At 46.2% G+C, this 144,179-nt stretch overlaps 3 protein-coding genes across 3 annotated transcripts; all 3 read right to left on the bottom strand.

Annotated features, from left to right (window-relative positions):
• Positions 1 to 84,486: 84,486 nt before the first annotated feature.
• On the bottom strand, positions 84,487 to 85,723 carry ACTL9 (actin like 9). Its single transcript, XM_059695250.1, has one exon. The coding sequence runs from the start codon at positions 85,621 to 85,623 to the stop codon at positions 84,487 to 84,489; it is 1,137 nt and encodes a 378-aa protein (XP_059551233.1). The 5' UTR covers positions 85,624 to 85,723.
• Positions 85,724 to 110,166: 24,443 nt separating this feature from the next.
• On the bottom strand, positions 110,167 to 131,354 carry NFILZ (NFIL3 like basic leucine zipper). Its single transcript, XM_059695249.1, has 3 exons — positions 131,295 to 131,354; positions 111,372 to 111,469; positions 110,167 to 111,057 (listed from the first exon to the last, which is right to left on the bottom strand). The coding sequence occupies exon 3, from the start codon at positions 111,040 to 111,042 to the stop codon at positions 110,173 to 110,175; it is 870 nt and encodes a 289-aa protein (XP_059551232.1). The 5' UTR covers positions 111,043 to 111,057; positions 111,372 to 111,469; positions 131,295 to 131,354; the 3' UTR covers positions 110,167 to 110,172.
• Positions 131,355 to 139,746: 8,392 nt separating this feature from the next.
• Positions 139,747 to 140,685, bottom strand: LOC132234204 (olfactory receptor 1M1). The gene has a single exon (XM_059695248.1). The coding sequence runs from the start codon at positions 140,683 to 140,685 to the stop codon at positions 139,747 to 139,749; it is 939 nt and encodes a 312-aa protein (XP_059551231.1).
• Positions 140,686 to 144,179: the final 3,494 nt, after the last annotated feature.

The following is a 144,179-nucleotide window of genomic DNA, read 5'->3' as shown; positions in this document are numbered from 1 at the left end:
AATTTGCAGGAGTAATTCACAGTACTCAGAGGAACATGTTACTTACTAGATTACAGGTTAATGTAACATTCTTTACTATGGAAGAGCTGCACGGGGCAAGGCATGGGGAAGGAGAGCCAGCTTCCATGTGCTCCATGCCCACCATCCATGCAACACCTCCACTATTCACCAACCTGGAAGCTCTCAAACCCAAGTTTCAATCCTGGGACTGTAGATGACAACTGAATATCTTATAAATCATAGTAATACACTCTTATACCCCACACTAGGGACCCGGTGCACGAAATTCGTACACTGGGTGTGTGTGGGGGGGAGTGTCCCTGAGCCCAGCCTGCCCCCTCTCACATACTGGGAGCCCTCAGGCGTTGACCCCCATCACCCTCCAATCACAGGATTGGCCCCTTGCCCAGGCCTGATGCCTCTGGCCTAGGCGTCCGGCCCGGACAGTGGGGACCTGCAGCTGCAGCGGCCCCACGATCGTGGGCTTCGCTTTAGGCCCAGGCAAGGGACCCATAGCTCCTGGGACTGCCAGCTTCGACCGTGCCCAGCTCCCATTGCTGGCTCCACCCCTACTTCCTGCTATCACTGGCCAGGGCGGAAAAGGCACCTGATTCTCCGATCATGGGTGGGAGGCCCTGCCCCCCAGCTCTTAGCTCCCCCCTGGGTTTCTGATCACTGTCAGTGGCAGGGGGCTTCTTCCTGCTTTCCCTTTTGCCTCCCTGCATTGTGCCTACATATGCAAATTAACCGCCATCTTGTTGGCAGTTAACTGCCAATCTTAGTTGGCAGTTAATTTGCATATAGCCCTGATTAGCCAATGAAAAGGGTAGCTCGTACGCCAATTACCACTTTTCTCTTTTATTAGTGTTGATCATATAGATGAGGATGCTGAGGGTCAACAGGTTAAGCAAGCAGTGTGTCCGCTGCTGGGATTCAGAAGAACTGGAATTCAAATCCAATTCTGGTGCCACAGGAATAACTACTGTCTTCCCTGAGCCTCCCACCTTGATCTTCACTTATAGGACAACACTGAGAGGTAGAACTGAGGGTGATGTGTGGCCCCCCCCCCCCCCCGGACAGACACTGGAATTTCCTCCAGCAGTTCTTCCAGTAGAAGGAACTAAAAAGTCCAAACAGTCCCGGGGATGTAAAGTACAGCATAGGGAATACAGTCAGTAAAATTATAGTAAATCTGTATGGTGCTAGGTGGCTACTGGAAATACCGAGTGGAAACACTTCGTAAAGTATATGATTGTCTAACCACTATGCTGTATACCGGAAACGAATATAAAATAATACTGAAAGTCAACTGTAATTGCATAATAAAATTAAAAAGAAAAAATACAGCCCAGCTGGTGTTGCTTAGTGGTTGAGCATTGACTTATGAATCAGGAGGTGATGTTTCAATTCCTGGTCAGGGCATATGACGGGTTTTGGACTCAATCCCCAGTGGGGGATGTGCAGGAGACAGCCAACCGATGATTCTCTCTCATTATTGATGTTTCTATCTCTCCCTCTCCCTTTCTCTGTTAAATCAATAACATATTTTTTAAAAGCAAAGAAAAAACTACAAGGTAATTTAAAATACAATATAATTTATATTTTCTTAGCAGTCACACACAACTAAAAGTAAAAAGAAACAGGTAAAAATACCATAAATTATATATTCCAGGCTCTGCAAACTTTCTCTGTAAAGGGCAGAGTATTTTAGGTTTCACGGGCTATGTAGTCTCTGCTACATATTCCTCTTTTTGAGGCAGTTTTATTTTGCTTTTTTTAAAAAAAATTGTGCTGGTATTTTGTTTTGTTGTGTGTGTGTGTTTTGGCTCCAGCCCTTTAAACATGTAAAAACCATTCTGAGTTTGAGGGCTCCACAAAAAAAAAAAAAAAGGGGGGACCACAGGCCCTTTGCCCATGACATGAATGATTCAAGAAATAACTGGTAATCTGTTTTAAAATAATTGAAGGAGAGGAAAGAATAGGGCAAAGAAAGTGAGTGAAGAGGGGAGGGGTAAAAGAGAAATGGAAGGAGGAGCATGGAGAATGAGCAGGGGAGGGGAGGGAAGAAGGTAGAAACGAGGAAAAGGAAAACGGAAAACAAGGCTGGAAAGAGTGAAAAGAATCATCAGTTAAGCCCTTGCTAGTGAACTCCTCCTCATCATGGCTTCAATTTCAATTGCTACTGGAAAAACCCAGGAATTTATGGACATCAGCCTAAAAGCCCCTAATCCATGAAAATGCTGTATATCTCTAAGGCATTTTTTCATTAATATAGTATTTTTAAAAAATATTTTTATTGATTCAGAGAAGAAGGGAGAGGGAGAGAGAGAGAGAGAGAGAGAAACCTCAACAATGAGAGAGACTCATTGATCAGCTGCCTCCTGCACGACCCACACTGGGAATCAAGCCCACAACCTGGGCATGTGCTCCAACTGGGAATTGAACTGTGACCTCCTGATTCATAAGTTAATACTCAACCACACCAGCGAGCCATTAATATAGTATTTATGCACGTATACATCTTCTCATTCAAAGTAAAAAGGAATATAAAGCCATGCACAAAAAGCTAAAACTTAAGGGAGGAAAACAGAGAAGAGGAAAACATGAATCAGTGTCTGTGAGAAGGGTGGTGCCTATTCCCCATGCTCTAAAGTGCTTCATATTAAGTCGTAGTTGGCTGTAAGTTTCGCTCTGAGCCCATGTAAAGGGGAAAATGTAATCTGTTTATATGGTGTATTGTTCTAAGGGGGAGAAGGAGATGCAATGAGGGACACTATTATATATATTTAAGGGGCCAATATTATATATTTTTTTTCTTTTTGACTCTACTTCCCCAATATTATATGTAGAAGGGGCCAATATTATATATATTTTTTTCTTTTTGACTCTACTTCCCCTTTTTGTCTTCAACAATTTCCTCAGAATACAATTTTAGGCTCACTAAGAACCCAAAGTTTAAGCCCAGAGAGAATTTGCTGAAATAGTTTCAGCCTAGTAAAAAAACAAACAAAAAAAACTTTTTAAATACAGGAACCCCTAAATGCATTCAGTAAATATCAGAGGCTTTGAAAAGCATCCCCACTGTGCCTGTGGCATTGCAGGAGTGGGGCAAAGGTTCATCCTATGTAATAAAAGGCTAATATGCAAATTGACCGAACAACAAAAGACCAGAGGAACGACCAGTTGCTATGACACGCACTGACCACCAGGGGGAAGATGCTCAATGCAGGAGCTGCGCCCCCTGGTGGTCAGTGCGCTCCCACAGGGGAAGCACCACTCAGCCAGAAGCCCAGCTCATGGCTGGCGAGTGCAGTGGAGGTGGCGGGAGCCTTCCCCACCTCTGTGACAGTGCTAAGGTCACCTCAGGGGTCCTGGACTGCAAGAGGGAACAGGTTGGGCTGAGGGAGCCCCTCCACCCAGTGCACGAATGTCATGCACCAGGCCTCTAGTTTAATTATAATAACTGTCACAACCACCCAGTGAGGTGGTATTACCCAGAATACCTTACAACTACAGGGAAACTGAAACTCAGGGAGATGTGGCAGGCCACACAGCTGGCAAGTGTCAGGTGCTGGTTGTTGCATACTAATATTCCCAGGAAAGTGGCATAGCTGGAGACTGGCCTGGCATATCCCCAGAAAGAGAAACAACTCTCAGCAGGTGATGTGCACACGTGTGGAGAATGGATATAGCACCCATCACTCAAAGTCATGGAGACTCACTTCCCTGCAATCAGACAAAAAGTATTTCCCGGAAAGTCACATACCTCGCTGAGTGCTAGCACAGCACCAGGGATGGCAGGGTGGGGGGGGCGGGGGAGGACCTGCAGGTGTGGGAGCCCAGAAGGAAAGGAAAGGATCTATTTCAGAACAAAGTGTCTTCAGAGAGCTTGGGCCCCACCTGACCTGGAGCTAGGGCTGTCTTACCACATTTCTCTGTAGGACATGCGTCAATCTCTCTCTCTCTCTCTCTCTCTCTCTCTCTCTCTCTCTCTCTCTCTCTCTCTCTCTCTCTCTCTCTCTCTCTCTCTCTCCTCTCTCTCTCTCTCTCTCTCTCTCTCTCTCTCTCTCTCTCTCTCTCTCTCTCTCTCTCTCTCTCTCTCTCTCTCTCTCTCACACACACACACACACACACACACGCATGAACATACACGGTCAGCTACTTGAAAAAATATCTGTTCAATTCTTCTGCCCATTTTTTAATCGGACTCTTTGAGTTATTTTATTTTTGTTAGAATAGATCTTAAATGTTCTCGCCACAAAAAGGAATGGTAGTCATGTGATGTGACGAAGGTGTAGCTAGTGCTACAGTGGCTATCATCTTGCAATATGTAAGTCTTATCAAATCAACATGTTGTGCACCTTAAACTTACACAATGTTATTGTTAGACGTGGGCAAAGCAAGGATGATGGGCCAGGTACAGAAACTCCCCAGGGCAGAAAGCCCTGAATGCCTAACAAGAGGCAAAACTGGGAAAACAAGAACCTCACCCCGAAGTTAACCTATTCTCCCCTAACATATCACTGGTCATGAAGTCTGGACCCGCATCTTTCATATTGCTGGTTAGATGGTTTTGAACCCCTGACCTTTTTCTCCCTAAAGACAATATCTAGGCCTCAGTTGTATTTCAGTTCCAGGTCCAGAAAAGCAGCAAAACCAGGCAAGTTTCCTTGTGGCAGCCTCAGGGCCAGATGCATTGACTAATGACCCCCTGCCTTGGCACCAATCAGTGGAGACCATAACCCTTAAGGAGCACACCCGGAAAGTTGATGAATATTCTATTAAGACACTACCTGAGACCTCCCCTAAGATTTCCACCTGCAAGAAAGAGATAAATATGCTCAGGATGAAGGACCCAGTGCGCACTCTTCCTCCAAGGAGCACCACCATGCCATTCCCCCACAGGCACATATCCCCCAACCTCTAAGGGACCCCAGGAAACTTAAAACGGGCAGTGTCAGCTCGTCCCGGGCTAACCCCCTGACCATCTCCAAGTCCTCCCCAGTGAGCCAAAGCAGCCCAGCCTAGACTTCCCTGTAGCCTCTTCTATGCCCTTCCTTGTTTTACCCTTTTAAGTATATTTTTGCTGCCATCATCGACCCAATATCCCCTTGGCTCAGTGCTGGGCAGCCCTTCCCTTTGGAGATCCCATCCCCCCTTCCTTAAATAAATTCCATTTTTCTTTATCCACCATCTGAGATGGGTATTTAGCCTGCACGCATACTACCATGTTCAGTTACAATATGTCAACTCTATCTCAGTAAAGCTGGGTTGAAAAAAAGACCTCAAGCCCAAATCTGAGAAATGGGAAACTAATGGGTGAGTAGTGTGTCCAGAGCGAACTGAGAAGCAGGACGCTCAAAGCAATGAACATCCTGGTATTGCCCAAGCCTTTCTCTATCAGCCAGCAATCCCCAGGCTGGGGTATATGGGATAGTGAAACCCCTCTAGTCACTTCTGAGTCCTTCGCGGCTGTCCCTTCTGTGGAACAAGGGTGCATCTGCCTCTTTCCTCCTAGCAGCTGTTGATAAAAAGGTGTGAAGAGAATTATTTGGGGCTTTAAAAACGGTCACATTCAGGCTGAAACCTTGGTCATGCCCCTTGCCGAAATTCTGCAGCTTTTGGCAGATCATCTAATGCCTCTAAGCTTCAGTTTTCTCATCTTTAAAATGGAGATAACAATAGGTCAAACCATATTCACATGCTATTTTTGTGGTCACAATTTGATGTTGTCAATTTCTTATGATTCCACATAATGCTTATGGCCTAAGGTGGCTACGCGAATCATAACCACACAATGCGATTAGCACTCAGTAAAGCATCTCATTATATTATCAATTTTATTCCAATTTTTTATTGTGGCAAAATGCCTGTAACATAAAATTTATTATCTTAACCTTTCTAAAGTGTACACTTCATTGGCATTAAATACATCCGTGTCATTGTGCAGCCATCACCACCATCTATCTCCAAAACTCTGCACTTGGTAAAGTTCACACACTGTCCTATGAAACACTAACTCCCCATGACCCTCTCACTCCAACCCCCAGCACCCACCAGGCTACTTTTTTTTTTCTAAATTTCCCTTTCCCACACCCCAGTCCCTGGTAACCACCATTCCACTTTCCTTTTATTCCACAACTCAATAGCAAAAACAAAAAACCACACAAATAAGCCCATTTTTAAAATGTGCAAAGGATCTGAATAGACATTTTTCCAAAGACGACATATAAGTGGACAGCAGGTACATGAAAAGGTGTTCAACATCATTAATCATCAGGGAAATACAAATAAAAATCACAATGCAATATTACCTCACACCTGTCAGAATGGCTACTATATAAAAAACAACAACCAAGAGATAACAAGTGTTGGTGAAAATGTAGAGAATAGAGAACTCTTGTGCAGTGTTGGTGGGAATGTAAATTGGTGCAGCCACTATGGAAAAACAGTATGGAGTTTCCTCAAAAAATTTAAAATAGAACTACCATATAACCCAGCAATCCCACTTCTGAGTATATATTTAAAGAAAATAAAGTGAGGTTTTTTTTTAAACTGTTGATACTACTTCTAGATCATGACCAACTGAATTAGCCTTCATTCAGGAGGAAGAAGATGATGAGCAATAAGAGTAACTGAAAGCTCGCTCTCATGCATTTTGGAGGAGCCGGGGAAAAGGTTAATGTGGCTGTTTCGTTTCTTAATTTGAAAGAGGTACCTTACATCTCTGATGAGAACTTTAAAAAGTTATGTCACAATGTAAATGAAAAAAGAATGCAAAATGATTTCTATAGTATGACTGCAACTATGTAAAAACATTCATAAAAAATTGGCAAAATAAGTAAACAAAGGTGGCAATCACACACAACAGATGTAAGTGCCCACAAAAGATCAATATCCAAAGTATCAGCAGTTGAATACCTTTGGATGGTGTGGTTATGTCCCTCTTCCCCGCCCACTTTGCTTTTAGGGTTTTAGTTCCATAAACTCCTTGAAGGGAAGGGGATGCCAGGTGTTCCTCAATGCCTGGTGTCATTCTGGTGCTCAGTACCCAAATGAACAAGGGAGATGCTTTAGCTTTGTTCATTTGAACTGAGATCTCTAGTCCATGGGGAAGAAAAAATAGTCAGAATGAGCCTGTGAGGGCTATAATGGGGAGTGATTGCTTAATTGATGTGGGGTTTTGGTTTGGGATGCTGAAAACATTCTGGAATTAGATAGTGGTAACAGTTGCCTAACACTGTGAATGTACTTAATGACACTGAGTTGTTCTTCATTTTTACCCACTTTACATGGCTATAATAGTAAATTTTATGTTATTTGTATTTTACCACAATAAAAAGAAATTTTTAAAAAATGAGCCTGTAATTGAGTTAGAAAACTTTTTCTTGGAAAAGCCCCTCATTGGAGATTCTTGGGTCTCCAATCCTATGTGAGTTTAAAAAGTGAACATGTCATAAAATAATTAAGAAGTGATGAGTTTTTGAGTATTTATTTCCACTCTTAATATAACTGAATTGTAACTTTAGATCATCTTTAGTCACGGCTGTGTTTACCAACCTGTGCGCATAGTTCCTGAAAATTTCACAACCGACTCTTGTGAGATGGTGCAAATGATGAGAGAATTTTAATCTTATCCCTATGATCATGTGACACCACTCTCCCTGGTCATGGCATGGCTTCAATTATCTCTCATACACCCAGCATACCCAAACATCTAATGCCAGCCACCTCTTTCTCTTTTCTGAGGTCCAGATCCAAATATGCAGCTGTCCCTACTGAGACACCTCACCAATATCAAGCTCTACACAAGGACAACAGAGCTGATGACCTGCTTCTGCCTCAATACTGCTCTTCCTTCCTCTTGTTTAATGATGCCAACACCCACTCATTCTTCTCAAAAACCCAACCTATGTGTCCCCTCATATCTTGAGCTTCGTAGGGCAAAAAAAGGACTGATTCTTTTATTTTTTAACTAGTGGCCTGGTGCATGAATTCATGCACACTGAAAGGAAAGTAGAAGAATTATTTTAATATCACTATTCGCCCTTTCTCTATAATAGAATTGTCAACCAAATTCACAATCGACAATGACAGATGGAAACATATGCATGCAACTGGTGCCAGTGAGAGCTGTGTATTGCACATGCACGAGTCAATGTAGCCTTTTATAAATAGAAAGTAAACTTGCTTAATTAGACCTGCTTTCTTATGTAGCTAAACTTTTTCCAGCCCAGTGAAGCAACCCAACTTCTCTTTCAGGTAATTGTCAACAACACTGCAGTAAATATCAACATGAAGCAGATTATTATTGTAGATCACACAGGAAGAACAAAGGGTGAAATATTTAACTGCAGCAGTGTTTGACTATATTCTGCACAGTGAGAAAACCTGAAGTCATTTTCAAGTTCCACCATTTCTTACTTCTTTTCAATAGGGTCAAGTTTCTAACCTTTCTAAGTCTCTGTTTTCGGCTAATGAAAAGAAAATAGGATTCCACCGAGTCTCCTGTCTACCTATCCCAGGACTTCTGTGAGGATCAAATGAGATGAGGCACAGGAAAGCGCTTCACAGACATTTGGTTAAAGTGTAAAATGTTTCCACCAGGCTATAAAGCAAGTTATGTTCCTGGGATGAAGAAACTGCAAGAAGGCTAGTCACTAGGGAGAGGAAGCCGGGTGTTGCTACATGATGTCATTAGCTGGTGCCCAGAGCCACCATTTCCAGGCTGGGCTGGGCTATGGGCTGCATTTTGCATCATGGGGTCTCAGCAGCGTTGGCTGTGATTTGGTTGGGTGTCGCTCCAGGTAGGTGGTGGGGCCTGTATCCCTCTTGGAGGAAGTCGAGTATTGCTTTGTGGGTGTCCAAGTCCGTGGTGCTGTTTCTCTGTAAATGGCCAATGCACATCATGGCAGCTCCTGCATTGAGCATCTGCCCCCTGGTAGTCAGTGCACGTCATAGCGACTGGTCGGATGGTCGGACACCTAGCATATTAGCCTTTTATATATACACATAGATCTTTGTATCCCCAGTGCCTACTAATGGCCCAGGCTTGAATGTGTTCATCTGTGCCTTCAACCCACCCATAAGCCTTTATTGAGCACCTGCTGTTTTTCAGGCAATAGGCACCAGGAGGTAATAAGTGAGAAAAGAAAAATTTTCTCCTTGAGCAGGTTGCAATCCAGTGAGCTCTACAGTGGAAGGGACAGTGCACAGTGATTGGTGGAGACAGGGAATCTAAGGTGGGAAGAGCATTCTCCTCTAGGTGCTGGGCAGGGAGCAGGCTATGGCCCCATAAGTGAATGAGTTAGAGGGCACAGGAATTCATACTGCAAAGAAATAAAAGATGCCTCCATTGGAGCCAACTGACCTGAGTTCTCCCTCACCAGGGTTCTGCAGCTCAGAATCTGTGGGGCTTGGTCAAGTTTATCTCTCTGAGCCTTGGCTTCAGACTTGGAGGATGGATGTGGAGTAACATTTTGAGAAGAGACAGTCTGGGGATGACTAGAAGACCCTAGGAGACCCTGCAGAAGTATGTGAGGGAGCCAGCCCATCCTTACTGCAGTGATCACACCTAGCACTTCTGAGCACCTCTGACATACCAGGTCCTTTCTTCTGAGGCTCACAGAGGTTCAATGACTTGCCCATAACCAGGACTTGAACCTATAACCCCTACAACTTAGACCACACGCTTTCTCCAGCTTCTAAGGCCCTGAAAGGGTTGACTCCATTTCATATCATGTCCCTCTCCTCTGGCTCTCTCCACTTCAGTCACACTGGTCATTTCTCAAGTTCTCATGCAATGTCCTGCTTCTCACCATCCACCACAGAGTTTTTCACAGGCTACACACACTGTTTGGAGAATTCTTCCTGCCTGTGTATCTTTCAGAGTCAGCCTATGGTTGGCAGGACTCAGGTGCTCCCTTCCTGATCCACCGTTGGAAACACCTCCTTAGTACTGATCCCTTCTTCTCTGTATGTCTCATTGCAATGACTAAGCACAAACTTTGTGATGGTTTGATTAGTATTACCTCTGGAATCTAAGCTCCCTGAAGGCCAAGCTTTACTCCCTATCTGAGCCCAATATCCCACACTGGGAACAAAGTAGGTGCTCAGTAAGTATTAATTGTATACATGTACCATGTAAAGATACTTAGGTAACACCAGGCATTGCACTAAGCGATTTAAAAGTACAAACTTACTTAATAACTGAGAAGCTTTTCCGTAAACTCGATACTAAATGCTATCCAATGGCAGCCAATAGCCCCAGGTAGACAGTTAAAGGGTAGCCAGTGCAACAACAACAACAAAACACCCTGCAATTTTCATTTTATATATTTTTTATTTACTTGTCTACCCTGAGAAAGAAAATAGCTGCTATAAAAAGGCTCCTGGTGGCTGACTGGGCTCAAATTTATAAACAGAGCCTAGCAGCCATTGCTAAACAGGGGCCTCTCATGCCATCTGCACTCCAGGGAGAAGCCTGCACCAACTGTTTGAAGCCTACACCAAACTGCCTGACTCCTGCAGTCAGCTACCTGCCTGTACTATTCGTGCTGCTGAGCCAACCCTTTTAAAGGAGTTCCTGGCCCTGGCCAGTTTGGTTCAGTGGATAGAGCGTCGGCCTGCGGACTCAAGGGTCCCAGGTTCGATTCCGGTCAAGGGCATGTACCTTGGTTGTGGGCACATCCGATGTTTCTCTCTCATCGATGTTTCTAACTCTCTATCCCTCTCCCTTCCTCTCTATAAAAAAATCAATAAAATATATTTTTAAAAAATAAAAAAATAAAGGAGTTCCTGTAATTATATTTCAACCAACAGGACTGAAACTTACCCCATCCCATCAGAGCTGAGAAGCCATTTCCTTATTAGCATATTCACCAACCAATCAAAGTGGTTCCATTCTATATAATCAGAAGGATTTTTCTGGACCAAAATTGGAGCATTAGAGTCCTCAGTTCATGAGAACAGACCAATCAGAGACAAGGGGCAGGGAATTCTCTCTCTCTGAGTCAGCTCCTCACTGAAGACTGCATTTCCCCAGCTGGTGCTGTACCACCAAAGCTTGTTGCCAGACCACAGTGGAGCTGTCTTGGGCCAGAGTGGAGCAGCAGGAGCAAAGAAGAGCACATCAAAGCTATCTGGCAGGAAAGGGGCTGAGCGCCAACACCAAGGCCGCCTCACCACAGGGCCACCTCACAGCTGTGCTGATCATAATTCAGCTGTAACATTATTGAGCTCATAGCCGTACTGTTCTACAGTCAGCCAGTATCATAATTGAGCTGTTTTCACTGAATAAAGTCTCCCTCTTCACTGCACACCCCAAATTAGCGACTTCTACTGACACTGAATTATCTCCAAAGACCATCAGTTAAATTTAATACATTTAAATTTAAAAACTTCTCCTCAATTCAGTTATTAGAAAACTTTTAAGTTTGTTTGGGACAACTTGGGTATGTAATCTACTCTTTCAAATGTAAGACTAAGCATTTCCAACAAAAATGTGGGTACTCCAAATTGAGGTGTACTATAAGTAAAATATGCACCTGATTTTGAAGACTTAGTACAGAAAGAAGAATGTAAAGTGCCTCACTAACCTCTTTATTAATGAGATTTTATCAAGTTGAAATGATAACATTTATCACAATATCAAGATAATCTTTGATATCATTATCAAAATAATACTTATCAAGTTTAAATATGATAATTTGGATAAATGTATGAGATAAAATATTTTGTTAAAGTTAATTTCATAATAAGCTCAGGAGTTGTAACAAAATATCACATTTAAACAAAAATTATTCTTCTCATAGTTCTGGAGGCTGGAAGTGTGAGGGTCCTCTTCCAGCTCACAGACTTCTCCTATCTTAATGTAGTGGAAGGAGCCAGGTCTCTTTTATAAGGGAATTATCTCATTAACCTAATCACCTCCCAAAACTCCCAGCTCCTAATACTATCACACTGGATATTAGGATTTCAACTACAAATTCAGGGGCCTGGGGGGCACAGATATTCAGACCATTGCACAGGTTTATTTCTACTTTTCTTTAAATAGGGCTATTAGAAAAAATTAAATTTACACATGTGGATCACATTACATTTCCTTTGGGCAGTGGGGGTGGAAGGGGTACTAAAATCACCCTCATTTTATAGAGGAGCAAATTGAGGCACAGAGAAGTTAAGTAACAAGCCTGGTGTAACACAGCTAGTGAGTAGCATAGTTGGAATTTGAATCCAGAACATGTGGTTCCCAAGTCAGTGCACAAAGCCACTGTCCTGGCCCAATATCTCTCATACATTAGTGGGGAAGTTTGTGGGAGGGGGATATCTGAAGATCAGCAACCCCCTCATGCACCCCAGGAGGGAGTCCTTGCACCAAGATTGTCTGCACTGGGCAGAGAGAGCCAGGAGTTCAGCAACAAAGTTGTCCCTCCCTACAGACTCCCACCCAGGACAGATCTCTGTCTTCCTCCCTGGAGCCCTGTCACACAGTAAGAGGGAAATATTTGTGAGCATCAAGTGTAAGAAAAAGTGAGGTGTGGAACAAAACACAATTGTGTTTCTGGATGGTTGGGTTTAAAGCAAATAAAACTCTCTCCCTCTTTCTCTCTGAGTGTGACTGGCCCTAGGGACAGAGCCTAGGCTACCACCCAGCTTCCAGGGACACCTGTCCCATGCAGAAGGTTCCTCAGCTGGTCAGAGTCTCTGTGACTTTTCCTGTGACTTCAGGGGCCAGCCTCTCAGGAAAAATACAGAAGAGGAATGCCAGCGCTCTTCTTTGCCGCTAGAGATTTTCTATTTAAAACCACACCCACCTGTCATGAAAGCGAAATTGACAGTCGGTCAGAGATATTCACGCCCAGAATTATTCACCCTACACCTGTAACACACACCCAGATGCATCACCTCACAGGTCCTCACCCCCCACTGGCATGCTCCCTCAGCGACAGAGACTCAGCAACATACATCAACAGGATCTTCACAGACACCCACTGCCCATGCCTACCCACTTAGATATATACCACCAGTTATTGTCTCATCAAGTGCATCCTTTTCGAAAGAATCCACAACCAGAAACAGACCTGCAGGCCTCCTCTGCAAGAATACACCACACACCACAAATCACCCCAATCTGTAACACAGTAACAGACTCAAGGAGGGATGGGTGAAAAGGCAAGGAAGAATAATAGGTACAAACTTCCAGTTATAAATTATCACATTGTATGCGGGAAACGTATTTATACGTTTTACTTATATGTTTTACGTTGACTGGTAGTAGAGCGCGGGACACGTATTAATACGTTTTTTATAGACTAGCGGTAGAATACGGGTAATGTATAAATACGTAAACTAAAGTTATCATAATTTTACTGAACATTGCCATTTGCGCAAAAAAATTAGCAAAAATGGCCGGCGCCACCTGTTAGCGCACGATAAAAACTACCCGCAAACAATGTGTTATAAAGAAGCCATGGGATGTAAAATACAGCACAGAGAATATAATCAATAATATTATAATACTTTTGTGTGGTGGCAAAGGCTACTAGATTATTGTGGTGTTCACATCACAAGGTATATGAATGTAGAAGCACTACACTGCATACTTGAAACTAATATACTGTATGTCAACTATAATTTAAAAATGAATTGTTATTTCAGAGCACATGCATTTAGAAGCCTCCATAATTTCAATTCCATAGACAATCATTAATTACTGCTAACAATTCCCATGTAAACGTTGCTAGGTTTTGCTCTCTATGCTAATAGACTTTTATAAAAATGAAAAAGAAAAAAACAACAACCAAATGCGTGGACACTGGATTCTTGTACTCAAAAAATCCAATTGTAAAAAGACAGGGTCATTTCAACACAGACTGGGTACTAGATGATATTAAGGAAGCATCATTAATTTTGTGAAGTGTGATGGTGGCAAGAGCTGCAGTGGTCTCCAGATGACTACAAATCCTTCCTGCCATAGAGATTTGGAGTTAAAGCTGGGCTCAGCCATGCGACTTGTTCGACAGAAATGACACTGTGTGACTTCTGAAGCTGAGCCTTAGGACATCTACAGCTTCCATTTATGTGGGCTAAATGCATCTCCTAGGAACCCCTCACCATGCTGTGAGAAGACAAGCCATGGAAAGGAGAATCAAGATGCTCTTGTCAACAGCCCTGCTAACAGCCAGCACCAGCTCCACCCAGGGGAGAGAACCTCCTCAAAGGTCCGGTCCAGTCAAGCCTTCAGGTGACTGCAGCCTCAACCCACACTACATGGACAGAACTTTTCACCACAACCAAGCCAAATCATGGAACTGTGAGATGTTAGATGGCTGCAGTTCTAAGCTGCCACATTTTGTTTTGGTTTGAATAATAATGATGTTAAGCAAAAATAAATAAGTTTTTCTGTAGGCACTGTTGGTGGGGATATAAATTCATATGGCCACTATATGGATAGCAGTATGGAGGTTCCTCAAAAATTATAAATAGAACTACCATATGACCCAGCCATTCTACTTCTGGGTATTTATATGAAGGAAATGATATCACTCTCTGGAAGAGATATCTGCATCCCCATGTTCATTGTAACATTATTCACAATAGCCAAGATATGGGAACAGCCTAAGTGTCCCTTAATTATTAGATCACTTCATCCTATCTAATAAAAGAGAAACATGGTAATTAGCCGTACGTCCGCTACCCTTCCCATTAGCTAATCAGGGCGATATGCAAATTAACTGCCAGCCAATATGGCAGCCAGCAGCCAGGCAGCTTGAAGCGAACATGAGGCTTGCTTGCTTCAGTGACAGAGGACTCCAACGTTCCCTGCCTGCCGCTGCCGGCCTCTGAGCTTGCAGTTTGAAACATTGTTACAAATATAGAAGCTAAACAAAACCCCAGGAACCTGCTTTCAGCCAGCTGGGATCTCAGAGCTGGAGTTGAAACAGTGTTTCGATTATAGAACCCAAACAAACCAGATACCCACTTTCAGCAGTGGAGGCCTAAGAGCTGGAGCCAAGCCTCAGAGCTAAAGCTGGCCCAGAATAAAAAAGAAAAAATGGAGCGGTTGGGAGCTTCAGTCACCCGCCAGCCTGAAAACAGCCCTCAGCCCCTCACCCAGGCTGGCCAGGCACCCCAGTGGGGACCCCCACCATGAAGGGTGTGTGACCAGCTGCAAACAGCCCTCATCCCCTCATCCAGGCTGGCCAGGCACCCCAGTGGGGACCCCCACCCTGATCCAGGACACCCTTCAGGGCAAACCAGCCAGCCCCCACCCGTGCACCAGGCCTCTATCCTATATAGTAAAAGGGTAATATGCCTCCCAGCACCAGGATCAGCGGAGCCGCGAGGCCTCCCGGCACTGGGATCAGCGTGACAGAGGGCAGCGCCCAAAATCCCTGATCGCCCTGCGGCTGTGTGTGTGACAGGGGGCGGGACCACAACCTCACTATCTGCCCTGCTCTTTTCGTGACAGGGGAAGGCACTCCAACCCCCTGATCAGCCCTGCTCTGTGCCTGATAGGGGGGATCTCCCTAAACCTCCTGATTTCCCTGCGGCTCTGTGTGTGAAAGGCTGCAGCTCCCCAACCCCCTGATCGGCCCTGCTCTGTGTGTGACAGGGTGCGGCACCCCCCCCCCCCCGCCACGGGCCCTGCTCTGTGTGTGACAGGGTAGAGCCATAACCTCCCCATCGGCCCTGCCCTGAGTGTGACAGGGTGCGGCGCCCCAACCCTCTGATCCGCCCTGCTCTGTGTGTGACAGGGGGCAGTGCCCCAACTCCCCTATCATCCCTACTCTGTGAGTGACAGGGGGGAGCTCCTCAACCCCCTGATCGGCCCTGCTCTGTGCGTGACAGGGTACGGAGCCCCAACCCCTCTGATGGGCCCTGCTCTGTTAGTGACAGGGGGCAGCGCCCCAACCCCCTGATTGGCCCTGCTCTGTGCATGACTGGGTGACGCCGCAACCTCCACATTGACCCTACCTTGAGTGTGACAGCAAGCGGTGCCCCAACCCCCCAATCGGCCCTACCCTGAGCGTGACTGAGGGTGGCATTGCAACCTCCCGATCCGCCCTGCTCTGTGCATGACAGGGGGCGGCGCCCCAACTCCCCAATCAGCCCTGCTCTGAGCCCGACCAGGGGCTGCACCTAGGGATTGGACCTGCCCTCTGCCACCCGGGAGCAGGCCTAAGCCAGCAGGTTGTTATCTCCCGAGGGGTACCAGACTGCGAGAGGGCACAGGCCGGGCGAGGGACCCCCCTTTCCCCCCGAGTGCACAAATTTTTGTGCACCGGGCCTCTAGTAAATTATATAAATGTCTAACTGCTATGCTATGCATCTGGAACTAATCCTATATAATAGAAGCCTAATATGCTAAGTGTCCAGTCATCCATTCATCCAATCAAAGTGTAATATGTTAATGATATGCTAAGGCCACTCAACCGCTCGCTATGATGTGCACTGACCACCAGAAGGCAGACAGTCAACAGTTTGACCAGCTGCTATGACATGCACTGACCACCAAGGGGCAGATGCTCTGACCGATAGGTTAGCTTGCTGCTCGAGTCTGGCCAATCAGGACTAAGTGAGACAGGCCAGGCATGCCCTGGAACCCTCCCGCAACCCCTCCTCCCCTGGTTGGCACCACCCCCAATGGGCCCCCATCAGGGGCGGGGCTAGCCGGTCCCCACCTGTGCATGAATCCATGCACCAGGCCTCCAGTCTAGAATAATAAAAGCATAATATGCAAATCAACCCAACGGCTGAACAGCGGAACAACCGTCCAGATAACCATGCTAAGACACTCACTGGCACCAGGCCAGCCAAGGCAGGTGCGATGAGATTGGTGGGGGGTGGGGGGGCATTCTGCCATCACCCCACAATTTCCTCACAGAGGGAGGCCCAGGCCACCAGCCAGCAGGGCGATCAATTGAGGGGAAGGGAGAGTGGTGGCGGCAGACACGGGCAGCGCCAGGCCAAGGTGGCTGCTGGCAGCAGGGGGATGCCCAGGTGCCAGCAGCCATAGGGAAGGATGGCCTACCCTTGCACGAATTTCATGCATCAGGCCTCTAGTATAAAATAATATTGAATGCCAACTGCAATGGCAAATGGCAGAAGATGTGGTACAAGATAGCCAATATACATATGAAAAAATGCTCAACATTATTAATCCTCAGAAAATGCAAATTAAAACCACAATGAGATATCACCTCACCCCTGTCATAATGGCTATTATCAATAAATCACAAACAAGTGCTGGTGAGGATGTGGAGAAAAAGGAATCCTCCTGCACTGTTGATGAAAATGTAAATTGATGCAGCCACTGTGGGAAACAGTGTGGGGATTTCTCAAAAAGTTGGAAACAGAACTGTGTTATGACCCAGCAATTTCACTTCTGGGTATTTATCTGAAGAAAACCAAAACACTAAATGAGAAAGATATATGCACCCCTATGTTCACTGCAGCTTTATTTATAATAGCCAAGATATGGAAACAACCCAAGTACCTATCAGTAGAGGATTGGATAAAGAAGCTGTGGCTCATATATACAATAGAATATTACTTGGCCATAAAAAAAAATGAAATCTTAACATTTGTGTCAACATGGATGGACATAGAGGGTACTATGCTAAGTGAAATAGGTCAGTCAGAGAAAAACAAATCCCATATGATTTCACTTACATGTGGAATCTTAACACACTGTATGCGGGAAACGTGTTTACACGTTTTATGTATTTATACGTTCTACCAGTGTAGAAGAGCGCGGGACACGTATTAATACGTTTTTTATAGACTAGCGGTAGAATGCGGGTAACGTATAAATACGTAAACTAAAGTTATCGTAATTTTACTGAACGTTGCCATTTGCGCAAAAAATTAGCAAAAATGGCCCGCGCCATCTGTTAGCGCGCGATAAAAACTACCCGCAAACAATGTGTTAAGAATAAAATTAATGAACAAAATTAATGAACAAACAGACTCATAGATCCAGAGAACTGATCATTTCCAGATTGGAGGGGGGCTGAGGGTTGGGTGAAAAAGGTGAAGGAATTAAGAAGTACAAATTGGACTCAACCGGTGTGGTTCAGTGGTTAAGTGCTGACCTATGAACAATGAGATCATTGTTTGATTCCCCGTCAGGGCACAAGCCTGTTTGCAGGCTTGATGCCTAGCTGGCTGGGGGAGTGTGGGGAGGCAGCCAATCAATGATTCTCTCTCATCATTGATGTTTCTGTCTCTCCCTCTCCCCTCCTCTCTAAAATCAATAAAAAAATTTTGGGAGAAGAAAATGGCGGAGGTATAGACAGACATGTCCCGTATCTTGTCCCAGAGCAGATAAGGGTGAGCAGCTGAAACAGGTAACATACAGCCTGAATAAGCAGAAGATATTTAGCTGGGAGACAGTTTGTAGCCGGGAAAGACAGAGGACTCCCGGAGAAAGGGGACGATTAGAGACTGCGGCTGAAATCTCTCCCGGAGCGCCGGCTCAGCCGCGGAGACCGTGCCATCTTGAGTGGCTGTTATTGTAAGTGTATACATCCAAAGACACGGCATCCAGAGATCGGCTACTAACCCAGAAACAACGGTTCTCAAGCAGCACGACTACGTGGACTTAGAGGAACCCTGCTTCTCCTCACAGAAAGCAGAGAGAGAACAAATAACCAAACACCTGGAGAAGAGAGATCATGGTGAGACAAAGAACCAGCCCGCATATGAAAGAAAAGCAGGCATCACCAGAAAAGGAAGTAAATGAAATGGAGGCAATGGAGGCAAGCAACCTGTCAGAGAAAGAATTCAGAGAAATGGCCATAAGGTGGATGAAAAGAATGGAAGACAAATTCAACAATATGTGTAAGAACCAAGAGGAAATGAAGTAAAACCAAGAAGAAATGAAAAATGACATCACTGCTATAAAGAACTCAATAGAAAGCATCAACAACAGACTAGAAGAAGCAGAGGACCGCATCAGTGAGCTAGAAGACAAGGTAGGAAAAAATACCCAAGCAGAGCAGCTTCTAGAAAAAAAAATTAAAAAGCAGGGTGAGAGCCTAAGAGAACTCTGGAACAACATGAAACAAAACAACATCCACATAATAGGGGTGCCAGAAGGAGAGGAAACTGAGCAAGGAATAGAAAACCTGTTTGAAAAAATAATGACAGAAAACTTCCCTGATATAGGGAAGAAAAAACTCACACAAATCCAAGAAGCTCACAGAGTCCCAAACAAAATGAACCCCAAAAGACCGATGCCAAGGCACATTATAATTGGCAAACACCAACAACAAAGCAAGAATCTTAAAAGCAGCCAGAGAGAGACAAAAAGTTACCTACAAAGGATCCCCCATCAGACTAGCGACTGATTTCTCAACAGAAACACATCAGGCAAGAAGGGAATGGAATTAAATATACAAAGTCATGCAAAGGAAGGGTCTGAATCCAAGAATACTGTACCCAGCAAGGCTATCAATCAAAATTGAGGGTGAAATCAGGAACTTCACAGACATAAAAGGTCTACGGGAGTTTATTACCACCAAACCAGCAATGCAAGAAATGCTAAAGGGTTTGCTGTAAAAAGAAAAAACAGGAAACAAAGAAGGAACACAGGGGTAAAGAATAAAAATGGCGACAAACAAGTATCTATCAATAATAACTTTAAATGTAAATGGATTAAATGCCCCAATCGAAAGACATAGGGTAACTGAGTGGATAAGAAAACATGACTCATATATCTGCTGTCTACAGAAACACACCTCAGAAAAAAAGACACACTCCGACTGATGGTGAAGGGATGGAAAAAGGTTTTTCAGGCGAATGGAAGCGGAAAAAAAGCTGGGGTAGCAATACTTGTATCTGACAAATTAGATCTCAAAGTGAAGGACATAAAAAGAGATAAGGAAGGCTGGGGCAACAGCTTCTTCCTGTCTTAGCACTCTTAAAAGGAAACATTGGTTCTTCCTGGGTCTCAAGCTTTCTGAGTTCCATACTGGAACTACACCATTGCTCTCCTGGGTCTCCAGCTTGCTGCCCCATCTTGCAGATCTTGGACTTGTGAGCTTCAGTAACTGAGCCAATTACTTAATCTCTCTCTCTGTATACACACACACACACACACACACCTTTACTGTTCTCTTCACTTAGGAAATTCCAAGTGTTTTAGGAACTCTGCGATAGAAAATAAATGAAGACAAAATATATATTTCTTATTAGAAATTACAGTATCACAGGCTATCTGGCTGGTGATAAAGATTCTTTGCTTGACCAAACTTTAGTCAAGCTCTAGGACAGTGATGGCGAACCTATGATGCGCGTGTCAGAGGTGACACGTGAACTCATTTTTTTGGTTGATTTTTCTTTGTTAAATGGCATTTAAATATATAAAATAAATATCAAAAATATAAATCTTTGTTTTACTATGGTTGCAAATATCAAAAAATTTCTATATGTGACACGGCACCAGAGTTAAGTTAGGGTTTTTTCAAAATGCTGACACGCCAAGCTCAAAAGGTTCACCATCACTGCTCTAGGACCTTCTTCTAGATTCATCTATCTATTTCCTTGTAGAATTAATTCAATTTTAGCAAGAACCCTCCTAAGTCAGTTTAGCAAAAACCCTCACCCTGATAGCTCTCATATCTAATGTCTAATCTACACTAATAAAAGAGAAAAATGGTAATTGGCGTACAACGATACCCTTTTCATTGGCTAATCAGGACTATATGCAAATTAACTGCCAACTAAGATTGGCAGTTAACTGCCAACAAGATGGCGGTTAATTTGCATATGTAGGCACAATGCAGGGAGGCAAAAGGGAAAGTAGGAAGAAGCCCTCTGCCACTGACAGCGATCAGAAACCCGGGGGGGAGCTAAGAGCTGGGGGGCAGGGCAAAGGCGGCCCTGCCCCCCAGCCATGATCGGAGAATCAGGCGCCTTTGCTGCCCTGGCCAGTGATAGCAGGAAGTAGGGGTGGAGCCAGCGATGGGAGCTGGGCACGGTCAAGGCTGGCAGTCCCAGGAGCTAGGGGTCCCTTGCCTGGGCCTAAAGCGAAGCCCACGATCGCGGGGCCGCTGCAGCTGTGGGTCCCCGCTGCCCGGGCCGGACGCCTCAGCCAGAGGCATCAGGCCTGGGCAAGGGGCCGATCCTGCGATTGGAGGGTGATGGGGGTCAACACCTGAGGGCTCCCAGTATGTGTGAGGGGCAGGCTGGGCTGAGGGACACTCCCCCCCCCACACACACACCCAGTGCACGAATTTCGTGCACCGGGCCCCTAGTATAATAATATAATATAATAATATCTAATAGCTAGTTGGTTTAGCCAGATGTCCTCTTACCCCTAATGTTTCTTTTAGTAATTTTCCATCAATACCCACCCTGCTCCTTGGCTATAAATTCCCACTTGCCCATGCTGTATTTGGAGGTGAGCCAGCCTCAATGAAAAATTCCATCGAAGTGGTCCCTACACCTATCTAGATAGCTCCCCTTAAATAAAGTCTTTTTTTATCATGCTTTAAAATGTGTAATTAAGTATTTTTTCTTAAACACTATAGAATGAATGAATGATCACCCTTTAAAAATCGGTGTGCCAACCATTAACTTCAGCTAGTACCTTCGCACATGGCCCAACCATAATAAGCGCTCAGAAAAGGGCAGCTTTAGATATCTTTCTTACTTTCCCCCTCTCCAGCCTCACACATCCAGGGGATCCAGAATTCCCCAGTTCTTCACTCACCACACTCACATGGCCCCGGAACTTTCTCTTGGACCACCTGACCCAGATTCAGGACACTTCCCATCACTCTAGATCAAAGCCTCCTTCTCCCTGCTTCCGTGAAAGTGGCAATGAACATGTGCTTGTTCCTTCCCTCTACTGTGAGTTTTTACCCCCAGGCCTTCTGAAAATACTAATGGGCGGCACCACGAATTTCCCTTCTCAACCACCTGATGCCCCTGCATCATGATGCACCAATAGCCCGGAAATCAGCAAATCCTTCAAGGTCTTTAAAACCTATCCACAAGTTGACCACTTCTCACCACCTCCCTTGGTCCGGCCATCAGATCTTTTTGCTGGATGATCATTTAGCCTCTTAATAGTCTCTCTGCCCTCTTCCCCTACAGGGCTGTTCTCCACGCAGGAGTCAGAAAGAGGTTGTTATAAATAAGAATCAGAGCACCATCAGCCAGAGCCATGGCCCTGCATTTCTCTCAGAATAAAAGCCAAATTCCTTACAATGACTTCGAACAATCTACTGATTTATCCCCCATCCTCCACACCATCCCTATCTCGTGGTCCTTCTCCTAATTGCTTCTCTCCCCCTTGTTCACTCTGCTTCAGCCACTCCGATCTCTCTGCTATTTCTCAAAGTCACTCCTGCCTCAAGGGCTCTTGTACTCACTGTTCCCACTGCCTGGAACATCCTTTTGCCAAATATCTACATGGCTCCATCTATCTCACCTCAGTGTGACCTTCGCTCAGATGTCACCTTTTCAAGGACCCCCCTTTCCCCACACCAGTTCTCTCACCCACCTTGTCCTTCCTATATTTTCCAAAGCTCTTATTACCGTCAGACATAATACCTTCCCTAACCATCAGGTAGTTGAGAAGGAAATTCATTGACCTCCTTTGAAACAAACATCAACTCCAGGAAGTCAAAGGCAATGCCCATTTTGCTCACCACTGCATACCCAGTATCTAGCACACAGTAGGTGCTCAAAAAATGTTTGTGACATGAATACATGATGAAAAAGAGCTTCTGCTCAAATCCTTTTCTCCTGTTCTCTCTCACTCCCCTCCTTTTAACCACACCCAAATGTTCTCCCTATCTTCCTGTTAAAGAGGGTTGTGACCCCCTGGACTTAAATCCCCAAACCCCACCTCTGTCATATACTGGCAGTGTTTCCTTGGGCAAATTGTTTAATCCTTCTAAGCCTTAGTTTCCTCAACTACAAAACATACACAAATAGAAATTCTGATTTCACACGCTATTGAGAGGATTAAGTAGGATTAATTTTTAATGAAGAGCTCTTAGCACAGTGATGGTCACAATGTAAAAATCAAGAAAATGGTGGAACGAGCTTTTGCAATAATAATTGTTAACTAAACATGACTAGTAATCATAATACTCTACATCAGGGTGGGAAACGTCTGGCCTGAGGCCTGTATAAAGCCCGTAGAATCATTTGATCTGGCCTTGCCAAGGCATTAGGGGTAACGTAATTAAATGTTTGACCAAATAAACATAGCAGGCTAATTTTTAAGTTGATGATTTTGTATGCCCCAAGAATGACATAAATATCCATGTTATACTCTGGATATTTTCTCTGCCCTTGGCAGAAAAAAGGTTCCCCACCCCTGATTTATATAATAAGTAATAAAGCTTTATTGACTTCCGGTCACTTCTTACCACATTACAAACAGTCAATTGACAATGGATGAGTGAATGGTTACTGAACCTTGATGGGAGGGAGATCATGGGTCCCTGTGAGAACTAGAAAAATGGTCTCGTTCCCTGACAAAATGTCATACACATGATGTTACACACAATTCAGAAGACTTAAGGTTTCTTTCATAATTCTTCCACCCACAACACTTTGCCATAAGGTTTTTCCAACCACAGAAAGTCATTTCTATTTTCTCAAGTGTCATACGATTTCTTAGGCACTAGGGTCCATACCTCCTTCAGAAGTTTTATAACACAGGCTCTTCATATCCTAAGGTAATTTTTTCCTCTCTCTCCTCACCTAGTCTCCTGAAAATTGGGGCTGGTCTTATTATCCAAGATAACAAACAGATTAAGCAGTTCCCTGGTACAGCCAGGCCAGGAATAAGGCATTGAGATGCAATCCTTAACCAGCTGTTTGGGCTTCTCTGAGCCTCAGTTTCTTTATCTGTAAAATGGAAATGACAATAATAAAACCTCCTCAAAAGGTTTTTATAAGGACTCCTTGAGAAAGATCATGTATGATGGTCCCAGCAAATAGTTGGTGCTCAAATGTCTTGGGCTGCTATTTTCACTGGCATGAGCTTACAGGAGCCTGTCCCAGATCAGATGCTTTTTAGAGGCTCTCCCTAAATGAGGTCTCAAATCCTCTGGCTGTTGCTCAATATCTGGCTGGCCCCCACCCACCCTTCTAGCTTTATTTCTCACTCCTCCCTGCCACATCCCTCCCTTCCACATACTCTGTACTCCAGCAAAACTGGCCAATGCATCACAGGTCGCATACACCTGGTGATATACCCCAAAACGTTTGCTGATGCTTCCACTTCAAGACAGCTCATGGTAGAGTGGAGAGGCATGGGCATCAAACTCTAACAACCTCAGAACCTATCCCAGTTACATGTCCTTCTTTTTTTTTTTTTTTTAAAGCAAGAGAAACATCAATGAGAGAGAGAAACATCTATCTGCTGCCTCCCACACGCCCCCAACTTGGGATCGAGCCCACAACCTGGGTATTCACCCCGACCAGGAATTAAACCAGAGACCAGGTACATGGGATGACACTCAACCACCTGAGGCACACCCACCAGGGCTCAATTTCACCCCTTGAATGCTGTTGTCCTTTAGCAAACAATGAAACTTCTCTGAGCACCTAGGGTAGCTGGAACTTCAAACTTTTTAAATGAAATTGGAAACCTGGAAACTTTGTGAACTATAAGTTTTAACATACTGACAAGAAATGCAAGTATTTTAAGACACTGTGCAGCAAAACAAACACACCCCAGGGCCTGAGTCAAGCCCTAGGTCAGGGGTGGGCAACCCCTGGCACGCGTGCCAAACACAGCACGCCAGTAACTTTTTCTGGCATGCGAAACTCTCTCTTATTATCTTCCACTTACAATTTTTGTGAACATTTGAATGAATTTAAATGTTAAATTACAAGGAACTGGCAAGACACTTGATGTTATGTTTGGTTACATAAAGGCTTTTGAAAAGAAACTGGAAGTCTTTAAGAGGGATGTGAATAGTGAGAGATTTAGATATTTCCTAAACCTCAAGAGGCACATCAAAGACCTCCCAAAAGATGACAGAACAGACTGTCAAAGCCTTCAAAAGCTGTTTTTAAACATCATCGAGTCAACTATTGAGCAGTTCTTCTCAAGATTTGCGAAATTCAGAGAACTGGAAGAGACAGCAAAATTCATGAGGTTTCCAGACAGCATGAAACTGGAGGAACTAAACTTACAAATGTTTTCATAAATAGACATGGCTGACTTTGAGATGCAGTTGACTAAATTTCAGAGTAGCTCAATTTGGAAGCAGAAATTTATTGACCTTAGAGTTGACTTAGAAAACATTGAAAACAGCGATTAGAGACAGAAGTACCAGAGAGAAGTGTCAAAAACAAACCATTGAGGACTTGGAATGCCATTCCAGAAAATTTTTTCTGTTTAAAAAGCTTTGCAACAGCATTACTCTCCATGTTTTCATCCACATACGCTTGTGAATCTTTGTTCTCAGTGATGAATTTTGTTAAGTTTTGCAATAGGAGTAGCCTGACGGATGAAAGCAGTAGCTCGTGCATATCTCTGAAGGTCACAAAATATAAACCTGATGTAAAATCTCTGTCATCAGTGATGCAGCAGCAAAAGTCCCACTGATAATATCAAACGGAGTCCTAAAGTTTTCTGTCGAACTACCAGTGTACATGTATACATTAAAAATAAATATATTTTTCATTATCATATACTGTTTTTGTCGCTCGAATGAATTTTATTATTTCTTCAAGGTTCTTCACATACGTACACCTTAAGAGATATCAAGTAGGCGTAACATGTTCTCAAGAAAATTAGGGTTGGCACACAGAAGAATTTGAGTCAGAGATTTTGTTGGTTTTGGCATGCGCTCACAAAGAGGTTGCCCACCCCTGCCCTAGGCCATTATTTGAAAACTTTTGATTTAAACCAATGGTTCTCAATCCTGACTGTGGATTAAAATCTCCTGCAGAAGCTTTTTTTTGTGTTGTTTTTTTTTTTAAAGAAAACTACAAATTTCAGATGGAACACTGGCATCGGATTGTTTTCAAAGCTTGCAGGGCATTCAGATATGCAGTCAGGTTTGAGAGCCACCGATTTAAATACGTTGGACCTTCATCCAATAAACATTTGTTGTTTGTTGACTGGACTAAGGAAAATAAAATTTTGAAAACCCAGGGGTGCAATTCCAAGGAAATAAAGCATTCTACTATATCACATCCTCCTGTCTGAGGCTCAGAAAATTCCTTTTCTCAAGATATCACATGAACTCCACCCCCAGCAGAAACCAGGGGAGACGAGCCCCTCTCCTCTCCGGTAACATGCTCATGTGCCATATTTTGTGACAGCAACAAAGTTGACACTTTATAAACGGGATAGAAATGCAGGCACACTGGCAATGCACTTGATCCCTCCATTATCATCTCCCCCTCTCCTCCTCTCCTTCCCATCTCCCCCTGCCTTTTTTCTCTTTCTCTCTCCCCCTCTTTTCTCTCCTCTTTTTCTTCTCTTTCTCCTCCCTCGTCTGCTCTTCCTGCCTTTCTCTTCTCTCCCACCTCTCATTACCCCTGACCCTCACTCCTCTTCTCTCCCCTTCTCTCTTTTCTTCTCTCCCTCTGTCTCCTCTCTCTCTGTCTCTCTATCTCTCTCCTTTTAAATCTTTCACTCCTCAGCCCTGTCACCCTAAAGAGTGGGGAAGCAAGAGAAGTAAAACAAGCCAAGCTGTTATTTACTATGTTCTTTTCTCTCTCCCTTTTCACTGACATTTGAGCCCTGAGGCACCCAGGGGCCTGAAGTATATAAATGACTTCCTGGCAGGCCTTGTGAAGGCTTGAGCTATGCAATTCTGATACTCTTTAATCTTAACCAAACAGGACTGGTCAGGAGGCTCACAGGGTTGGATGAAGTCTCCAGATACTTTCCTGCTGCAAGACCACAAGAGCAGCCCTGAGGAAAAACAATAAAACTATGTTGTCATGGGTGGGGAATGGGAAAGAGGGTGGTTGCCCTGCAGAAAGTATCATTTTTTCCTTCAAAAACTGGAGGGAAGCCCTAACGGGTTTGGCTCAGTGGATAGAGCGTCAGCCTGTGGACTGAAAGATCCCAGGTTCAATTCCGGTCAAGGGCATGTACCTTGGTTGCGGGCACATCCCCAGTGGGGGGTGTGCAGGAGGCAGCTATCGATGTTTCTCTCTCATCGATGTTTCTAACTCTCTATCCCTCTCCCTTCCTCTCTGTAAAAAATCAATAAAATAAAACAAAAAATTTGAGGAAAGCAAAAATGTGGGTTGGAACAAACAGAAGTTTAAGATGGTTATTTTCTGGCTTTGTGCCAAGGGCTGCTCTCAGGGGGCTGCTAAGAGCGGAATCAGCTGGGGTACCTTTAACATGAAACTCGGTTTTCAAGATTCCAACTCCTCAGAGAGAGACAAGACCATGTTTACCTACGTGATTTCTCTCCTGTTTATCTGACATCTGAGCTCTGAAGTGGGGAGCCTGGAGGCTGGGAGTATAAATCAGGAAGCCCTGGACAGAACAGTCCCCCTGGTCCCTGTCCTCTAGCTAGGCTCTCTGGTTTTGATACGAGTCATGTCCAGAGCTCAGAAAGGGCTTGGTACTGCCCTTCTCTGCTCAAAAACCTACCATTCATCTGCCCATTTAGCCAGTAAATATAACCTGGGTGTCTAATATGGGCTACATTCTATTCTAGAAGCTTAGGATTGTATTACTATAACTGCAAACACTTATAGATTGCCTGTCCTGTGTCCCCTATGTGTTCTACAAGTTGTTATTTAATCTTTCTTGAAACCCTTCTATTTCCCCCTTCTTACAGAGGAAGAAAAAGAGGCTTGGAGAGGCTCCAAGTCACACAGCCTCACTGGCATCTGTACCTGAGCTGTCTGGCCCCACACAGGGTGCTCTTCACTACCTTGCACCTCATCACTCTCACTGAACAGACAATCTAGTGGTGGAAATATAATCATTAAACAAGCAGGGTAATTTCAGGCACTGAAACAGTCTGAAGATTCTAAAACGGTATTTCCTGTTATTTTTTGAGAGGTTGTACCAGCCTTGGGAGGGCTACAGAGAGAACATTCAGGCAGAGCTAACAGCAAGTGCAAAGGCCCTGTGGCTCAAGCCTCTCCAGAAACAGCAGAGACCAGTGTCGCTGGAGAAAAGAGCCAAGAGGCAAGAGAGCAGAATTCACTAGTTTTAAGCCAAGGGAAAAGTTAGGACAGGAGCCTGGAAGCATAAGTAATATGTTGGAGGCAGTTTTAGAAGCATCCTGGGTCTCCATCCATGCTTCAGTTACCATGACTACAGACCCATAACACACTTGCTCTTGTAAGATCTTCTAATCCCTGTGACTTCTTTGCAGTTCTCTGAGTGACAACAACAAGGCAAACCACCTCCAACCCTCCCCTCTCTGCTCCCATATTTACCCTCCTTTGACTTTACATCCTGGACTTGTCTATGTCAGGACAAAAATAAAAACAAGAGGCTTCGGTCTCCCTGCCTCCCAGTTTCTGTGGGAAGGTAGTAGCTCAACTTCAGTGGGTGCCATGCTGCAAAACCACCTCTTGCCATGAAGCTGTGAGAAATTTGGTTTTCCTGGGGATAAACCCAGTAGCTAAACAGATGGTCACCCCAACTCCCAGGGTGAATCTCGAATGACCTGTGTGTCATCAAGGCCCCTTACTTAAGGATTAATTATTATTTATCTTGAAAACATGTATGTACAGCAGTCCCCCCTTATCCATCAGGAATATGTTCCAAGACACACAGTGGATGCCTGAAACTGTGGATATCACTGAATTTACATATATAAATTTGTCCTATACTTACATACCTATGATAAACTTTAATTTATAAATTAGGCACAGTATGAGATTAACAGCAATAACTAATTATAACAATCTTATATAATAAAAGCTTAATATGCAAATTGTCCCCTCGACCGGGAGTTCAACTGGGAGTTCGACAGCTCGCTATGATATACACTGACCACCGGGGGGCGGCGCAGAACATGGCAGGCATTGGCGAGAGGGTGCTAGCAACAGGCAGCAGTGGAGGCGCTGCTGGCCCCAACGAGCTCTAATGAGAGCAGGACCACAGTGGGATGGTGGAGCAGGTGAGCAGGCAGTGCCAGGCCAAGGCAGGTGTGAGTGGGGCCTGATCACCCTACCGACAGCCCCACAGACAGCGACCAGGGGTGGTGGCAGGGGGCGGGGCCACCACCAGGCTCCCAGGTAATGAGGGAGCCAGGAAGGGCCCAATGACTCAGGCAGAGGGGGTGCGTGGAGGCCCGGGGGCCCAGGTGCTGCCCAGGGCCCAGAGATCAGCTGGGACCTACCTTTCCATATCAGACACTTATGCTTCAATCAACAACTAGGCCTAGGGACCGCATCCATGCACGAATTTTGTGCACCGGGCCTCTAGTATCTTACCTAATAATAGACAAACATGGTAATTGACCATACCTTCGCTACACCTCCCATTGGCTAATCAGCAAGATATGCAAATTAACCAACCACAAAGATGGCAGCCGGCAGCCACAGAGCTGGAGCAAGCAGGAGGCTTGCTTGCTCCACTGATGGGGGAAGCCAAGGTTCCCCGCCTGCCACGGCCTGCTCTAAGCTACACTCAAAGCAACAAAGTTTCAATTATAGAAGGTAAATAAACCCCAGATACCTGCTTTCAGCCGGTCATGGCCATGGAGCTGGAGCCTTGTGTTGCCCCTGGCGATGAAGGAAGCCAAGCCCTGGCCGGCTCTGAGCTCCACTCCAGGTTACAAAGTTTCAATTATAGAAGGTAAATAAATCCCAGAAAAGAAAAAGAAAAAAAGGAGAGGCTGGGAGCTTCTGTCGCCAGTGAGGCTTGACCAGCCTGAAAACAGCCCTCAGCCCCTCACCCAGGCTGGCTAGGCACCCCAGTGGGGACCCCCTCCCTGAAAGGCAAACCAGCCGGCCCCCACCCATGCACCAGGCCTCTATCCTATATAATAAAAGGGTAATATGCAAACTGATTCTAACAGCAGAAAGACTGGGAATGACTGGTGATTATGACACACACTGACCACCAGGGGGCATATGCTCAATGCAGGAGCTGCCCCCTGGTGGTCAGTGCACTCCCACAGGGGGAGCTCTGCTCAGCCACAAGCCAGGCTGATGGCTGCCAGTACAGCGGTGGTGGTGGGAGCCTCTCCCGCCTCCTCAGCAGCACTAAGGATGTCAGACTGCAGCTTAGGCCTCCTCCCCACTGGCAAGTGGACATCCCCCGAGGGCTCTCAGGCTGTCAGAGGGATGTCCGATTGCCAGCTTAGGCCCAATCCCCTGGGGAGCGGGCCTAAGCCAGCAGGTGATCATCCCCCAAGGGGTCCCAGACTGCAAGAGGGCACAAGCCAGGCTGAGGGACCGCCCCCCCAGTGCACAAATTTTTGTGCACCGGGCCTCTAGTATGTAATAAAACGTGAATTTGGTCTCTCTCTCTCTCTCAAAATGTCTATTATCCTGTACTCACCCCCCTTCTTGTGATGTGAGATGATACAATGCCTATGTGATGAGATGAAGTGAGGTGAATGATGTAGGTAGGCATTGTGACATAGCATTAGGCTCCCACTGACCTGACCATATGTAACAAGCACTTTACAGCTTCTCTCTGGCATATCCAAAATTGCCAACATCACTACTCTTGTGTTCTGGGGCTACTATTAAGTAAAATGAGGTTTACTTTAGGACAAGCACTGTGATACCATGACAGGTGATCGATCTGGTCACCAAGATGGCTACTAAGTGAATAATGAAATGGGGAGACACTGGGAGGATTCATGTCCTGGACAAACAGAGGGGGACTTCATGAGATGTCAACCCACTTCTCAGAATGGTGCCATTTAAAACTTATGAGTTGTTAATTTCTGGATTAATTCATAAAACATTTTCAGACCACAGATAACCAAAACTGTGGAAAGTGAAACCACGAATTAGCGGGGATTAATGGGTTGTATGTGCTTGGCTTTGTAAAAGTGTGAGATTTCTTTGCCTGTGAAGTGCATCACACTCTGGTTTAATGGTTTTTCATTATATTTCTTCAACACCTGCATGTCATTTCCTGTGTTTTTTTTTCCTAGTTTACACCTGCATGTCACTTCCTGTTTTTTTCCTCCCTAGTTTACACAGCCAGCATAAGAGTCCCAGGAAGCCAGAGACAGTGCAGTTTGTTCTTATAATTTCATAGCAACATATTGGGCTCTGTCATCAATTCTGAGTTCAAATCCTGTGAGGTTCCAGACAAGGCATTCAACCTCTCTGTGCCCAAGTCTCCCCTGTAGTAAGTTAGGATCAGATACGACAGCACCTATTTCACAGAGTCACAGTCACAGCCAGGACTAATGGGATGAAGGGCTTAGCACAAATCCCAGCAGAAAGCAAATAATTTTAGTCAATAACCACCATAGTTTTAGGATCACTCACACTTAGCTAGCACCATGTCAAACCCCAACATTAATGTCAATGGAATGATGCTCACATCCCCAATAAATGCTAGCATTTAGTTTTGACCCTGTGGCAGGCATTGGGCTGAATCCCTTTTATTTTTAAAAATTTTGATAAAATATACCTACAATAAAATCTGCCATCTTAACCATTTCTAAGTATACAGCTCAGTGGCATTAAGTACATTCACACTGTTGTGCAACCATCACCACCATCCAAGCTCCCTGTGCTATCATACTGCCTCCTCCTAAGCCTGCATGGAAAATGTGGTTTCCTCTGAGCACCGCACACACAGAGAAGGCCCCATCCACACCCTCACACCACCAGTATGTGCCTTCCCACTTCCTAACAGTAACGGTCACTGCTCATTGGCCTGTCATGCCAGACATTATCTTCATGATGCCCTGCAATCTGAGTGCTGTCGTTATCATCTTGTCCATTTTGCAGAAGGGAAAACTGAGGTTTAGAAAGGCCAAGTCAAATAGCCTCAGGAGTCATAGCCAGTGAGGGTTGAAGGGGGGATTAACCCCCATATTTGAGCCTTCAAATACAGAGTTGACCAAGCCAGAGTTGACCAAGGTTATAAGATAAAAATTTACAGAGGGGCTACTGTGTGACAGGCATTGTTCCAGGCACTGGGGACACATCAGTGAATGAAACAGTGTCGCTGCCTTCATGGGGATCACAGGCTGGGGAAAGGCGGAGATAGACAACTAAATAAGTAACAGTGGAATGTAATGCCAGGCAGAGAGAAGGAATGTAAGGGGAGAAGGAGAGATTGGTGGTCTGTTTCGGTGACATGTTTGGAAATGTGGAAGAGGAGAGCAAGCTAGAAAGGGAGATGCAGAGCAGTTAACACTCTAGGCCAGTGGTCGGCAAACTCATTAGTCAACAGAGCCAAATATCAACAGTACAACGATTGAAATTTCTTTTGAGAGCCACATTTTTTAAACTTAAACTATATAGGTAGGTACATTGTAATTAACTTAATTAGGGTACTCCTAAGCTGGCCTTTGCTAAAAACGTCCTCAATCTGATTGAGGTACGTTTGCTGAGGTCGACCCCTTCCAACTCTCCCATCCACACTGATCTTGTATACTTGATTCAGATAGACGAGTGTGGATGGGAGAGTTGGAAGGGGTCGACCTCAGCGAACGTACCTCAAAACAATGTACCTACCCCGCACTGCAGCATATCCCGTCGCCTCACCGACCGACAACCCCCACTTCTTCTAACGCCACTTCTTCGAAATAGACTCGCCCAGGCCGAAAACCGACTTCTGCGCATGGGCCATGAAGTTTCAATCGCACTGTACGTGCACGCCCGCACGTGGTATTTTGTAGAAGAGCCACACTCAAGGGGCCAAAGAGCCACATGTGGCTCGCGAGCCACGTTTTGCCGACCACTGCTCTAGGCAATGCCAGAATGAGCCCAGGCCCTTGTGCACCTGCGTCCCCACCTGTGCAGTGGACCAGGCCCAGCAGAAAGCCCTTACCTGTGGGCAGTAGGTATCTCAGTGCCAGCAGCACCAGGAGCCACTGCCAGCCTCCAGAGGTGCTCTGCCACGGGACGGCCATTCAAGGCATCAGGGAGATGTGAGGGCCACTCCTTGCCCTTGGTGCAGTCCCCTGGCTGAGCCCACGGTATGTCCAGCACCCTTCCCCAGGGCCAGGCAGCCAGGTGGTTAAGATCTGGCGGGTATCAAATGTGCCTAGGCGGCCTAATCCCTCTGAGGCTGGGTGGGGCAGGGAAGGGCCCCTTTACCTGTTCCCAGGCTTTGATTGGTTCCCTGGGCCCCTAGTTCAGCCTGCCCTAGTTCCCAGGAAAATAGGGACCCATGGGTGTGGGGTGTAGCCTGTCAGGTTCAGCCACAGGTGTCAGGGGAAGCCAATGCCAGGCAGTATTTCCCCCATTGTGTTCCCAGGACAAGGGCACATCATGACTTTTGAGGGCCAGGAGCACTTTTGCCTTCTTGAGGCCCCTCCTCCATTAAATTTTTTCAATTATATTTTACATCAGCTTTGGTATAAAGATAAATATAATCCATGGTGGAGTACATTCATTTCCCCCTTTTGATTTCAAAAGAAATGAAAACATTTTGGGAGTCCCTAAAAGTTTTGTGGGCCCCAAGTACTGCACCTTGTAGGTCTGAAGAACATGTCAGCTCTGCCTGGCCTCTGAGCTCTGAGAAATGCTTCCTCAGAGGGAAAAACGAGGGTGAGATGCCTTGGAGATATACCAGAAGAGCCACACTCAAGGGGCCAAAGAGCCACATGTGGCTCGCGAGCCACGTTTTGCTGACCACTGCTCTAGGCAATGCCAGAATGAGCCCAGGCCCTTGTGCACCTGCATCCCCACCTGTGCAGTGGACCAGGCCCAGCAGAAAGCCCTGGGGAGGAGGAGGGAGGAGGGTCCACTAAGGCCTCATATTAGTGACTCAGAATGTATATTAAAAGCTAGAATCCCCTATGGCAGCCATCAGGTGGTTGTCTGTATCTATGAGTTTGTTTCTGTTTTGTTTTTTAGATTCCATATATAACAGATCATACAGTATTTGTCTTTCTCTGCCTGACTTATTTCACTTAGCATAATACCCTCTAAATTCATTTGTGTTGTTGCAAATAGCAAGATTTCATTCTTTTTTATGGCTGAGTAACATTTCATTGTATATCTATACCACATCTTCTGAGGGAAGGGTGGAAAAAAAAGAGTGAAAGGAAATAAGAAGTACAAACCTCCAGTTATTAAAAAAAAAAAAACCCACAAAACAAAAACAGTAAGTCATGTAGATATACAGCACAGGGAAAATAGTCAATGCTATTAAACACCTTTTTACAGTGACAGATGGTTACTAGCCTAACTGTGGTGATCACATAATGAATATAAATGTTAAATCACTATGTTGTATACCTGAAACTAATGTGCTAACGTATATTAACTGTACCTTAATTTTAAAAAATCACAAATCAATGAACCTGTAAAGTCCAGCACTTGCCAAATCGTATGATGAAGGATCAGTTTTAAGAACAGACGTTAATTTTCCAAAGTCACACCGCCAATTTGAACGCAGGCCCATCGGGTGCTGCAGGATCTGCACTTCATCACTGTCCTGTGCCACTCCCTTCCTGCAGGAACAGAGCAGAAGGATGTGTGTGTGGTGAGGGGGAGGGGGGTGCCCTCCCTGACGTAAGTCGTAAGTCACCTCAACCTTTTTAAACCTCAGTTTCCTCACCAATAAAATGAAGATAATAATACTTACCTCCTAGAACTGTAATGAGGCTCTTTCTAACACTTTTAGAATAATTCATGCTGCAAATAACAAGCATTCTGGAGAATTAGTTGTTAAACAATGAGATTAATAGTTCAGATATATGTGTTAAGAAATGTGGCTACAGTGGACCATTGAACAACATGAGGGGTGCCAACTCCCCACAGTAAAAAATTCCATATAAATTTTGACTCCCCCAAACTTAACTACTAAGAGCCTACTGTGACTGAAACTTACCAAAAACATAAACAGTCTATTAACACATATTTTATATCTATCCTATATAATAAAAGGCCAAGGACCATAAGCGTTATGACCGGAATGACCACTCGACCAGTCGCCATGAGGTGCATTGACCACCTCTTGGTCCCTCCCCCCTGGCCCATGAGCAGCGGCTTGCGGTGGGTGGGTAGGGCACCTTGCAGCAGTGGCAGGCCGGGGTGAGCTACCCACGCACGATTTTGTGCGCTGGGCCTCTACTATATAAAACCCTAATATGCAAACAGACCGAACAGAACAACCGAACAACCAGTTGCTATGATGTGCGCTGACTACCAGGGGGTGCATGCGGAACATGGTGGGCATCAGCAGCAGGTGGCAGAGTGCAGAACATGATGGGTGTCCGCCACGGCGGGATGGTGGAGGTGAGCGGGGGCGTCAGACCAAGGTGAGGTGCCAGTCGCTGTCACTGGGGCAAGCCTTTGGTAGTTACTGAAAATTCTTTGCTCTCACGCGCCACGATCCCACCCAGCACTTGCACCTGCTGCCAGCGCCGGCCCCGCTTGCACCCGCAGCTGTCGCCAGAACCACCGCTTGCACATGCTGCCAGTGCCCAACGCTGGTCCCAATCACTTGGCGCCGTCAGTGGGTGCAAGCAGCAGCTGCCAGCCCCAATTGCCCCTCAGGGCTTCTCCACCTCCCCCTGCTCCTGAGGGGTGATGGGGGCAGTAGCTGCCCCACTCGCACCCGCTGATGGTGCCAGCCATTCACACCCACTGCTGGCGCTGGCCCCAATCACTCTGCACTGTCAGCGGGTGCGAGCAGGCCTGGGAGCGGCAGCAGCAGCAGGGCTGCTGGCAGACAGGGGACTGGAGGGGTTGGGGGGCCTGCGGTGAAAGGGGCTGGGCGGGGATGCGGAGGATGGGCCAAGACCCACTCCTGTGCCCACAGCAGCCTCGCGGCCCAGAGTTCCTTTCAAGGTGCTTGAATTCGTGCACTGGGCCCCTAGTGTTATATATATATTATACTAGAGGCCCGGTGAATGAAATTCATGCAAGAGTAGGCCTTCCTTCCCCCGGCTATTGGTACCAGCTTCCCTCTGGATGCGGGCTTCCCTTGCAGCCCCAGCTTCGCCTGGAAGAACGTCTGATCTAATTAGCATATTACACTTTTATGTGGTGAGTTCATTCTTACAAGTAAGTCAGCTATAGAAAAGAAAATGTTAATAAGAAAATCCTAAGGAAGAGAAAATACATTTACAGTACTGTATGTATTCACGGAAAAAAAATCCACATGTAAGTAGACCCATGCAGGTCACACCACATTGTTCAAGGATCAGCAGTAGTCCCATATTATAAAAGAGGATGGAGAAGCATCAAACAAGGTGCTAGCAATTACAGACCACCTCATTTTATTACACTTTGCAGGGGCTGCATTTTTTTTTCAATCTAAGGCAAAACCATCCACTAACAAAAAGATTACGACTTGCTTTATTACAATACTCACTTTATTATGGTGGCCCAGAATGGAACCTGCGATGTCTCTAAGGTCTGCCTAAATGTATTCAATGTGCCAGGCTCAAGGCAGTCTTTCATATGATGCTCCTTCTCTGACCCTTGCCAGACCCTGTGGTGTAGATCAGTGCGTCTCACATTTTTTATGTGCACACGAGTCACCAGAACTCAGAATCTGCATTTTTTTACAAACTCTTGGTTGATGCTGCTGAGTTCAAGGATTACACTTGGAGTAGCCAGAGGTATCCCCATTTTTCAGAGGAGGCAAACTGAGGCCCAGGGAGGTGAAGTGGATTGCCCCATCTCACACAGCCAGTGAGGATCAGGGCTGGAATGGGCACCAGGATCCGACTGCAGAGTTTTGACAGCTGGGCTTTGTAGGACGCCACCCAGAGTCTGATCAGGAAGGGCCCTGCACCAGGCAGAACAGCAGCATCTTGTTCTGAAGGCCCTGGACAGGCACTGAGGTGTTTTAAATGGAGCGACAGCAGGGTGAGGTTGTGATTCTAGAAAAAGCCCCTGATGTCCTTGGTAAGAACGGTTTGGAAGGAGAGATCTGGTGGCACTGTGTGTGTGGGGGGGTAGGGGGGGCGAGGGGGGAGGAGGGTCTAGGAAGGCCTCCCAAAGGAGGCACTTGATTTCTTTGGGTTACAAGTTGCCCACTAGGCTCCTCTTTTCAAATGCAGCAGCTGGGGACAGGGGTGACAGGGGTCCCATAACATGGATGAGTTTTTAGTCACACCAGACCAAGAGCCCAGAGGATCCCAGCAGAGGTTCTGGCTCCAGCTCCCTTAAACACACTGGGGAAACTACAGCTCTCTCCCCCTTGGGGAATGCAGGAACCCTGCCCAGAAGCGGCATTAGTCACTGAGCTGTCCCATTGTCCTTAAGCTAGACTCCATTGTATCCTCCCACATGACCAAGGGAAACAAATGCACAGGCAGATGGGGGAAGGGGTCTGACCCTGCTCAGCTCTTTATGAAGTAAATGCTGAGTCTGTGTCCAACAGAGCCAGGGCCCCAGGGTCAGGCTAAGGGAGAATGGTTCCCAGGGTTTGGTCTCTCTTCCCGAATTCTGATGTATTGGCTATACACATCAGCCCCATCAGCCCCCAAGTAATTATGGTGGTTAAGAGTAGGGGTGCTAAAAGCTGATACCAGAGTTCAAATCCTGACCTTGCACCATGCTAGCCATGTGACCTTGGACAAGTTACTCAACCTCTGAGCTCTCTCTCCTCATCTTCCAATGGGGATGAGAGAGAAACTGCCTCAGAGAGGAGCTGCGTAAGGTGGTGAGAAGTGCCTGGAACACAGTAGGCCTGCTCTGTGAGTGTGTTTTAATAAATACAAGCAGGAGTAAATGAGAAACTGTGAACTCTATCCTTCTGCCCTTATTCCTGGGAAGATAATGAGATTCTCATCACACCCCAGGGAAGGCAGAACCTGGTGCAAGTTCATTTTGCACATAAGGAAACGGGCTCAGAGCTCATGGGCACATGGCTGGTGAGGGCTGGCGCCTTAGAGGGCCAGGCTGGGGCCCGGAGGGAAACTGGTATATGGCACTTACTCTGGAGAGCTGCTCTAGGCAAAGCCCAGTGGTGAGCAGTGACCAGAGCAGTGGACCAGGAACGGAAAGGCCTGGGTTTCAGTCCTGCTACATGACCTTAGGCAAGTCATTTGCCAATCTGGGACTGAGTATCTTATCTGCAAGGTAGAGATCACTCCTACCACAGAGATCAAGAGTTCAATTAGATAAGGCAGCCTATTTCTGGTTGTCACAACTGGAGGAAGCTGGCATCCATCTAATGCAGTGGTTCTCAACCTGTGGGTCGCGACCCCTTTGGCGGTCAAACGCCCCTTTCACAGGGGTCGCCTAAGACCATCCTGCATATCAGATATTTACATTATGATTCATAACAATAGCAACATTACAGTTATGAAGTAGCAACGAAAATAATTTTATGGTTGGGTCATAACATGAGGAACTGTATTTAAAGGGCCAGAAGGTTGAGAACCACTGATCTAGTGGGTGGACTCAGGGATGCTGTAACATTCTACAACCCATTGGACAGCCCCACTACAGAGAATTACCTGGCCTCAATGTCAAGAGCATGAGGTAGAACTTAGTAATTACCTATTCAATGCACTCATTACTATCATTAGAAAGTGAAAGTATCCTGGGGTGTGGTACATATATATGCTCATGACAAATAAACACCTGTCTTTCCAGAACACAGCCCTCTTCACCAAGCAGATCAGACACGTCTAACGCGTGCTGTCTACTAGAAATAAAATGTGCATCCCATATGCAATTCAAATATCCTAGTAGCCAAGCTCTACAAAGTACAAAGAAGCAGGTAAAATTAGTTTTAATAATGTATTTTGTTGAACACAACACGTGGAAACTATTGTTTCAACATATGATCAACACAACAAATTATTCATGAGATATTTTTCATACTAAGTTCTTCAAAAATACACATGGCCCCAACCCTATGCATCTTCCTCCTCAACCCTAAAATAAGACATAAACACGTCATGTACCACAAAAAAAAAGGCGACTGCTGGGGTTCATCACTAATAATAGAGTAGGAACTGCCACCCTATCCTAAGTCTACATGCCTATTCTATTGTTGATTATATGTTTATTTAACTTATTTCAGAGAGGAAGAGAGAGGGAGAGAGAGATAGAAACATCAATGATGACAGAGAATCATTGATCAGCTGCCTCCTGCACCACCCTACTGGGGATCAAGCCTGCAACCCAAGCATGTACCCTGACCAGGAATCAAACTGTGACCTCCTGGTTCATAGGCCGATGCTCAACCACTGAGTCCCACCAGCCCGGTGCCTCATCATGTTTAATCATCCAATAAACCATTGAGGAGGATATGGTTACTTACTCTTGTCCCCATTTCACAGAGAGAAAACAGTGGCACATAAGGACTTTGCCCAAGGTGACCAAGCTAGCAAGTGGTGGGTCCAGGATTTCAGTCCAGGCAGCCTAACCCCAGAGTCTGTGCTCTGAGCCACTGTAACTGCTGGGAGAGTCCATGAGCGTGCATTTCTCCAGGAAGGAGGCCCCTGAGCCTGTCATCCTTTGACTTTCATCAGTAGGGTCTAGGACAGGGGTGGGCAAACTTTTTGACTCGAGGGCCACAATGGGTTCTTAAACTGGACCGGAGGGCCGGAACAAAAGCATGGATGGAGTATTTGTGTGAACTAATATAAATTCAAAGTAAACATCATTACATAAAAGGGTACGGTCTTCTTTATCGATAGTTTTATTCATTTCAAACGGGCCGGATCCGGCCTGCGGGCCGTAGTTTGCCCACGGCTGGTCTAGGACCCCTGGAGGGTACCAGCAGCTGATTTAAGATGTCTTCTTTCTTCAGAGAACTTTTCACCATCCTTCTGTCTCAGAGACTGAGGAAGGGCGGAGGGGCACACATCTTATTGCCAAACAGCGCACCCTCCACACTGTGCCCTAAGGAATTCCCACTCTGTTCTGAAGGAAACCATGTCTTCCTTTGCCTCTCCCATGTTTTGGGTGTTCCCTGGAGGATATCCCTTATGTTTGCTGACACCTGACTTTCTCCTGATAGTTCAGACTCATCCATGGACCCTCTGGGAAAACCAGCCCCCTTCCCTGACCCCAGGCTGTGAGAAAAAAGGCCTGGCCACAGGGATCACTGACCCTTCTCTAGGTCTTTGTGGGTACTGGGGACAAAGAAATGAATAGGACAGACTCTGGGGTCCCTCCCTCAAAGAGGGCAGGCTGATCAGGGAAATTTGATGTCATTGGAAAATACTTACCTTGTTCCTTACTGATACCTGAGCCCTGCATTCTTCCAGGAGGGGGCGTGGCTCTCAGGGAGCTGGCCTTTTCAGCTCAAGCCTAAGCTGCTACAGGACACTCTGAGGAAGAGGAGCTGTGAGTGGATGGATTGCAACCCCCAGGGGAAGTCTTAGGCCATTGCAGACCCAGTTTCACTTTCTAAAGCTTAGGTCTGTCCTGTCACTGGTGACACCATCTCCACCTGGCTGGCTCGACCCCAGGATAACACCTCCATCCTTCCACTCACACTCCCATTGCTGCTGACTGGACCTCCCCTGATTTTGTTGTTCTTCACTCCTCTGCTCCCCAACCCTCCCACAGCTTCGGAATTCCCTGTGCCTGGCCTGCATCACCTCTTGGAACTACTCCAAGTGCCTAACAATAAGAAAACTGCCCATTATTTAGCTCTGCTCAATATGGGTTAGTCTCAATTCTCAGAGCGATTCCTTGAACATGCCAGCCTGCCCTCAACTCAGGGCCTTTGCACTGGCTGTTCCCTGTGCCCATCCATATGGCTCCCTTCTTCACCTTCTTAAGGTCTTTAATTAAATGCCACCTTTTCAGTGAAGCCTTTCCTAACTACTTTAAAACTACAATCCTATGTACAGCATGGTGACTACAGTTAATAATACTATATTGGATATTTGAAAATTGCTGAGAGTAGATCTTAAAAGTTCTCATCCAAGAAAAATATTCTGTAAATATGGAGAAGGATGCTAACTAGACTTATTGTGGTGATCATTTCACAATATATACAAGTATTGAATCATTATGTTGTACCTTTGAAACTAATATAAGTCAATTATACCCCAGTAAAAATAATTTTTTAAAAAACTACAGTCCTGCCCTAGCCAGTTTGGCTCAGTGGATGGAGCGTCGGCCTGCGGACTGAAGGGTCCCAGGTTTGATTCCGGTCAAGGGCATGTACCTTGGTTGCGGGCAACATCCCCAGTGGGGGCTGTGCAGGAGGCAGCTGATTGATGTTTCTCTCTCTCGCATCAATGTTTCTAATTATCTATCCCTCTCCCTTCCTCTCTGTAAAAAAATCAATAAGATATATATATTTTTAAAAAGAAATAAAAAACTACAGTCCTGTCTGTACAGAAACTTGTACATGAATGTTCACAGCAGCATTATTCACTAACATCAACTGAGGAATGGATAAGCAAAATGTGGTATCTCTGCACAGATATCCAATATATAATGAAATATTTTTAGGTCATGTAAAGAAATGAAGTACTCATCCATATTCACCATTGTATTCCCAGGCACAGACTTGTCAGGAACATCACCGGTGCCCTGTGAACATTTGGAAGGGAATGTTAAATGTCCTCAACACCCTATTGCTCTATCAACACTGTCTCCCCACCTTCCCCTTGGCCCTCCTCTCCAAGCCCTGCCTTGGTCCTCCCCCTTGGAGGAAGTAGACACTACATCCTACCTTGTCCCAAGGCCACCTCTGGACTTGAGACTCCATAAATGTTTATCATCATTGGTTTTCCTCTCTCTCCCCTCCCACCTCTGTCTCTCTCCTCATCTCTGAGATAACAAGGGCTCTGGGGAACTTCACCACCTGGACCCCAGATTCCCCGGTCCCAGTTGGGGTGAAAACAAGGGGCAGAGATTCAGTGAATCCAGGAGGTGGGATGGATGGAACACCTGAGGCCACTTTCCTAATGTGCCAAAACTAAGGAATCCCTTAGGAAGTGTGGGTTTGTGACTCCTGCATGGTAAAGAGGCTGGGGTGGGGTGCGGTGGGGTTGGGTAAGAAACCAAGATTCACAGAAGGTCCATGCCTGGTACAGAAAAGCTCCCTGAAAACTTCTATTCAAAGCATTTGAGGGAGAGATTGTCCTAGCTCCGTGTTTCTGCTGCCCCCGTGTGTCTCAATTCAGAACTGCATGAACTCAGCATGTCCAGACCAGCACCAATGTCCAGCTCTGTGAACACCCTCCACCTCCCATGACATGAGGGGTCCATCCACCTGAAAAGATGGCAGCTAAGAGGATGTTGGTGTGTCAGGCAGTCTCTAAGATTCCAAATATTTCTTCCCACTAGTATTTATTTCTGTGTATTGCTGTCTCCTCTGATGTGTGACTTGCTTCCAACAAATGGAATACAACAAAAAATAATGTCACTCTGAAATTTAGTTATAAAGAATATGGCTTTTATCTTATTTTCACCCTCATCCATCTCATTTTCACTCATCCCTTCTTCCATCCTCTCTTTCCCTCCCTCCTCTCCGCCCCCCCCCCCTTTCTTTGTCTTTCTCTCTGTGTATATCTCTGTTTCTCCCTTTTCCCCATCCCCTGAAGAGGCCCAGATGTCCAGGAACTGTTGTCTTTGATCAGCTAAAAGTGAAGTTGGAAACAGAGCTCCTAGTCCCAAGCAAGACTCGGGATGATCACAGTCTCTGCTGACATCCTGATGTTAACCTGATGGGAGGCTGTAAGCCAGTCATCTGACCGAGCCATCCCCAAGTTTCCAACCGACGGATGTATGAGATAATAGCTGCTGGTTGTTTTAAGCCAAGTTATATGTTGGGTTTATAATGCTTATAGAATTTGGATCCAAGATTGAGAAGGGGCCAAATAAAACATTTTTTAAAAAATCACCTCCCCAGAAAACTCCTTAAAACTTATTTGAATGCTGAATTGTTCCTGACTTTGCTTGTGCAGTTCCCTCCTTGAGGCACACTGTTCCCTCCCCTGAAGTTGTGGCCTTAACTTCTAAACACAAAACAAGACAGAGGTAGTTTGGCTGACAGAATCCTGAAACTTTTCTTGGTGTTAAAGCATCTCTCATTGTATAGTGGAGGAAGGGAGCTAAAAAAGTGCTTCAGCTCAAGCTGAATAAAGACAGAAGGTTTCTACAAAATTCAATGAGCCCCTAAATTCTAATAATTTCCAAGACTATGGATATTCCAGCTCTTTTCATCAACACATGGCATGAGAATAGGGAACTTATCAGGAAAGAGAGTTGTGGTCAGGTTTCACCCAATTTTTGGTTATTAAAAAAATCCCTTACCAGAATTGGGGGTAGTTACCCCATGGCAAATCCTACTATTCTTAAATCCTGGGTTTTGTTCACCATAATATCTACTAGAAAGCTTTATTTTTTTTCAACCTACAATAGGGCGAGATCTGAAGGTCTCTTTGGTCAACTGAGAAAATCTAATTTAATCCTCCTTGGAAGGAAAATAACATAAGGAAATTAAATGTATGATTATTCACAGTCTTTCTGCTTAAGATGATGTCACTTCCTTAGCACCATTTGAAAATTTCTGACCCTATTTAAAGTCACTGCACTTTCTATTTTAGTTGTAAATATCCATATGAGTATGAGGATTACTTCACAACAGACATAAGTATAATTTTCTAGAGACCCAATGCACGAAATTTGTGCAAGAGTAGGCCTTCCTTCCCCTGGCTGCCGACACCAGCTTCCTTCTGGCACCTGGGACCCAGGCTTCCCTCGCAGCCCTGGCTTTGTCGGAAGGTCGTCCAGAAGGATATCTGGAAGGATGTCTGGTCTAATTAGCATATTATGCTTTTATTACTATAGACTAGAGGCCCAGCGCACGAAATCATGCACGGGTAGGGTCCCTAGGCCTAGGCTGCGATCAGGGCCATCTTCTGCCCAGCTCGCCAGTCCCCAGTCCCACCCCACTGCCACCCACCCCGTTCCCCATGGTTCCCCATTCACCATGCTGTGAACAGAGCCTGCAGGCAGGTTGGGGGGGGGGGGGAATGAGAGGTGGTCAATGCACCTCATAGCAACTGGTCGAGCGGTCGTTCTGATCGTTATGGTCACTGGCCTTTTATTATAGGGGATTGCCTTCATGGGGACTTCAGAATAAGGAAATGAGACAGTGCAAAGAAACATAATATAGTGTGTGGCACAAGATGTACTCATAATGAATAGCACTCATTTCTGTCATAAGCAGTGCTACTACTTAAATGCATCCCACACAAATATGTAGTGATTGAGACATGCCTCAGCTTCCCTCTGATTTAGAGAATCATGACTCATTAGATTGGTATCACCCTTCCTATCCTTGCCTATGAAGTTATGTGCCATCAGGTGGTGGTTCCTCCGTTTCTTAGTGCATGGTCTGAACCTCTTTTTCCCTGTGCCTTCCACAACTTTTCCCCAGCACACTCCATCCCACCTCCCCAGAAGACAGGATAGGAGTGAGGGGGGGGGGGAACATATATCTCATTCACATCCTCCCTGACTTTTGTTTCTGAAAGTCAAATTAATGGCCTGGTCGTTATTGGAAAGACAGAACTCTTGGGTTGATTCTAAAGTTCTTCTTGATGTGGCATTTCCCAAGTCAGTCACCAAAACTGGATTTTCCACTTCACAAATGCATTCTTCGCTCTCTTTCTCTTGCTCTCTGACATTTCACATACTGTTTCTTTGTCTGAGACACTCTTACTCCTTGTATTTGCCTCGAAAATACCATTTTATCCTTTGAGATGACCTTCAGACTTTGCCAGTGGGTTCCTGTTATATCTTTTCCCTCATGTTCATATTTCTATTATAATTACATGTCCAGTGGCTTCTCCTACACTCACTCACCTACAGGGATCTTCCCAACTATAGGTATCACATTTCTCCTGCTCACCACACTATGGCTAGCATCTATATCAAACCCAGAGGTGTATTCAATACAGACATACCATGTTTTGTTGTGCTTTGCTTTATTGCATTTTGCAGATATTGTGTTTTGTTTTGTTCTACAAATTGAAGGTTTGTGGCAACCACCAGCAAAATGTTTATGATTAGCTGAAGGCTCATATATGGTTAGCATTTTTTAGCATTAAAATATTTTCAATTAATATGTACATTTTTAGACATAATGTTATTGCACACTTAACAGACCACAGTATAGTGTACACATAACTTTTATATGCACTAGGAAACTAAAAATTCATGTGATTCTTTCTATTGCAATAGTTGCTTTAGTGCAAGTGTCTTAAATTTAACCCATCCTATCTCTGAGGTATGCCTGTAAATATTTGTTGAGTGCTAAATGGATTCTGAACCAGAGTAAATCCAACCTGGTAGGACTAGACTGATCCTTCTGGGAATACAGATTGAGATATACCAAAAAGAACTCTTAGTGGTGCCAGAAATTGAGAAAATAGTGACAGGACTATCTTGAGGTTTCTTTTCAAATTTCTGTCATTCAAATGCCAAACTTGTTACTCTCTCAACCTAATGTCATTCCAATGAATTTAATGTTTTTAAAATTATGACTAAATTATAGAACCATCATTGAGAGCCACCTGAAGATTAGCTGAATAGAATTCCTATACCCAGGAAGCACAAAGAGTCCCAAAAATGAACCAAAGAAGCCCACACTAATACACATCATAATTGAAATGGCAAAGAGTAATAATAAACAGGGAATCTTGTTAAGTTGTGTGAGTTCTTTATGTATTTTGTAAATTAACTCCCTATCAGATGCATCATGGCAAATAAGTTCTCCCATGTAGTGGGCTCCATTTTCATTTTGTTGATAATTTCTTTTGCTATGCAGAAGCTTTTTATTTTGATGAGTCTCATTTGTTTATTTTCTCCTTTGTTTCCCGTGCCCTAGGAAATGTATCGGCAAACATATTGCTATGGCAGATGACTGAGATTTTGCTGCCTATTATTTCTTCTAAGATTTTTATGGTTTTACTAGTGACCTGTCACGCGAAATCGGGCGAGACCAGGGACAACCCCTTCCCCCCCCCCCCCCCCCAATCCCACCCGCGCCATGGGACCTTACCTGAATGCTCTGAGCACAAACCCCTGCACTTGCTACTGGGATGAGGTTCATGCGGCCAGTCATCTTGGCTACACCCCTTTAAGCATCACTATGCCCCTCACTCCAGTCACGTCATTTCGATTATTCACATTAAGCCCCGTCAGCCCAACAACGCCTTAAGCCACGCCCTGGCCACGCCCCTAAGAGCACCTCGGCTTTGCTCAGAGCCTCTTCCACCATCGACTGCCTGCGCGCTAACCTGGCCCCGCCCCTGCCCTCCGCCTGGGTTCAAACCTCCTAGCTGACAGCAGTTCTCAAACCTGTGGGTAGCGACCCCTTTGGGGGTCAAACGGCCCTTTCATAGGGGTCGCCTAAGACCATCGGAAAACATATATAATTACATGCTATTTTGTGATTAATCACTATGCTTTAATTATGTTCAATTTGTAACAATGAAATTGGGGGTCACCACAACATGAGGAACTGTATTAAAGGGTCGCGGCATTAGGAAGGTTGAGAATCACTGCAGGACTTCCTCCACGATGCCTCTGAGGGCAGCAAAGCTACGCCCTACGGATCGAGCGCCCCTCACGTTCAGGGTAGTCCTTGGTACACTACTCCGTGGCCCCACCTCTCTACTACTGTTCACCCTCATTCTGCTGAGTCCACATCTGTCCCTTGTGCCCATGTCCCTGCTTTTAACTCTAGTAATTCCTGTGCCTGAGTTTACCCCTCCCGCAATCTCTGGGCTAGGCCAAGGCCACACCCCTACCCACAGGGCCGGCGCCTGTGCTCCTTCCCATGGTTCCAGGTTCTGTCCCTCAGGTCCGAGTCCCCACGAACCCATAGTCCCACCCCACGTGGCTGGCGGGTGGCGGGATGGCTCCAAGTCCTGACATGCCACCCCATTCCCTGCCTCCAGGCCATGGAATCCTCGGCAGAAGCCTCGCAAAGTGGATGCCGGCCCCCCCACCGCAGACCCAGGAACCCAGGCAGCCGCCCTGCCCTGCTGCCCTGCCCCCACTGTGCACACCACCATCTTGTGATAGCATTGTGGTGTCAGGGTTAATTTGTATATTACCTCTTTATTATATAGGATGACTTACATTTAAGATTTTTATCCATTTTGAGTTTATTCTTACATATGGTGTACACAAGGAAGACAATCCAATTTAAAAAATGGCAAATAGACACTCCTCCAAAGAGGTCACACAGATGGCCAAGGGACATATGAAAAAACCCTCAAAGTCACTAATCAACAGAGAGATGCAAATTAAAACTACAATGAAGGCCCAGCCAGTGTGGTTCAATGGTTGAGAGTTGACCTATGAACCAGAGGGTCACAGTTAGATTCCCAGTCAGGGCACATGCCCCGGTTGCAGACTTGATCCCCAGTATGGGGCATGCAGAAGGCAGCCAATCAATGATTATCATTCATCATTGATGTTTCTATTTCTCTCTCCCTCTCCTTTCCTCTATGAAATCAATAATAATAATAATAATAATAATAAAAACTACAATGAGGTATCACCTTACACCTGTCAGAATGGCTACCATCAACAAATTGACAAGTGCTGGTGAGAATGTTAAGAAAAGGGAACCCTAGTACACTGTTGGTGGGAATGCAGACTGGTGTAGCCACTAAAGTTCAGCAGAATACAAAATCACTATTTAGAAACTGACAATTTTATACACCAATAATGACCCATCACAAAGAGAATTAGGAAAACAATCCCATTTATAATTGCATCAAACAATAAAATAAAATATTTAGGAATAAATATAACCAAGGACCTCAAAAACCCCCAAAAACCCGTATTTGGAAAACTATAAGATATTGAAGACAATACAAACAAATGGAAGCTCCTGGATAGGAAGAATTAACATTGTTAAAATGGCCATAGCACCCAAAGCAATCTATAAATTCAATGAAATTCCTATCAAAATACCAATGGCATTTTTCTAGAAAAAATAATCCTAAACTTTATACAGGACCGCAAAAGACCTCTAATAGTCAATGCAATCTTGAGAAAAAATAACAAAGTTGGAAGTATTCTGCTACCGATATCAAAGTATACTACAAGGCTATAGTAATGAAAAGAGCATTGTACTAGCATAAAAACAGACATAGATTAATCAAACAGACATAGATTAATCGAACAGAATCGACCAATATGGTCAATTAATCTAGGACAAAGGAGGCAAGAATACACAATGGGGTAAAGGCAGTCTATTCAGTAAATGGTGTTGGGAAAACTGGACAGATACATGCAAAAAAAAAACCCACCAAGAAACAAAAACTAGACCACCATAGACAAGAATAAACTCAAAATGGATTAAAGACTTAAATGTACAACCCCAAACCACAAAGCTCTTAGAAGAAAACATAGGCGGTAAATTCTCTGACAACACTCTTAGCAGTATTTTCTTGGATGTGTCCCCTTGGACAGGGGAAACAAAGGAAAAAATAAACAGAAGGAACAATATCTCTCAAACTAAAAAGGTTTTGCATGGCAAAGTAAGCCATCGACAAAACAAAAAGACAAATGTTGAATGGAAGAGCATACTCACCAATGAAACATCCGATAAGGGGTCACTATGCAAAATTCACAAAGAACTCATAGGATTCAACACCAAAATAAAAATAAAAATCACAAACCCAAAACAAACAAAAGCAATATGCCCATCAATAGACAACTGGATAGAGAATATGTGGTACATATATTCACTGGAATATTACTGAGCAAGAAAAAATAAAATATTACCATTTGCAACATGGATGGACCTAGATAGTATTATGCGAAGCGAAATAAGTCAGACAAACGAAGACAGGCGAGCTCACCCGACTCTAGGTGGGGCCGGGCCGAGCCCAGGCCGCCTCTTCCCTTCTGTCTCACTGCCACGCTCAGCTCACCAGCCACTCTCCGCAGGCAGCGCCCCGCTGGCCTCCCCTCTCTCTCTCTCTTTCTCGCTCTCATGTCTCCACTGCACAGAGGCTGCTCTTGGGCCTGGCCTGTGGGCCTGCCCTGCTCCTGTTCTGCGTCATAATCATGGCGCTATGCCCGGGTCCCACGTCCACGCGACATGGCGGCCTCGGACGTCGACGTGGCGGCCTCAGACGTCGACGTGGCGATCTCCAACGTCGACGTGGCGATTTCCGACGTCGACGTGGCGGCCTCGGACGTCGACGTGGCGATCTCCGACGTCGACGTGGCGATTTCCGACGTCGACGTGGCGGCCTCGGACGTCGACGTGGCGATCTCCGACGTCGACGTGGCGGCCTCGGACGTCGACGTGGCGATCTCCGACGTCGACGTGGCGGCCTCGGACGTCGACGTGGCGATCTCCGACGTCGACGTCGCGGCCTCCGAAGTCGCGGCCCTGGCTTGCCTCCTGGCGCTGGCCAGCCGTGGCCGGCTGCGGTGGAGTGACCACATCCCGGCGTCCCCGCTGTGATGGCGATGCTTCCGCAAGGGCCGGCAGCGGGTCCTCCGTGGATGGCTATGAGAGCCTCGGGACGATGCGTGGGGGAGGGCAGCCGCCAGCCCCGCTCCTCTGCGGCTTCATCAGCCTGGTGACCTGCTTCACCCCCTCCTCTTTGCCCTCCGGGGACCCGAATGCTTGTCCTCCGGAGAGCGACCGGGGGCCCTCTGGCCCTGGCTGCCGCGTTCCGGATCCCCTCCTCGGTCATCTGCCCTGAGAAGCACCCGCAGACCGTCCGGCTTCATTGCAGCCCTGCAGCCACAGCTATAACTGGGCCTAGGGCTGTGGGCGGGCGGCCACGATTATCCGCACCGGTTGTGTCCGCTTTTTCTGTTGCCTCTCCAACCACGAAGGTGACCTCCTGGGCGATGCCAAGGTGCTTCCACGCCTGTCTGAGGTGAGGATGGGTTCCTGCTGCCGGAAGAAACGGTTTTCCCCAGCACACTGGACCACATGGGAGGGGGGAGCAGTGTTCAAATCAAGACGAGTCAAGGTGCTAAAATAAATGTGGAGAAAATATTTCTTAAATGGTGTTATAGTTTCAGATTCATTTTTATATATGTTTTATAGAATTAAACAAAACCTACCTCTTTTAACTAATTAATGTGCCAATGATTTCCTTAATACCTATCGATACCATTTATACTGCATTTGTAAAAGAATATGACACTTCCCATTTTATAAGGCAAAAATGAGAAGGCGTCAAAGATTTAAGTGACCTGAGCAAGTGTCTGTTTCCCCCCGATTAAATGGACTGGCTCTGGTAAGGAAAAAGGAGAGGAGGGAAATATTGGTAAAAATTGTCAGTGGCCAAACATTCTAAGAGAAATGCAAAAAATAAATATCTTTTCAGCCTTCAGCTGCTTACGGAAGCCAAATGGTTTTCTAAATGCATGTCCTATGCTCTGGTTTCTCTTCAGACTGTATAAATCTTTCGCCTTTTACTAAATGCATGTCCTTTGTGAGAATTTCTAATTAACACCCTGCATAATTAATATTTTGCTGAGCTTCACGTTAACTTGATATGTCACTTAGGAAAGTATTATTCTATTACCAAAACCTGTTGTAGTAGTAAGGTCTTCTTGAGTAAGGAAATGCTAAAAAAAAAAAAAAAAAAAAAAAAAAAAATCTATTTTAAAGCGTTTTGTAGGGTTGGGGTGTGGGGAAATGATATATTAATCTGTACTGTTTTGTGCCTATACGTTCAGGACCAGAGCAGATTCAGTTGAAAGATGGACTGGATTTAATTCATTGTGACTGGTAGATATGATTAGCTTGTGCAGTAAAGCATTAGGAAGGCCATTTCTATCACAAAAGTAACATTAAAACAACCCAAGGAGAAGAAATGGCTTGAATTTTTATCTCTAATCATGTATACCAAACTTCTAAAAGATTGCAACTACAAGCAAAAACTTAAATGTAGTTAAAAACCTGCCTTCGTGCGGACTGAAGGGTCCCGGGTTTGATTCTGGTCAAGGGCACATGCCTGGGTTGTGGGCTCGATCCCCAGTAGGGGGTGTACAGGAGGCAGCCGATCAATAACTCTCTCTCATCATTGATGTTTCTGACTCTCCCTGCCTCTCTAAAATCAATAAAAATATATTTTAAAAAACCACCTGGCCTTCCTTGGTAAACATTTAAAATATCTGGTGTAAAATACCCAAAAGGAGAATTCAGGGGTGTGAGCTCTTTGAATGGTAAGTATATATCACATGGGTTATTTTTTAACCATTTGTAGGAACATAACAAAAACCAATTCATTCGCTACAGCAAATTATTTTGTAAGTCGCAGAATAAGCAGTTGCAGTTTTCCCCAATAAACCAGATGTAATAAAAAATGAAGAACAAATAAATAAAGAAAACAGACAGACTTACAGATACAGAGACCAAACTGAGGATTGTCAGATGAGTGGGCCTTTGAGGGACTCAGTGGAAAAGGTGAAGGGATAAACAAGTACAGATTGGCAGTTACAACATACACACATGATATAGACTACAGCATAGGAAATATAGCCAATAATATTGTGTAACTATATATGGTGTCAGATGGGAACTAGATTTATCATGGTGAGCATTCATAAGTTATATAATTGGACACTATGCTGTATACATGAAACTAATAGTAATGCTGAATGTCAACTGTAATTGAGACGTAAAATAAAAGACATCTTGCCCTCTTAAAAACAGTAAAGCAGTGCAAACTCTGAGATACAGTTGTTTTCACTGGCAAGTGAAAACATTAGTTCATATTTGAACTATAGTGCTGAATGTGAATAGTTTTAAATTAAAACATTTTCTTATTTTTCAGCTTTACTAAACTATAATTGAGAAATAAAATTGTAAGACAAAGTGTGAAAAATTTATTCCTTATAAAATGTTCCTTGCTTTAACATTAAAGAATGAATCAAGAAAATACCATCAGTGGTATGACTTAGTGGTTTCCCAAATTATACTGTTTGTAGATAGTATTTCAGTTTCATTAAAATTCACATAGTTACTGAAAATTTATTTACATAAAATATTATTATATCAGACATTAACCAAAATTTCACTATCTTTCACGATTATTCCTAAAGAAGAATATAAAATTTTAAAAATATTCACGCTGTTGAATAAAACCATAAAGGAGGGAGCAGTTTCACAGAGAGCCCACTAGGTGCCGCTGTTCCGAAGCCAGACTCTTCCAACCCCACCAAGGGTCAAACTTCCTCAAATAGGGCCAGGATGTGTGCAGCAGGCCCTTCTCCATTTCCAGACCCCATCCTAACCCTAGTCTGTTTACCTGAACCACATGCAGAATCCTTCCTACAAGCTCTGAAAATGTCACTCTACCTCTTCCAGGGTTCCCCCAACATATCCACGGAACCCTCCCATCAGGACCTTCCTCTGCAGATGTCCACTGAGAAAACTCATCCTTGGGGCCACGTTACTGAATTCCCCTGTGTCCCAGATTCCTCTGATGGGCAGGCTGGACAGAGCAGGTGAACCATGGCAAGTCCCGAGAAAACCTGAGAGGCAGTGTTGAGCCACAGGGGGTTTGAAACAGGACAGTGTCCTCATGTGAATGGAGAGAAAGAGTCCCCTGCCTTTCTCTCCCACATCAGATCTTTATGGAGGGGTTCTAGGGGGGTTGAATGAGAAGCTATAGCTTTGGCCAGCACAGACCCCCCTCTTTGGGCTCCTAGTGGCTAGACCAGCCACCTATGTGCCCTCCTGGTGGGGCTGTTTGCTCTCTGGTGACGCCCCTGAGACTGGACCAACACACAGCACCTGCTCCCTGGGCAGACGCCATCCAGGGGACAGCCCTGCAGGAAGAGCCCTGAGCAATGGGCTGGGGGCTGGGTGTCACCTTTATGAAAGCGCGGTAACTCCCTCTGCCACAGAGGAGTTGGAGGACAGACCAGGAGGCTGATGTGGCTCCCACAGGACTTGCTGGGGAAACAGCACTGGGAGGTGAGCTCCTCATGCAGGTAGAGCCCAGCTGAGCTGGCCTAGGTTCAGGGAACTGGAGGACCCTCGGGAACCCTGCACCAGACCAGCTCCCCTGCCCATCACAGCCCCTCTCTCCGTTTCTCTGGACAATGTCCCTTTCCTCTCCCATGCTATCTCTGAGTTTTTTCCATTCTCACAGCTTCCCACCCTGTCTCTGACTCTCTCTCTCTCTCTCTCTCTCTCTCTCTCTCTCTCTCTCTCTCTTCCTTTCTTTGCTCTCTCCCTCTCTGGGTCTCTCTGGCTCTGAAGTTCTCTGGCTCTTTTTGGGTTTCTCTCTGTGTATCTTCTGTTCTATGTGTCTCTCTGTCTCTGCCAACCTCTGTTCTTGTTGTCCCATCCAACCTCCACTCTCTAAGCAGTTAGAGAGTGACGGGGGGAGGGAGGGGGACACAGGCTTCTCCCCCTTTGCCCACCCCCAGGGTCCTCTGTCCCCTTAGGTTCTGCCTCCTCTGACACCTTTGCCCTGAGAGGAAGAAGAAAGGGAGATTGTTACCCTGGTGGGCTGGCTGGTAGGAGAGGGTCCAGGTCCTGGCTCCATTGAATGATCTGTGGGAGCATCAGGTTTCAGACCCCAGTGCTGACTTCCATTTTGGGGACCCTCCTGCAGCCACCTTCTCTCCAAACACCCACATTCTGCCTAGCTGCCCATCTTCTCCCCGCTGTTCACCCTATAATTCACCCTGCAGTTCACCTTCTCCCCGAGCCATTTGCCAATCTCCCCTCTGCCACACCCAACCTGTACCCACGGTATACCTTGACCCCTCCATCCACCTTCACCTCATGGCCCATCTTTACCACATGGCCCAGCTTCCTCACTTCTCTCCTTGCCCTTCCTCATCACCAGGCCCCTGACCTCTTCTCATGTCCCTGCATCTTCTATGGTCTTTGTCCCCACACCGTGGCCCTGTTCTTCACTCGGTGCAGCTGCTCTTGGCAGATTTCCAGCCAGCTGTCGCCTTGTCGACACTAATGGAATGAGAAACCAGGGCTTCATGAATTCTGAAAAATAACGGATAGTGTTGATCCTCGCAAGCGACTACACTTGTTGGTGGGTGTGTGTGTGTGTGTGGGAGGAAGAGGCTTTGGGTGAGACAGTCATGGTCTCAGGAGATGGTGCTTAGGGACCAGGGAGTGTCTGGCTTTTGTGTGGTCCTCTAGGGTTTGCCTCTGTGCTCTGGGACCTGGTGGTGAGGTGGTCTAGCTGCCATGCAGATCTGTGGTCCGTCTGTTGTGGGTGGGGGTCTGACTATTGTGGGGTCCAGTTCTTGTGAAGATTTGGGGGTGGTTGGGGTCTGGCATCACTGCTGTGAGGTTCAAGTGGCCCTGCTGATAAATGTGAGCAGTTTTGCAGACAGTGTGGCAGACCTCCACTGTGGTTTGCGGGAGTTATCATGTGTGGGTGTGTAGTTCCTGGGTTAGTGGCCATCACCTCTCTCTCTCTGCTGCTCCCTCTCCGCCTTTTCTGCTTTCTCTGACCATTTCCTTCTCTCCTCTCTGTCTCTCTCCATACCTACCTCTCTTTGTGCCTCCATATTGAACTTCCATTCAAATGTTAACTGAGCAATTACTTTGTGTTCACCATCTGGCTGCTGGGGTACCTGGAGGCTCTGGGTCCTGCTCAGATGGGAAGAGGAGGTGCGACATCCCCACCCCCAAGGTGGGCTCCAAGTGTGGTAATGACTGGTTTATGTGGAGCAAACAGGTTGGATGTTTGTGTCTTAGAGACCTCCCCACATCCTGGAAAGGGTGTGTGTGCGTGTGCGTGTGCGTGTGCGTGTGCGTGTGCATGTGTGTGTGTGTTCTAGATGTTAGTGCTTTGTCAGAGATATAATTTGCAAACATTTTCTCCAATTTGATGGATTGCCTTTTGCTCTGTGGAAAGTCTCTTTTTTTCTATAAAAGCAAGTAAGAATTTGTTGACCACAGCTAAAAACATACTTTAGGGCAGTGAAACAAGGAAGGGCTATTTCCAGAAGCAATAGGAGAGTCTAGGCTGCTTTGGCTCACTGAGAAGTCAGAGAAAAGGGGGGAAAGGGAACCTTGGAGACAGGTCCAGGGGGTTAGCCGGGAGGAACTCCCACTGCCCATTGTTCCCCAGGGGTCTCTTTTTTAAAAAATATATTTTATTGATTTTTTACAGAGAGGACGGGAGAAGGATAGAGAGTTAGAAACATCAATCAGCTGCCTCCTGCACACCCCCTGCCGGGGATGTGCCCACAACCAAGGTACATGCCCTTGACCGAATCGAACCTGGTACCCTTGTTAACGTAAAAAAAAAAAAACCATTGAAACCTGTAAAGAATTTTTGTGAGTTTATTTGAGCCAAACGGTTGACATATGCCGGGAAGCAGAACCTCAACAATTTGAGATAAGGCTCTGGAGAATGGCGGGGTTACATCCGTATTTATACATTGCAATCCAAGGAGGAACATAGGTGGGTCACATGAAATCCATCAGTGATAGACTAAGGAGGAGGGATAAGCAAAGCAGGGAAACCCCTGGGATTGGATAAAAAGTAAAATGATGGACACATACTTAGGTGGGTGCAGGAACAATTAACATGATGATGAAGGAATTTGTGGTATCTGTCCTGGGGCCCAGCACATTTGGTTGTGCCATAGGGGCTCCAGATAAAAGGAAGTCACAAGTTACCCCGACATTTCAAGGGTATGTTATCATAGATGCAAAAAGACAGATAGGCTCAGTTAAGGTAAAGGTTGACCTTGTCAGTGAAGATACTGGCCGAGGACGTAACTACCCACCATAACTGCTTTAGTTAAAGTTTAATTTCAGACCATCCTTTGTGGTTACTTTAGGTCTCCGAGTTTGCAAGGCCACCATGCAGGCCTCTCCTGAGCTTGTCAAATCAGCATGTGGCCCCTTTCTTCCACACCCTTCAGTCCGCAGGCTGATGCTCTATCCACTGAGCCAAACCGGTTAGGTCTTAGAGAATAGGGGTTGAGGGGCCAGGGGAGAGGGGGAAGGGCAGGGCACAGGTGTGCTCCCTGGAGGGAGAGCACCTGGGAAGTGCCTTTGATGGCAGCCCTGTCCAGGCAAGAACCTGAGAATCCGGTGTTACACCGGCATCGTTTCTAATCAAGTAGTGGCAGAGCCAGGCCTACCTGGGGGGCAGGTCTTTATGAATCAGCCTGAGAAGTGGGCACTTCCCCTGGAGCAAGGTCTCCAGCACACAGTATAGACACTGGGGACCGGATAATCCTGTGTCCTGTACACTGTGGAATGCTGAACACCTTACTGGTCTCTACCCAGGAGATAACAGCAGCGCCCTTCCCATGTCACAATGGCCAAATATGTCTACAGACATTGAGAAATGTCCCCTGGGTTAGAACCACTTCCCTAATGCTGGAGGCTGAGTGGGAGATCACCCAGGGCTGTGAGGTCAGGCTCTGAAGAGGAGGATCCAGGAGCCGGATGCCACCTCGGGTGAGCAAGCTTCAGTCTCCCACCTCTAGAATGGAGGTCTGGGGGTCATGGCAGGACTCAGTGCTCTCATTCATTCATTTATTCTAAAGGATTAAACAAGCACCTACTATGTGTCAGGCTCTGGGGTGGGGGTAACTAGGGAGAAGAAACACAGGCCAGACCTCATGGGAGAAAGAGGGATGTTAGTCAATTAATTACAGGACTGAATGGAAAATGACAGGGATCATAAATGCTGAGAAGCACAAACACCTGGTTAAAGTCAGTGCAGAGTAGGGACACCTGATCTCTCCGGGGAGGTCGGGGCGGGGGTGGGGGGGGGTGGGGGAGGGACCCTCCTAGAGCAGTGGCCCAGAAATCGGGATTTTAAAAAGATTCCCAGGTGATTCTAATGTGCAGCCACGGTTGAGAACCACTGTCCTAGAGAAACTGCAATCAGAGGATGAGAACCAGGAAACGAGGGGAGGCGAGGAAGAGCGGTCCAGGCACAGGACTGCACGTGCCGAGCCTCTGTGGTGAGTCAGGAGGCAAGAAGGCCAGAGTGGTTGGGGCGAGAAGGGACCAGCTCCCTGTAGACTCTGCAGGGCCTCATGGGTGGGGCGAGGGAGTGTGGTCTGGATCCGTTGAGGGTTTTAAGCTGGAAAGTTCATAATCTGTGGTGAAAAGATCCCCTTGGCAGACAGTGGAGGTAAAGTGCATAGCACAGGTGGGCTAAGGCAACCAGAAATGGCTCTTGTGACGCAGTGAGTGATTCAGGGACCCAGAAAACTTACAGAGTCCAGTCCCAGCTTCATGACATCTCTGAGAACCATGGTACACTCAGGTTTGGGGTGGGGGCTGGGAAAGTGGGGTACATGCTTTGAGTGCAGTTTGGGAGGTGGGGGAGGCAGCCATTCCTGGGGGTGGGGGCAGGGCTCCCAGGACCAGAAGCTGCTTCTCTCAGCACAGTCCTGGGCCCATTTCACAGGAGGAAGACTGAGGCCCTGGCCTTCATGGCACCAAGTCCTGAGCCAGCAGCTGCATCCTGGCCTCAAGGTGCCTTTGGGACTTGCCACATTTCCAGCCATGTCTCAGGGCTTGAGAGGATGGGCTCTGGGTCCAGCTGCCCAGGTTCCATACCCCTCCATGACCAGCTGTGTGGCCCTGGGCAGACACTGTACCTCTCTGAGCCTCTGTGGCAAAAAAGGGGAGAGTCTGCGTCTCAGGGAAGATGTGAGAATTAAACAACATCCTTCACATTCGTTCATTCACTCACTCGACAAACAGGTACCAAGCACCTACAGTGTGCCAGGTGCTGTTCTAGGAACCAGGGACACAGATGGGCACCATCACCTTCCCCAGGGGCTGCTGTTCTAGTGGCAGAGACAGACCCTAAGCTACAAATTAAAAGGTAAGGAGGTGATACGTTCCCCAAATAAACACAAAGCAGGAAAAGGGCAGAACATGAATGGGGCTGGGAGTGTGGGTGGTGATTGGCCCAGGGATCAGTGCAGGCCCTGCTGAGGAGGCGAGGCCTGAAGGAGGTGAGGACAGGGCCGCATGACTATCTGGAGGAACAACATTCCTGGCCAAGGAAGTAGCACATGCAAAGGTCCTGAGGTAGCACTGTGCCTGGTGTGTTGGGGGAACAGCGAGGAGGCCCATGTGGCTGGAACAGAGTGAGTGAGAGGAGGCACAGCCATGAGGCTGTGTAGAGTCCCACGGGCCTCGATGAGGTCTAGCCAGCAGCAGGGGTGTTTGGAGACTGAGGTGCTTGGAAGAGAGACCCCCCAACCAGGGCCTGAGTGGGAGCAGGGGCTGCAGGGGTCCTGGCCTTGTCTGGACACGGGGCACCTCTGAGCTTCCTTCCCTGAGTCTGCGACGTGACTAGGGCCGGGTGTCCAAACCTCTTCCTGTGACACCACCTCTGGGCTGGGTGGGGGGCCTCGAATTTCTGCCAGGCAGATGGACCCCAACCTGCCTGACCACCGAGGATCTGAGACTCCTCTTATTTGGAGGATGGTTCTGGTTTGGGCTGGAGGAGGGGGATGTAGAACAGTAGGAACATGCCTGGCCAGGGGCTGAGGAATTAAAGTCCCCGAGATGAATTTTGTTCACTGAGTTTCAAGAGGTGAATTTCCATCAGTCTGATACTCATGACCTCATCCTGCTATCAGATCAGACCCTGTGAACCCTGGGACCTCCCTGAAGATCATGGAAATCCAGAATGAAACACCTAGTACATGTTGGGGCTAAGCATGTACCTGGGTTGTTTACCAGCAGGCACCAACCTTGTACCCACTTGACAGTTGTAAAGACTGAGGCTCACAGAACAATGTCACTCAGAGTGTGACATTGAACCAGCAGGTGTTGCTGGCTTCAAACACCCTGCTCCCAGGCCCCAACTTCCATCCCCCTTATCAGCCTGTTCCTGCCTCTGGGGACTCCAGCTGGGCTGTGGTCTGGGCTCAGACTCACCAGTGGCTTCTGGCCTCTCCATGTGCCCCAGGAGGAAGCCAGGGAGGGGGAGGGCCACCAATCCCAGGGGCCTTGCATTTCCCCTTGAAATCTGAGTACTCTCAGAGGGCTCTCAGTTTTAGAGATTGGTTTCACTGGGGCTTCTATGAAGCAGGGGTTCACTCAGAATGAGAGTGCAGGGCCCCGATGCTCCATCGGGCTCCCTGAACCCCGTGAGAGTGTAGCCTCTTGAGATTCCTCGGCCCTTCCAAGGAAGGGCTGCCTAGGGCCCTGGGAACAGACCCTGCAGGTCCCTGTCCTCACTAGGAGCTTTCCTAGAGGAGAGGCACTTGTAACAGCTTGGGGAGAAGGGCACCTTCTTCATCCTGGGCCCCCTGAGCCTGGGCAGGGAGGGTGGGGAAGTCGGAGAGGAATTTAGGGAAGCAGTTTTAGACACACACACACACACACACACACACACACACACACACACACACACTGTTGCACAATCCCTGTGATGGGCAGCCCGTTGTCTCTCAAGGCTGCCTTGCTTGGTTAGTAAGCTGAAATTCTTAGAAAATTCTTTCAGATGCTGCCCTAAACTATATTCTCCATGGTCTTGGCTCAGCCTTCTGGGAGAATACAGAGCACACCCATTTCTCCAAATTATTTATTCCTGCTGTATTTATAAAGTGCTTATCCTGGAAAAGTGTGGGCATTGGGGACACCGACCTAGAGTGATCACTGTAGTGTAGGTGAAAACGCAGAGTGCTGGGAACCCAGAAGAGGCTCCTGGCCTAGCTGAGAGGTGTCAATCTGGTGAGCTTCCTGTAGGAGGTAACATCTATGTTAAGTCCTGAAGGAGGGGTAAGATTCAGCCAAGAAAGAGATGAGGAAAGAGAAGAATGTTTCAGGCAGAAGGAACAGCATGTGAAGGTAAGAAAACACCTTTTGAATAAACGAAAGAGGTTCTAAGTGGCTAGAATGGTGCTTGATGACGGATATTGGTCATGCTGAGGCCAGAATAGAGAGATGCCAGGAGCAGTGATTCAGGTGGGAGGGAATGACACCTTCGTTTCTCAAAGAGGTTATGAGTCCACCTTTATGTCATGTTGCCTATTTGCTTTTCCAGGAAGCAATTTACACCTCCACCTTCTAGGTACACAAGTGCCCATCTCACCACATCCTTGTCAGCATTGGGTTTTATCATTTTTTAAATCTTTGCCCATTTCAGTAAAAAAAAAACAACAATAGCTAATTGTGAAAATAAAAACAAATGAGTGTTTCTCTGGTAAGCGATGGGGGTGAACAATTTTTTCAGCTATGCATTTGCCTCACAAATGCCGCCTCCTGCCCACAAATGTTAGCAAGTCTTACACCCAGTGGAGAGATTGTGGTCATTTCTAGTTCCTCTCTTAGCCTGAAACAAATGGAAACCTGTAGGCTGCCCTCTCACCACATTGATGGGGAATTTGTAAGGCACTGTAGCCACTATCTCTTTATATGTATTTAATTATTTTTTATTAACCCTCACCTGAGGATATTTTCAGCAAGAGTGGAAGGAAGGAAGAGAGAGAGAAAGAGAGGACAACATCAATGTGAGAGAGACACATGGACTGGTTGCCTCGAACAGGAGCCCCAACTCGGGGGTGGGGGAGGCAGTGAACTCAGGTATGTGACTTTGACCACAATTCAAACCCAGGACTCTTCGTGTGTGGGCTGACACTCCAACCACTTGGCAACACCGGCTAGGGCTCTCTCTCTCTTTTTAATTTAAATTTTATTCAATTACAGTTGACATATAATATGATATTACTTTCAGGTATACAGTATAATGGTTAGAAATTTGTAAAATTTACAAAGTGATTCCCTCAATAAGTTTGGTACTCACCTGGCACTGTACATAGTTATTACAACATTATTGACTATAGTTCTTGTGCTGTACTTTATGTACCTGTGACTATTTTGTAACTTTCTATATGTACTTTGTAATGCTTTTACCTTTTTCACCCTGCCTTTCAACCACCTCCCCTCTAGCAACCATCCATTTGTTCTCCGTATCTATGAGTCAGCTTCTGTTTTGTTTATGTATTTTGTTTTTAGATTCCATAAAATCACATGGTATTTGTCTTTCTTTGTATGACCTACTTAACTTAGCATAATACCCTCTAGGTCAGGGGTGGGCAAACTTTTTGACTCGAGGGCCACAGTGGGTTCTTAAACTGGACCGGAGGGCCGGAACAAAAGCATGGATGGAGTGTTTGTGTGAACTAATATAAATTCAAAGTAAACATCATTACATAAAAGGGTATGGTCTTTTTTTTCAATAGTTTTATTCATTTCAAACGGGCCAGATCCAGCCCGCGGGCCGTAGTTTGCCCACGGCTGCTCTAGGTCCATCTGTGTTATTGCAAATTGTAATACTTCATTCCTTTTTATGGCCAAGTAATATTCCATTGTATATATCTACCGCATCTTCTTTAGCCAGTCATTTATCAATGGATATTTTGGTTGCTTCCATATATTGGCTATTGTAAATAAAGCTGCAGTGAACATAGACATGCATATACCTTTTCAAATTAGTGTTTTTGAATTTCTTCGGATATATATTCAGAGTGGAATGGCTGGGTCAAAAGGTTATTCTATTTTTAATTTTTTGAGGAATTTCCATAGTGTTTTCCATAATGGTTGTACCAATTTGTTATACCATGAACAATGCATAAATTCAGCAATACATTAGCAAACCAAATTCAGCGATGCATTAAAAAGCTCAAACACCATGATCAAGTGGGATGCAAGTTTAGGTCAATATCCATAAATCAATTACCATGATACCACATAGACAAAATATAAAATAAAAATCATGTGATTATACCAATAGATGCAGAAAAGGCATTTAACAAAATTCAGTATCCATTTATGATTTTTAAAAAACAAACTCACGCCCTAACCAGTTTGGCTCAGTGGATAGAGCGTCAGCCTATGGACTCAAGGGTCTCAGGTTCAATTCCGGTCAAGGGCATGTACCTTGGTTGCAGGCACATACCCAGTAGGGGGTGTGCAGGAGGCAGCTGATCAATGTTTCTCCCTCATCGATGTTTCTAACTCTCTATTCCTCTCCCTTCCTTTCTGTAAAAAATCAATAAAATATATTTTTTTTAAAAAAACTCACTGCAACATGAGAATAGAGGGAACTTACCTCAACATAATCAAGGCCATATATGACACACAACTAACATATTCAATGTGGAAAAACTAAAAACATTTTTTCTTAAATCAAGAACTACACAAGGATGTCTACTTTCACCACTATTATTAAACCTAGTATTGGAAGTCCTAACCCCAGCAATCAGAAAAGAAAAAATAAATAAAAACCATCCAAATTGGAAAGAAAGAAATAAAACTGTCATTATTTGCAGATTACATGATACTATATGTAGAGAACCTTAATGATTCCACACAAAAAAACACATCAGAAGTAAAAAGAAATTCCATAAATTAGTAGGATACAAAATTAGCATTTAGAAATCAATTGAATTTTTATAAACCAATAACAAACTATCAGAAAGAGAAATTAAGAAAATAATCCATTTACAATTGCATAAAAAATACCTAGAGATAATAAATTTAGAGGAAAAAGACATGTGTTCAGAAAATTATAAGACATTGAAGAAACAAATTGAACTTGAAAATAAATGGAAGTATATACTGTACTTCCACTAATTTTTCATGGACAGGAAAAATTAACATTGTTAAAATGTCCTTATTATCCAAAGCAATCTATAGTCAATGTAATCCTTATCATAATAACAATGGCATTTTTCACAGAACTAGAAAAAATAATCCTGAAAATTTTTTTTCTTTTTTTTAATTAAATCTTTATTGTTCAGATTATTACATTTGTTCCTCTTTTTTCCCACCATAACTCCCCTGCTCCCAGTTCCCGCCCCACCCTCCGCCCCCACTCCCCACCCACTGTCCTCATCCATAGGTGCACGATTTTTGTCCAGTCTCTTCCCGTGTCTCCCACACCCCTTTCCCCCCCCCAAGAATAGTCAGTCCATTCCCTTTCTATGTCCCTGATTCTATTATGATCACCAGATTATTTATTCACTTGATTCTTAGATTCACTTGTTGATAGATGCATGTTTGTTGTTCATAATTTGTATCTTTACCTTTTTCTTCTTCTTCCTCTTCTTAAATGATACCTTTCAGCATTTCATATAATACTGGTTTGGTGGTGATGAACTCCTTTAGCTTTTCCTTATCTGTGAAGCTCTTTATCTGACCTCCCGTTCTGAATGATAGCTTTGCTGGATAAAGTAATCTTGGTTGTAGGTTCTTGGTATTCATCACTTTGAATATTTCTTGCCATTCCCTTCTGGCCTGCAAAGTTTCTGTTGAGAAATCAGCTGACAGTCGTATGGGTATTCCCTTGTAGGTAACTGAGTTTCTTTCTCTTGCTGCTCTTAAGATTCTCTCTTTGTCTTTTGCTCTTGGCATTTTAATGATGATGTGTCTTGGTGTGGTCCTCTTTGGATTCCTTTTGTTTGGGGTTCTCTGTGCTTCCTGGACCTGTAAGTCTATTTCTTTGACCAGGTAGGGGAAGTTTTCTGTCATTATTTCTTCAAATAGGTTTTCAATATCTTGCTCTCTCTCATCTTCTGGCACCCCTATAATTCTGATGTTGGTATGCTTGAAGCTGTCCCAGAGGCTCCTTACACTATCTTCGTATTTTCGGATTCTTTTTTCATTTTGCTTTTCCAGTTGGGTGTTTTTTGCTTCTTCGCATTTCGAATCTTTGACTTGATTCTTGCGCTCCTCTGGTCTGCTGTTGGGAGTCTGTATAATATTCTTTATTTCAGTCAGTGTATGCTTAATTTCTAGTTGGTTCTTTATCACAACATCGAGGGTCTCATTAGATTTCTTGTAGATCTCATTAAGTTTATCGGCAGTTTCTAGAAACTTATTGAAAGACCTTAAAAGTGTGGTTTTGAGCTCTGTATCCTCTATTTCTGTCATGTTTCTTTGTCTCTGCATTTTTTATGCTTTCTTGGTGCACCACCTTCTGGTCTTTGTGCGCAGTCTTGTTGTAGTTAAGCCTTGGTTGTTGTAGGTAATACTGGCGGGGATTTGACCTCCAGGCCAACTGGCTATGAGAATCAGCTGTGTCTGCAGTGGGAGAACTTCTGTGCTGGATCTCTAGGGCAGTGCTAATCTAGCCTTTGCCTGAGGCTATCCGGCAATGCCTCTGTGCAGGGCTTGGGCGGGGCGGGTCCCCGGGGATCTACAGGGCGGGCGGAGGGAGCAGTTATGGCTGCTCTCAGTTCCATCCCTAGGTGCTCTGCCTCACCGAGTCCCAGCAACCGCTGCAAACCTCGGAGAGAAAGCTGCCTTCGAGTTCCGACAGAAGCCAGACAGTCCCACTTCTCCCGTTTGAGTCTGGGTCCCTAGAGACTCGTCTGGCTCTGGAGCTCAGAGTCTGAAGCTCCCTCCCAATTGAAGACAACAACCGCGCCCTCCACCACCAGCCCGCTCCGCGCGCACTCTGCACCTGAGTATTTCACTTCAGCACTGCGCCTCCTCTGAGTCTGGGTATGATATTCTCTTTCCTCCTAGTTGTAGAATTTCCACTCAGCCAGCCTTCCTGTGGTTCTGGATGATGTCTGTTCCATCTTTTAGGTGTAATTTGAATTGGTTGTTCGAGGCAGCAATCTCTGGCGTTAACCTATGCTGCCATCTTGGTTTCTCCCACCAAGAGTAATTTGATAATCCTAAAATTTATACAGACCCACAAAAAACTTTGAACAGCCACAGAAATCTTGATGAAGAAGAACAAAGTGGAAGGTATCATGCTACCTGATATCAAGCTATACTACAAGGCTATAGTGGTCAAAACAGCATGATACTGGCATAAAAAAAGACACATAGATCAAAAGATCCCAGAATGCCCAGAAATAAACCCATGCCTAGTATGGTAAATTAATCTATGACAAAGAGGGAAGGATATCCAGTGAGGTCAGTCTCTTCAATGAAAGATGTTGGGAAAACTGGACAGATACATGGGCGGGGGGGGGGGGGGGGAGAAAAATAAAGAAACTAGACCACCTTCGTACACCATATATAAGAATAAACTCAAAGTGAATTAAATAGTTAAATGTAAATGTAATACCTGAACCCATAAAATTCCTAGAAGAAAACATAGGCAGTAAAATCTTTGACATTGCTTTTAGTAATATAACTTTTGAATATATCTCTGCAGGCAAGGGAAGCAAAAGAAAATTAAAAAATGGGACTATATCAAACTAAAGAGTTTTAGCACAGCAAAGGAAACCAACAAAATGAAAAAGTCTTCCGGGAGAGAGAAACCAAGATGGCGGCATAGGTAAACACCGGAGATTGCTGCCTCGCACAACCACTTCAAAAATACAACTAAAAGACGGAACGGACATCATCCAGAACCACAGGAAGGCTGGCTGAGTGGAAATTCTACAACTAGAAGGAAAGAGAAAAGCACTGAGACTCAGAGGAGGTGCGGTATGGAAGTAAAATACAGAGGTACAGAGGCGCATGCAGAGAGGGCTGGCGGCTGAGGACACGGTTGTCTTTTTCAATCGGGAGGGAGTCTCAAGCTCTGAGCTCCAGTTCCAGGTGAGTCTCTGGGGACCCAGACTCATACAGGAGAAATTGGACTGTCTGGCATTGGTCGGAACTCGAGGGCAGCTTTCTCTCAGGGATGCTTGCAGCGATTGCCGAGAAGCAGGGCCTCTGAGGGCAGCCATAGCTGCTTGCTCTGCCCTGTTGATCACCTGGGGCCCCGCCCCATCCAAGCCATGCAGGGAGGCTTTTGCATATGAAAGGCCTGGCCCTTTGCAATCTGATAATTACCTAACAATCTGCAGCTGGCCCAAGGCCCCAGGGCAACTTGCATTGTGTTACAGCTGACTCCCGCTGGGTAGCCTCAGGCAGAGGCTAGATTAGCACCTCCTTAGAGATCCAGGAACCAGTGTGCCTGGTGGTCAGAGTGGGACCATTCAGATTTCAGCTCCTCTGATCCATAAAGGACACACTCAGGGGGCAAACTGAGTGAGCACCAAAGCCCCATTGAAGCAAGTCTTGCCCCGGAGGGGTGTCTCCAGCACAGAAGTTCTCCCACTGCAGACACAGCTGATTCTCACAGCCAATTGGCCTGGAGGTCAATTCCTCCCAGTGTTACCTGTAACAATCAAGGCTTAACTACAACAAGACTGTGCACAAAGAACACAAGTGGGTGCACCAAGAGTGTCTACCTCAGGTAATTGGGGAGGCTGAGCCACTGGGCTCTATAGGACACCTAGCACAGAAAGCCACTCTATCGACACAGTGAAGCATAAAAAAATGCGGAGAAAAAGAAACACAAATGACAGAAATGGAGGAAAGCAAACTACTGGATATAGAGTTCAAAACCACACTTTTAAGGTTTTTCAAAAATTTTCTAGAAACTGCCGATAAACTTAATGAGACCCTCAAGAAATCTAGTGAGACCCTCGAGGTTGTGATAAAGGACCAACTAGAAATTAAGCATACACTGACTGAAATAAAGAATATTATACAGACTCCCAACAGCAGACTAGAGGATCACAAGAATCAAGTCAAAGATTTGAAATATGAAGAAGCAAAAAACACCCAACCGGAAGAGCAAAATGAAAAAGGAATCCAAAAATACAAAGATAGTGTAAGGAGCCTCTGGGACAACTTCAAGCATACCAACATCCGAATTATAGGGGTGCCAGAAGAAGAGAGAGAGCAAGATATTGAAAATCTATTTGAAGAAATAATAACAGAAAACTTCCCCCACCTGGTGAAATAAATAGACTTACAGGTCCAGGAAGCGCAGAGAACCCCAAACAAAAGGTATCCAAAGAGGACCACACCAAGACACATCATCATTAAAATGCCAAGAGCAAAAGACAAAGAGAGAATCTTAAAAGCAGCAAGAGAAAGAAACTCAGTTACCTACAAGGGAGTACCCATACGACTGTCAGCTAATTTCTCAACAGAAACTTTTCAGGCCAGAAGGGAGTGGCAAGAAATATTCAAAGTGATGAATACCAAGAACCTACAACCAAGATTACTTTATCCAGCAAAGCTATCATTCAGAATTGAAGGTCAGATAAAGAGCTTCACAGATAAGAAAAAGCTAAAGGAGTTCATCACCACTAAACCAGTATTATATGAAATGCTGAAAGGTATCTTTTAAGAGGAAGAAGGAGAAAAAGGTAAAGAGACAAACTATGAACAACAAATACACAGCTATCAACAAGTGAATCTAAAAATCAAGTGAATAAATTATCTGATGAACAGAATAAACTGGTGATTACAATAGAATCAGGGGTATAGAAAGGGAGTGGACTGACTATTCTTGGGGGGGAAAGGGGTGTGGGGGATGCGGGAAGAGACTGAATAAAAATCGTGCACCTATGGATGAGGACAGTGCGGGGGGGGGGGGTGCGGTGAGAGCGGAGGGTGGAGTGGGAAATGCGTGGAGGGGAGCTATGGGGGGAAAAAGAGGAACAACTGTAATAATCTGAACCATAAAGATTTAATTTAAAAAAAGAAGTCTACTGAATAGAAGAAGATATTCGCCAATAATATACCAAATTAAGGGTTAATATTTAAAATATAAAGAAACTCATACAACTTAACAACAACAAAGCAAACAATCCAATTTAAAATCGGAAGAGGACCTGAATAGACATTTCTCCAAATAGGACATACAAATGGCCAATCGACATACGAAAAAATGCTCAAGGTCACTAATTATCAGAGAAATGCAAATTAAAACCACAAAATGAGATGTCACCACACACCAATCAGAATGGCTCTCATCAAGAAATCCACAGCCCTGGCTGGTGTGGCTCAGTTGATTGAGCGCCATCCCATGCACCAAAAGGTCTCAGATTCCATTCCAGTCATGGCACATACCCAGGCTATCAACTCAATCCCCAGTAAGGGGTGTGCAGGAGGCATCCAGTTGATATTTCTCTCTCTCTCCCTCTCCCTTTCTCTCTAAAAATCAATAAAGACATATTTTTTAAAAAAGAAATCAACAAACAAGTGTTGGCAAGTGTGTGAAGAAAAGGGAACTCTTATGCACTGTTGGTAATATTGCAAGTTGGTGCAGCCACAATGGAAATCACTATGGAGTTTCCTCAAAAAATTAAAAACAGACCCAGCAATCCCACTTCTGGGTATATAACTGAAGAAATAAATCCAATATACTAATTTAAAAAGATATTTCATGACAGCATTATTTACAGAAGCCTAGAGATGGAAGCAACCTAAGTGTTCATCAAAAGACCATTAGATAAATAAGATGCAATACATGTATATAAAATGGAATATTGCTCAGCCATAAAAAAGAATGAAATTGCACTGTGTGGTTTGGCTCAGTGGATAGAATGTCGGCCCTCAGACTGAAGGGTCCTAGCTTTGATTCCGGTCAAGAACACATACCTCTTTGCAGGCTCAACCCCAGGCCCTGGTCAGGATGAGTGTGGGAGAAAACCACCCAGTGTGTCTCACATTGATGTTTTTTTTTTAAAAAAAATGAATGAAAGCTGACCATTTTCAACTACATGAATGGACCTAGAAGATAGAAGCTAAACAAAGAAAGACAAATACCATACAGAAACAGACTCATAAATACAGAGAACAAACTGATGGTTGCTAGATGGGAGGGGGGTTAGAGGGGAAGGAGAAAAAGGTGAAAGGATTAAGAAGTACAAATTGGTAGTTACAAAATAGTCAGGAGATGTAAAGTACAGCCTAGAGAATGTATTCAGTAATATTATCTTAACTACGCCGAAACCGGTTTGGCTCAGTGGATAGAGCGTTGGCCTGCAGACTGAAAGGTCCCAGGTTCGATTCCGGTCAAGGGCATGTACCTGGGTTGCGGGCACATCCCCAGTAGGAGATGTGCAGGAGGCGGCTGATCGATGTTTCTCTCCCATCGATGTTTCTAACTCTCTATCTCTCTCCCTTCCTCTCTGTAAAAAATCAATAAAATATATTTTAAAAAAATATTATCTTAACTATGTATCATGCTGAGGAAGTACTAGATTTATCAAAAGGGATCACTTCATAAATTATAGGTCTAACCACCATGCTGTATAACTAAAATTAATATAATATTGATTGCCAACTGTAATTGAACAAACGGTGTTTAAATATGCTTAAAAAATAAAAATGTTGGCCCTCACCAACTGGCTCAGTTAGTTGGGCATCATTCCATGCACTGAAAGGTTGCTGGTTCCATTCCGGTCAGGGCACATGCCAGGGTTGCTGGCTTGATTCCCAGTTGAGGGCGTGTAGGAGGCTGCTGATCGGTGTTTCACATAGATGTTTCTCTCTTTCTCTAAAAATCAAGAAAAAACTCTTTAAAGAAATGTTATTTTTATGTTATATGAATTTCATGTCAATTTTTAAAAAATGCCAATGAGTCTGCCACGCACAAAGGATAGGTAGGCATCTGAGAGATGAAAGGCAGAGAGGGAAGAGATCAGGGAACTGGGTGCAGAGTGCAGAGAGGATGTATAAGGAGGCAGCCCCCTGTCTGGTTGGGTTCCAGCCTGGAGACATGCCACCAGGGAATGGGGGTGAGGGAACTCACAGCCTGGCTTTGTAGGTGTGGGTGGATGGGGAACACACAGTCTCTCTCCCTCTCCCTCTCCCTCTCCCTCTCCCTCTCCCTCTCCCTCTCCCTCTCCCTCTCCCTCTCCCTCTCCCTCTCCCTCTCCTTCTCCCTCTTCCTCTCCCTCTTCCTCTCCTTCTCCCTCTCCCTCTCCTTCTCCCTCTCTCTCCCTCTCTCCCCCAACTCCCACCATGTGTGCTTGGGACCTGAGTAGGGTCATATATCACATACATGAACACATGTGCTAGAGCTTAGGGGTGCAAGAAGCCTCAAGTCTCCTTGCATATGTGGCCCCCCACTCCCGGTGGTGGAGGCTGTAGACTCAAATAAGTGAGGGGCAGAAGAGGGAGTAGCCCTTTCTTATAAGCCCATCATTATTGGGCCTGAGCTCTGAGTCAGGCCCCACATCTCCCCTTCTCTCCCTACTGCTGTGCAGGTACTGGGAACAGCCGGGCTTCCCCTCCCCCATCATACTGAAAGAGGGGAACCCCCTCTCATAAGCCTACAGGTGTGGAGTCCAAGCTCAGAGCCGGAGTCCCTCATTGCCCGCTCTCTTCCTGCTGCTGTGCAGGTGCTGAGGGCAGCCCCAGCCTCCCCTGCCCCCATCATACTGTAAACTCTGAGAAATCCTACCTGTGGTTTGGCCTGCCCCCTCCTCCCACCCTCTGGCTGGATTGTCCTGGCCACTGTCTTCCTGTCTTGGGGCCTGGGTGGGAAAAGTCTAGGACCTGCCAAATCCCAGCCCCAGTACCCAGGCACAGGGGTGAGGGCTCTGCAGTGACTCTGAGGCCTTCGAATTGTTTCTCTTGGCCTCGGTTTCCCCTTCTGTAGAATGGAGATAATAACAGTGCCTGCAAGCAGAAGGCTAGCGTAGCCTCTGGCAGGTAGGAAACCCTGATTCATGCTGTCTGCTATTTTTACCCACTTCCTGCCTCTTGCTTTCCCTTGCTCCGGCCTCCACACTTTTTTTACCCTTGCTGTGCCTCCACCCAGAATGCCCTCACTCCTGTCCCCTGTCAAACCCAGGAGTCACTCAAGTCCCAGTTCCTCAGGAAGCAGGGGAGAGCAGTGGGACCAGCCCAGTGTGAGAGGCAGGGAACATGGGTTCAAATTCCAGCTCTGGCCAGGACACACTGGACAGTCTCAGGGCACTGAGAGGACCTGTGCCTCAGGTTCCCCAGTCAAGCTCTGAAGGTCTATGGTTCTAAGCCTCCCTGAGGGATGAGTATCCTGGGGTCCTCACCACTCACACCATGCCCCAAACTTACTCTCCCCTCCTCATCTGAGCCTCCCTCCTTGGCTGTTCTTGCCACAAACTGCAAAATTCATGGAAATGATTGTGCCCAAGGTTTGGGGACCTCCAGAGAACCACCACTCACTCTCATGCTTCTGCCCCCTTGCCCTCCAAAATGCAGCTTGGACCCTCCCACTTCCCACCTGGGCTGCCAGCTCCCTCCTCAGGGTTCCCATGTTACCCCAACCCCCAATCCACTGGGTTGCTCTCACCAGGCCTCTTCTCTGCTCACACAGAGCAGGGCCCATCAGGGGGTTGGGGCACTGTCCCCTGTCACACCCATGGCTCACTCTTGCTTCTTGAAAAAGTCCAAAATACTCCCTGTGGCTGTGAATAAAGTACCAACTTAGTCAGGAGAGCCTTTTTCAGAGGGTTTCTGCAAGGGCTGAGGACAGGGCTGTGCTCAGAGAGAGCTCTGACAGGAGGTCTGCAGGCCTCTCCAGGGTAAGGGCAAAAAGCCTTTTTTTCTTTTAAATAGGAGGGGACAAGGCTGGAAAGAACCAGGTGTGGAAGGTGGGATGAAAGGATGGGGATGGGGGATGGGGAACAAGACAGAGATCAGAGGATGTTCACCCCTGGACTTCCTGTCCTCAGGAGGGGCTGCCTGCTGGCTGGGGTGGGAGGTGGGCGTGCTAAGTTCAAGTCTGGAGTAAGGAGAGGAGCTTAACCAAGCTCAGGTAACAAGCATTTTGTTCTGATTGGTTGGTGGGGACAAGCAGTTCAGCTAATCAGCTATGAAGCAAAGAATGGGAATTTTGAGCTGGCCTTGTCACAGGTAAACCAGCATTTTCCAGAGACGGATCCATTAGGATGGGTGGGTGGATGGATGGATGGATCTAACTATTTAATTACCTATCTCTTATCTATCTATCTATCTATCTATCTACCATCTATCTATTTAATTTACCTCTATATCCTTTATCACTCTATCACCTATCAGTCATCTACCTATTTATCCAATTATAAATCTACTAGAGGCCCGGTGCACAAAAATTTGTGCACTCGGGGGGGAGGGGGTCCCTCAGCCCGGCCTGTGCCCTCTCGCAGTCTGGGACCCCTCAGGAGATAACGACCTGCTGGCTTAGGCCTGCTTCCGGGTGGCAGAGGGCAGGCCCAATCCCTAGGTGCAGCCCCTGGTCGGGCTCAGAGCAGGGCTGATTGGGGAGTTGGGGCGCCGCCCCCTGTCATGCACAGAGCAGGGCGATCGGGAGATTGTGATGCCACCCTCAGTCACGCTCAGGGTAGGGCCGATTGGGGGGTTGGGGCACCGTCCCCTGTCACACTCAAGGCAGGGTCGATGGGGAGGTTATGGCTCTACCCCATCACACACACAGAGCAGGGCCCCGTGGGGGTGGGAGGGGGGGTTGGGGCGCCGCACCCTGTCACACACAGAGCAGGGCCGATCAGGGGGTTGGGGGCGCCGCACCCTGCCACACACAGAGCCGCAGGGCGATCAGGGGGTTGGGGAGCTCCCCCCTATCAGGCACAGAGCAGAGCCAGTCAGGGGGTTGGGGCACTGCCCCCTGTCACGCACAGAGCAGGGCCCATCAGGGGGGTTGGGGCTCCGTACCCTGTCACGCACAGAGCAGGGTCAATCAAGGGGTTGGGGAGCTCCCCCCTGTCATGCACAGAGCAGGGCCGATCAGGGGGTTGAGGAGCTCCTCCCTGTCACTCACAGAGTAGGGCCGATAGGGGAGTTGGGGCACCGCCCCCTGTCACACTGAGGGCAGGGAAGATCAGGGGGTTGGGGTGCCTTCCCCTGTCATGAACAGAGCAGGGTGGATAGGGAGGTTGTGGCCCCACCCCCTGTCATACACAGAGCCGCAGGGCGATCAGGGGGTTTGGGCGCTGCCCCCTGTCACACTGATCCCGGTGCCGGGAGGCCTCTCGGTTCTGCTGATCCCGGTGCTGGGAGGCATATTACCCTTTTACTATATAGAATAGAGGCCTGGTGCATGGGTGGGGCTGGCTGGTTTGCCCTGAATGGTGTTCTGGATCAGGGTGGGGGGATGATGGCTGTTTGCAGCTGGTCACACACCATTCAGGGTGGAGGTCCCCACTGGGGTGCTTGGCCAGCCTGGGTGAGGGGATGATGGCTGTTTGCAGCTGGTCACACACCCTTCAGGGTGGGGGTCCCCACTGGGATGCCTGGCCAGTCTGGGTGAGGGGCTGAGGGCTGTTTTCAGGCTGGCAGGTGACAGAAGCTCCCAACCGCTCCTTTTTTTCTTTTTTCTTTTTTAATTCTGGGCCAGCTTAGCTCTGAGGCTCCAGCTCTTAGGCCTCCGCTGCTGAAAGTAAGTATCTGGTTTGTTTCGGTTCGAAACAATGTATAACTCCAGCTCTGACTCCAGCTCTGAGATCCCAGCTCGCTGAAAGCAGGTTTCTGGGGTTTTGTTTACCTTCTATATTCGTTTCAATGTTTTTTAAACTGCAGGCTCAGAGGCCTGCAGCGGCAGGCGGGGAACGTTGGAGTCCTCCGTCACTGAAGCAAGCAAGCCTCATGTTAGTTTCAAGCTGCCTGGCTTCTGGCCGCCATCTTGGCTGAAAGTTAATTTGCATATCTCCCTGATTAGCCAATGGGAAGGGTAGCAGTTGTACGCTAATTACCATGTTTCTCTTTTATTAGATTAGATAGTTTTAGCTCTCTATCTCACTCTATAGCAATATATATATATATATATATATATATATATATATATATATAGATATCGAAGGATATATAGACAGATCTATCTCTCTCTATATTGATAGATATCTATATAACATATATAATTTTATAGTTATAGATATATAGAAATATATGCTGATATCTATATATATAAAAGGCTAATATGCAAGGTGTCCCCTCGGGAGTTTGATGGGGAGACTGGATGTTTGATCGCTCACTATGACATTCATTGACCACTGGGGGGTGGCGCGGAATGAAGGAAGGCCGTGGCCGGCAGCTGGAAGGCCCCAATCGGCCCTGATTGCCGGCTAGGCCTAGGGACCCTACCCATGCACAAATTTCATGGACTGGACTATATATAAAAGCCTAAGTGACCAGCCAACTGGCCAGTAGCTATGACATGCACTGACCACAAGAGGCCAGATGCTCAATGCAGGAGTGGAAACCACAGGCATGGAAACATGGAACAGACTGATGAATCTCAGGGGGAAGCGGGGAGGGTAGAGGGCGAGAAGAGATTAACCAAAGATCTTATATGCATACTAGAGGCCCAGTGCATGAAATTCGTGCATGGGTGGGTGAGGGGAGGGTCCCTCAGCCTGGCCTGCACCCTCTTGCAATTGGGACCCCTTAAGGGATGTCTATACAGGCATTTGAACATCCCTCTCACAATCTGGGACCGCTGGCTCCTACCACTCACCTGCCTGTCTGCCTGATTGCCCCTAAATGCCTCTGCCTCAGCCCCTGCTGCTGCAGCTTCATTCAGAAGGATGTCCAGAATGACGTCTGGAAGGTTGTTCAGCTGTCTGGCCTAATTAGCATATTTTGCTTTTATTATTATACACTAGGGGCCCGGTGCACAGATTCATTCACTGGTGGGGTCCCTCAGCCTGGCCTGTGGGGATTGGGCTGAAACCAGCTCTCCAACATCCCTTGAGGGGTCCCGGATTGCAAGAGGGCACAGGCCAGGCCAAGGGACCCCACTGGTGCACGAATCCATGCATCAGGCCTCTAGTATCCTATATCATAAAAGCCCAGTGACCAAACAGTGAAATGACCAGAACAACTGGTCAACCAGTTGCTATGACATGCACTGACCACCTGGTGACACTCAATGCAGAAGCTGCCCCCTGGTGGTCAGTGTGCTACCACAGAGGGAGCACCACTCAGCTGACTGGGATGAGCGGCTGCTCCCGCTGCAAACCCCGGGCCGATGGGCAGGAACCCTGGCTGCGATTGTCACCTCCTCACCCCAGACTCCTCCTCCTTGCTCTCTGCCACCTCCTCCAGATGCCTGCAGGCCGTGCAGTGCTGCCGCTAGGCTTGCAGAGCTGAACACAGAGGCTGGGAGGCAGGTTCGTGGCCACCGTGGGACTGAGGCCTACTCCACCACCTCTCAGTGCTATTGCCTCTGGGCCCGGCCCCGACCGGGTCCCCTGGAGAGGCGAGTGCTCCAGCTCCATGGAAGACACTGGACCAGGGAGCAGCCACTCAGAGGGTGGGTCCACAGCTGCTCGGCTGACCAGATGAGCAGCGCTCCCACAGCGGGCCGATCCCTGCTGGCCATGCCCCCACCAGTGCACAAATCCCATGCACTGGGCCTCTAGTATTACATAATATCTATATTATATATTTACATATAGATATTGACCTATATCAATTTATATTTTAGCTATCTATAGATAGATATAATTGATATAGATATATATAACTATAGATATCAATCTATATCTATCTAGATATTTATATCCCAGCATCTATATTGATTGATAGGAATTGGCTACACAATTATGGAGGCTGGCAGGTCCCCAGATCTGTAGAGTGAGTTAGCAGGCTTGAAACCCAGGTAGAGCTGATGTCTCAGTTTAAGTCCAAAGGCTGGAAAGAAGCTGATGAGCCAGTCTGAGGGCTGTCATGCAGGTAAAATGTTCTCTTACTCAGAGGGGAGTCAGTGTTTTTTTCTGTGCAGGCCTTCAACTGATTGGATGAGGCCCACCCACATTAGCAAGGGCAATCTGCTTTACTCAGCCCATGATGTAAATGTTCATTTCATCCATAAATACCCTCACAGACACACCCAGAATAATGTCTGATCAAGTATCTGGCACCTTGTGGCCGGTCTAGTTGACACATCAAATAAACTGTCAAGTGGAAATCTGTGAATCTTATCTAAGTCATATGGGTGGGTGGTTCCTTGCAGTAAGCAGTTTCCCATAACATAAAGGGTGTGTGGGGGGTGGGGGGAATTCTTAACCTTCACTGTTTTCTAAGACCACAGGGCTGGGTACAGTTTAATATTGTCACATCCCACATGGCCCTGCGTGATGTGCTTCCTCACCTCCCTGCCCTCACCTCCTCCCTCTCTCCCCCTCACTTGCTCCACTGTGTTCCTTCAACATGCCAACCTGGTCCTGCCTCCATCCCTTTACCCTTGCAGTTCCTCTGCCAGGAATGCTTTTCCTCATTTCTTAGGTCCTCTCTGATCGCCTGCCTCATCACCCTGTTAATTTTTCTCAGGGCACTTTTTACCACCTGAAATTCTTATTTCTTTTTGTGATTATTGTCCGTTTCTTCCACTGGGTGGCAAGCTTTGAAATCATCAAGTAAGTGTTGGCTGAGGACCTAGTACATGCCAGTTCCTGGATATGGTACCGGATGTCTCCTGGAACTCACAGTCGACTTGGGGAGGCCAACATAGGTTGGGTCGCGCATGCAGATATAATTTCCGATCCTGATCAATGTTAGGTTAGACTGAAGCCTGGTGCCCAATCGGCTTGAAGTGGGGCTAGCATTGCTAGGGAAAGAGAGAAGGAAAGAACGTGTTCCCGGCAAAGGGAACAGTTTGTGCAAAGGCCCTGAGGTGAGAGGGAAAGTGCTGAGTTCCAGGGACAGAAAGAGGCATGTGGGAATGGTTTGCAGACTGAAATGGGAACCATGGACTTAGCAGGCTTTGGACCAGTGGTAAATGGGGTTCTGGGAAAATCGTTTAGCTCCAGGCATGGGGAGCCATCAAAGGATATTGAGCAGGAGCGGGGCATGGTCAGATTTGCTTTTTGCGCAAGAGATTCATGGGATTCCCAGGTTAGGGGAAGACTAGAGAGGGGAGGGGGAAACACTGGATCCAGCCCATGGAGGGATGGGGGTTGAAACCTGGACTGGGGAGAAGGAGATGTAAGAGCTGAGGCCCAGGAGGTAAGATGACCCACCCGCAGATAACTGCCAGCCAGGTGGCTGGGCCCAGGTTTTCCACTCACTGCCCGGTGGCTTGGTCAGCCATCAGTGGGGTTCTGGGAAAATCAATTAGCCCCTGATCTTGAAACAGGCCCAGCCCTCTTTCACTTTACTTTCCCATATCTGGCAGCCACATCTGTCTCTACAAAGTGTCAGGAGGCCCAGGTGACAGCTCGGGGTAAGGAGATAGGTGGTATATGTGTGGCTGTATAAGATCCTGCTCAAACCAGAATTCCCTGTCTGTCGGAATTAAACTTGTCCTCCCCTGGGTTGTGTTGAATCTGCTGTGCTGGGGTGAGATGTTGGCCAGGTGCCCCACCCCAGGTGGGGGCAGTGGTGTCAGTGATTTCCTGGTTTCCATGGAGAACAGGCCCTGTGGCTTCCCCTCTTGGCCAGCCTCGGGCAAACAGGCTCAGCGCCTCCAGCCTCCAGGTGTCTGTCCCTGAAGCTGGGATTAGGGTCAGGCAAGTAAGACATTCCCTTGAGCAAAATGTGAGGGGGTGCCCCAATCCCAGTAATAAAAGTAAATAACATTCTGTTTTTTTCCTTTTTTAATTGAAAGATATTTTATCTATAACCAGGTTTAAATTTAAGGTGTACCAAATGTAATTTGACACATTTATATGTTGTCATATGTTTGTCATAGAGGGATAATTAGCACCTCTTACCACATTCCATAATTACCAGTATCTTTTCTTTTTAGTGACTGGAGAGATTAATCTCTAGTCTCTTAGCAATCCCGATGACTATAATTCAATACTGTTGTCTTGCCCTAGCTGGTTTGGCTCAGTGGATAGAGCGTCAGCCTGCAGACTGGAGGGTCCCAGGTTCGATTCTGGTCAAGGGCAGGTACCTTGGTTGCGGGCACATCCCCAGTAGTGGGTGTGCAGGAGGCAGCTGGTCAATGTTTCTCTCTCATCGATGTTTCTAACTTTCTATCCCTCTCCCTTCCTCTCTGTAAAAAAATCAACAAATATATATATATTTTTAAAAAAATACTGTTGTCTTTATTACTGTGCATTAGGTCTCCAGGCTTATAAAGTAAATAATATTTCTGTGCCATGATTTGGATTGATATTGACTCCATACCATTCAATTCCTCCTTGAAAGTGTAGGATTCAGTGAACAGTTAGGAAATCTGCACCTCCATCACCTCTGTCTAATTGAAGAAAAGCTTCATCACTCCAGAAAGAAACCCCATTCCCATTGGCTGTCTCTCCCCATTCACCCCTCCCTGAACCCCTTGCATCAATGCAATATTTTAAAAAGCCAAATTAATGCAAAAAATTTCATGATGAATAAGCTATCGAGTTTTAAAATGAGACAAGTTCTCACACAGCACTCTTTGACCCCATATCACTCAGCAAACCCTAGTCTCCACCCAGTCTATGATTTGCCTGGTGGAATGATCTGCCTATTCCAATATTTCCTCTCCTGGATCCTTCAAAGAACAGGAGATCAGGAGGTGAGGTCTGGGTGGTGATTTAGTGGGTTCTCTCTCTGCTCGAACCCTTAGCAGAGGGTCTCTGTGGCCAGTGGTTGCCTGGATGACTTGAAGTCCCTCTTTGGCACGCTCTAGTTGAAACAGCAACCTTATCGCCATTTATTTGGCACTTGCTGTATACTGAGCACATTAAGTCCATTTTATTCATTGTACTCAATGATTTTAGGAAATTATTTCTATGGAGGAGCTCACATTGGGAAACATTCAAACAATACATTAATATACAGAGTAAATGTGAAATCCCGCCTTCCTCCCACTATAGTCTCAAAGAAAACCGCAGCTTGAGATGTGTCTTCCGTACTGCCCAGAGTTCCTGTGTGTTCCTACGTAATCCTTGCAAAGCCCCCCTGAAGTGAGCACTGATATCACCATCATTTTGCAAGTGGCTCAGAGAGGTCAGGTTGCATCCAAGGTCACACAGCATGTGAAAGGACATGACTCAAATCCAGTCTTATCTAGTTCCAATGTCAGGAGGAAGAGAGGGAGAGGGGTCCCTACTTGGGAGGAGTCCTCTCAGCTCAGCCAATGTTGTGGCTCTTTCATTCAGTCACGCAGAAAACATTTATTGGGTGTGACTCTGTGCCATGTGAATGATACACATGGCGCCCCTGCTCTCCCAAAACTCATGGCTGAGACAGGTGACACCAGCCACTGACAAGGAATCAAACAGAAGTCAGATGAGCACAGCTAGGGAGAGGGAAGAAAACAGAGCTGCCTGGATGGATGCCAGAAGAACCTAAAGAAACATCTTTATTTTTAAAAATACATTCACACGATTCAAAATGCTAGCAGTTCAAAGGCCAGGCATCAAGAAATCTCCTCATCTCGATGCCCAGGCCCCTGGTGACCCTCAAGAGCATCCGTCCTTGCTGGAAGTGATACCACACCCAAAGGGGTGAAAACTGGTTCTGAGGTGTGGGCAAAAAGTCTGTTTTTATGTATAAAATACAGATATAATAGATATTTCAACTTGTCCTGCATGGGATTTGTACCAATTTATTTCTTCGCCATCAAGCTACGTGAGTGCCACAATCTCACCAATGTGGTATTATCAGACCTTTGGATTATGTTTGCCTTATGAGGTAGAGAATCTTCTGTGAACCATTTGTCTTTCTCTGTGAGATCAAGATTTGTATTTTTTTAAATATATTTTTATTGATTTCAGAGGAAGGGAGAGGGAGAGATAGCAACATCAATGATGAGAGACAATTACTGATTGGCTGCCTCCTGCATGCTCCCCACTGGGGATCAAGCCCGCAACCTGGTCATGTGCCCTTGACCGGAATCGAACCTGGGATCCTTAAGTCCGTAGGCCGATGCTCTATCCACTGAGCCAAACCAGCCAGGGCAAGATTTGTATTCTTTACTAACTTTTCCATGGACTGTTGTACAATTTTTCTTATTGTTTCCAAGAGCTCTTTATATATTATGGACATTACCCCTTTTTGTTATGAGTTATAGTTTTCTCTGTTTGTCATTTGTCTTGACTTTGTTCAGGGTGATTTTTTTACCTTGTAGATTTTCTTCTGATGTTTACATGAAGTTGCCTGTTTAGACATTTCTTTTACGGCATCTGAGTTTTGTGTCAACCTGAGAAGGTGGCTACCTTTGAAAAGGTGGAAGGTGGGAAGGAGCATTCTGACAAGACAGACTATCAGGTGCAATGATCCTGAGGTCGGAGGGGAAATTGGCACATATATTACTCAGGGTTCTCCAGAGAAACAGAAACAATAAAATGCATGTGTAAAGAAAGAATGATTTACTTTTTAAAAAATTTGCCATATGATTGTGGAGGCTGACAAGTCCAAAATCTGCAGGATAGGCTGGCAGCCTGGAGACGCAAGAAGAATTGTGGTTGGAGTCCAAAGGCAGTCTGCTGGCACCCTCCTTCTTTGGGTGAAGTCAGTCTTTGTTCTATTAGGGCCTTCAACTGATTAGATGAGACCCACTCACATTATGGGCAATAAATCATTTTACTCAAAGCCTACTGATTTAAAGGTAAATCGCATCTAAAACATACCTTCTCAGAAACATCCAGACTGGCATTTTATCAAACATCCCAACACTTAGCCTAGCCACGTAGACAAATAAAATTAACCATCACAGTCCACCCCTTCCCAAACTTGGCACACACACCTCTCCTTAAATCATACTTTCATAGTACACGATGTGGGGACTATGCTTCTCTCACTATTCCCACCGGGCCCAGCAAGGCCAGGATGACGTCCTCCATCCACATGGAGAGAACAGACTCCAGGGTTGTGCGTGGGCATAAAGGAGATCAGAGGCTGCTGTTATCGGTGCCCTGGGTGGAGGAGTGGCTGGCAGAGAGTGCAGAGGGTTGCCCACGACTCCTAGGAAGAGGTGAGATTGCTCACAACAGACTTGGGAGTGTGCAAATGGGAGGGGCACGTGTCTGAAAGGTTGTAGAAGAAATTTATGCCACAGGTAGGGTTTGGAGCTGGGGAACCTTAGCCTGGTCTAAATGAGAATCCACCCAGCAGCCTACGGTGGTGGGGGTTTCCTCATCCTCCTCACTTCCTATAGCATTAGAGACAGCCTGTCCCACATTCCTTGTGTGTGTGTGTGTGTGTGTGTGTGTGTGTGTGTGTGTGTGTGTGACTGGCAGTGCCTTGGCACCATGGTGTGAGGTGAGTTTCTCCTGACGTCTGGGATGACTGGTCTGTTGCAGACATTGTGGTTCTAAATTCAAGATCCTCATATCTTGAGCTTGGAGGTGCTGCCCCTGGTGGGAAGAATAAGAAGTTTCCCCTCACTACCCTGTAACTTCCTGGGGGTTCCTGAGGATTCCACAGATTGAAGCTGCCTTGCCTACCAGGTGGGGAGGTGAGGCATGGGGTCCAGTCCTGCGTGTGGGTGATCTGGAGGTCTTGGCCTAACTGTGGGGCCCTCCCTCCAACTGACGACCACCTGCTATCCAGGGATGGACTGGACGCAGTGGGACAGGGTGGGTGGGGGTAGCTAGGGCCCTCGCCCTCACCTATTGTCTGAGAGTATATGTGGGGGAAGAGTGGGGTGGCCTCTGTGCTCCATAAATAAGTGAGTTTCCGCTCTGGAAAATTCCTGCTTGTGAACAATACTGCCAGGTGAGTCACAGGCACACAGAAAGACTCAGGGTGAAATAGCGAGAGAGAGCCTGTGAGGCAGGCTCAATAATGATTGATAGGTTGAATGAATGAATGAAGCCTTGGACTGGGGAGGAGAGGACCCAATGCGAGCATAGATAAGCTCTGGCAGCTTGTGCTTCTTTTATTGATACACTGAGATGTGTCCAGGCTGAAGGACGAGGTTCTGGTTTCTATTGTGCTGGAGGGCCTGAAGGTAGAGGTCCTGCCTTCATCAGGACTCCAGCGTGGCTGAGGATGAGGGCAGAGGGAGGAGCAGAGACCCATGGTACACTGTGGGGAGAATGCCAGCCTCCTTCCTATAAGGCTGGACTGCAGACCCTTGCAGGGAAAGGATGGGCTGAGAGAGACCTCTATGGCATCCTCAGGGCAGGTTCCAGAGAAAGCCCCTAGGACCGTATCTCAGAAATAAAACAAGGGTCTCAAGGTCTATGCATTTCTTACTAAAGGTTATTCTTACCAAATGCTATTCTTGCTAAATGTTAAGATGTAACAGTATTTTACAGACCTAGAAGTAACCTTATGAACTCGACCAGAACCCAGTTAAGATGTTTAACTAACTGCAAAGAAACCAACATGCAATTAACAAAATTTGGATGAGTTTCGCCAACTGCCAAGAAGAAATGAACAGGTAATTAACAAAATGGTGTATCTAATCCATGATTAAGCCTCTTTTCTAAGAGACAGTTGTGAATCCCGAGTCCTTTACTTGCTGCAAGTAAATAGTAAAACTGTAACAGGGTTGTAACAAGCCAGCAAAATGCCTAAGTAAGTAGAATAGGGAAACAAGAAATTAAACAAGATCAAACAGTTTGGGCAACTCGAAGCAAAACCTTAGAGTGAGAACAAATGGCTAGTCCTCTCCTCAATAACCGAAGAATGCAGCAAGGGAGGGGAGTTTTAATGCCTCTTCTCCCTAACCAAACAATACACACCTAAATCACCTTGGAACTGCTTAGGCAGGACTGGAAAGGGGGAAGGAGGAGAGAAGAGGGAGTTTTCATCTCACTGTTTAGTAAACAGAGAAGCCAGCAGTCAGGGCTTGTTAAAGATCAAGTCATCAGATGCTTCTGATCAATTCTGGGAAAGCCATTGCAAAGTAAAAGGGAGACCTTGAGGGTTACTCTGTACCAAGATATCTGGCAGAGGACTTTTAAAACCTATAGATAGAAAAGTAGAAAAATACTAACCCTCCCATCAGGCTCCCTCCTCACATTAACCGAGAAAGCCCGTCTGTGCTTCTTAAGCTGGATGTATTTGATAGATTTGCTTGCCTTGCTTTTTTGGATACATGTACTGGCTTTATTTCTTTAATAAATTTGTTTACTATATGAGAATGACAAGAACCGAGGAGGGGGCAGCTTTCTCTCCCTCTGACTCAGGGGGCTGTCCGAGGACACCTTTCCTGGTGCCTGTAACAAGTGGTGCCTATAACGAAGCTGCCGAAGGACAACCACGTCTCATTCTTGAACTGCGGCGAGAGGGGAGCTCCTTCCCTGCCCCAGAAAGCTCCCGGGGCCTTGGTACTTAAACAGCAGGGGGCTGATAGCTTTCAGAGGTCCTGGCTTAATACAATCGATATGACTGATGGTCAGGCAATCAGATCAGCCTAATGAGTTCAAATCAATCCAGTGTTATCTGTTCCCTGCTTGACTCACTAATTCACTAGTGGTGCCCTGAATAGTACACCCCAAGCTGTGAACCCCTTGAGGTTTGGTAACAGGAACAGGCTGAGCAAGGTCTGGGGAGATGGAGTGAACTTGGACTGAACAACTAGCAGAGTGGAGGGAGATGGGAACAGACAGTAGGCCACTGGGGACCTGTGTGGGGGTGGAGGGAAGAGCCAGTGTCCAGGTGATGACCCCACTGGGGTATCTGCCCCAGGTCATGGTGGGCTGGGCAGCCCTCAGAACAACACTGCCTATTGTTGTCTCAACTAATGGGATGGGGCCTAAGGACTGGGTCTGGGGTTGGGTTCTGGGGAGTCTGAAACCCCAGGGTGGGGTATCCTGGATGTCCATCTTAGGGCAACCCTGGAGGAGAGTCTTTGGGGATCAGAACACAGGGGATGGGCTAGGGCATTAGTGGGGTCACTACAGGATGATTCTGGAGGCCAGAGCCTTCAGGAGGGGCTGAGAGAATCCGTTAGGAGGTTCATTGTGAGCTGGGCCATTCGAGTGTATTTCTGGGGCAGACTTAGTGCAAGGGGTTGAGCTGAGAGCAGTGGGGGCCAAACTGGGACATTGGGGTCTCAGAACATGGTGTTCTTGAAGATACAGATAGGGACTGGGCTCTGGATGGAAGGAAGAATTCTGGGGGAACAAATCATGCTGGGTAGAGTTTTGGGAGAGGTTGAAACTTGGGGAATGGGCTCTGGACACTGGAGGTCCCTTAGGGAGCTATTATTAGGGGTGACCCTTGAGCATAACATAAATCTTTGTGGTGTATATGGGAGTTTGGCACTTGTGAGGGGGGACTTAGGGGGCACTCAGAACATCAGGGTGTTGGATAACGTTGGGTAAGAAGAAAGGGGAAACCAACCCCAGGAGATGGGTTTGGGGTGCTCAGAACCAGAGATGTCTTGGCAAGTGGATTCTGGAGGGGCTAGGTTTGCAGGCATTAGAAATAGGGGGCAGATTATAAGGGTGGACCCAGGGGCTGCAGCACTCATGGAAAGATTCTGGGAGTGGGGTTTGAGCATTCTGGTGCAAGTTCTTGGAGAGGAACCGGTTATGGAAGTGGGTTTGGGGATCTTTGATGAACATATCAATGATGTGAATTGGGGGAGGGGGGGGCCTAAAGCCCAAGGGAATCTTGGGGGACTATATAAAAAACAGCAGTTCCTGGGGGTGGGAGATTAAGGTATCCATATCTTGGGAGTGCATTTGGGTGGGGAACTAAACCGAGAGTGCCTTGTGGTGCGCTAATCATGGGAAACGGGTTTGACAGGGTTAGTGGGTCAGCGTCTGGGTGGGCCCAGGAGTGGACCAGACCGACCCTGGGGAAAGGCAGGGCAGAGCTGGCTGGGTAACAAAGCTTTACTGCCCCTCCCCAAGCCTCTGCCACACTCAGTAGCATTTGCGGTACACGATGTGGGGCCCCTGCTCCTCGTATTGCTCCCTCAGGACCCAACAGGACTGGAAGGCCTGCAGAGAGGCAAGGATGGAGCCCCCGATCCACACCGAGAAGTTCCGGGAGGGCTGGGCGGCCGCCACCACCACGCGCGCTTCAGGGCGCAGGCTGTGCAGCAGCTCCTCGCGGAAGCGGCCCTCCAGTCCCCGGAAGAGTGAGGAGCCACCGCACAGCAGCACGTTCTGGGCCAGATGTGCCCGCACCTCCGGGGGCACCTTGCTAAGACTCCATTTGGCCATGGTGGGAACGCCCACGGGCGACAGCCCAGGCATCTCCGGGGGGCTGAACAGCAGCTCTGGACACTGGAACAGCTCCTTACCCAGCGTGACCGTCCGGCCGTCGGGCAGCTGCAGGCCCCGCCGGTACTCCTGCTCGGGCCGGGCCTGTGCCTTCTGGAAGTCGGGGGCCACGTAGCAATAGCTGTGCTTGATCTTCTCCACCACGTCCAGGTCCTGCTGCCCCAGCGGCAAGCCGGAGCCCAGCAGCATCTCCGCCAGGAAGGTAGTCAGGTGGGTGCCCGCCAGGTCCAGGCGCTCCGTGGCGTGGGGCAGGTGGTAGCCCTGGAAGACGGGCACCGTGGAGGTGACTCCGTGGCCCATGTCCACCACCAGCCCGCTGACCCGCCCGTGGGCGTAGACAGACAGCACGGACTGCGAAGCCACGTACATGGCCGGGGAGCGCATCGACTCGAAGGCCACCTCCACCAGCTTCTCGCGGTTGGTGGAGGGGCTGAAGGGCTGGTCGGAGAACAGCAGCGGGTGGTCCTGGGTGGCGATGCCCAGGTCGTGCTCCAGCAGGTGGCGCCAGATGAACTCTGCCGCCAGCCAGTCCACCAGGATGCCGTTCCTTATGGGCTTGACCAGCGTCAGCTCTGGGCGCGCGAGGGCGGCCTCGCCAATGAAAGTCTCCAGCACCATCTGGCCCGTGGTGGCCGGCTTCTTGGGCTGGCAGCCCACGATGGTGGCCACGGTGTAGGTGGGCCGGGCCTGCCCCGCGAAGCCCACCTTACAGGTTCCTGTGCCCATGTCGATGACCACCGCGCTAGTCTTTGGTGGCAACCTGTTGCCCACCATGCTGGGGTGTCCTGCTGTAGGGTCTTGTTCACCAGGATTGAGTTGGGGGTCACCCCGGGCCTGGGGGCCTCCGGGGCTCAGAGAGGTTGGGGTGATTTGTATCTATAGTTTCAGGTGGGTGGGTGGGCTGTTGGGCAAGGCTGACCTCTTCCTTCTGGGGTGTGGGGAAAAAGGCTGAGGTTGGGCCAGGGGCAGGCACAAGCAGAGACAGGGAGAGGGGGCTGGTCTATGACATCAGCCAGCCTTCTGTCCCCTTCAGAAGACTTCACAATGCAGGGCTAGGGGTGGGGTCCTTCCCTGCCCCAGAAAGCTCTGGGGGCCTTGGCAATTAAATAGTAGGGAGCTGATAGCTTTCAGAGGTCTTAGCACAATACAATCAATAGGATTGATGATCAGGCAATCAGATCAGCCTAATGAGTTCAAATTAATCTAGTGTTACCTGATTCTGGCCTGATTCACTAATTCAGTAGTGGTTTAATAATAATGATATGCATGTTCTAATGTTCTATCATCTTCTTTTCATTTATTGGCTAGAGTATTATATATATATATATGTTTCAGAGAGGAAGGGAGAGTGATAGAAACATCAATGATAAGAGAGAATCATTGATTGGCTGCTTCCACCCCACACTGGGGACTGAGACCGCAACCCAGGCATGTGCCCTGACTGGGAATCCAACCATGACCTCCTGGTTCATAGGTAGATGCTCAACCACTGAGCAACACTGGCCAGGCTAGAGTAATTATTCTTTATACATCTTGTGTATCATTGCAAAGAAAATGTGAGTTTTAACACAACCTTCCCTGAAAAAGTTTCCCTAACATATTAAAGTAATAACAGATTACATCAATGGGAAATTCACCAAAAAACCTTGACCTTTAGTTTTTGATTTTGATCTTTCTAATTTGTAAATTCTTTTTTTTAAGATTTTTTAAATTGTTTTTTTATTTCTTTTATTTTTTTAGAGAGAGAGAGAGAAAGGGAGAGGGAGATAAATATTATCAATCAAACATAATCAATCTGCTGCCTCCTGCATGCCCCCTGCCCCGGTTAGAGGGCTGAACCTACAACCTAGGAATGTACCCTGACCAGGAATGCAAGCTGGAGCATTGGAGAACAACCAGCCAACTGAGCCACACTGGCCAGGGCCTAAATTATCTTGACTGCTGACATCTCTTTTGAGATTAGTCCATTTGGGATTATGTAGGTGTACAACCTCGTGGCATTTGAAAAGTTAGTTGTGGGACTCTTCGACGACGATGTTTGTTTCATTGTGTGTGTGTGTGTGTGTGTGAGAGAGAGAGAGAGAGAGAGAGAGAGAGAGAGAGAGAGAGAGAGTTTATTGCATCTTGAGGTAGAGGTTTCAGGGTAGGACCCTTAGGTTGGGAAAAATTTCTCCTGACCACTTTCTGTGGGTTTTATTTTCACTTGTGTCTTGACTAGAATGTCAAGAGTAGCATTAAACAGTTCATTTTATAGAATTAAAAAAATTAATACTCATATTAGATATAGTAAAAACAAAGGAAGGTACCATAAAACTATGAGCTGGCCCTGGCCAGTGTGGCTCAGTTGATTGGAGTGTTGTCCCATACACCAAAAGGTTATGGATTTGATTCCTGGTCAGGGCACCTACCTAGGTAACAGTTTCAGTCCCCAGTTGGGGCAACTACAAGAGGCATGTTTCTCTCTCACATTGATGCCTCTCTCTCTCTCTCTCTCTCTCTCTCTCTCTCTCTCTCTCTCTCTCCTTCTCCCTTCCTCTCTCTCAAATCAATGAACATGTCCTTGAAAGGGCGAGGACTACGCCCTCCATCTTACCCTGGGTCCTCCATTTTTGGGCAGAGCCATGTGCTCGGCAAGGCTTCTTCCCGGAAGCCCAAGCCTCTGCTAGCCACACCCAGGATTTCTCTGGACTAACCAGTGATAATAAAGGGAAGTGCACGCCATGAATATGACCACATCCTGTGTAATGAGACACCGACTTGCGCCTGGCCAATCGGCGGGGCCCACAGTCCCCTCTCCTGCCCTTACTCCACCCCCTTATAAAACTCCTCGTCCCATCGGGCTAGGCCTCTCTCTGCCACCTGCTGCTGTGCCAGTAAGGAGGGTGGGGGAGCCAGACTCGAGTTTGAAATAAAGGACTCTTTGCTTTTGCATCGCACTCGCTGGCTCCCTGGTGGGCTCTTGGGAATCTTGAAATCTGGGCACAACAGTCCTCAGGTGAAGATTGAAAAAAGAAACAAAAAAAACTACCAGCTGATTCCTCAACATAAACTTTGTAGGCCAGAAGATATTGCCATAAAATATTCAAAGTGAGGAAAAGCAAAGACCTATGGCTAAGATTACTCTATACAAGATGGCTATTATTTAGAATCAAAGGAAAGGGGGTCTTACAAGATGGTGAAGGAGAAATGATGTGGAGTAGATTCTGACTTTAACCTTGAGCTCTCTGTTCTTGACTCAAATCAATCTTTCTCTCTCTCTCTCTCTCTCTTTCTTGTCTTTCTTTTCCTCACTTGAGGATATTTTTGGATTGATTTCTTAGAGAGAGTGGAAGAGAGAGAAAAAGACAGAGAGAAATATCAATGTGAGAGAAATACAATGATTGGTGGCTTGCCTCCTGCACACACCCTGACCAGGGCCTGGGCTGGGGAGGATCCTGCAACTGAGGTATGTGCCCTTGACTGGAATTGAACCCAGGACCTGTCAGTCCACCAGCCAACCCTCTATCCACTGAGCCAAACCGGCTAGAACAAATCTTCTTGATATCCCAGGACAAGGTCACATTTATCCCCAGAGGGAGAGAGGGAGGGAGGGAAGGTGGAAGTACAGAAGATCAAAGATAATTACCTAACAATGGAAGGCTTCATTTATCATTGGGTTAAATTCCATGTTTATTTCTACAGTGTAAGAGGAAAAGAAGTACAGTGGGGCCTTGACTTATGAGTTTAATTTGTTCCATGACGGAGCTCGTAACTCAAATTACTCGTATGTCAAATCAAGAAATGAATGAGTGAGACACGTGATGCTGGGCTGATGTTGTGGCGTTCACTGTGATGTTCGCTGCGCCAACTATCGGCGGGGTATCTGAAGCTGGCTCGTAACCCAAATTTTAGCTCACAACTCAAAGCAAAAAATCAGCCGAGAGACGGCTTGTATCTCAAGAAACTCGTTAGTCGGGACACTCGTAAGTCAAGGCCCCACTGTAGGATGGTCAAGACTTCACAGAAATGAATTGTGATTATAGAAAGCAATCTCAACTAGAGCCTGGTTTAAGCATTCCATCCTTTTGAGAATGTCCAGTTACAAATCCTAGAGGTCAGTTACTAGAATCACAGCCCATCCTGGCGATGAGGTTAGATGCCATCAGAGGGAGGAAACTTTGGATAAATTCCAACAGGTGTGCTGGCAAGTGTAGGGCACTGCTATAGGGTTAAGCCTCGGACTGACCTGTTGGCAAAGCCACAAACAAGTCCCAGCTTAGAGGGCACAGTCCTCTTAGCATAATTAGGCTTGACTTTATGACTCTCCTTAGATCTTATCTGAGTAGCTAATGGGCTGAGGGAGATGCAGCCAGTGCTGCCAAAACAAGTGAAACTCACAAGAACATTGTAACTATGGTGACCACTACCTTGTTTACCTCTGGCTATAAAATAAAGGCTCAGCTTGCCTCTGGATCTCTCTCTCTCTGTGGCCTCAGCCAGGCACAGGAAGATCCACCTAGACCAGTGATGGCGACCTTTTGAGCTCAGCATGTCAGCATTTTGAAAAACCCTGATTTAACTCTGGTGCGTGTCACATATAGAATTTTTTTTGATATTTGCAACCATAGTAAAACAAAGATGTATATTTTTGATATTTATTTTATATATAAAATTTTATATAGAACTGTTGTCTGTGTTCATGGGCTATGCAATAAAATATTTAAATGCCATTTAACAAAGAAAAATCAACCAAAAAAATGAGTTGGTGTGTCACCTCTGACACACATGTCATAGGTTTGCCATCACTGACCTAGACCCAGCTTATTCTCTTGGTCTGTCTTTCTTCATCCTTCACCGCCCTCACTCAGGCTTGCGAAACCCTTGGCTGAGCTGGCTCAGCACAGGCAAGGACTCCAGGCCTGCAGCAGCAGAGGACAACTGTAAAGTACTTGTGACCTTGCCAAACTGACCCCAGGTGTTCTCGCAGGTGGTCCACACTTCAGCCCCATGCCCATGCCTGTCCAGTCTTCAGATCTGGCAGAAATGATTCCAGGAGTTGGTCTGGGTGTCTCTCAGCTCCTCTGCAAACCATTTCTGGTGTCTGAGAAAGATATCAGGAAACAAAAAGAACATAAAAACAGCAACAGGGAGACTAGTGATATAGCATTGATAGTAGATTGCTTTGGGCAATATAGACATTTTAACAATGTTAATTCTTTCTATCCATGAGTATAGTATATGCTTCCATTTATTTGTATCTTCTTCAGTTTCTTCAGTGTCTTGATTTTGTGAATACAGGTTTTTTTTAATCTCCATGGTTAAATTTATTTCTAGGTATTTTATTTTTTTATTCAATTATAAATGAGCTATTTAGAAATTTTTCTTTTTGATCATTTTTTAAAATATGAATTTTATTATGATTATATAAATGAAGAAATATTTCACATATTTCTATATAAATTTCATATATTTCTATATATTTCATATATAAATTCTATGAGCAAATGTTGATGTATTTTTTTTTATTTCTTATTGACAGTATTACTGATGACCCCCATTTTCCCTTCCTTAATCCCCTTCTACCAAGTCCCTGCACCCTTCCCCCCCACACACACACACACCAGCCATCACCACACTGTTGTCTGTGTTCATGGGCTATGCAATAAGTTCTTTGGCAAATCCCTTCACCTTATTTCACCCAGTCCTCGCCATCCCTTCCCTTCTGATCTCTGTCAGTCATTTCTGTGTATCCATGCCTCTGGTTCTATTTTATTGGTCAGTTTATTATTTTTCCACCAGATTCTACATGCAAGTAATATCATATAGTACCTGTTTTTCTCAGTCTGGCTAATTTTGCTTAGCATAATAATCTCCAGGTCCATTCATGCAGTCACAAGAGGTAAGAGTTCCTTCTTTTTTTACAGCTGCATAGTATTCCATTGTATAAATGTACCACAGCTTTTTGATCCATTCATCTGCCAATGGACACTTGGGCTGTTTCCGGGTCTTGGCTATTGTAAATAACACCACTATGAACATAGTAGTGCATATATTCTTTTTGATTGGTGTTTCAGGATTCTTAAGATATATTCCCAGAAATAGGATCACTGGTCAAAAGGCAGTTCCATTTTTAACTTAATGAGGAAACTCCATACAGTGTTCCACAGTGGCTGCAACTTTCTGCATTCCCACCAACAGTGCATGAGGGTTTCCTTTTCTCCACAATCTCCTCAGCACTTATTTGTTGATTTATTGATGGTAGCCATTCTGACAGGTGTGATGTGACACCTCATTGTGATTTTAATTTGCATCTCTGATGATTAGGGATGTTGAGCATTTTTTTCATATCTCTATTGGCCAGCTGTATGTCCTCTTTGAAGAAGTGTGTATTTGGGTCCTTTACCCATTTTTTAATTGGATTGTCTGTCTTCCTGGTGTTGAATTGTATGAGTTCTTCATATATTTTGGAAATGAAGGCCTTATCAGATGTATCATTGGCAAATAGATTCTCCCATACAGTGGGCTCCCTTTTCATTTTGTTGATGGTTTCTTTTGCTGTGCAGAGCTTTTTAGTTTGATGTGGTCCTATTTGTTTATTTATTCCTTTGTTTCCCTTGTTCTAGGAGATGTATCAGCAAGAATATTGCTATGAGAGATATCTGAGATTATATTGCCTGTTTTTTCCTAGGACTTTTATGGTTTTGCAACTTACATTTAAGTCTTTTATCTCTTTTGAGTTTATTCTGTGTATGGTGTAAGCTGGTGGTCTAGTTTCATTTTTTTGCATGTATCTGTCCAATTTCCCCAACACCATTTATTGAAGAGACTGTCTTTACTTCATTGTATGCTCTTGTCTGCCTGGGTCCAGCCCCAGGGATCCAGGGGGTCCCAAAGGTGTGGACAGAGTCGGCGAAGAATATGTTACACGGAGACAGCATTCAGAACTCTCTAGCTCTCTTTAGTCTCCGTGATCTTCCTGTGCCTGGCTGAGGCCACAGAGAAAGATCCTGAGGCAAGCTGAGCCTTTATTTTTATAGTCAGAGGTAAACAAGGTAGTGGTTTCCATAGTTACACTGTTCTTGTGAGTTCCACTTGTTTATACTGTTCTTGTGAGTTCCACTTGTTTTTGTTCTTGTTGCACTTCCGTCAGCCCATTAGCTTCCCAGGTAAGATCTAGGGAGCGTCATAAGGTCAAGCCTAATTATGCTTGAGAAGACTGTGCCCTCTAAGCTGGGACTTGTTTGTGACTTTGCCAACAGGTCAGTCTGAAGTTTAACCCTACAGCGGCTTCCCACAATTGTCTCCTTTGTCAAATATTAATTGACCATAACAGCATGGGTTGATTTCTGAGCTCTCTATTCTGTTTTATTGGTCAATATGCCTGTTCTTGTGCCAGTACCAGGCTGTTTTGATTACAGTGGATTGTAGTGTAGTTTGATATCTGGTATTTTGATCCCTCCAATTTTGTTGTTCTTTCTCAAAGGCTCCACCCCCAGGACCATCCCAGGATGACTTCACTAATGCCCTAGGCCATCCCCTGTGTTCTGACCCTCAAAGACTCTCTCCCAGGGTTACCCATGATGAACATCCAGAACACCCCACTCTGGAGTTTCAGCTCCCCAGAACCCACATCCCAGGACCTAACCCTAACCCTAATCCTGAGCCCTATCCCTTTAGTAAGACATCTTTGGCAGTGACATTCTGGAGGGCTTCTCGGCCCATTGTGGCCTGGGGCAGATACCCCAGGTGGGGGCTCCACCTGAATAGTGGCTCTCTCCCCCAACCCTCATTAGGTCCCCAGGGGCCAACTGTTCTGGGCTGTCTGTCCCTATCTCACCCTATTCCATTAGTTCATTCTAAGTTCACTCCATCTCTCCAGACCTCATCAAGCCTGCTCCTGCAACACCGAAGTCCCTGCCTTAAGGACACCCTTCAAGGCCTCTCCTTCTCCATACTGTCCCTACAAGGGCCTAGAGTGGGAGTCCAGCCTCTCAGGATGGGAAAGCTTGGCATTCTCCCCACAGGGTGCCCTGGTCCCCGCTCCTTCCTGCACCCTTGTTCTCAGCCACACTGGCCCCTGCTGGAGGCAGAACTCTCTGCCATTACATCATCCAGCCCATCTAATCCTCCCAGTTGATCAACAAAATAAGAAGGAGCTTCCAGAGCTTATTTTTGTTCATGTTTAGTATTCTCTTCCTGCAGTCCAAAGAATCATTCATTCCTTCATTCATTTAATCAGTCAATATTTAGTGAGCATTTCTCACAAGCTCTCTTTATTTTTCCCTGTTTCTCTCTCTCTCACTCATCTTCCAGCACTTTCTTTTCCAGAGTGAAAACTCATTTATTTGTGGAGAATGGAAGTCACCCCACCCATCCCCCACACCTACCATCAGAAAGTGGGTGTGTGTGAGGGCCCTAGTTATTCCCATGTGCCATGTCCCACTGTGTCCTGAGGACTGGACAGAGGCTCTAATCCCATTCCCTGCCAAAGGGTAGTCCTCAGCTGGGAGGATGACCCCCCCCCCCCCCCCACAGTCAGGCCAAAATCTGCAGATCACAAATATGCAGGATTGGACCCCCCCCCTTTCCCCCCTCCCCCCTTCCCCCCCTCCCCCTTCCCCCCTTCTTCTCTCCCCCCCACCCCCCTCCCCCCTCTTCCCCGCCTCCTGCCTCACCTCTCCACCAGGGCAACAGCTTCAATCTGCAGAATCAGCAACAACCCTCAGGAAGCTACAAGGTAGTGACGGGAAACATCTCCTTCCTTCCACAAGGGGGCGGAATCTCCAAGCTCAAGACAAACAAGGCCTGGCATTTAGAACCACAATGACTGCAGCAAACCACACATGCCAGACTTCAAGTGAGACCCACCCCACACCACACTGTCAGCCACACAAACACACACACACACACACACATTCACACTCACACACAGAAGGGATGTGGGACAGGCTGTCTCAAACACTACAGGAAGTGAGGAGGATGCAGAAACACCCACAACCCGTAGGCTGCTGGGTGGACTGTCATTTAGAATAGACTAAGGTTCCCCCGGCTTCAAACCTCATTGGGGGTAGAAATTTCCTCTACAACCTTCGGGTCTTGTGCCATCATATTCCCAGGGATGGGGAGCTCACTACCTCAAGTATGTTGTTAGAAACCAGACCACCTCTACACCCTCTCCCTGTCAAACCCCCCACCCTGAGCACTGAGAGCACTAAAGACTCTGCTCTCCCTCCCTCATGCCCACACACGTCCCTCGAGTCTGCTCTCTTTGTGTGGATTATGGGACCTTCTTGGCCTTGCTGTGTGCCTTCCTGTCCTGCTGGGTCATGGAGCAATGGCAAAAGCATGGGCCCCACATTTTGTCCCACCAAAGTATGGTTTAAGGGGATGCGTGTATGCCAAGGTGATAGGAAGTGGACTTGTGATGGTTAATTTTATGTGTCTTGGCTATGCCAGGTGCCCAAATAGTTGACAAAAGGCCAGGCTAGGTGTTGCTGTGAAGGTATATATTTTTTAGATGAATTAACATTTAAATCAGCAGACTCTGAGTACAACAAATTATCCCCCACAGCGTGGGTGGGCCTCATCTAATCAGTTGAAGGCCCTAACAAAACAAAGGCTGACCTTGCCCAAGGAAGGAGGGCTTCTGCCAACAGACTGCCTTTGGATTCAACTGCAATTCTTCCTGGGCCTCAAGCCTGCCAGCCCCCCCTGAAGATTCTGGACTTGTCAGCTTCTGCAGTTTATCTGTTTCTCTCTGCATCCTATTGTTTCTGTTTCTCTGGAGATCCCTGACTAATATATATGCCAAGCCCCCTGCCTACCTCAGGACCTTTACCCCTGCTGTTTCCTCTCCTCAGAATGCTTCCTGTCACGTCTTATCTTATCAAAGGTAGCCCCATTCTCAGTATGACACAAACCTCTGATGCTATAAAAGGATGATTAAAACAACTGACTTCATGTAAACATCCAGGAAAATCTGCAAGGTAAATATCACCCTGAACAAAGTCAAGCCAAATGACAACTTAAAAAATAAAGTCAATAAATAATTTAAAAAAATGACAGAGTATACTATAAATAATAAAACAAAGGGATAACGTCCATCAACACTAATAAAAGAGAAAAATGGTAATCGGCGTACGAGCTACCCTTTTCATTGGCTAATCAGGGCTATGCTGGGGTCCAACCCCAGCGGGTCCAGGGGTCCCCAAAGGTGTGGACGGAGTCGGCGAAGAAGGAAGGACACAGAGACAGTGTTCAGTTGATCAGCAGCCTAGCCAGGATCTCTAGCCCGGATCTCCAGCCAAGTTCTGGTCTGGATCTCCAGAGAGGTTCTGTGTCCATGTTCTCTTGCTAGGTTCTCCAGCCAGGTTCAGTCACCAGGTTCTAGTCAGGCTCTCTTGCCAACCTCTGCAGTCAGGTTCAGTCCAGGATCCCTTGCCATGTTCTCTCCAGCGAAGCTCCTCCATCTCCTGGTTCCCTGTAGGTTCTGTCTCTCTTGGTCCTGTCTTCTGAGTTCTGACTTCTAAGTTCTGTGTTCTGAGTTCTGTCTCTCTCTGTCTTGTTACAACTGTATTTATACCAGTTGATTCAATCCTATCAATCTCTATTACAAAGGTTAGGGCGTTTCTTATCTCCATTCCAGGGAGTAAAGATTATGTAGCTTAAGCATGATTGTTCCTAGTTAAAATGATTAATTACCCGCCTGGCACTTAGTTAAGAGGTTTTATTCCCTCCCTGACTTCAGGGGAAAATCCCTACCTGGGGATTCAACCTTTCTTGGAGAGGTGACCTTGGTTAAAACACAGCGCCAAGAAGGTGCGCAAACATATTAAGAACAGTATGCCATATATGCCAGGTCCCTTGAAACAGCAAGGATGGACCCGCTCCCGGCAGGGCTATATGCAAATTAACTGCCAACTAAGATTGGCAGTTAACTGCCAACAAGATGGCGGGTAATTTGCATATGTAGGCACAATGCAGGGAGGCGAAAGGGAAAGCAGGAAGAAGCCCCCTGCCACTGACAGTGATCGGAAACCCAGGGGGGAGCTAAGAGCTGGGGGGCAGGGCAATGGCGGCCCTGGGGCTGCCTTTGCCCTGCCCCCCAGCCATGATCAGAGAATCAGGTGCCTTTTCTGCCCTGGCCAGTGATAGCAGGAAGTAGGGGTGGAGCCAGCGATGGGAGCTGGGCACAGTCGAAGCTGGCAGTCCCAGGAGCTAGGGGCCCCTTGTCTGGGCCTAAAGCGAAGCCCACGATCGTGGGGCCGCTGCAGCTGCAGGTCCCCACTGCCTGGGCCGGACGCCTAGGCCAGAGGCGTCAGGCCTGGGCAAGGGGCCGATCCTGCGATTGGAGGGTGATGGGGGTCAACGCCTGAGGGCTCCCAGTATGTGAGAGGGGGCAGGCTGGGCTGAGGGACACTCCCCCCCACACACACACACACAGTGCACGAATTTCGTGCACCGGGCCCCTAGTAACATATATAAAGTGCCTTTGGAAAACAATCAAGAAAAATACTACAACAGTCATGAAAAAGTCATCAAAGAATACAAATCTTGAGTTCACAAAGAAAGAACAGCAAATGGTTCTTTTCTTAGTCACAGGAGAAGATTCTCAACCTGATAATAAAAATGAACATTAAAACTATACTGTGATACCATTTTTAACCCATCAGATTGGCAAAGATCAAAAGGTTTGATAACATGTCATGTAGGTGAGGCTGTGGGAAAATTGGCAGCATCTACAGTGATGACGAAGAAGGAAATTGGTACAAATCCTATGCAGGACAAGTTGCAATATCTACTTAAATGGCAAATTCACACAACTTCTGACCTAGCTATCACACCTCCAGGAATTTCTTCTTCAGATACAATCAGTCTTATGTGAAATTACTTAAGTGCAGGTATCCAGTGAACACTGAAGCACATACAACGTCATGTGTTTTCAATGTTATGTGCCGATCCATGAGAAAGGGTTAAATAAATTTCATTAAAACATAAAGAAGGCTACACATCTGTGGAAAAAGTACCCAGAAAGCTGTGTTCACTGACATGGAGTGATCGCCAAGATATATTTTAAGTAAAAACAAGGAAGGGGAGGGGGAGGGGAAGGGGGAGGGGGAGGGGGGGAGGAGGAGGAGGAGGCCTGGAATGATCTGTTACTATTTATGTAAAAACAGGAACAAATGAATGTGTAGATATTTTTAAAAGGCCTAGACACGTAGTTGGCAAACTGCGGCTCGAGAGCCACATGCGGCTCGTTGGCCCCTTGAGTGTGGCTCTTCCACAAAATACCACGTGCGGGTGCGCGTACAGTGCGATTGAAACTTTGTGGCCCATGCACAGAAGTTGGTTTTTGGCCTGGGCGAGTCTATTTTGAAGAAGTACTATTGATATTTGGCTCTGTTGACTATTGAGTTTGCCGACCACTGGCCTTGACTATTTCTGGAAGATCTCACAAGAAACCTGAATAGTGGCTGCTTCTATAATAGTTTCTAAGATTTATTTCATTATTACACACTAAGGAGCAATCCTTTTTAGACATTTCCTCTAATTGCCTCCCATGAACATTTAATACTGCAGATCGATTGTATACCTATTTATATATTCTGTGTCTATCTGCACTTTATACATAAAATCAGATTTTTTTGCCCACTACCAGAACCATTGTATACCCTCTTGGGTGTGATAACACCCCCATTGAGGACTGGGGGTCACCAGGGGCCTGGGCATGGAGGTGGGCAGGAAATTCTCACTGCCTGCCCTTTTGAATTACTAGAATTTTGAATTGCGTGAATGTATTTTATAAAATATGGATGTTTACTTAAGTTTTTCTGGCATCACTATGGCAGCTCTGTTTTCTTCCCTCTCCCTAGCTGTGCTCATCTGACTTCTGTTTGATTCCTTGTCAGTGGCTGGTGTCACCTGTCTCAGCCATGAGTTTGGGGGGAGCAGGGGCACCGTGTGTATCATTCACCTGGCACACAGTCACGCCAAATAAATGTTTTCTGAGTGACTGAATGAATGAGCCACAACATTGGCTGAGCTGAGAGGCCTCCTCCCAAGTAGGGACCCCTCTCCCTCTCTTCCTCCTGACATTGGAGTCAGAGAAGACTGGATTTGAATCATGCCTGTTCACATGCTGTGTGACCTTGGACATGCAACCTGACCTCTCTGAGCTTCACTCAGCACCTGTGAAACGAGGGTAATATCAGTGCTCACTTCAGGGGCCTTTATGAAAATTAAACAAGATCACACAGGCTGCGGTTGTATTGGGGCTGTGACTGGCAGGAGGGGCGTGGTTCACATTTGCCCTGTATATTTATGCATTGTTTGAAAGTTTCACAGTGCAGATGGCTACAAAGAAATACATTTTTAAAAACCATTTTGAGTAATGAACAAAATGGACTTGCACAGTAGACAGTAAGTGCCAAATAGATGGGGTGAGGCTGCTGTTTTGACTAGAGAGTGCCAGATAGTATCCCAAGTCCGCCAGCCAGCCGCTGCCACCGAGACCCTCCCCCAAGGGTTTAAGCGGAGAGAGGACCCACCAAGTCACCTTCCAGACCTTGCCCCAGATCCAGATCCCCCATTCTCTGGGGCACCCAGGAGAGGAAGTGTTTGGGACAGGCAGGCCATTCCACCAGGCACATCGCAGACTGGGTGGAGATTACGGTTTGCTGAGTGATACAGGGCCCAAAAGTGCAGTGTCAAAGCTTGTCTTCATTTTCATATTTGACAGCTTGTTCATCTTAACAATTTATGCTTAATTTGGCTTTTTAAAGTATTACATTGATGCCAGGGACTGGGATCACTGAATCCTATGCTTTCAAAGGGGGAATTGAATGGTATGGAGAAAATCTCAATCCAAACCATTGTACAGAAATATGATTTACTTTATAAGCCCAGAGATCAAGCGCACAGCATGGTGAACAAAGACAACAGTATTGTACTGTCGTCATCAAACTGGCTAGGAGACTAGAGCTAAGTTTCTAAAAAGAAAAGATAATTATGGAATGTGGTAGAGGTGCTAATTATCCCTAATATGACAATCATCTGACAACATATAAATGTGTAAAATTACATGTGGTACGCCTTAAATTTAAACATGATTGTCGATCAAATATATTTCATCTAAAAAGGGAAAGAAACAAATATTCCCCTTACATTTTGCTCAGGGGAAGGCCTCACCTGCCGCCCTAGTCCAGCCCATGGACACAGACACCTGGAGGCTGGAGGAGCTGAGCCTGTTTGCAGGAGGCTGGCCCAGCGGGGAGAGACCTGAAGATCAGGCTCCTGGAGACTATGGTCCAGGGCTCTTCAAGAGGGGAAGCCACAGGGCGGGGTGTCCATGGAACCCAGGAAATCACTGCCCCCACTGCCCCCAACTGGGATGGGGCACCTGCAGCTGCTGGGCCCACCCACCCAGGCCTCTGCCCCAGGAGCAAGAGGGACCCGGCCAACATCTCACCTCAGCACAGCGGATTCAGCCCAGCCCAGGGGAGGGCACGTTTCATTCTGGCAGAGAAGGAATTCTGGTTTGAGCAGGATCTTATACACCTACATACACACCACCTACCCCCTCACCCTCAGCTGTCACCTGGGCCTCCTGACACTTTGTGGGACAGATGCGGCTGCCAGATATGGGAAAGTAAAGGGAGGGAAGGCTGGGCCTGGTGACAGAGTTCAAGATCAGGGGCTAATTGATTTGCCCAGAACCCCGCTGATGGCTGGCCAAGCCACTGGGCAGTGAGAGAAAAGGCTGGGCCAGCCACCTGGTGGGTCATCTTACCTCCTGGGCCTCCGCTCTTCCATCTCCTTCTCCCCAACCCCATGCCTCTCCCCAGTCCAGGTTGCGACCCCCATCCCTCCATGGGCACCCAGTATTTCCCCCTCTCCTTTCTTGTCTGTCCCACATTTGGGAACCCCGTGAATCTCTTCTACAAAACAGAATCTGACCACACCCCTCCCCTGTTCAATATCCTTTGATGGCTCCTCGTGCCTGGAGCTAAACAGTTTCCCCAGAACCCCATTGACCACTGACCCAAAGCCTGCTAACACCATGGTTCCCTCGGCAGTCTGCGAACCATCCCCACATGCCTCTTTCTGTCCTGGAAGTCAGCACTTTCCCTCTCACCGCAGGGCCTTTGCATGAGCTGTTTCCTCCACCTGAATCTAATGCCCCACTTGGGCAGCAGGGGGAGAAATCTGTTTATGGTGCTTGTTGAATAGAAATAAACACATTACAAGTCAAGTATTCAGGGGCTCCCCTTGTTCTTAAAGGATGTAGGTTCCTCCTTGTGGGAAAAACAGAGGCCGATGGGCTGTTTTCAGTCCCCCAGCTTCCAGTTCACCCTCATGGTACCCATACCCATTTATAGTGCCCTCCTCGGGGCTCTTAGGCCAGGTCAGGTTCCCCCACCTCACAACTTGGTGACCCTGTTTCATCAGCAATCGCTCATTTATGGGCCTTCCAAACCTTTCCCTCTCTCTCTGCCCATTCTGGCCTCTTCACACACAAATAGATAAATAGATATAGATACAGATATAAATATATAATATATAACAGATATTATAGATATATAATATATAGATATAATTATATATCTCTATATTTATAGATTAATAATATAAATATTATTATATATAAATGTATAGATATAGCCATCTATATACCTATCTATATCTACATATAGAGTGAGATAGAGAGATAGAGCTATACATTTATAATTGATGGTCCTGGCTGGTTTGGCTCAGTGGCTAGAGCATTGGCTTACAGACTGAAGGGTCCCAGGTTCAATTCTGGTCAAGGGCATATGCCTGGGTTGTGGGCTCGATCCCCAGTTGGGGGCGTGCAGGAAGCAGCCGATCAATATTCTCATCGTTGATCTCTCTCTCTCTCTCTCTCTCTCTCTCTCTCTCTCTCTCTCTCCTTTCCTCTCTGAAATCAATAAAAATATATTTTTAAAAAATTATAATTGATGGATAAATAGGTAGATGACTGATAGGTGATAGAGTGATATAGAGGTAAATTAGATAGATAGATGATAGATAGATAGATAGATAGCTGGATAGATAAGAGATAAATAATTAAATAGTTAGATCCATCCATCCATCCCCCATCCTAATGGATCCGTCTCTGGAAAATGCTGGTTTACCTGTGACAAGGCCAGCTCAAAATTCCCATTCTTTGCCCATAACTGATTAGCTGAACTGCTTGTCCCCACCGACCAATCAGAACAAAATGCTTGTTAACTGAGCTTTGGTTAAGCTCCTCTCCTTCCTGGGCCTGCCTGGGTGGGGATAACACACACACACACACACACACACACACACACACAGACTTGAACTTAGCACCCCCACCTCACACCCCAGCCAGCAGACAGCCCCTCCTGAGGACAGGCAGTCCAGGGGTGAACATCCTCTGATCACTGTCCAGTTCCCCATCCCCCATCCCCATCCTTTCATCCCACCTTCCACACACCTGGTTCTTTCCAGCCTTGTCCCCTCCTCTCTATTAAAAAAAAAAAAGGCTTTTTGCCCTTATTCTGGAGAGGCCTGCAGACCTGTCAGAGCTCTCTCTGAGCACAGCCCTGTCCTCAGCCCTTGCAGAAACCCTCTGAATAAAGGCTCTCCTGACTAAGTCCTTTATTCACAGCCACAGAGAGTATTTTGGACTTTTTCAAGAAGCAAGAGGGAGCCATGGGAGGGCTGAGAGCAGGGAAGGGGCCTGATGAGAGCAACCAGTGGATTGGGGGTTGGGGTGGCAGGGGAACCCTGAGGAGGGAGCTGGCAGCCCAGGTGGGAAGTGGGAGGGTCCAAGCTGCATTTTGGAGGGCAAGGGGGCAGAAGCATGAGAGTGAGTGGTGGTTCTCTGGAGGTCCCCAAACCTTGGGCACAATCAGTTGCAAGAATTTTGCAGTTTGTGGCAAGAACAGCCAAGGAGGGAGGCTCAGATGAGGAGGGGAGAGTAAGTTTGGGGCACGGTGTGAGTGGTGAGGACCCCAGGATACTCATCCCTCAGGGAGGCTTAGAACCATAGACCATCAGAGCCTGACAGGGGAACCTGAGGCACAGGTCCTCTCAGTGCCCTGAGACTGTCCAGTGTGTCCTGGCCAGAGCTGGAATTTGAACCCATGTTCCCTGCCTCTCACACCGACCGGTCCCACTGCTCTCCCCTGCTTCCTGAGGAACTGGGATTTGAGTGATCCTGGGTTTGACAGGGGACAGGAGTGAGGGCATTCTGGGTGGAGGCACAGCAAGGGTAAAAAAAGTGTGGAGGCCGGAGCAAGGGAAAGCAAGAGGCAGGAAGTGGGTAAAAATAGCAGACAGCATGAATCAGGGCTTCCTACCTGCCAGAGGCTATGCTAACTTAGTGCCTGGCAGAAACTATTATCTTCATTCTGTAGGAGGGAAACTGAGGCCCAGAGAAGTGATACAAAGGCCTCAGAAGCAGTGCAGAGCCCTGTGTCTGGGGATCCAGGCTTGGAGGGGGCAGGTTTAGCCTTTGTCCCTTTCACACTTCCCACCCAAGCCCCAAGACAGGAAGGAAGACAGTGGCCAGGACAGCCCAGCCAGAGAGTGGAGGAGGGGCCAAGCCAAACCACAGATGGGATTTCTCAGAATTTACAGTATGATGGGGGAGGGGAGGCTGGGGCTGCCCCCGGCACCTGCACAGCAGCAGGGAGAGAGCGGGCCATGAGGAACCCCGGCTGTGAGCTGGGACTCCACACTTGTAGGCTTATGAGAGGGGGCTCCCCTCTTTCCCATTTGCCAACTCCCTTGAGCCTACAGCCCCCAGGACAGGGCGTTGGGGGCCACATATGGGGAGATATGAAGGGGCCCCTTGCACACCCAGGCTCTATCATATGTGTGCATGTGTGTGTTTTATACTTCCACTTGGGCCCCAAGCACACATGTGTACATGAGTGTGTTGTTTCACACATGCACAGGTGAGTGGGAGTGTGTGTGTGTGTGTGTGTGTGTGTGTGTGTGTGTGTGGGTGGGTGTGTGATCCCCACCCAGGCAGGCCCAGGCACATCACCTGCAGTCATTCCCATTCCTTTAGGGTCCTATGTCCAGGCTGGGACCCAACAGGGGCTCATCCCTATCCATCTCCCTGCGCCTAGTTCCTTCCTCTCTCCTCCTTTCTCTCTCTCAGATCGCCACCTGTCCTCTGTGCATGGCAGGCTCATGGCATTTTTTAAAATGTAAGTCACATAACGAAGTTTACATCTTAAAGTGCACAATTCAGTGGCATGTCGTGCATTCACAAGGTTGTTCAGCCACCACCTATATATATCTAGCTCCAAAACATCTCACCCCAAAAGGAAACCCAGGACCGATTTAGCGATCGTGCCCCTTCCCCCAGCCCCCGCAGCCACCGACCTGCTTTCTGTCTCAGTGGACTTATTTCTTCTGAATAGTTCATAGAAGTGGAATCAGACATCATGTGGCCTTTCATCACTGCCTTCTTTCACTCATGTTTTCCAGGTCTTGGTTCAAATGTTACCGCCTCCGAAGGACTTCCTTGACCTCCCCCGTCCCTGAATGCCCCAGCCCTCTGCTTCATAAGCTCGTCTCTCAGCTGCATATGACGTACTCCTGACCTAGCTGTCCCCTCGAAGGTTATCCACCTCCGTCTTAAAGCGTAGGCTCAGAAGGGCAAGGGATTGGTTTCATTCTCTCAGAAAGTTGTGAATAAATGAAGGAATGAATGAGGAATGCATGAAGGACCCATGTGACACCCTCCTTGTCTCCCTCTGTCCCATCATGTGGTCCCTGGTTCTTTGTCGAATCTCAGATACAATTCAACAATATTTAGCGCACACCTACTGTGTGACGGGTCCTGTACCAATCACCAGGGCTCCTGCACGGGATGGACAGGCTCCCTGTCCCTGTGACATCTTCATCCTCGAGGGGGAGACAGACTACCGATCCTGGGGACACAGGATTTAACTGCTGTCAAAGTTGTTACTAGGAAGACCAGCTGTTCATAACCAACTCGTTTATTTATTCAACAAATATTTATTGAACAACTACTATGTGTAGCACCAGCATAAATAACCACAAGTATTTCAGAGCAGATGTTCATGGAAAGCCTTTCCTTAGGAAGTAGCACGTGAGCAGCCAAGACCTGAACATGGAAAAGGGGACTCCTGTAAAGGCTGATCGTGTTAACATGGTGACAGAGGATTACCAGACTTAGTGGGGTGATCACATTGTAGGTACAAAAATATCTAATATCTAACTGCACACCTGAAACTAGTATAACTTATAGACTATTGTATACCAATGATACTTAAATAAAAATAATTTTTAAAAATAATAAAATAAAATAAAAAGGACTGAGGAAACAGCAGAGGGAACAGCAAGCAAGAAATGAGGCAGAAAAGCAGTTCAAGGAAGAGAAAGCTGGCCATGATGCTAGTGTGTAAAGAATAAGGAAAGAGCTCATTTGCCATTGGTTCTGCGATGTTAGGCAAGGTATGTAACCGTTCTGAGCCTCAGTTTACCCATCTATTAATGAGGATAATTATAATGAGGCCTTTTGCAGAGGATGAAACAAAATCCAAGGCACAGGCACTGGCCCAGACCAGGTGGCGGGAAAGGAGCCCACTTGTCCCAGGTGACAGACAGACCTTGGTGTTCACGGTAACCGTGTGGCAGGTGTAATTCTCTACCTCCTTCTCACCTTGTGGTCTTTCAGGGCTGTCCTCCCCACTGTCACAGGCTGGTGCGACCTTATCTCCAGCTCATCTCCAGCTCTTCCTGTGTAGCCGAGCCCACCCTCCCACGCTGGTCCAACATGGCTGTTTAGTAGAAGGCCGCTTTATACAGAAGAAAAGAGAAACATCTGCCTTTTCCTCCCATGATTCCACTCCATGGAGCAGCTTTACTTGCCCCTCCCTCATCTCGCAGACAGAGTCAGAGGCAGGGACTGGATGGCATTTTGCTCAGAGTGCAGGGGCCTGTGGGTCGCCTGTGGCGGGTGGGTTACAGCAGCACTGTGGTCAGACACCCCCTCCCTCAGATGATGAGCCAACTCTCCTGGGCTTGTGGGGTGGGTTTTCTTATTTTTCACTCAGCCTCACACATCGCAGGATGGAGGGGGACTGGCGGGACAGTTACAGGAGAAATATGCTCACTCAAAGAGGAAGACAGAGTCCTCACCTGCACCCACAGGCCCTGCATGACCTGCCCCCCATCACCTCCCTGTCTTTACCTCCTCCCTCTCTCCCCAGCCAGAAGGGCCTCCTCCATGTTTCTCCAACCCATCAGGCACTTTACACAGACTGTTCTCTCTGCCTACTGAGTCCTCTTCCCCCAACACATTCTTCACTCCCTCGAGTCTCTGCTCAAATGTCACCTTCTTAACAAGGCCCTTCCTGGCCTCTTTATTTTAATTCTTATAACCCACCCACCGTGACCTCTCTCTTGCCCCCTACTTCTTTATTCTCCATGACACTTCCCACCACAGACTCTATTATGCTTTTTCCTATCTGTCTCCCCCACTGGGCTGTAAGCACCACAGAGGCAGGAACCACATCAATTTTGTTCACTGTTCTTTCCTCAGTGTCTGGGACACAATATATGATCAATAAATATTTGCTAAGTGAATAAAGGAATTTTGAGAATAAATGAATGAATTGCTATTATGGTTGAGCCAGAAATTTAGCTCCGAGCCCCCTGGTAGCCAAAGCAAAAAGGATTACATTCACCATGAGAATAAAGCAACCCAGTTCACAGGGAAAGGCCCTGTGCCAAGCCATGTATGTACTTCTTCTCATTTACTCTTCCTAAGAAGTCTCTCAAGGGAGACTCAGCGATGTGTGCAAGACCGTGAAGCCAGGTGGAATGCTGGTCCTGACCAACACCTAAACCATGTGCTAAACACTAAGCCAACTTTTACCAACCAGGATTATAAAAATATTTCAAGGCCTGTCTCCTAGGAGGTCTGAATTCAGGAGTTCTGTAATTAAACAAGTATCCCTAGTTGATTCTTTTGATCAAGGAAATTTGAATAATGGCACTTCATACAATAGAATAAAAGAGAGACGGAAATGTGAAATGTGAAATGCCTAAATGTGAAAAGCAAACTTTGAAACATTTATAGAAACATTTAGGAGGCTATCTTTATGACTTTGAGACATGGAAGGATTCTTAAACAAGACAAAAACTATACAAATCATAAAAGATTGATAAATTTGGCTGTATCTGATTTCAGGAAGGAATAAACTGAAAAGACAAGTAAAAATAATGTTCATAAGTGACAAAGGATGTATATCTAGAATATAAAAAGAGCTCTGATAAATCAATAAGAAAAAGGTAAATACCCCAGCTGAACACGCAATGAGGAAACCCAAGTGGCCAACCGATTTTGGCAAAGATGTTCAACAGGTTAAAATCATTTTACATACTGGATTGTCCAAAGTCAAACAGTCCACTAAAACCAACTGTTGGCAGAACATAAACTTCTTTTACATTCTAGGAACTGTAAATTGGAAATACCACTGTGTGGAATACTTTCACAGTATCCAGGTTGAGGACAGCTATCCCTTAGGATCTGTGATTCTACTCAAGTATATACACCATCAGCCTACTTTGGCCCACAGGCCAATTCCAGCCACACCAGTTTTGGGAAATAAATTTTATTGAAACACAGCTCCACCCACTTGTTTCCACATTGTCTGTGGCTTTCAAGCTACAATGAGTGAGTGAAGTAGACACAACAGTGGCTGTCTGTCCCACAGAGCGAACACATATTCACTTTCTGACCCCCATCCAGAAAAAGTTTTCCAGCCCTGCTCTGAACTGATGCTTCTCAAACTCTACTGTGTATACGGATCTCCCGGGGAGCTTGGTAAAATGCAGGTTCTGAGTCACCATCCTACGTGGGGCCTCAGATTCTTCATTCCTAACAAGCTCCCAGTGAGGCTGTGGCTGCTGGTCTCTGGACCATGATTTGAGGAGCAAGAATCCAGGGAACACAGCAATCAGCCAGGATGTCTCTGTGAATCCTTATAGATAAGACAGACAATGTGGCCTCATTGGCACCTTCAGCTCATTTTCTGTCTGCCCCTGGCATCACCAGAGATGGTGCAGACTTTCATTCAGTGTTTATTGCACCCTTTACAATGGCTAGACAGACCCAAAGCTGGAAGAAAGGTCGTGTGTTCACAGCCAGAGAGATCTCACCAACCTTCAAGGACGGGCGGGAGAGGAAATGGAACACATGGTTGCACAATGTTTTAAAATGTCGTCCCCAAAGTCAATCATGATTGTGACAGACATAACCTGAGGGGCTGGTGGGTACTAGAGTCCTTTTGGCAGCTCCCAGGCAGCCACGTGGAAGGTGGCCAGCCGTCCGTTAGCTTTTGGCAGGGGACACAGAGCCCAACACAGGAGAGAAATCGACACGTCTAGAGTCAATGTTCTAGACGTTCGGACAAGTTTCCTTTGGCAAACTCCTAAGGCTGGAGCACGTCCTCCCTTATCCATTCCTTGTTTGACATACTCTGGAAGCTCAAAAAATATTTCTTGATAAACTATATGTATTTGATCAATAAGAAATGATTAATTTTCAGTTCCAAGAGCCATCTTATTTAAATACCATTGACAATAATAATAAGAGCAGGCCAGGTGAAAGGAATTTTGAAGAATGAGGGTACATTTCCCCTGATGATTGCACTGCTCTGGGGCTGGGCACCTGAGAGCTTTCTAAGAAGGGAGGGAAGAGAGGGGAGTTGACATTTGTTCAACATTTGCTGGGTCTAAAGTGTTATACACACAATAAATGAGATTTCAGCCCTAACCGGTTTGGCTCAGTGGATGGAGCGTCAGCCTGCGGACTGAAGGGTCCCAGGTTCGATTCCGGTCAGGGGCATGTACCTTGGTTGCGGGCACATCCCCAGTTCGGGGTATGCGGGAGGCAGCTGAATCGATGTTTCTCTTTCATCGATGTTTCTAACTCTCTATCCCTCTCCCTTCCTCTCTGTAAAAAAATCAATGAAATATTTTTTAAAAAATAAAAAAATAAATGAGCTATCATATTCTCAGACCACCTGAGGAAGTGTGGTGATCTCTACTTTCCAGAGGAAAAGCCAGAGTCTCCTTCCACCCCCCAGCTGCTTCCAAGCAGGGGGAAGGGTCAGGGAGGGGTTCTGAGTGACCCCCTGAGGTAAGAGCGGGCTTAGAGGTAGAAGTTGGCAAGAAGCAGGTTTTCACTCTAGAAAAGGAATGGTGTTGGGGTTTTGCAGGCAATGAGTTCTCCATCCCTAGACTGGGCAGCCACTCACCAGTAGACGCTGGGGGACCTTCCTGATGTGGAAATTCTATGATTTGCTTCAGGCCGACAATTCTCTGGCCTTTTGCAACTGGTGCTGGGAGGTCAAAGCGGGTGTGAGTGACCCAAAGGCGGTCAGCGCTCACTCCCCTGAGTCCATGGGGTGTGAGTGTGCTGGGCCCAGACACCTCAGACACCTCGGGGACAGTGGCTGGGTGGCATCACCAAAAGCACCAAGCCACCCACATCTCCCAGCAGCACCTCGTTTCCTCTGCCCTTAGGGCTTTTTTAACTATCCCCTCGGCCAGAAGCAGAGCTGCATTACAGGCTTCAGAAGGACCAGCCAGGGCAGCTGTGTAGCATCTTTGTGTGGAGAGTTGACTCCTCGGCACCCCCGGGCTACCCCTCCAGCTGTGAGGGCTGGCTGGGGAGAGACAGGCCAGCGGCGCCTCCTTCAGGCAGCTCTCCTTCCTACCTCCCCATGACACTCTTGGGGGATGTGAGGCTCTAAGCCAAGCTTAAAGGTGGGGGAGAAGGCAGGGCACTGGGGACTCCCCACCCACCTGTGTCCAGGGGCAGAGCCTGAGCTGCGGGCGTTCGGAAGGGCAGATGCTGGCTGATCCTCCCCCTGCCCCCTGCTCCCCATGTCTGACTGCTGCAGCTGTGACCACTAGAAGTCCTTGTCTCTGTGAATCCTTGTAGGCAAAACAGAGAAATGAGGCCTCATCAGCATCTTGGAGTGGAGCTTGTTTTCTGCTCCAGCTGGAGGGCTGAGCACCAGTGAAGAACCAGACAAATGATAAATGGTAAGCTGGTGGAGGAGGGCGGGGCAGTGATGTGCGGGGCTCCCTGCACTGCCCAGCAGGAGCAGGCTCCTGGGCTGCACACGTTTGTGATTGTGATAAACCCTCGGAGGCAGAGAACGATCCCAGCCTGCGCTTGGTAAGGGGGCACCTGAGGCCAGCGAGCCAGCTGACCCGGGGTGTTCAGGGCTCAGCCACGGCCTCAGCCTAGAGGCCCTCCCACAACTCTGCCCATAATTGGAGTTGGGTCTTCTTTTTATCCAGAGTCCTGTAAGAGCTTTAAAACTATGTGGGTTGTTGTTGTTGTTTTAAAGAGAGGGGCCTGAGTGAGAAACTGAGTTGGGATAAGGCTTTGATGAGCTCTGGGTCTTCGGGGTCCCTGGGGAACCTTTCCCGAAGAGTGGTCCCTTCTCTCTCCCAGCGGGAGTGTGTGTGCTGGGCAGTAAGCAGCCGGGGAGAGAGGAAACGGCCCCCGCAGACACTGCCCACCTCTTCCGGCAACTCACAGTCCTGACCCAAGACACAGAGGCAGGCACTGGAGTAGGAGAATTGATCCCCAAAGTAGGTGGCAAGCGAACCGCCAAGAGAACACAAAGATAGGAGAATTGGGACATCTTGAGACATTCCTTCCTCCTTCGGCATGGTCCTCAGTGTATTTGTCCCCAAACCACCATCACCACGCTCAGAACGGGAACCCCCAAGCCAGGAGGGTGTCTTCCTACTTGTCACTACGCTGAGCACAGAGGGAGGAGCACAAAGATCATAAGTGGGTGGATGTGGGGACAAGTGAATTGTAAATAAGTGAGAGACTGAATCAATGAACAAATGATAAACAAACGAGTACAAAAATGAGCGATTAAATGAATAAATGAATGGAAAAATAGACAAATGGAAGAATGGATAGATGGAAGGGAAGGAGGAAGGAGGAAGGAGGAAGGAAGGAAGGAAGGAAGGAAGGAAGGAAGGAAGGAAGGGAGGGAGGGAGGGAGGAAAAGTAATTACCCAAAGCACATATTTTACACAGGACGGGAGCCATGGTATGATCCAAGATAGTACCCCATACCCTCCTTCTAGAGGCCTGGTCACTGAGAAGTAGACTCCCCAATCAGCCCCTCACCCCTGCTTCTCACAGGCCTTGCCCAGTACTAGGGGCTGGGTCAAGGCCAAGCCATTCATCCCCCCTGATAACCCATGCTCAACCCCAACCCTCCCCCCAACTCCCCCCGGCCTTGCAGTCCTGGCCCTGCCCAGGGAAAGCCCTCAGAGGGGTCCCTGGCCGCCCTTGCAGCCTCCAGGTGCTCTGCCAGCGGCTTGGGACTTGATGCGCAGTTTATGGGGCAGGGAGGGCTGAGCAGGACCCTCGGGATGGCTCCCTGGGGTGGAGCCAGCCATCCCGGATGGCAACCCCATGGGACCAGCAGTGGATGTCAGCAACACCTCTGAGGACCCCGAAGCCTGGCAACCAGTTTGCACAGGAGACCATAGCCCCCAGCAGGGCCAGAGCTCAGGTGGGGGTCCCCCATGCCCACCCAGGATGTGACAGCTGAAGAAGGTGGCTGGGACAGCAGCTTGCAAGGCCACATCCATTCTCTTGGGGTCAGCGGGGGCAGGGTCCTGGGGGAACCTGGAGGAAGTGGCCAGGCCAGTCCACTTGTGAGCTACTTGGCAGGCCTGGCATCCTGGAACCCCAGCATCCAGGCAGCACGGCCTCAAGAGGCAGCCATGGGAGCCAGGCAGAGATGGGAGTGGTCCAGCCCCAGGGAGGGGGTGTTCCGTCCAAGGGGACGCCCACAGCAGGGCCTGCAAGGGCAGGCTCCGGGCGCTACCGGCTGGAGACAGGAGGCCAAGGTGACGCTTGAGAGCCTTCAGCTCAGCCCTGAGCAGAGCGTTCTCCTGGAGCACCGCGGCCAGCCTGCCCTCCAGGGCCTGGTCATTGAGACGCCGCTTCTCCCGGGACCTCTTGGCCGCTTCGTTGTTCTTCCGCCGCTTCTCCCAGTAAACCGTGTCCTTCTTCTCTTCTGGCAGGAACTCCCGCTGCCGACGCAAGACCGGGCCCCTGCCCCGCGCTCCCTGCAGGATCTTGCTGCGACCTTGGAGTGCATCTGGCAGGCCCAAGAGACTCAGATCCATGGCTGCCTGGGGGACCTGAGGAACAGGGAAGAGGTCTTGGCCTGGAGCAGGAGGCTGGCCTGGAGGATCCCTACCTCTAAGTTGCCCTCCACCTTTCCCAGTGGGGGAGGGGTGCAGGTGCAAGGGGAATTTGTCTGGAGACCAGTGTGGGGGCAGAGAGGGGTGTATTTGAGAGAGGGGAGCTCCTGGGATAGTTTGATGCCTGATGGAGGTGTGGATGAGGCTGCTGGAGAGAAGGCACTGGCTGGGAAAGGCGACCACAGTCATCAGGGAGGGCCAGCAGGCACTGTAACGTTTGGGAGGGTGCAGGCTCTTTCCCAACTTCTTACCCCTGAGAAGGTCAGCAGACAAACCAAGGGCACAGTTCAATCTGAGCTCCAGGTTGAGGTTCGTAGAGGCTCTGGAGGGAGCAGAAGAAAGCCTGAACCTAGAAAGAGAGAATTGTCCAGAGTTAACCTAGGTTAAGTTGGGGTCAGAAAATAATTCACAATTTATCGGATCTGTGCCCATTTGTATACCAAGGTCTCCATCTGTGACCAGTTCTATGCCTGCCCATCCATTCATGGGGTCATCTATTGACTCATCCACTCACTCAACTCTACATTTGCCTATTCTTCTACCAACCCCCCAGCCAACTCCCCATCCACCCATTTGTCCATTTACCCACCCACCCACCATCTTATTTATCTCTCCATACACTCATTCAAATATCCACCTATCCCCCCTCCATCCGTACAATCATCTGTCTACCATTCACTCATTCATCCATCCATCTAACTTTCTATTCATTCACTGACAGATATTTTTTTAAAGAAGTAATATTGTGCCTACAGGTAACAAAGAAAAACACACAAATATGACATCATAAACATTTTTTAATTTTGTACATCAAAGATACTATTCACAAAATAAAAAGACGACCCACAGAATAGGAGAAAATATTTGCAGATTGCATAAGGGATTAACATCCAGAATACATAGAAAACTCCTAAAACTCAACAACAACAACAAAAACCTGATTCAAAAGTGGGCAGAGGACTTGATGAGACATTTTATCAAAGAAGATTTACACATGGCCAGTAAGACAATGGAAAAATGTTCAACACCATTAATCATTAGGGAAGTGCAATTCTAAACTACAATGAGATATCACCTCACAATAAACCTGATGCTACTATCAGAAGACAGCAAGTGTTGGACAGGATGTGGAGAGATTAGAACTCTTGTGAACTGTTGGTGGCAATGAAAAATGGTGTTGCCATGTGGAAAACAGTACCCATGCCTGGACCCCCTTGAAAACTCCTAGTCATGTGAGAGGATCCCCCTCCCCCCAAACACACACAGATTGCAACCCTAGAATTCTGGCATAGGCTTATAAAAGTGTGAATCTCTTAGATTCCTAAAAGCATTGCTCAGTTCACACCCATCTTCCCACAGAGGATGAAAATAAACAAGTGAGGAAGATACTACATGAATATTTTTTTTGGACAAACCAGTGTGTGAATGCATGAATGTTTTTTAGAATGAACCAATGAATGCATGAATATTTTTGGATGAGCCAATGAATGCATGAATAGTTTTTGCATGAACCAATGAATGCATGAGTATTTGAATAAAAATGTCACCCCAACCATTTTTACCCCAATAAATTTAATTTTTATAAGAAAGGATGAGTGAAATGTGAGTGAGGGAACAAATGAGCAGGTAAAGTAATGCTCAAGGGCAGGACCCTGAGAATGGAGTGCAATAAGCCTGAATGGGTTCTCTCTTCCTTCGGGGGCTGAGCCTGGGTCTTTCACCACCCTCACAGCTCATCTAAGCCCCAGCCAAAATAAATCCCCAGACCAGCTCTCACTCAGCACCCTTGTCCCAGTAGCCATAGCATCCTCCTGTCACCCTCCTGGCCCTGTCCTGGGGGGCCCTCAGACAGGGTACTGACCACCATTCTAACTTCAAGGATGCTGACCAGAGCCCAGAAGTTAATGTGCATCAGCATGGAGGTCAAAGACACGTGTCAGGGCCCTGGGGAGGCACCAACCTGCCTTTAGAAGACATAATAGGGTGGCAAACAAGCCCAGAGATGACTGGACCAGGGTCCAGCTGGGCTGGCAAGGGAGGGAGACACAGAACAGGGTTCTGTTAAGCCAATTCAAAACCAGCAGTTGCCCAAGGAAGAAGTCTGTGCATGGGGTGATGGTCAGATAGAGGAGGGACAGGCTGTCTCTCTGCTTGAGTCACTCCTCTCTGTGGCTTGGCCAGAGGTCCCCTAACCACCACCTCCTACACCTCTAGGGAGATGGCGAAGTAGATAGCTCAGCTGCCCGAGTTTATTTAGAGAAGACGCAGTGAGGGTTGGGCTGGGCCTTCCTGTGGTCACAGAAAGGCCGGGCTAATGGGGGGCGGTGAGGTAGGGAACGCTCCTTGTGAAACAGCGTCCAGTGGGTGAGGAAACAGATAAAGGGTATCCCCCAAAGATGGCCCAGTCAAACTAGCCCCATCAGCCTCTGCAGCCTCCCTGACCAGTGGCCATCAAAGCTCTGCTTGGTTCCCCTGCATGGCAGGGAGCTCATTCACTCTGAAGTCAGCCCTGTGAGGCTGGGTAAGCTGTCAAGGTCAAGAAAGCCTTCCTGGAATGGAGCTAATATCCAACTTCACGGAACCTTTCCATGTTGGAATTCACTCTCTCTTTGTGCCCATGAAAACCTTCTCCTCCCTCTGGCCCCGAAAACACTTTTGGAACTTGACGCATCAATGCTCATGTTCCCTCATCACTACTCTACTAGTAGTCTGCTTTCCTCCAAGGAAAGCTTAGGGAGCCCCTGCTGTGTCAGGCACAAGCAATGTCACCATTTGCACTCACCACTAACCGAGGCTCTGAGAGGTCAAGTGACTTGCCTGTGTCAGCACAGCCAGACTCCAGAGCCCACACCTTTTCTAACACACTTTTCCCACTTCTTACACTGAGGACACAGTCTTTTGTTGTTGTTAATCCTCACCAAAAGACACTTTTTCCCATTGGTGTTTTTAGAGAGAGTAGAAGGGAGTGGGAGAGGCAGAAAGAGAGAAACATCAATGTGAGAGAGATGCATTGATTGTTTGCCTCCTGCACATGCCCCAGCCAGGGCTGGGGATCAAGCCTGCAACTAAGGCAAGTGCCCTTAACTGGAGTTGAACCCAGGATCCCTTAGTCTGTGAGCTAATGCTCTACCAACTGAGCCAAACCAGCTAGGACAGGACACACTCTTTTTTGTTGTTGCTTAAATCCTCACCTGAGTATATGTTTATTGATGAGAGAGAGAGAGAGAGAGAGAGAGAGAGAGAGAGAGAGAGACATTGATCAGCCACCTTCCATACCAGAAACTTAGGTACTAGTATGTGCCCTGACTGGGAATGGAACTTGCAATGCTTTTCATCTTTTTGTGTACTGAACGATGCTCCAACCAGCTGAGCCACCTGGCTGGCTGGGGCTGGGGACACAGTTTTGAGTTTATTGAGCACCTCTAAATAAACAGAGGAAAAAAGTGTCCAGAAACGGCACTAATAATAATGGATCAGGGCTGACATGAGCACCCAAGCTGCTGGGATGACACAATGGGTGAAGAGAGGTAGGAGCTTAATCCTGCTCTAAATGGGTTCAAATCCTCCTTTCCAGCCGAGTGTGCTTGAGCTTCCAATGTGTCATCAGTGAGACAAGGACAATAGCAGCACCATTGGTGATGTCAAGAACAAATAAGATCAGATATGTGAAGAGACGGTAATAATAATAGAAAATGGCCCACACAGCTATTTTTATAGTTGGTGGTGGTATTAGAACTATCTCCCACTAGACCTCTGTGACCATACCCCTGTGGTTATCTGTGTTGAGAATTTCTGTGAGAACCCTCAGAGACCACCCAACACAACAGTGTCAGTTTATAGATGACAAAACTGGATTTCCTTTGAAGGCGGTGGATCAAATACACATTGAAACTGCCTCCCTCCTCCCCAAACTCTTAAAAAAGACAGGAAGGTGAGAAGGAAGCAGAACCAAAGCAGATGTGCCCAATGGCAAGGTGCCCCACCCATGGAAGTGCAGTGCCACCTAATATGTAAGGTCAAGAGCACACACTCTCAGAAGACTATCAAAGAGATGAAAAATTCACAACTACTTTATGAAGCTCCCACAAACTCCCCAACTTGAAGAACTGATACCAGAGGAAATAGAGAATACTGTACAATATTAAAATCCAGTGCAAAAATAGGTCAAGTTACTCAAAAATATAAAGGATGGAATAATAGCCATAAAAGAAGAATAGGAGGTTATAAAACAAAAACAAGTAGATATAAATAAGAACCAGTTAGAACCATGACATGAAAAATATAGTTGCTACAAAACTCAAGTGATGGGTTGACTAGTAGAAGGGAAACCCAAGACCCAGATCTGGAAAGGGACTTACCAAGGTCACATGGGATTTTAGTGGCAGAGATGAACCCCAAACCTGGAGCCCAGGTTCTAAAAGCCAAGACCTAATTTCTCACTCAGGAGATGAGCCTGGAGGCCATTTGTGGCTCTCCAAGAGTGTTCTGTGGTTTCCCCTTCTCTCCTGTTTTTTTTTTTTTTTTCTTCTTTGCCTGTGTTATAAGGTTGCTGCTGAGGTGGACTTCACAGATCTTCCCTAATGAGGAAGAGAGCTTTCTTTTTCAGACTATTCAGGTTGGGACAATGGATGTGGAAAAAATGGCCAGGCTTCCCCTGCTCCAAATTAGAATTTAATTAAACAGAATGTTAATATCAGAAGAGCTGATTGAGTGAAATGGCTAATATTGGCCATGGGATGCTGAATGGGTGACTTAACATCTCTAAGTATTAGATTTCCCACATATAAAACTGGCTCAGGGGTCCCCATCACATGCAGATGTTTTGAGAATTAAATATTAAGTTGCATGTACAAGAAACCAGGCATATTCAGGTGGTCTCACATGGAACACTTTTCTGCATCCCAGAAAACCCTTTTCTCTGAGGCCAAAGAACCCTAATGAGAACAAAACTATAGTCACTTGGTGACTCAGCTACAAATGGGGGAGAGAGAAAAATAAAAAACATTTTTAAGGTCAGAAAAAATGGTGAGGAAAAAATAAATATAAAAAGAGTAGGTAAAACAATATGAACCCCAAGAGCCCACATCAAGTCACATCCTATATAATAAAATGCTAATATGCAAATTGACTGAACGGCAGAACGGCCAGTTGCTATGATGCACACTGACCACCAGGAGGCAGACGTCAATACAGGAGCTGCAGCAGTGGTGGCGGGAACCTCTCCCGCCTCTGCATTAGTGCTAAGGATGTCTGACTGATGGCTTAGGCCTGCTCCCCCGTCAGTCAGACATCCCCTGAGGGCTCCCAGACTATGAGAGGGCATAGGCCAGGCTGAGTGACACTCCCCGCTAAGTGCATGATTTTCATGCATCAGGCCTCTAGTAATAATTAAAAAGCCAAAGGTTAAAGAAAAAGAGAGAATCTTTTTTTAATTGTTGTTAATCCTCACCTGAGAATATATTTTCTATTGATTTTTAGAGAGAGTGGAAGGGATGAAGGGAGGAAAAAGAGAGAGGGAGAGAGAGAGAGAAACACGATTGTGAGAGAGATACATTGATTCGTTGCCTCCTGCATGTGCCCTGGTTGTGACCAGTAATTGAAGCTGCAACCCAGGTACATGCCCTTGACCAGGAATCAAACCCATGATCTTTGGTGCATGGGCTGATACTATAACAACTGAGCCACACCAGCCAGGGCAAAGAGAAAATCTTAAAAGCAGCAAGAGAAAGTCAGTTAGTTACCTACAAGGAAGCTCCTATAAGACTATCAACTGATTTCTAAACAGAAACTTTGCAAGGCAGAAAGAATTGGCACAAAATATCCAAAGTGTTGAAAAGCAAGGACCCACCACCAAGTCTACTCTACCCATAAGGTTGTCATTTAAAATTGAAGGAGAAATAAAGAGTTTCCCAGACAATGAAAAGCTAAAGGAGTTCATCAGTACCAAATGAGTATTATAAGACATATTATTAAATGGGCTTCTTTAAAAAGAAAGATTGGGAGGGGGAAGAACATAAATACAAATGTTAAAATGGCACTGACTACATACCTATCAATAATCACTTTAAATGTAAATGGTTTAAATGCTCCAATAGAAAGACATGGGGTGCCCTGGCCACTATGGCTCTATTGGTTGGGCATTGTCCCATGCACCGAAAGATTGCCAGTTTGATTCTGGTCAGGTTACATGCCCAGGTTGTAGACTCAATCCCCAGTTGGGTGCATGCAGGAGGCAGTTGATCGATGTTTCACTCTCACATCAATGTTTCTTTCTCTCCCTCTCCCTTTCTCTCTCCCTCTCCCTGCCTCTCTGTCTAAAAATGAATAAAAATATTAAAGAAAGACATAGAGTACCTGAATGAATAAAAAAACCCACAACACCCTTACATATGTTGTTTATAAGAGACCCACTTTGGATAAAAAAACATATAGACAAAAAGTAAAGGGATGGACAGCCACTTGGCCTGGAGGTCAAATCCCCCCTAGTATTAGCTACAACAATCAAGGCTTAACTACAAGACTGTGCACAAAGACCACTAGGGGGTGCACCAAGAAAACATAACAAAATGCGGAGACAAAGAAACAGGACAAAATTGTCAATGGAAGATATAGAGTTCAGAACCACACTTTTAAGGTCTCTCAAGAACTGTCTAGAAGCCGCCGATAAACTTAATGAGATCCTCAAGAAATCTAATGAGACCCTCGATGTTGTGATAAAGAACCAACTAGAAATTAAGCATACACCGACTGAAATAAAGAATACTATACAGACTCCCAACAGCAGACCAGAGGAGCGCAAGAATCAAGTCAAAGATTTGAAATGCGAAGAAGCAAAAAACACCCAACCGGAAAAGCAAAATGAAAAAAGAATCCGAAAATACGAAGATAGTGTAAGGAGCCTCTGGGACAGCTTCAAGCGTACCAACATCAGAATTATAGGGGTGCCAGAAGATGAGAGAGAGCAAGATATTGAAAACCTATTTGAAGAAATAATGACAGAAAACTTCCCCCACCTGGTGAAAGAAATAGACTTACAGGTCCAAGAAGCGCAGAGAACCCCAAACAAAAGGAACCCAAAGAGGACCACACCAAGACACATCATAATTAAAATGCCAAGAGCAAAAGACAAAGAGAGAATCTTAAAAGCAGCAAGAGAAAGACAGTCAGTTACCTACAAGGGAGTACCCATACGACTGTCAGCTGATTTCTCAACAGAAACTTTGCAGGCCAGAAGGGAGTGGCAAGAAATATTCAAAGTGATGAATGCCAAGAACCTACAACCAAGATTACTTTATCTAGCAAAGCTATCATTCAGAACGGAAGGTCAGATAAAGAGCTTCACAGATAAGGAAAAGCTAAAGGAGTTCATCACCACCAAACCAGTATTATATGAAATGCTGAAAGGTATCCTTTAAGAAGAGGAAGAGGCCGAGGCCGGTTTGGCTCAGTGGATAGAGCGTCGGCCTGCGGACTGAAAGGTCCCAGGTTCGATTCCGGTCAAGGGCATGTACCTTGGTTGCAGGCACATCCCCAGTGGGGGGTGTGCAGGAGGCGGCTGGTCGATGTTTCTCTATCATCGATGTTTCTGACTCTCTATCTCTCTCCTTTCCTCTCTGTAAAAACTCAATAAAATATATTTAAAAAAAAAAAAAAAAAAAAAAAAAAAAAAAAAAAAAAAAAAAAAAAGACCGAACCTGGCTTCTTCACCGGAGGAGAGAACCAAGATGGCGGCATAGGTTAACGCCGGAGTTTGCTGCTTTGAACAACTACTTCAAAAGTGAAACTAAAACACGGAACGGACATCACCCAGAACCACAGAAACGCTGGCTGAGTGGAAGTCCTACAACTAGGAGGAAAGAGAAACGCACACGGACACTCAGAGGAGGCGCAGTGGTGAAGTCAAATTCTGAGGTGCGGAGTGCGCGGAGCGGGCTGGCAGCGGAGGGCGCGGTTGTTGTTTTCAATCGGGAGGGAGTCGAAGACTCTGAGCACCAGATCCGGGCGAGTCTTTAGGGACCCAGACTCAAACGGGAGAAGCGGGACTGTCTGGCTTCGGTCAGAGCGAGTGCAGCTTTCTCTCCGAGCTTTGCAGCGGGTGCTGGGACTCAGAGAGGCAGAGCCCCTGGGGACAGGACTGAGAGCCGCCATAACTGCTCTCTCCGGCCCACCCTGTTGATCCTGTGCGACCCGCCCCGCCCAAGCCCTGCACGAAGGCATTTGCCGGATAGCCTCAGGCGAAGGCATTTGCCGGATAGCCTCAGGCAAAGGCTAGATTAGCACCTCCCTAGAGGACAGAAGTTCTCTCACTGCTGACACAGCTGATTCTCATAGCCACTTGGCCTGGAGGTCAAACCCTCCCTGGAATTAGCTACAACAATCAAGATTTAACTATAAGACTTCGAACAAAGACCACTAGGGGGTACACCAAGGAAGCATAACAAAATGCGGAGACAAAGAAACAGGACAAAATTGTCAATGGAAGAAATAGAGTTCAGAACCACACTTTTAAGGTCCCTCAAGAACTGTTTAGAAGCTGTCGATAAACTTAATGAGATCTACACGAAAACTAATAAGACCCTCGATCTTATATTGGGGAACCAACGAGAAATTAAGCATACACGGACTGAAATAACGAATATTATACAGACGCCCGACAGCAGACCAGAGGAGCGCAAGAATCAAGTCAATGATTTGAAATGCGAGGAAGCAAAAAACATCCAACCGGAAAAGCAAAATGAAAAAAGAATCCAAAAATGCGAGGATAGTGTAAGGAGCCTCTGGGACAGCTTCAAGCGTACCAACATCAGAATTATAGGGGTGCCAGAAGATGAGAGAGAACAAGATATTGAAAACCTATTTGAAGAAATAATGACAGAAAACTTCCCCCACCTGGTGAAAGAAATGGACTTACAGGTCCAAGAAGCGCGGAGAACCCCAAACAAAAGGAATCCAAAGAGGACCACACCAAGACACATCATAATTAAAATGCCAAGAGCAAAAGATAAAGAGAGAATCTTAAAAGCAGCAAGAGAAAGAAACCCAGTTACCTACAAGGGAATACCCATACGACTGTCAGCTGATTTCTCAACAGAAACTTTACAGGCCAGAAGGGAGTGGCAAGAAATATTCAAAGTGATGAATACCAAGAACCTACAACCTAGATTACTTTACCCAGCAAAGCTATCATTCAGAATTGAAGGTCAGATAAAGAGCTTCACAGATAAGGAAAAGCTAAAGGAGTTCATCACCACCAAACCAGGATTATATGAAATGCTGAAAGGTATCCTTTAAGAAGAGGAAGAGGAAGAAAAAGGTAAAGATACACATTATGAACAACAAATATGCATCTATCAACAAGTGAATCTAAGAATCAAGTGAATTAATAATCTGATGAACAGAATGAACTGTTGATTATAATAGAATCAGGGACATAGAAAGGGAATGGACTGACTATTCTTAGGGGGGAAAGGGGTGTGGGAGATGTGGGAAGAGACTGGACAAAAATCGTGCACCTATGGATGAGGACAGTGGGTGGGGAGTGAGGGCGGAGGGTGGGGAGGGAACTGGGAGGAGGGGAGTTATGGGGGGGGAAAAAAAAGAGGAACAAATGTAATAATCTGAACAATAAAGATTTAATTAAAAAAAAAAAAAAAAAAAAAAAAAAAAAAAAAAAAAAAAAAAAAAAAAGAAGAGGAAGAGGAAGGAAAAGGTAAAGATACAAATTATGAACAACAAATATGCATCTATCAACAAGTGAATCTAAGAATCAAGTGAATAAATAATCTGATGAACAGAATGAACTGGTGATTATAATAGAATCAGGGACATAGAAAGGGAATGGACTGACTATTCTTGGGGGGGAAAGGGGTGTGGGAGATGCAGGAAGAGACTGGACAAAAATCGTGCACCTATGGATGAGGACAGTGGGTGGGGAGTGAGGGCGGAGGGTGGGGCAGGAACTGGGAGGAGGGGAGTTATGGGGGGGAAAAAGAGGAACAACTGTAATAATCTGAACAATAAAGATTTAATTTAAAAAAATGTAAAAGCTCTGAGGAACCAAAAAAAGAAAAAAAAAAAAGTAAAGGGATGGAAAAAGACATTTCATACTAATGAAAATGGCAATAATTATATTTAGAAACAAAGGTTATAAAATGAGAGAAAGATAGATATATCATAATGAAAAAAGAATCAATCCAACAAGGGGGTATAACACTTATAAACATTTATGCACCCAACACAGGATCACCTAAATATGTAAACCAAATACTGATGGACTAAAGGGAAAGATCAAAAGAAATATAGTCATAGTAGGGGACTTTAAGGCTCCACTGACATCAATGGATGGAACTTCCAGACAGAAAATCAACCAGGAAACAAACAGCAGTCTTAAATGACACATTAGACCAGATGCATTGAATTGATATTTTTAAAGCATTTCACCCCCAAGCATCAGAATATACATTCTTTTCAAGTGCACATAGAACATTTTACAGGATAGATCACATTTTGGGCCACAAAAAAATGTCTCAATAAATTTAAGAAGATTGAAATAATATCAATCATTTTCTATGATCATGTGGCATGAAACTAGAAATCAATGAAAAGAAAAAGAACTTGAAAAATGCTGAAATACATGTAGGCTAAATATCATGCTACTAAACAATGAGTGGGTTAAAAATAAGATCAAGTAAGAAATAAAATGACACCTTGAGGCAAATTAAAATGAAAACACAATGACCTATTGGACACAGTGAAAGTAGTCATAAGTCAGAGAGTCATAGCAATACAGGCTTCCCTCAAAGAAATCAAAACAAAGTCTCAAATAAATGTATAACCTTACAACTGAAGGAACTAGAAAAACAAAACAACAAATAAATCCTTCAGTGAGTAGGAGGGAAATAATAAAGATCAGAGTGGCAATAACCAAAATAGAATCTAAAACAATACAAAGGACCAGTGAAACCAAGAGCTGGTTCTTTGAAAAGATAAAAAAGATTGGTAAAGCCTTAGCCAGACTCATCAAGAAAATACAAGAGAGGACCCAAATAAATAAAATAAGAAAGGAAAGAGAAGTAACAACTAACACCAGAGAAATACAAAGGGTTGTAAAAAAAATATTACAAGCAATTTTATGGCAACAAATTGAACAATCTGAAAAATATAGAGAAATTCCTAGAAATACACAATCTTCCTAAACTGATTCAAGAAGAAATATAAAATCTGAATAGAACTTATTACAACCAACAAAATTGAAGCAGTAATAATAAAAAAAAAAACTAACAAAGTCCTGGACTGGATGGCTTCACAGGTATCTTACCAAGCATTCAAAGAAGAACTAGTAACTACCCTTCTCAAACTATTCCAAAAATTTCAAGAGGAGGAAAGACTCTCAAACTTTTGTTATTAGGCCAGTATTTTGCTAGCCCCAAAACTAGATAAAAACACTACAAAGAAAGAAAATTATTAGCCAGTATCCCTGATGGACATAGATGCAAAACTCCTCAACAAAATATGAGCAAACTGAACTCAGAAATACATTAAAATTATCATACACCATGATTAAGTGGGATTTATTCCTGGGATACAAGTTTGGTTCAATATCAAACAAAATTAAGTAACATAATACACCACAAATCAGGTAACATAATGCACCACATAAAAAATCTTATGATCATATCAATAGATGCATAAAAGGGTTTTGACAAAACCCAGCATCAATGTATGATAAAAACACTCAGAAATTGGGAATACAGAGAACATGCTTGAACATAATAAAGGCCATAGATGACAAAGTCACAGCTAACATCGCACTTAACAAGAAATGTTAGCAAGGATGTGGAGAAAAGAGAGCCCTCGACTCGTGCACTGTTGGTGGGATTGAAACTTGGTGTAGCCACTATGGAAAACAGTACGGCATTTCCTCAGAAAATTAGAGATAGAATTACCCTAGGAGCCTGCAATTCCACTTCTGGGTATTTATCTGAAAAAATTCAAAACACTAATTAGAAAAGACGTAAGCATCCCTCGGTTCCTGGCAGCATTATTTACAATAGATATGGGAGAAACCTAAATGTAAATCAATAGATAACTGAAAAAAGAAGATGTGGTCACATATACAATAGAATATTACTCATCCATAAAAAAAAAAAAAAAGGAATAAAATCTTACCATTTGGGACAATGTGGATGGACCTAGAGGGCACTATACTAAGTAAAATAAGTCAGAGATAGGAAGACAAACATCATATAATTTCACTAATATGTGGAATCTAAAAAACAAAATAAACAAAACAGAAACAAACTCATAGATACACAGAAAAAAACATGGTTGGCAGGTGGGAGCAGGGATGGGGGACTGTGTGAAAAAGGTGAAAGGATTAAGAAGTACAAATTGATAGTTACAAAATAATTGCGGGCATGTAAAGTACAGCCTAGGGAATATAGTCAATAATATTGTGACAACTATTCATAGTGTCAGGTGGGTGCTAGACTTCTTGAAGGTGTCTATGCTAGACACCTGAAACTAATATAATATTGCATGTCAACTGTAATAAAAAATTAAACATTTAAATTTGATAAAAAGAGAGTGGGTAGGCTGCCTCACAATTCCCCCACCCACTTGGCCAGAGGGCAGCCTACAGGTTTCCATTTGTTTTGTGCTAAAAGGGGAACTAAAATGACCACAAACTCTCCATTGGGTCTAAGACTTGCTAACATTCACAGGCAAGAGGCGGCTTTGGGGTGGCCAATGAACATCTAAAAAATTGTTCACCCCCCCAACCCCCGCCCCCAACCCTTACCAGAGAAATACTCACTTGTTTTCATTTACACAATGAGATACAGTTTTGTTTTGTGTGGTGTGTTTCTTTGGCTGAAATTGGCAAAGATTTTTTTTAAAATTATAAAACTCAACACTAACAAGGATGTGGTGAGATGGGCACTTGTGTACCTAGAAGGTGGAGGTGTAAATTGCTTCCTGGAAAAGCAATTAGGCAACATGACATAAAGGTGGACTCATAACCTCTTTAGAAATGAGTTGTCACTTCCCTCCCACCTGAATCACTGCACCTGGCATCTCTCTATTCTGGCCTCAGCGTGACCAACATCCCTCACCAAGCACCATTCTAGCCACTTAGAACCTCTTTCGTTTGCGCAAAAGATGTTTTCTCACCTCCACATGCTGTTCCTTCTGCCTGAAACATTCTTCTCTTTCCTCATCTCTTTCTTGGCTGAATCTTACCCCTCCTTCAGGACTTAGCATAGATGTTACCTCCTACAGGAAGCTCACCAGATTGACCCCTCTCAGCTAGGCCAGGAGCCTCTTCTGGGTTCCCAGCACTCTGCGTTTTCACCTACACTATAGTGATCACTCTAGGTCCATGTCCACCATGCCCACACTTTTCCAGGATAAGCACTTGGTAAATACAGGAGGTGTAAAATATTTGGAGCCAGGACCACAGAGAAGAGGATGGAGGTGCAGTGGGGAGCAGCATCGGAAAGAACTTTAAGAATTTTCTAAGAATTCCAGCTAACGAATCCAGCAAGGCAGCTCTGAGAGGTAATGAAGTGTCCATATCACAGGGGTTGTGCAATTGGGGGGTCAGAAACTGCTTCCCTAAATTCCTCTCCGACTTCACCAACCTCCCTGCCCAGGCTCAGGGGGCCCAGGATGAAGAAGGTGCCCTTCTCCCCAAGCTGTTACAAGTGCCTCTCCTCTAGGAAAGCTCCTAGAGAGGACAGGGACCTGCAGGGTCTGTTCCCAGGGCCCTAGGCAGCCCTTCCTTGGAAGGGCCGAGGAATCTCAAGAGGCTACACTCTCACGGGGTTCGGGGAGCCCGATGGAGCCTCGGGGCCCTGCACTCTCACTCTGAGTGAACCCCTGCTTCATAGAAGCCCCAGTGAAACCAATCTCTAAAACTGAGAGCCCTCTGAGAGTACTCAGATTTCAAGGGGAAATGCAAGGCCCCTGGGATTGGTGGCCCTCCCCCTCCCTGGCTTCCTCCTGGGGCACATGGAGAGGCCAGAAGCCACTGGTGACTCTGAGCCCAGACCACAGCCCAGCTGGAGTCCCCAGAGCCAGGAACAGGCTGATAATGGGGGATGGAGGTTGGGGCCTGGAAGCAGGGTGTTTGAAGCCAGCAACACCTGCTGGTTCAATGTCACACTCTGAGTGACATTGTTTTGTGAGCCTCAGTCTTTACAACTGTCAAGTGGGTACAAGGTTGGTGCCTGCTGGTAAACAACCCAGGTACATGCTTAGCCCCGACATGTACTAGGTGTTTCATTCTGGATTTCCATGATCTTCAGAGAGGTCCCAGGGTTCACAGGGTCTGATCTGATAGCAGGATGAGGTCATGAGTGAGTATCAGATTGATGGAAATTCACCTCTTGAAACTCAGTGAACAAAATTCATCTCAGGGACTTTAATTCCTCAGCCCCTGGCCAGGCATGTTCCTACTGTTCTACATCCCCCTCCTCCAGCCCAAACCAGAACCATCCTCCAAATAAGAGGAGTCTCAGATCCTCGGTGGTCAGGCAGGTTGGGGTCCATCTGCCTGACAGAAGCTTGAGGCCCCCTACCCAGCCCAGAGGCGGTGTCCCAGGAAGAGGTTTGGACACCAGGCCCCAGTCACGTCGCAGACTCAGGGAAGGAAGCTCAGAGGTGCCCCGTGTCCAGACAAGGCCAGGACCCCTGCAGCCCCTGCTCCCACTCAGGCCCTGGTTGGGGGGTCTCTCTTCCAAGCACCTCAGTCTCCAAACACCCCTGCTGCTGGCTAGACCTCATCGAGGCCCATGGGACTCTACACAGCCTCATGGCTGTGCCTCCTCTCACTCACTCCGTTCCAGCCACATGGGCCTCCTCGCTGTTCCCCCAACACACCAGGCACAGTGCTACCTCAGGACCTTTGCATGTGCTACTTCCTTGGCCAGGAATGTTGTTCCTCCAGATAGTCATGCGGCCCTGTCCTCACCTCCTTCAGGCCTCGCCTCCTCAGCAGGGCCTGCACTGACCCCTGGGCCAATCACCACCCACACTCCCAGCCCCATTCATGTTCTGCCCTTTTCCTGCTTTGTGTTTATTTGGGGCACGTATCACCTCCTTACCTTTTAATTTGTAGCTTAGGGTCTGTCTCTGCCACTAGAACAGCAGCCCCTGGGGAAGGTGATGGTGCCCATCTGTGTCCCTGGTTCCTAGAACAGCACCTGGCACACTGTAGGTGCTTGGTACCTGTTTGTCGAGTGAGTGAATGAACGAATGTGAAGGATGTTGTTTAATTCTCACATCTTCCCTGAGGCGCAGACTCTCCCATTTTTTGCCACAGAGGCTCGGAGAGGTACAGTGTCTGCCCAGGGTCACACAGCTGCTCATGGAGGGGTATGGAACCTGGGCAGCTGGACCCAGAGCCCATCCTCTCAAGCCCTGAGACATGGCTGGAAATGTGGCAAGTCCCAAAGGCACCTTGAGGCCAGGATGCAGCTGCTGGCTCAGGACTTGGTGCCATGAAGGCCAGCGCCTCAGTCTTCCTCCTGTGAAATGGGCCCAGGACTGTGCTGAGACAAGCAGCTTCTGGTCCTGGGAGCCCTGCCCCCACCCCCAGGAATGGCTGCCTCCCCCACCTCCCAAACTGCACTCAAAGCATGTACCCCACTTTCCCAGCCCTCACCCCAAACCTGAGCGTACCATGGTTCTCAGAGATGTCATGAAGCTGGGACCGGACTCTGTAAGTTCTCTGGGTCCCCCAAACACCCACTACGTCATAATAACCGTTTCTTGGTGCCTGGTCCTGCCCGGCACTATCTGCGGAAGGGATCTTTTCACCACAGCTTATGTCATTTTCCAGCTTAAAACCCTCAACGGATCCAGACCACGCTCCCTCGCCCCACCCATGAGGCCCTGCAGAGCCTACAGGGAGCTGGTCCCTTCTCGCCCCAACCACTCTGGCCTTCTTGCCTCCTGACTCACCACAGAGGCTCGGCGTGTGCAGTCCTGTGCCTGGACCGCTCTTCCTCGCCTCCCCTCGTTCCCTGGTTCTCATCCTCTGATTGCAGTTTCTCTAGGACAGCGGTTCTCAACCTTGGCTGCACATTAGAATCACCTGGGAATCTTTTTAAAATCCTGGTTTCTGGGCCTCATCCTCCGGAAATTCTGTTTCTTTGTCATGGGGTGAGGCCACAACATTAGTAACGAAGAAACAGAATTTCCGGAGGATGAGGTGCCCCTATTCTGCACTCACTGAACACCAGGTGTGTGTGCTTCTCAGCATTTATGATCCCTGTCATTTCCCATTCAGTCCTGTAATTAATTGACTAGCATCCCTCTTTCTCCCATGAGGCCAGACCTCTGTTTTTCTCCCCAGTGTATCTCCACCACAGGGCCTGACACAAACCAGGTGCTTGATAAACTCTGTAGAATGAAGGAGGGAGGCATTAGGTTCTGCCATCACGCCCAGGGCCCCATTCTAGTGTCCCCATTCCTGGATTCCTCCCTGCAGAGCCTCCCACCTCCCTCCAGATTAGGCCCGAGGTTCTCTCGGAGGACATTTTTCAATGTCTGGAGACGTATTTGGTTGTGACGACAAGGGCAGGATGCTACTGGCATCTCCTGGGTCGGGCGGGGATGCTGCCCAACTCTCTCTACTACACAGGACAAAGCAGTATCAGCCCCAAATGACAATCGCGCGTAGAAGAGACCCCTGCTTTAGGGGAAGTGCCCACATCCCAGGCTGATTTAGGAAGGCCTGCCCCTCAGGCCGACTTGGCCCCAGTAGCCACTGGAATGGAACTGGTGGTGGTTGTTAAGCCTGGATCTGCGGGTTAGATCTCACCTTGAGCCAGCTGCCACTGTCCTAGCTGTAAAGGGAGTGGTGCTATCAAAAGTCACTGCCCACAGGGTGACAAGGCGACCCACAGAATGAGAGAAAATGTTTGCAAATTCGATATCTGATAAGGAATTAACATCCAGAATATACAGTGAGTGGCCAGATTATTATGACCACTTGATGTTTGTAGGCAAATTAGCTATAATTTCGCGCTGAAGTTGTTAGAGGGCCAGACCATTATAAATAGGGAGGCAGGTTGTTTACCACAACAGTAGAAGTGATTTTTTTTCTGAAGATGTGGGTAAACAAGGTGATTTAACAGTCTTTGTACATGGGATATATATCTTTTAATACTCAACAACAACGTGATATAAAAATGGGCAAAGGACTTGAATAGACATTTCTGCAAGGCAGATACATGAATGGCCAGTGAGCACCTGTAGAGATGCTCAACATCACTAATCATTAGGGAAATGAAATAAAAATTATAAAGAAATGCCATCCCACACTCAGAGGATGGCTACTATAAAAAACCAATCGCCTCAGAAATAGCCAGTGCTGGGGAGGATGTGGAGAAATCATAACCCCCGCGAGTTGCTGGTGGGAATGTAACACTGTGCAGCCACTGTGGGAAACAGTTCAGAGTGCCCACAAAAAATTTAAAAATAGAGCTACAGTATGATCCCCCAATCCCACTTCTGGATATGTATCCAAAAGAATTGAAAGCAGGCTCTTATACACCTGTGTGTACACCTGTCTCTGTAGCAGCATGATTCATCGTAGATCAAATGCAGACGCTACGCAAGTCTCAATGGACAGATGACAGATAAACACAATTGGTCCATCCACACAATGGAATATTACTCAGCCCTAAGAGGAAGGACATTCTGACACCTGCTGCAATATGGATGAACCTTGAGGACATTATGCTCAGTGACATAAGCCAGACACAGAAGGACAAACCCTGTAGGAATCCACTTAGAGAAGGTCCCTATGGAAATCAGCTTCATAGAAATAGAAAGTTGAATGGTAGGAGCCAGGGGCTGGAGCAGGGGGATGGGGAGTTAGTGTTTAATGGGGACAGCATTTCAGTTGGGGAAGATGAAAACTTCTGGGGATGGATGGAGGTGATGGCTGCACAACAGTGTGGATGCACTTAATACCACTGGTCTGCACACTTAAAAATGGTTAAGCTGGCAAATTTTATGTTGCATGCATTTCACCACAATTTAAAAATTGGATAAAATGAAGAGGGGCGTGGTGCTGGTAGCCATGTCTGGGGCAGGAGCTGGCTTGTCTAGGAAGCCTCACCAATGTCCAGCCCCAGTGGCTCCCACCTCCCTCAGGGTAAAAGCCCAAGTCCTCCTTGAGGTTCACTAGGCCCTATACAACCTGCCCATCCCATGGATGCCCCACCTGCTGTCACTCACTCTGCTCCAGCCACAGGGCCTCCTCGATGTTTTCCCAACTCACCAGGCCTGTCCCAGGGCCTTTGCACAGACTGTTCCCTCTACCTCATATGCTCTCTCATTTCAATAGCTGCTTGACTGGTTCTTTCTCTCAAGGTCCTTAACCCTCTCTGTAGGAGAGAGTCAATTCATCCACCATAGCTCCTCAGCCTATGCCTGACTTATACTTGGGGAATGAACACTTTCCAGGATGAGGGGAGGTCTCTGAGACACAAACATCCAGCCTGTTTGCTCCGCATAAACCAGACATTACCACCCTTGGGGCCCATCTGGGGTAGATGGGGATGTCCCACCTCCTCTTCCCATCTGAGCAGGACCCAGAGCCTCCAGGTACCCCAGCAGCCAGATGGTGAACACAAAGTAATTGCTCGGTTAACATTTGAATGAAAGTTCAATATGGAGGCACAAAGAGAGGTAGGTATGGAGAGAGACAGAGAGGAGAGAAGGAAATGGACAGAGAAAGCAGGAAGGGCAGAGAGGGAAGGAGAGAAGGAGAGGGAGCAGCAGAGAGAGAGGTGATGGCCACTAACCCAGGAACTACAACCCCACACACGACAGGCTCCAGCAAACCACAGTGGAGGTCTGCCACACTGTCTGAAACAACCATTCACTCTTATCAGCACGGCCACTTGAACCTCACAGCAGTGACACCGGACCCCAACCACCCCCAAATCTTCACAAGAACTGGACCCCACAATAGTCAGACCCCCACCCACAACAGACTAACCACAGGTCTGCATGGCAGCCGGACCACCTCACCACCAGGTCCCAGAGCACAGAGGCAAACCCTAGAGGACCACACAACAGCCAGACCCTCCCTGGTCCCTAAGCACCATCTTCTGAGACTACGACCCTCCACACAGTACTCCCTCCACACACCCACTAACGGGTGTAGTCACCTGTTACGACCGACGTAAGTAGGTCTTTTTCAGAATTCATGAAGCCCCGGTTTCTCGTTCCATTAGTGATGACAAGGTGACAGCTGGCTGGAAGTCAGCCAACAGCAGCGGCACTTAGTGAAGGCTGGGGACCCAGTGTAGGGACAACGCCCACAGAAATGCAGGGACACGAGAGGCCTGAGGCCTGGTGATGAGAAAGGGCAAGGAGAGAAGAGGGAGGTGGGCCGCAGGGGAAGGTGGACTGTGGGGACAAGGTGGTGAACTGTGTGGGGAGAGGGTTGGCGAACCCCGTGGGGAGAGGGTGAATCTCGGGGTGAAGCGTGAGGCGACCAGCAGGGAGGAGAAGATGAACAGTGGGGAGAAGATAGGTGGCAAGGCAGAATGTGGGTGGTGGAGAGGTGGCTGCAGGAGGGTCCCCAAAATGGAAGTCAGCACTGGGGTCTGAAACCTGATGCTCCCAGGAATGACACCTTGTAGCCTGGACCTGGACCCTCTCCTCCCAGCCAGCCCTCCCTGCCCCTTCCCCGGGGGCAACAACCCATCCTTCTCCCTCTCAGGGCAAAGGTTTCAAAGAAGGCAGAACCTAAGGAGAGCGAGGACATGTGGGGGGTGGGGGAGGTAGGTCAAGGGGGAGAATCCTATATTCCCCTCCACCCCCCACTCACTGCCCAGAGAATGAATGTTGGATGGGACAACAGGGACAGAGGCAGACAGAGACAAAGAGAGACACATAGGATGGGAGACACACAGAGAGACCCTCACCGCCAGAGACCCAGAGAGGGAGAGAGCTAAGGAAGGGAGAGAGAGACAGAGACAGGGTGGGAAGCTGCGAGAGTGGAAAAGTCTCAGAGACAGCATGGGAAAAGAAAGGGACATTGTCCAGAGAAATGGAGAGAGGGGCTGAGATGGGCAGGGGAGGTGGTCTGGGTGCAGGGTTCCCGAGGGCCCCCAGTTCCCTGAGCCTTGGCCAGCTCAGCTGGGCTGTACCTGCATGTGGGGCTCACAGAGCCCTGTGGAGCACTGATCAGCCTCCTGGTCTGTCCTCCAACTCCTCTGTGGCAGAGGGAGTTACCGCGCTTTCATAAAGGTGACACCCAGCCCCCAGCCAGTTGCTCAGGGCTTTTCCTGCAGGGCTGTCCCCCGGCTGGTGTCTGCCCAGGGAGCAGGTGCTGTGTGTAGGCCCAGTCTTAGGGGTGTCACCAGAGAGCAAACATCCCCACCAAGAGGGCACACAGAGGGTGGTCTAGCACTGAGAGCCCAAAGTGGAGGCCTGTGCTGGCCAAAGCTATAGCTTCTCATTCCACCCCGCTAAGACTCTTTTAGAAAGATCAGGGGTGAGCGGGGGAAGGCAGGGGGATTTTTCTCTACATGAATGTGAGGACACTGCTGATCACAACCCTCTGTGGCTCAGCACTGCCTCTCAGGTTTTCTCATGCCTTGCCCTGGCTCACCCATCTCTCCAGCCTGCCCATCAGAGGAATCTGGGGCACAGAGGCATTAAGTAACATCCCCCCCAGGGGAAGAAAATTCAACTGCAGTATGAGTTTTCTGAGTGGACATCAGTAAACTGAAAGGAAAGGCATTCCACACAGGGAACCGCACATGTAAAAGCTCTGAGGTGAGGATGGAGGGGATATATTGGGGGAACCCTGGAAGGAGGTGGAGGGACATTTTCAGAGCTTGTAGGAAAGATACTGCACATGGTGCCAGGGTGAACAGGCTGCGGGAGCTTGATGGGACCTGGAGGTGGGAAAGAGCCTGAGCCCCACTGCACTTCCTCTGGGGGGGCGGGGGTGGGGGGGTGGGGTTGGGAGGAGGGCAGGCCTGGCCCTATTTGAGGAAGATTCACCTGCAGTGGGTTTTGTGTCCTTGGTTTGGGGACAGCGGCCCCTACTGGGCACTTTACAGAACTGCACCCTTCGTCATGGTTTTATTCAAAATATATTGCCATCCCATCCGATCTTCCCAGTGAATTAACATATTCTTTAATATGACCATATAAGAAATGCAGGTGGGGATATTTTTATTAATGTCTGATATAATAATACTTTATATAAATAACTAGAGGCCCAGTGCACGAATTCGTGCACATTGAAAGGAAATTAATTAGAAGGTGGCCAGCAGGGCAGGACTGGGCGAGATGGGCCTGACACACCCTGGAGTCAACCTCCCATGGTCTCTCTCCAGGCCAGCTGCCCCTGGGATGGTGCCGAGGCTCAAAGGGCATCTGTGGAGTAAGTGGGGTCCCTCTGGCAGGTGGGGTTCCTTGGCCTGGCCTGTGGAGATCGGGCCAAAACCGGCAGTCCGACATCACCTGAGGGGTCCTGGAGTGTGAGAGGGCACTCTGGAAAGTTGCTGTCCCTCCGCAGCTTCTGCGTTGAGTGTCTGCCCCCTGGTGGTGAGTGCACATCATACCTAACAGTTGGTCAGCCAGTCGCTTAGCCTTTTATATATATAGATTTTTTGGTAACTATGTGAATTTTAATAAAAAGGAAATATCTGCAGACAGTACAGTTTAGGAAACCACTAAGTCATATCACTAATGAAAAATCTTATTTTTTATTCTTTCAAAACATATTGCCATCCCATCTGATTAAAGATAAAATTAATATTATCTTTAATTTTAAAACAAGGAGAAATTTTAAAAGAATGAATTTCACATATTTTAAATATCTTACAATGTTATTTCCCAATTACAGCTCAACAAACTCAAAAATAAATTTAAAAAATGAAAAAATATTTTTATTTAAATGATATTATTTATATTCAGTTCATATATGAAGTAATGTTTACGTTTGGCAATTAAAATTATTGCATTTCATGGTTTACAATGCTTCACTGTTTAGTAAACACAAATTTCAAGTGATCACAGAAAGTACATAATAATAATAATGACAATAATAATAATTGTAATAATTTGCTGCCCATGTAACTACTAAGTGTCCAGCATTGTTCTTATAACTTTACACATAATAACCTTCTTTATTCCTTACCCAAAGCTGTGAGGCAGCTACTATTATTACCTCATTTCACAGATGTGGAAACTGAAGTGCAGAAGATACAAGATAATGGCCTAAGGTCATATAGCGAGGAAGTGATGGAACTGTCTGAACCAAGATTACTCTACCCTGCAAAGCTATCATGTAGAATCAAAGGACAGATAAAGAGCTTCCCAGACAAGAAATAGCTAAAGGAGTTCATCATCACCAGTATTGTATGAAATGTTTTTTAATGATTTTTAATGTGTTCAATATTATCCTCTGTTAGTTCAGGGGCACAGCATTGTGCTTAGATAATCATGTATTTTATAGTGTCCCCCTGATAGTTAAAGTACCCACCTGGCCCATACATAGTTGTTATAATATCATTGACTATATTTCCTAAGCTGTAATTCACATCTCCATGACTATTCTGTAACTATTCAATCTGTACTCCTTAATCCCTTCCCCTTTTTCACCCAGTCCCCAGCCCCCTCCCCTCTGTCAACTGTCAGTCTGTTGTCTGTTGTCTGTACCTATGAGTCTGTTTCTAGTTTGTCCTTTAGATTCTACATATAAGTGAAATCATCATTGTATTTGTCTTCCTCTGTCTGACTTATTTCACTTAGCATAATTTCCTCTCTAAGTCCATCCGTGCCATAGCAAAGGAGAAGATTTCATTCATTTTTATGTCTGAGAAGTATTCCTTTGTATACATGTACCATGGCTTTTTTAATCTACTCATCTATTGATGGGCATTTGGTTTGCTTTCATATCTTGGCTATTGTAAATAACGCTGCAATGAACACGGGAGTGCCTATATTAGTGTTTTGGGTTTCTTCAGATATATGCCTACAAGTGAAATTGCTGGGCCATAAAGCAATTTTATTTTTAATTTTTTTTAGGCACTTCCACATTGTTTTGCTTAGTGGTTATACCAATCTGCATCCCCACCCACAGCGCACTAGGGTCCCCTTTTCTCCACATCTCCACTTGCTATTTGTTGATTTATTTATGATAGCCATTCTGACAAGTAGCATCTCATTGTGGTTTTGATTTGCATTTCTCTGATGATTAGTGATGATGAACAACTTTTTATATGTCTATTGGCCATCTGTATGTCCTCTTTAGAGAAGTGTCTATTCAGGTCTTCTGCCCACTTTTTAATTGGGTTGTTTGTTTTTCTGCTGTTGAGTTGTACGAGTTCTTTATATATTTTGTATATCTTCCCATTATCAGTGGTATTTTTTGAAATATCTTCTCCCATTTTGTTGGTTGCCGTTTTGTTTTATTGATTTTTCTCTTTTGCTGAACTGCTGGTTCTTTTAACCCGAGTTATACATTGGATTTAAAATGCTTGCAAGATTTTGTTCCAAGTTTGAGAAAGGATCAAATCTAAATACACATATTAAAAACATAGACAACTCTTTAAAACGTATTAAATACTGTTCCTGACTTTGCTTGTGCAGTTCCCTTCTTGTCACCTCCTTCCCAGGAATATGTCCTTCTTGGTATGAATGATTGAATGAGTGAGTGAATCAACTCAGAAGTTACCTTAACAGAGACTTACTGCCCTCAGAAATCCCCAGATTAAAATATCTTCCACCTGCCCTAGCTGGTTTGGCTCAGTGGATAGAGCGTCGGCCTGTGGACTGAAGGGTCCCAAATTCAATTCCGGCCAAGGGCACATGCCCGGGTTGTGGGCTCGATCCCCAGTAGGGGCATGCAGGAGGCAGCCGATCAATGATTCTCTCTCATCATTGATGTTTCTATCTCTCTCACCCTCTCCCTTCCTCTCTGAAATCAATAAAAAAATATTTTAAAAAAATTAAAATAAAATACCTTTCATCGAGAGGAGAACCAAGATGGCGGCATAGGTTAACGCCGGAGTTTGCTGCTTTGAACAACTACTTCAAAAGTGAAACTAAAACACGGAACGGACATCACCCAGAACGACAGGAACGCTGGCTGAGTGGAAGTCCTACAACTAGGAGGAAAGAGAAACGCACACGGACACTCAGAGGAGGCGCAGTGCTGAAGTCAAATTCTGAGGTGCGGAGTGCGCGGAGCGGGCTGGCGGCGGAGGGCGCGGTTGTTGTTTTCAATCGGGAGGGAGTCGCAGACTCTGAGCACCAGATCCGGGCGAGTCTTTCGGGACCCAGGCTCAAACGGGAAAAGCAGACTGTCTGGCTTCGGTCAGAGCGAGTGCAGCTTTCTCTCCGAGCCTTGCAGCGGGTGCTGGGACTCAGAGAGGCAGAGCCCCTGGGGACAGGACTGAGAGCCGCCATAACTGCTCTCTCCAGCCCACCCTGTTGATCCTGTGCGACCCGCCCCGCCCAAGCCCTGCACAGAGGCATTTGCCGGATAGCCTCAGGCAAAGGCTAGATTAGCACCTCCCTAGAGGACAGAAGTTCTCTCACTGCTGACACAGCTGATTCTCATAGCCACTTGGCCTGGAGGTCAAACCCTCCCTGGAATTAGCTACAACAATCAAGATTTATCTATAAGACTGCGAACAAAGACCACTAGGGGGTGCACCAAAGAAGCATAACAAAATGCGGAGACAAAGAAACAGGACAAAATTGTCAATGGAAGAAATAGAGTTCAGAACCACACTTTTAAGGTCTCTCAAGAATTGTTTAGAAGCTGCCGATAGACTTAATGAGATCTACACGAAAACTAATAAGACCCTCGATCTTATATTGGGGAACCAACTAGAAATTAAGCACACACGGTCTGAAATAATGAATATTAAACAGACGCCCGACAGCAGACCAGAGGAGTGCAAGAATCAAGTCAATGATTTGAATTGCGAGGAAGCAAAAAACATCCAACGGGAAAAGCAAAATGAAAAAAGAATCCAAAAATGCGAGGATAGTGTAAGGAGCCTCTGGGACAGCTTCAAGCATACCAACATCAGAATTATAGGGGTGCCAGAAGATGAGAGAGACCAAGATATTGAAAACCTATTTGAAGAAATAATGACAGAAAACTTCCCCCACCTGGTGAAAGAAATGGACTTACAGGTCCAAGAAGCGCGGAGAACCCCAAACAAAAGGAATCCAAAGAGGACCACACCAAGACACATCATCATTAAAATGCCAAGAGCAAAAGATAAAGAGAGAATCTTAAAAACAGCAAGAGAAAGAAACTCAGTTACCTACAAGGGAATACCCATACGACTGTCAGCTGATTTCTCAACAGAAACTTTGCAGGCCAGAAGGGAGTGGCAAGAAATATTCAAAGTGATGAATACCAAGAAACTACAACCAAGATTACTTTATCCAGCAAAGCTATCATTCAGAATTGAAGGTCAGATAAAGAGCTTCACAGATAAGGAAAAGCTAAAGGAGTTCATCACCACCAAACCAGGATTATATGAAATGCTGAAAGGTGTCCTTTAAGAAGAGGAAGAGGAAGAAAAAGGTAAAGATACAAATTATGAACAACAAATATGCATCTATCAACAAGTGAATCTAAGAATCAAGTGAATAAATAATCTGATGAACAGAATGAACTGTTGATTATAATAGAATCAGGGACATAGAAAGGGAATGGACTGACTATTCTTGGGGGGGAAAGGGGTGTGGGAGATGTGGGAAGAGACTGGACAAAAATCGTGCACCTATGGATGAGGACAGTGGGTGGGGAGTGAGGGCGGAGGGTGGGGCGGGAAATGGGAGGAGGGGAGTTATGGGGGGGAAAAAAAAGGAACAAATGTAATAATCTGAACAATAAAGATTTAAAAAAAAAAATAAAATAAAATAAAATAAAATACCTTTCATCTGTTTCTCTCACATCATCCTCCCTGATGCCTTTGAAGTCCTTCTCACCATTGGTAATTATTTTCACATTTAAAGGTATTTATATTCATATTTATATTTTAATTATAGCTATTTTTAATATTGTTGTTTTTCCTGCTGGACTGGGAATGCTTGCTTTGTTTTCTATTGTTTAATTTTATGTTTTAAACTGATATCAGTAAAATCACCTTTCTTATGGTGTATAGTACTTGGAATTTTATTCCACGTATATTTTTATGGGATATGGGCAGATAGAACACTATTTAAATTTTTTGGCACCTTCAAAGTCATTGCTCTGATATCAGGATACAGAGTAGTTGCACCCCCACCCCACCCCCCAAAAAAACTTCCTTGTACTAAAACTTTGTAGTCACAGAAAATGACTACTTTATTCTTTTGCTTACTGCTCTATTGCCAGCGCTTAAAACAATAACTTGCATAGAGTAGACACTGGCAAATATTTGTTGAATGAATGATTGAATGAGTGAGTGAATCAAATATTCGTTGATGCCAACAAATATTGGAAGTTGATATTGTAAAGGCTACCAGGACAAACCTCTTCTGGAGTTGCGGCCTTAACTTCTTAACACTAAACCAGACAGAAATAGTTTGGCTGACAGAATCTTAAGAGATTTTTATTGGCACTAGGCACCTGTCATTGCACAGAGGAGGGAGGGAGCTGAAGAACTGGATAAGAGAGAAAGGTTTTCCCAAAATTCTGTGAGCCCCCAAATTCGAATAGTTTTCCAGGCCTCTGGCCATTCCAACCCTCTCCTGTCAGCACACTAACTACTTGCAGGCATCTGGCAGGAGACCAGGGAACTTACCTGGTCAGCTTTCACCCAATAAAAATCTCTTACCATAATCATGGGGTGGGTGCCCATGGCAAGCACCAATACTCTTAGATTCTGGATTTTAGTCACCAGAATATCCACCAGAAAGCTTTGTGGGGTTTTTTTAAACCAACAACAGGGCCAGGTCTGGAGTTCTCATTGTTTAACTGAGAAAGTCTAATGTAATCCTCCCGGGAAGGAAAGTAGCATAAGTAAATTAAATATATGATTATTCTGCTTAAGATGATGTCACCTTCTTAGCACCATTTGAAAATTTCTGACCTCATTGAAAGTCACCGCACTTTCCATTTTAGTTGTAAATATCCATATGAGTATGAGGATTACTTCACAATAGACATAAATATAATTTATTGCCTTCACGGGGACTTTAGAATAAGGAAATGAAACTAGTGCAAAGAAACCTAAAATGGTGTGTGGCACAAGATGTACTCAAAATGAATAGCTCTCGTTTCTGTCATAAGCAGTGCTACTACTTAAATGCATCCCACACAAATATGTAGTGATTGAGGCATGCCTCAGCTTCCCTCTGATTTAGAGAATCAAGACTCAGTAGATTGGTATCACCCTTCCTATCCTTGCCTATGAAGTTATGTGCCATCAGGTGGTGGTTCCTCCGTTTCTTAGTGCATGGTCTGAACCTCTTTCTCCCTGTGCCTTCCACAACTTTTCCCCAGCACACTCCATCCCACCTCCCCAGAAGACAGGATAGGAGTGAGGGGGGAGGGGAACATATATCTCATTCACATCCTCCCTGACTTTTGTTTCTGAAAGTCAAATTAATGGCCTGGTCGTTATTGGAAAGACAGAACACTTGGGTTGACCCTAAAGCTCTTCTTGATGTGGCATTTCCTAAGCCAGTCACCAAAACTGGATTGTCCATTTCATAAATGCATTCTGCTCTCTCTTTCTCTTGCTCGTTCACATTTCACATACTGTTTCTTTGTCTGAGACACTCTTACTCCTTGTATTTGCCTCAGTAACACCATCTTATCCTTTGAGATGAGACCCCCCCCCCCTTCCAGATTCTCTCAAGTGTTCCTGCTACATTCTATCCTTCCCTTCATGTATATATTCCATTCTATTATAACTAGAGGCCCGGTGCATGACATTTGTGCACTGGGGTGTATGGGGGATCCCTCAGCCCAGCCTGCACCCTCTCTCAGTCCTGGACCCCTCGGGGGATGTCCACCTGCCTCTGAGGCGGGAGAGGCTCCCGCCACCGCCGCTGCACTCACCAGCCATGAGCCTGGCTTCTGAGCGGTGCTCCACCTGGGGAAGTGCACTGACCACCAGGAGGCAGCTCCTGCATTGAGCGTCTGCCCCCTGGTGGTCAGTGCACGTCATAGCGACCGGTAGTTGTGCCATTCAGTCAATTTGCATATTAGCCTTTTATTATATAAGATTCCATCTAATGTCTTCTTCCACACTCAATTATTGGGATCTTCCAAGCTATAGGTCATGTGTCTCTCCTGCTCATCACACGATGGCCAGCACCTACATCAAGCTCATAATAGGTACCCAATAGCATTTGCTGAGTGCTAAATGGAATCTGAACCATGGTAAATCCAATCTGGTAGAACTAGACTGATTCTTCTGGAAATATAGCATAAGACATACACAAAAGGACTCTTATTGGTCTCACTAATTGGGAAAATAGTGACAGGGTCATCTTGAGGTTTCCTTTTAATCTTCTGCAATTTAAAATTCAAAGTGGTTACTCTCCCAACTCAAAAATTCCAGACTTTTGCCCAAGAATCCAGATGTTTGCATCTTATTACCCAGAAACTCCCAGATGTCCTGGTGGTTAGGAAGATGAGGTAATTTTTCTATTGATGAGCTTCCTCAGTGCCCCGTTCATGTCTCTGTTTCTCAGGCTGTAGATAAAGGGGTTCAGCATGGGGGTGACTACAGTGTACATTACAGCAGAGGCTTTCTCCTTGACAGCTGTGCGGACTGATGAAGGACACAAATAGACCGCTATGGTAGTCCCATAAAAGAGGGCAACCACAGACAGGTGGGAGCTGCAGGTGGAAAAGGCTTTCTTCCTGCCACCTGCCGAGGGAACCTGCATGATGGCCACTATGATGCGAGCATAGGAAGCCAGGATGCAGATGAAAGGTGTGGCTATCACCATCCCGGCCACAATGAGCACAAAGATCTTGTTCACAGAAGTGTCAGTGCAAGAAAGTCTGAGAAGGGGATTGAGGTCACAGAAGTAGTGAGGAATCTTGTTGCCACAGAAAACCAGGTGCACCATCAGGAGGATGTGTGTGAGAGAGATAAAGTAGGAAAACACCCACGGGCCACCAGCCAGCAGGCCACAAAGGCGCGGGCTCATGATGGTGGCATAGTGTAAGGGGTGACATATAGCCACAAACCTGTCATAAGCCATCACTGCAATTAAGACACTGTCAACGATGCCAAAAAAATGGAAAAAGTACATTTGGGTCAGGCAGCAAGGATAGGAGATAAATTTGCCCTTAGTTTGAATGTTCACCAGCATCTTGGGGACAGTGTTGGTGGCCAGGCCAAAATCAACCAAGGACAAGTTGGCTAAGAAGAAGTACATGGGAGTGTGGAGGTGGGAGTCTGAGCTGATGGCCAGGATGATCAACAGGTTCCCCACGACCGCGATCACATACATGCCAAGGAACAGAGCAAAGAGGAGAGGCTCCATTTCTGTCTTCTCTGAAAGTCCTAGAAGGATGAATTCGGATATACTGGTTTGGTTTGTTGGTTCCATGGGTATAATTCCTCTGGAAGTATTGAAAGGGGGAAGTTAGGTGAACGCTATAGAGATGATTTTGGAAAATTAGATGAGATTACACCCAATTGCCCATCTTGGTTAATTGTGATATCAATTTATGTATTGGTTGCATCGTAGACTATTGATGAAGTGTTTAAAGCAACTCATACGTCAAAACGTGGTTCCAAGATGCTTCCCTAGACATTCCTGTTTCAGACAAAGATTGAGAGAGTGTATCATGCAAGAAACCTTGCTGCAGATAAAAACTAGTAAAGATTTACTTTAGGATAAAACCAATTAAATCCAGACAAGAGTGATATCCAAGAAGCAATGAGCAGTCAAGAAACTGGTATATCTGTAGAAAAATTTAAGCAAACCATTGAGTTTCAAAATAGTTAATAATTGTAGTGAGACTGTGCATGTAAACAAGATATATAAAAATATGAGGCAGAAATTATATTAAGATGAGGAGGGGCCAAAACCGGTTTGGCTCAGTGGATAGAGCGTCGGCCTGGGGACTGGAAGGTCCCAGGTTCGATTCCGGTCAAGGGCATGTGCCTGGTTTGCGGGCACATCCCCAGTGGGAGATGTGCAGGAGGCAGCTGATCAATGTTTCTCTCTCATCGATGTTTCTGGCTCTCTATCTCTCTCCCTTCCTCTCTGTAAAAAAATCAATAAAATATATTTAAAAAAAAAAAGATGAGGAGGGGAATAGAATAAAAGTTGTAAAATTCTTTTATTGAGTTGCAAAATAATAGAGATATTGAATATTTTGCACTTTCTATATAAGCATACATGATTAAAGCTTAGGTGTAACCGCTAAAAATAATGGGCACAAAACATATGACTTCTAAATTGTAGTAGGGGCGCAACAGAAATAAAGGGATTTTAATCAAACCACTTTCAGTAAAGAAGACATAAGAAGCAAATACAAATCACAAATTATAGGAGTAACTATAACAATTGTCTAAATGTCTTAAGTCATTAAAAACAGAGACTCTCAGAATGGACAGAAAAACAAACAAACCCAAAAAAACAAATTCTAACATCTCACACATGCAAGAGATGCACCTAAACTATAATGACATAAAAGAATGGTAAAGCTATACCTAGAAAGCTAACCAAAGGGAAGTTGGATATCTTATTCATATCAGGTAAAAAATACTTAAGGCAAAAGGCATTAAAAGGGAAAAAGAAGTCATTATGTAATAACAAAGGAAAAATTCATTTAAGGGGGGGGGGAAGAGCTACTAATATGCATTTTACATAGACTTATGCTACGAAAAGGAAAACAAACTAACAGAAGTATAGGAAAAAATTATAAACCACGCCATATGAAGAGATTTTATTATATCATTTTTAGTAATAGATCAAGAAGACAGAATGTTTGTAAGGGTATTGAACATTTGAGTAATACAGTTAACCAGCTTGTTTTGAGCACTACAGTAAATTATTAGAGAATCCATAGACAGATGTGGATAGATCATCCAAACAGAAAACCAATAAGAAAATATTCGCCTAAAGTGATACATTAGATCAAACGGACATAATCGATATTTACAGAGCTTTTCATCCCAGAACACCAAGTTGCATATTCTTCTCCAGTGTACATGGAACCTATCTCAAGAGTAGACCGTATGTTGTGACACAAAACCAGCCTCCATAGATTTAAGATTAAAATCACACCAAGCATATTCCCCCACCACAATGCTTTGAAATTGTAAGTCAACTGCAAAAATAGAGCAGGGAAGCTCTGTCCGGGCTGCTCAGTGGTGGGCGTGTCATCCCGTGCACCAAAAGGTTGCAGGTTTGACTCCTGGTCAGGGCACATACCTGGGTTGTGGGTTTGATCCCCGGATGGGTCACATACAGGAGGCGGCCGATTGATGTTTCTCTCTCACATCTTTCTCTCTCTCTTTCAAAATATCCTGAGGATTAGGGAGGAAAAATAAATTAAAAAATATAAAGTGAAGAAAAAATACAAAGATGTGGAATTTAACTAACATACTATTAAACAATGACCGGGTCAAAGCGATAAAAAGATACATAGAAACAAATGGTAATGACAATATAGCATATCAAAAGTAGGGGATACAAGAAAAACAGTAATAAAAGGGAAGTTTATATCCATAGAGGCCTATCTCAAGTTAACAACCAAACATTTCACCTTAAAGAACTAGAAAAAAAATAAAGCCAAAAATGAGAAAAATAAAAATTAGAGAATAATATAAAAAATAGGGAACAAAGAGGCAAACAGAAAAAAAAATGCAAAAAAAAAAAAAAAAGCTGGTTCTTTAAAAGATTGATAAAATTGCCCTGCTCAGTGTGGCTCAACTGATTAGACATCTTTCAGGGCACTAAGGGTTGCTGGTTCAATTCCCAGTCAGGGCACATGCCTGTAGCGGGTGTGCAGGAGGCAGCCAATCGATGTTATTCTCTCACACCAATGTTTCTCCCTCTCCCTTCCTCTCTCTCTAAAACTTAATAAATTATTCTTTTAAAAAAAGATTGACGACATTGAAAAACTCTAGCTAAACTAATGAAAGAAAAAAGAGAAAAGGCAAACAAAATCAGAAGTGAAAGAGAAGAGGTTACAGTAGATATCACAGAAATACCAAGGAATATACAAGAATACTATGAGAGGCTACATGCCATCAAATTCAATAACCTAACATAAATTGAGAAGTTGTTAAACATATATTACCTTTCTAGACTGAATCATGAAGAACTGGAAAATCTAAATAGACCAATCAACAGTAAGGAAATTGAAACAGTCATCAAAATCCTCCCAAAAAGTAAAAATCAAAGACCGGATGACCTCACTAGTGAATTCTACCAAACCATAAAAGAAGATCTAAAACCTATGCTATCAAACTCTTCCAAAAAAATTAAAGAAGAGGCAATAATTATTAACTAATTTTATGAGGCCAACATTACCCTGTTACCAAAACTTGGCATGGACAACACACCAAATAGAGGAAATTATAAACCAATATCTCTGAGGAATATAAATGCAAAAATCCTAAACAAATACTAGCAACCCAAATACAATAATACATTAAAAAGATAATACATCACGACCAGGTGGGGTTCATTTCAGGGCACAAAGAAGGTTTAACATACGCAAATTGATCAATGTGATACAGTGATCGTATTAATAAATGCAGGAAAGGCATTTGACAAGATATAACGTCCATTTATGATTAAAACACTTATAAAACGGATACAGAAGGAAAATACCTCAATATACTAAAGGCCATAAATGACAGACCCTCAGCTAACAGCACACTCAATTGTGAAAACTGAAAGCTTTTCCTCTAAGATCAGGAATAAGACAAGGGTGCCCACTTTCACACTGCTGTTCAGTGTATAAGTATCAAAGTCCTAGCCAGGGCATTCAGCAAGAGAAATAAATAAAAGGCATCCAACCTGGGGTGAAGAAGTAAAATTATCACTTTTTGCAGATTACATGATTTTTAAAACATAGAAAA

Source organism: Myotis daubentonii, chromosome 5 (genome assembly GCF_963259705.1).
Source record: "Myotis daubentonii chromosome 5, mMyoDau2.1, whole genome shotgun sequence".
Taxonomy (NCBI): domain Eukaryota; kingdom Metazoa; phylum Chordata; class Mammalia; order Chiroptera; family Vespertilionidae; genus Myotis; species Myotis daubentonii.
The sequence above is the reverse complement of the archived record's forward strand: the minus strand, read 5'-3'. Positions and strand labels throughout refer to the sequence as shown.

Bases quoted from the DNA above. Each gene is read 5' to 3' on its own strand.
- ACTL9 (XM_059695250.1), bottom strand. From the start codon at position 85,623: ATGGTGGGCAACAGGTTGCCACCAAAGACTAGCGCGGTGGTCATCGAC.
- NFILZ (XM_059695249.1), bottom strand. From the start codon at position 111,042: ATGGATCTGAGTCTCTTGGGCCTGCCAGATGCACTCCAAGGTCGCAGC.
- LOC132234204 (XM_059695248.1), bottom strand. From the start codon at position 140,685: ATGGAACCAACAAACCAAACCAGTATATCCGAATTCATCCTTCTAGGA.